A 113,896-nucleotide genomic window follows, 5' to 3' on the forward strand; every position below is an offset into this window, starting at 1 on the left:
GTGGGTTGCCTTACCCGCAGGGCTCCCTTGGCGGTTTCCTCAAAACTCAATTAGTCGTGCCAACCCCGCGGTGTGCTCTTTCAGCGGCCGGCCCGCTGGGCTCCACGGGGAAACGCCTCTCCCGCTCGCCTCTCCCGCTCGCCTCACCCGCTCGCCCTTCTTTCCCAGCGGTCGGGATCCGCGAGACCCTTTCGGAAGCGGTCGGTGGGGAAGCGGTTTGTTAGAACCCGCTTTCCTCCTCCTCCGGTCGTAAGGTTGGAGACGCTGCCAATCGGGGTGGGGGGTGGGGGATGGGATGCGTTAAGTCCAAAACCATAAAACGCGTAGCAGCAACTCTATTTTTTTTGGCATCGCAAATTGGGGTGGGGGTGGGGAGTGCTGTGGAATTTGAGTGTATCAATGTTTTAGTTGTCCTTTTTAATAGCAAGGAATCTGTAGGAAACTTAGCACCTTAGTTGTCCCAAATGTGCTTTTGATTTCGAGAGGTAACTGGACTTTCTGGTTTTTCTTTGAAGACGTTTCGCTTCTCATCCAAGAAGCTTCTTCAGCTCCTTAGCACCTAATTTCGTTCTCCAAACACTTTTACTATCGGAATCTCTCTGTGAATGCACTGAGACAGAAAAATAATAATCCTGATTCTGAGAACATTCGCCTGCATGGCTGTTGAAGTCTGGAGCTTTTATCCTTAACCCCTGAATTTTTGATTAAAATATTATTTCTTGTCGTCGCAATATTTACTTCTAATGCTTTGAAGGGTGTTTTTAATCCGCGCTTTTCCTCTCCCCCTCCCCCCTAGGAATGCGTGCGTGTTAGATTCTGCTGCTTCTGCTTGTTGTTTACCCGTAAATACAAATGTAAACGAAGAAATGGTCATTCAGCAGGTATCTTATCTTAAACTTTTCATTGATTCCTCAGGAGGCTGAGAAGCGTTTGTTGTTCGCCTTTCCTGCAGCTGCTAAAGAACTTCAGGTAACAAAGCCGATCCTGGAAAAGATGGAGGTGTTAACACCTGTCTTCTCGAGAGACCAATTCTTCCATTTTCGGCTGAAGTTCGGGATGTTTCACCTTGGATGGTTACATACGAAGAACAGAAATACAGTTGCTGGTTCAGGTGATACGTAGGTGCGTTCAAGGTCAACAAGGCCGATTTTACAGAACTATTTGCCGGCTAAGGCACCATACTAGAGAAGACAGAAGATCACGAGTTCAAGTCCTCTCTTAGTCACGGAAGTCACCTGGATGACTTTGAGCCAGTCCCTCTCTCTCAGCCCACCCAATTCACCGCCCGCACGGGATTCTTGTGGTGGGGAAAATAGGAGGAGGAAGGTGTGTTAGATGTGTATGTTGGATATGTCCCCTGCCTTGAATTATTCGTAAAAATAATAAAGACGGGGTACAATTAAATAAATAAAACAGAATGCCAAACATGATTATCATTATCACCTTATGCCTACCTTTGCAAAACGCCCCCTCCCCTCGCACCAAACCATGCAAATACATAAGCAAGGCTTTGTTTATCAGACTGTGCAAAACAGGTAATAGTTGCAATTAAAACATTCTCCTATGATTCCTTCCTCCATAGTCCTCCACCATGGATTGTGCTGGGCTTGTAGTACAATATCTGGAGGGCGACATATCCAGAAAGCTTAAGGTTAAGATCTTTATTGCATTAATCTCAGTTGTCAGACTGCAGTCACCTACATTCGTGATGGCATATAATCTGAATATCGTATCTCTATGTTTGTCAACATTTGTATGTGTATGTTGTACTGGAGTCTTGATAGCCGGGAAAATAAAGTGCGTGACACATACCGAATAACAAGCTTTCCAGTATACATATCTGGTATTGGATCATTTAATAACATAAAAGTACATAGAAAAGATCAGCAATTCAGTTTCTCTGCCTTCGTACTCTTTATGCATAAGTCACTGTACACACGAGTAGTTCCACAGCTGGAAATTACCACCAGGCGTCTTTTGAATCGGGCTGGAGACTCTCTGAAGTTTAATTGGACCGGTGCTGGTCGATCACTCTGATCAGCTAGCTGAACAGAGACGCCGGTTTTAAGGCCCGTGAGCCGTTCAGGAGAAGAAGAGGCGAGGCGAGGCGGTTTCTTTAGCAAGGACTCCATCTGCAGCGGTGCGCTCTCAGGCACCCGTACCCCTTGCGAGGAAACCTACATAGGGCTAGATTGCGCAAAAAGAGGATATTAAGCAACGCTTTCCAGAGGGGAAAAGCGATGTTAAACACGTTGGCGGTGTTAAATGGAGCCAGTTCACCGCCTCCCATCCCTTTTAGGCAGTGGGGCAATTCAAATGGGTTTTTTTTTACCACCGGTTCTGTGGGCGTGGCTTGGTGGGCGTGGCAGGGAAATGATACTGCAAAATCTCCATTCTACCCCACTCTGGGACCAGCCAGAGGTGGCATTTACTGGTTCTCCGAACTACTCAAAATTTCTGCTACCGGTTCTCCAGAATCTGCTGGATTTCACCTCTGCTTCTAGATCTTTTTCCTCCCCTTTATTCTAAAAATCATCCTCTTGGTGACAAGATGAAAGAGAAGAGGACCTTAGCTAATTCCCAAGGGTGCCAGAAGTTAGACAGCTAGCTGCCGTTCGAGGACCGTTCGAGACCCAGCCGGGAATACCGCGCAGCCCCGTTCGCCTGAAGCGATGACTGCAACCAGCAGATTCTCCTCTACACGGCGTGTCGTACTCTGTCCACTAGATTCCAACCCGAGGACTAGCCTCCCCAACCCCGCCCGCATCTGGCTGCACTGTACCCTTTCCTACAACGCCTTCCGACCCAGAGGTTTCTTGACGCGTTGGATTCCCGCATAGACGCTTCGGGAACCGATCAAGGGTCACGATAAACACACGTCTGGCCTTTTTTTCAGGAATTTGCAATTGTGCCTGTAGTTATGGGACCGATATGGCGCTCAGGAATATTGCAGGCCCTGGAGAAAATTTTGTAGATCTTATGAAGAAAACAACCCACGAAGCAAACGTGGCTCATTCGTGTAGCTTCGTGTTGTTTATTTGCCTGTTATTTTAACAGTCTCTATAAGCTATCCTCATTTTCTGACCTCCCCCCACCCATTTAATTTCATTAAAACGGGGCATGGATATTTCTATTAAACCTAAAATGAAATATGAAGCCATTTAGACTTCTCCTGCACTAATCATCTAGATTTATGACTTTTATTCATCACATCAAGAGCTGCAGGAGGGGGAGAAGCCCAGAGTTTTCTAGCCCAGGAAGGAAATAAAAAATAAAAAAACCCCTCAGCCCTGGTCATTTCCAGAAAGCTGTTAATTTGTCCGGGGTGGGTAATTAGTTTCACAATTAACTAAAATACAAATCAATTTGACAAATTGAGTTAGTTTGGATATTAATTAGCCGGCTTAAATGTATTCATTATGAAAAGACAATTTAAGAGGACGTTGGTGTCTTCTTTGTTGCAATAAATTAGGCGTAGGACGCGGGGCACTAAAATGCGGTAATGCAGCGCTACAGTGTTGAGAGGGCACGAAAGCTCAGGAAAGCGGACAGTGGGCGGAATCTACTGTTGTCTGTCAATTTCACTTTGCAATTCACAAATAAAGGCGCATTTCTCAGGAGATGGAGGGCGGGGGCGGGGAGAAGTGGAGCGGAGCCTGGGGAAATGTCCTGAACGCGGGCCTAGAAAAGGGTTCCTGTTTTCTACAAAACAGCGATTACTGCCTTTAAAAAAATAATTTCAAGATATTTAGCCTAAATACAAGACAAAAGATCTCAATGGGGGCAGAGCTCTCCCTGATCTAATTCAACGTCAATTAAACTTATCTTCTGCCTTTTAGCTTGTAATCTTAATAAATGTCCCTCGATTAAATTAAAAAAAAACACGATTCTCTGCTCGTTTAATTGTACTCTTCCGTTTTCTTATTTCCAATTATCCAATTCCTACCGGCGCTGCAATATTTTATACGTTTGCATTCTTAAAATACGTGTCACCACGTGGCTGGATCTTCGATAACAGCTACCTAAAGTGCGTCTGAAGAAGTTTCCCAGACTCGGTTGGAGGCATCGAAATATTGGGACGACGAGATCCTCTGTCTAACGCAGAGGCTTTTTTAAAAAAAGAGGAAATGCCCAATAACGAAACTTTTCGATGCACCAATTCGCGTAAGAAATAAATTGTCCTTCCATACGCTGCCTATCCTATAGAGTAAAACCAATATTGGAGTGCAGGAGAATTTCTACTTCACTGTACACATATGAAAAATGTTTTAAAACCAGGACAAAATCTGGACGTGCAAATTTAAACATTGACCATCACTGAAATGGCCCTGAAGGCAGGTGGGAACAATTTAGGGCCGACCTTGAATCAGTTAGCATAACTATAGTGTAATCTGCTTCTTAGGTGTTTAGCTGCGTTTCTCTCTTTCTCACATGTCAGTGAGAAAAGGGGGGGGTGGAACCTGGTGAAAACATCCTTGAAATATTCACCCTCCTTGTTCTGTGAGTTGGGTGGCTTGCAGGTCAAACTGGCAAGTGCTGGTTTTCAGAAGAGTGTAAGCCATTCTCTCCAGGTGCCCCTTCGATATTCATCATATGTAAGTATTGGCTGCAAACACGTGTGTTTCTGCAAAAGCACTTCAGCATCTTTTTAGTATCCACCTATGTGAGGCTCTGGTAAAGACTGGGAACCAGACAGGTGATTATTTATACACTGCCTGACTGCTGCACCTTCAGCTGTACAAATGCAGTGAGTGATTTTGGGCCAGTTTCTCTCTCCTTCTCTAGCCCCGTCCCCTCCCTCCCCCCCTCTCTTTGATCTCCTGGAAGTAGGACATCGCCAGGGTCAAAAGAACTTAAGATGTTGGTTGTGATGCTGTGATCAAAGCTTAATCTGTTATTGTTCCTGGTTTTGTCTTTTTTTTAAAAAAATGTGCATTGTGACACTCCATTGCACCCCCATCTTGACTTTTGTGATTGCATTTTCAGATATCGCTACCTGAAGAAAAAGGTTTAAAAACCATCTAAATTTAAGGAAGAAATATTTATTATTAAAGATAGCAATGCTCCACATTTTTTAAAAAAGGTGGCTCACAATCATTATCTTGAAAAGCTGAATCCAGAAGCCAAGAAAAATTAGGGGTGGGTGTGGGGAATAGAAAAAAAAACAGTTTTTGTTCCTAATTTGAGAACTGTGAAAAATGAAGGCAGAATTATCTGTGGGTGCTAAAGGATATGAAACGTATTTTGACTCTGATCTTGAGGAAAATACTCTCCTGAAAGCTAATGTATATGTGAGAATGCTTATCTTGCTTGACTAGAGCCAGCTAGCAGTGAAATTTGGTTGCAACACACACAGAGAAAGAGAGAGAGAGAGAGAAGAGGGAGGGAGGGCAGGGTAGGTGGAAGAGTGAACCCATCAACCCGCCAGTTTTTGTTATGTTTAGTAGTAAAAACAAAGTCATTCTTGATAAAGGGAAAAGGGTAAAAGATTATTTTTGACGTCAACCTTCTTACTGTTGTAATTTCCTTTTTTCCTTTTTTTTGTTTTCCTATTTTTCACTGTGTGCCTTAAGATCTAACTCAGTGTTTTTCAACCTTTTTTGTGCAAAGGCACACTTTTTTCATGAAAAAAATCACAAGGCACACCACCATTAGAAAATGTTAAAAAAAAATTAACTCTGTGCCTATATTGACTATATATAAAGTAATTTTCCCACGGCACACCTTACACTATGTCACGGCACACTAGTGTGCCGCGGCACAGTGGTTGAAAAACACTGATCTAACTAACCTTTGTTAGCGAATCCCTTGGAACAGAAAGAGCATTAGAACATTGCTGTTGCTCTGCTGGATGAGGCCAAAGGACCACAACCCATAGTCAGCCATTCAGAGGGGTTCAAAACCTGGAAAAGGATGTTATTTAAATGTTGCTGCCTATGATCAAGAATGAGATAAGCAGTGATCCAGGCTAACAGCTCTTGACCACCTGCCATATATTTGTCTTTAAAAAAAAAAGCAATGTAAAAACCCACCACTGAATAAATATTCCACGATTTGACAAAGTGCCTTTTGGAACACAGCAAAATCCAGTTAAATTGGAAGACGAGCAAGATTAAAAACAAATTTAAAAGGCACTGAGTGTCAAGATAATTTTGTTTTTGATAAATTTAACACTGAATAAGAATGCCTGTCACAACTGACTGAGGTGTCCAAAAAGTGAGGTCTTTTAAGATTAGAAAAAATTAGTATATCATATTTTATCCTATTAAGGTGGTGAGAAGGGGATTGTAATTCTTAGTACATTTGTGATTTTATAGGTTGCCTCCTATCTGGGAAGATTTAGAATATTACAGAATCTGATGCAACTATACATAGGATTTAATTCACATGTAATTTCAATTAGAATAGAGTATATTATTAAATAAATTTTATTATACATTAAAATAAAAGTATTGCATAGATATACTGTCAACACTCCTTCATTGGATAATCAGGAAAGAAAACCACAAGACTCCATTGATAGAAATCAAGTGTACTTTTACTAATTGTAAATGAATAGAAGTGTAGCAAAGCGAAGACTGATTATTTAGGTGCGAAAGCAAATGATATATAGAATAACCCATTCCCCACCCCTTGGCATCCCAGTCACAATCCAATCATAATTCTCCCAAGTGTCAGGCGCGAGATAACTTCGAAAGGCATCACCAAGATGGAATGTCGGTGCTGTTGGCCTTGGCGGGAAACCTCCTCCGCATGCGCAGTAAGACAGGCAGCAGAAACTCCAGAATCTTCCTCCAGCACAATTAGTAATCCCCTCCCAAATACCATGCCCCCCTCCCCATTTCAATGGCAGCCGAAGCAGCAGCAAAGCAGAGGCTGACATCCGGCCCTCCTCTGGAAAAAGGCGGTCAGATCTGGAAAACGACAAAACACAAACAAACAGATGAACAACAAAAAACAGAAAAAGAAAAATAGGGGTGGGGGAGAGAAAAAGTCAGGAAGGAGAGACAACTAGGGCTTGTCAGGAAAAGCAGAATAGAACTGGCGGAGCAGTTGGGGGCCCTGGAGATGGGACTTGTCCACCCACTCGGCATGAGACTAGGAAAAATGCTTCCAAGCCACCAGGTACTGAATCCGATTCCGTCGTTTTCGAGAGTCCAAAATTTCTCGAACTTCAAAATGCTGTTCACCATCAATCAATAGGGGGGCAGGTGAGATTAACGTGGAAAACAGGATACACACGGTTGAGGTGCTTGGGCAGCTTCAAGCGAATCGAAACAGGATTGATGACTTTGATGATGGGAAACGGGCCTACATACTTAGGGCCCAACTTCTTTGATTTCTGTGTAGTTTGAAGGAACTTTGTGGATAGATAAACCTGATCACCCACCTTATACTGATAAGGTTGAGCACGTTTCTTATCAGCCTGTTTCTTATGCGCACGATGCACAGCATCCAAAGTACGAAGTGCCAAAGGCCAAATATGCCGCAAACGCTCACTCCACTCGGAGATGGATGAAACCTGCGGCTGCTCAAGAGGAACTTCAGGAATAGGAACAAAGTCCTGGCGAAACACAACGCGGAAAGGGGTGAAATCAGTGCTGCTATGTACAGAATTATTATAAGCCACCTCCGCGTGCGGCAACAAGTCCACCCAATCATCTTGCTGGTAATTGATGAAACAACGTAAATATTGTTCCAGAACAGAATTAGTCCTCTCGCAAGCCCCATTAGTCTGAGGGTGGTGGGCGGAGCTTAAGCCTTGGGCGGAGCCAATGCGCTTAAGAAATTCTTTCCAGAAGACCGAGATGAATTGCACGCCCCTATCAGAAATGATGCAATCAGGCACGCCATGCAAACAGTAAACGTGAGAAATGAATAGTTTAGCGAGGGCTTTTGCAGAAGGAATCTTTGGGCAAGGTATAAAATGAACTTGCTTGGAGAACAAGTCAGTAACCACCCATATGACAGTGTGCCCCTGGCTCTCAGGAAGTTCGACAATGAAGTCCATAGAAATCTCTTTCCAGGGGGTGACAGGGCGAGCTACAGTCTGGAGCAAACCCTGCGGTTTCCCCGGCGGGCGTTTAGCAGCCGCACAAATGGGACAGCTGGTGACATAAAGTTCAATGTCCTTCTTCAAAGAGGGCTACCAAAACCGTGGCACAACAAAACCGCGCTACGCAAAATAGCGGAGATTAAATCGCGTCGCTAAAGTCGCGATGTCATCACCACGCGTCATCACTGCGGGGACAACAGCATGGCGACAGAAGGGCGTTCTACATACTTCGTTCTTTGCCTCCAAAGGTAGCCCTCCTCCTCCAGCTGACAGCGGCAGCGGGCACGGGGCAAAGCGGGCTGCCCAGCAGCAGCATCCTGCGGGAAGGGTCCAGCACAGCCACGGGGGGCAGCAGGAAGCTCGCGGGAGGCCCGAGCAGGGCCGCTGACGCTGGCAGCGGAGGAGGACACAGCAGTGGCGGCGGCTGAGGCTCTCCTGGGGCCGGCGAAGCGGGCTTGCCCGGCAGAGGCAGGCCGCCCTCTTCTTCCTCAACAACATCTCCTTGGATGGGCGGCCGCCGCCACCGGGCAAGCCTGCTTCGCCGGCCCCGGGAGAGCCTCAGCCGCTGCCGGTGCCACGTCCTCCTCCGCTTCCTGCTGCCCCCCGCGGCTGAGCTGGACCCTTCCCACGGGCTGCTGCTGCTGGGCAGCCCGCTTTGCCCCGTGCCCGCTGCCGCTGTCAGCTGGAGGAGGAGGGCTACCTTTGGAGGCAAAGAACGAAGCATGTAGAATGCCCTTCTGTCACTGCGCTGTTGTCGCGGCGGTAGGGTCGTTTTTTTCTTAGCGCTTCGGACGCCGTGGATTTGCCTCCGCACTTATGTCGGCGCGGATAAGGGCATTGCGGTTTTGTGGTGAAACCCACCAAAACTGCCATTTGACCAGATGCAGCATCTTCACAAATCCAAAGTCCCCTGCCAACTTGGAATCATGAGCCCGTTGGAGAACAACGAGACGAAGAGAGGCAGGGACGTAAAGTTTCGCCCCAATCCATGGCAAATCATCCCTCATGGTGCATTCACCTTGATGCTGCTGGAACCAATCATCCTGAGGAAGGGCCTTCTTGAGGTCGGAAAGAAAATCTTGAGACACGTCCACCTTAGAGCGTGTCTGTTGTCTAGTAACAACAGGAGCAGCAAGGCTTGACGTGGGAACAACAGGCTGGACAACGCTGAGCTTAGAGCAGTTGTATTGAGGGAGTCTGGACAAAGCATCAGCCATGAAGTTCTTCCCCCCTGGGATGTACTTAAGCGTGAAATTAAAATGATTGAAATGCTGAGCCCAGTGCATCTGCTTAGCGGAGAGCCGCCTGGGAGTCCTCAAAGCCTCCAAATTGTTATGGTCAGTCCACACCTCAAATGGGTGCTTAGCGCCCTCCAGGAAATGGCACCATGTGGCCAAAGCCCAACGAACAGCAAATGCTTCTTTCTTCCAGATTGCCCAACGTCTCTCTGTGTCCGTGAGTTTACGAGAGGTGTAGGCACAAGGTTGCAAATTACCTTGGTCGTTGGTCTGAAGCAATACGGCCCCCACTGCCACGTTGCTGGCATCAGCTTGAATGATGAAGGGCTTGTCCATGTCCGGGTGCTTCAGAACCGGCTCCTCGGCAAAAAGTCATTTCAACTTCTCAAAAGCAGCTTGACACTCCATGGTCCAATTCAACGGCTTGCTAGGCTTGGGTTTCGGCCCACCTTTGGACTTCAACAAATTAGTGATGGGAAGTGCAATTTTGGCAAAAGAAGGGATGAACTGATGATAGAAATTGGCAAAACCCAAAAACTTCTGCAACTGCCTGCGTGTACGGGGCGCCTCCCACTCAGTGACCACCTTGACTTTAGTGGGGTCCATCTCCACACCTGCGTGGGAGATACAATAACCAAGGTAGTCTATCTTTTCCTGGTGAAATTCACATTTGGACAACTTGGCATAAAGCTCCGTGGCTCGGAGTTTCTTTAGGACAGTGCAGACCAACTTGACGTGTTCGTCATGTATTTGCGTGTAAATAAGGATATCATCCAAATATACGATAGCGCCCTTGTAGAGGTGGTCATGCAAAACCTCATTAATTAATTGCATGAAAACTGCAGGCGCCCCCTGCAGGCCAAAGGGCATTACACAGAACTGGAAGCAACCCAGGGGGCAGTTGAAAGCAGTCTTCCACTCGTCCCCCTCCTTAATCCAGACCCTATAGTATGTCTCCCGTAAGTCCAGTTTAGTAAAAATGCGGCCCTTCCCCAGTTGGGCCAGCATGTCCTTCATCAGAGGCAAGGGGTAGAGATTTTGGGAAGAGATTGAATTAAGGTTCTTAAAGTTCACGCAGAGGCGAAGAGAGCCATCTTTCTTCTCTCTGAATAGTACAGGGGCAGCCACCTTGGGTCTGGCTGGTTCAATGAAACCCCTTTGCAAGTTCTTATCAATAAACTTCCTCATTTCCTCCATCTCCCTGGGTGACATAGAATATATTTGGGGTTTTGGAAGCGCTACCCCAGGCAAAATCTCGATGGAGCAATCAGTGGGTCTGTGGGGCGGAAGCTTATTGGAAGATTTTTCACTAAAAACTCCTTTCAGGTCCCAATATTCCTTTGGAATCATCTCTTCCCCTTCAATTCTCTCCTGGCCCCTGGCGGCCAAAGTGGGGCCAGAGCCAGTAAGGTCTGAGGCTTTGACCTCCCTGTCTGGGGCTGTGCTGGTCCGAATGCGCAGTTAATGTGAGGGTTCCATTTATGAAGCCAGGGGAGTCCCAAAATAAGGGCTCTGTCCATCCCAGGTGCCACAATAAAAGAGATTAACTCTAAATGGGTGCCCATTTTCATTTCTAGAGGTTCAGTGTAAAAATGGGCTGGGCCCCCACCTGCAATGGACCCATCGATCTGGCAAAAAACAATAGAGGTTTTCAAAGTCCTCAACTTCAAGCCCAATTTTTCAACCATTGCCGGACTAATCATACATCTAGAGCAGCCAGAGTCGAAGAGAGCGGAAAGCTGCTCCGTCGCATCAGCAGGTGGCACCCTTAGCTCAATTGGGATTAACATGGGGCCTTTATTTGAACTCACCCAACGAGGCGAGGCGTCATCATCGGATTCATCAGAGGAGCTGGTGGTCACGTCTGCTTCCTCCTCCACCTCCAGCTGGAAACGCTGGGGGGTATTTTCAGAAGCGTACGCAGCTTCCTTCTTCTTTCCCGGGGCCTTGCTTGCCTTCCCCTCCCATTTGGCAGGGGGTGGGGCGGTCGGGGGAAGTTTAACGTGGCAATCCACAGCGCGATGGCCTCCCTTCCCACAACGGAAGCACGTGAAAGGCTTGGTCTTGCTGGCGGAGCTTCCCCTCCCTTAACTCCTGATGCGAAATGAGGCTTTTTGAGCTGGGGGGGGGGCGACCTCTCCGCTTTTTCCTCTTTTGCACATTGAAGTCTAGTCAAATCTAGCTCAACGTCTGCTGCATTTTCATACCAGGCAACAACTCGCCTGGGAAGGTGTCTGTTAACGCATTGTTGGTAAATGTCCTCATTTAATCCCAATGCAAACTGATCCAGGAGGGCCTCTTCAGACCACCCCCTCATATAGGATGAAAGCTGTTGAAACTCCTGAACATATTCAGCCACTGGTCTATTTCCATGCTTTAGGGCCATAAAATTCACCTTCCCGCGTTTCACAATCAGCGGATCATCAAACTTCCTCTTCAGTGCAGCCATAAAGTCATCAAAATTCCTCAGGAGAGGGGAATTACATTGGTGTAAGCTCACCATCCAATCGGCCGCCTTTTCTTCCAAAGAAAGTAAAACCATTCTCACCTTCATCTCATCGGTTTCTAAATCTGGACCATAAATTTCCATATAATTCCAAATTTGAATGACGAAAAGGACCAACCTCTTGGCATCACCGTTATATTTTACTGTTAAGGGAGGGATTTTTGCCATTCTGCGTCTTCGGGGGGGGGGGGGCGACTCTGGCAGCAGCCATGGCTGGGCGGGGGAGGCTGTTTCTGGGTTTGCTTGCTCCCATCCTCCCTCGGCCTCTTCACCCTCCCTAAATTTATGCATGGAGTACCTTTGTTCAAATTCTTCCATTTGCTCCCTTTCCATCGCTCTCCCTCAGGTCTTCTGCTCGGTCATAGCTTCCTCCCAGTCCACTGGTTTTTTTTTCAGTCTCCTTCTGTTACTCCTGCATCCAATTCTTCAGAATCCTCTTTTTGCCTAACTCGCAAAGTCCATCGGGGGCGAACCGCAGGCTCTTCTACTCTTAGGCCAGCCAGCCTTTCAGGTAAAAATGGTCTGCAGTTTCCCTTTCAGTCTCCTCTTCATCGCTCGCTCACAATGACATTTTCTTCGTTCCTTCTTGTGAGTACACCCCCCACGGTAGGTTGAAAACTCCTGGTGGGGTGTGAGTGAGTCTTCGCTTATTGTCAGCACTCCTTCATTGGATAATCAGGAAAGAAAACCACAAGACTCCATTGATAGAAATCAAGTGTACTTTTACTAATTATAAATGAACAGAAGCATAGCAAAGCGAAGACCGATTATTTAGGCGCGAAAGCAAATGATATATAGAATAACCCATTCCCCACCCCTTGGCATCCCAGTAACAGTCCAATCATAATTCTCCCAAGTGTCAGGTGTGAGATAACTTCGAAAGGCATCCCCAAGATGGAATGTCGGTGCCGTTGGCCTTGGCGGGAAACCTCCTCTGCATGCGCAGTAAGACAGGCAGCAGAATCTTCCTCCAGCACAATTAGTAGTCCCCTCCCAAATACCATGCCCCCCCTCCCCGTTTCAATGGCAGCCAAAGCAGCAGCAAAGCAGAGGCTGACATATACATTTGGTATAATTTGAGCTAGTTTGGTTTAGTGGTTAAGGCACCAGGTTGGAAACTAGCAGTGTGTGAAGTTTTGTACTGCCTGAGGCATGACCCCAACTGGATGACTTTGAGCCAATCACCAGGAGATGGTGAGTTCCAGTCGCCCCTGAGGCATGAAAGCCAGGTGCGTGACTTTGGGCCAATCCCTCTCTCAACCCAACCCACTTCACAGGATTGTAACTGGGAACATAGGAGGAAGAAGGAATGTTAGATATGTTCACTACTTTAAATTATTTATAAAAATAATAAAAGTGGTAAATCAATCAACCAACCAGTAACATTAATAAATGCAGCAATTAATTGCTCCTTTGCAACCATAATATGGGTTTGGAGTATCTCCAATTTATCATAAGCTTGAAGGGATAAGAAATCTGTTTGACATATATGACTGAAGCATGCAATGTGTGTGTGGCCGATTGAAAAAAAAAACAGACCCAATGGGAAAAGCCAGTTAACATACAAATCTGCAACTTTATACATTTTTATGTGTCTCTGTGTTGTCTCCATTCATATACATAATTGTGTATGATACTTAACTATGATACAATAATATAAAACTGGGAAATAATTCTATTGTTAACGATCGAACAAATCAAATCAAAATTGCCTGTGAATTAAATTTCTACACATTTTTGTTGTGCCTTGACAGTGGTGCCTGTACCTCCTGTTAATCCCCAACATATTTTGCTTGATTTAAAAAGCACTCAGATTTCTCTGTAGCTTAGATAGCAATAGCACTTATTTTATTTTAAATTTTTTAAATTTTTTAAATTTTTTATTATGTTGCATACCATTTTAAGTATACATTCACATAATTGTTATTCTTCTTTACATTCGTCATTCTTATACATTTGTTATTTCATTTAATAGGTCATAATATACAGTTTGGATTGCTTTATTTACCATCCTTTCTGCCTGTAGTAACTCTACCTTATTCCCCCTTTCTTTTCTCCCTCCCTTCTCTACTTCCTTCCTTCCTCCTCTCCTACCACTTAGTTTAGTTTAGTTTAGTTTACTTTATTGTCATACTGTCATATTGTTGACTTATATGCCGCTCACAGTACTTTACAGCCCTTTCTAAGCAGTTTATTGAATCAGGAATGGTCATGCCACAGTGATAGGTACTGGTCTAGAAACTGAGAGACTGTGATTTCTAGTCCCAAATCGGAAATGGAAACTGGCTGAGTGACCTTGGGCCAAACTTCAAGAAAATGTAAGTTCTGTTGTCACCTTAGACATGAAACCTGGCTGGGAGAGTTTGGACTGATCACCAGGAGACTGTGAGTTCTAGTCCCACCTTAGACATGAAAGCCAACTGCATGGCTTTGGTACAGTCAATTTTTCTCAGCCCACCTTTCCCACCTCACAAGGTGGTTGTTCTAAGGAAAATAGGAGAAGGAAGGAATATTAAGGATGGTCACTGCCTTGACTTACTCATAAAAGCAGGATAAAAACCAAATGAATGCATCAATACATCAGTGAATGAATGAATGAATGAATGAATGAATGAATGAATGAATGAATGAATGAATGAATGAATGAATGAGCAAGGCAATGGTTTGAGCAATGACAGGATCTTTTCTTGCTTCAGAGGTGACCAAGAATGAAAGAAGAACAAGATTAAAATTTCTAGTTTTGCAGCTTGGATATTAGACTTCTACTGAGGGCTGAAGGTTGATACCAAATAGGTAGAAAACATTTAATAACTGTAGCATCAGATGACTGTTTAATACCATTATAGATACTATACAATAAGTCTCAAGACATAGGATGGGAAATTTATCAATAAACTTTTGAAAATAAATGCAATGAATGTATTACATTACCTTGATAGTCTTTGGAAAATATAAACAATTAACCTTGAGAAGAAGTGAGGGGTAAGTAAACAAACTTACTTACTTACTTACTTACTTACTTACTTACTTACTTATTTATTTATTTATTTATTTATTTATTTATTTATTTATTTATTTATTTATTTATTTATTTATTTATTTATTTATTTATTTATTATTAGATTTTGTATGCCGCCCACTCTCAAAAGAGACTCAGGGCGGCTTACAATAAAAGGGAGGGGGGCAGAGGTGGGTTCCTACCAGTTCGCACCTATTCGGTAGAACCGGTTCGTCAAATCTACCGAACCGGTTAGAAGAGGTTCCACCAGTGGACTCGGAAAGCAGGCCACACCTACAGAAGAAGTTCCAAAAATTTTTGAAATCCACCACTGGCAAGGATGTTGTAACTTGACAGCTTTAAGACTTGCATGCTTCAATGCCAAAGTTTCTGAATAGCTACTTGGACCGACCTAAGTGCTAATTCATAATTTCATATCAGGTCACATGGGCGGCAAGCCACTCCCATCCAGTCACATGAGTGGCAAGCCACTCCCAGAAAGGAGGCCACACCCACAGAGTAGGTTCCAACAATTTTTGAAACCCACCACTGGAGGGGGGATATATAAAAAATAAACAACAGTTTAAAATTACACAACAGTCACAAACCTGAAGTGGGGCTGGACAACTCAACAGCCCCAGGCCTGCCGGAACAGCCAGGTCTTAGTTGCTTTGCGGAAGGCCAGAAGGGTAGTGAGTGTCCGGATCTCAACGGGGAGCTCGTTCCAGAGGGCCGGAGCTGCAACAGAGAAGGACCTCCCCCGGGGTGTCGCCAGCCGACATTGGCTGGCAGATGGAATCCGGAGAAGGCCTAGTCTGTGTGATCTAATTGGTCTTTGGGAGGTAATTGGCAGGAGGCGGTCTCTCAGGTAACCAGGTCCGATGCCAAACTTGCCTTTAAATCTCCAGCAGCTGTTAAATATGGAGCTGTTTTCTTGATTAATGTATATACCACCAGTATATACACACAAAGACATTCTTCAGATGGCATTTTATTAATGGAATGAGAGTCACAGCTACACTGGTTTGTTTTGTTCACATGATGAAGAAATGCTAACTACCTTATTAGGGTTAATTCTATTCTTAATTATTGATTCCAGTTCTAAATTCTAAGCAGAGAAGCTGTCCTAACAATATAGATGACTGGGATTTCACATTTCTTGGTGAAAGGCGGTTTTAGAAGTTGCCCACTCAAGAATGAGGTAAGGTTATTTGGACAAGACCTATTGACAAATCCACAGTGCTACTGACTCTTCTAGTCATTACAGAATTTCGTGTTGAGTGATGATCAATTTCTTGTAATTTGCTCTAGAACCTTCCCTACTAGCAACATTCTCCACATCCTTCCTTTCTGAATATAGGATAAAATTTAACTTCTTCCAATCATCATGCACTTCACCATTTTAGGAATTCTGAAAGATAACAATTAAAGTTGGAACCAAGATTATCAACAAGTTTTCCTAATACCCTAGATGTTATTCGGGATTCATTCTTAAAATCTGGAGATTTTAATTAATTCAGAGTAAATGGGACTTACCTAGTTTCCTGGAAACTGGCTTCTTTTAAGTCAATAGAGAAAGAGGAAGATACATATTTTTCAGAACTTTAAAGTTAGTAGCAAGTTGCTTGGTCACGCAGGGCAACATTTTGATATACAATAGAGTGGTGTCCTTGGTAGTCTCTGAGCTTGATTGTTTTTTTGCAAATATTTCATTATCCAATTAGATAACACCACCAGTGCTAGAAGGTGATGAGGTTTGTTCTTCTAGCACTGATAATGTTACTTTGTTGGGTAATGAAACGTCTGCAAGAAAACAGCCAAGCTTAGAGAGCACTAAAGACCCCACAGTTCAACCCTGAGCAACAAATATAGTTTTCTATTGGCACAAGAGAGTGACAGAAGTCACAAGCAGGTCTCAGTTCTCCTTGCATATTTGCACAGTTTGCCATGGTGTTCATTCAGAGCAAGCTTTCTGGAAGTGTTATCTCAGCACAAATATCCCAGTCTCCTTTTAAAGAGCCGTAACCTGCTAAATTACATCATGTGATTAGCAAAATGAAGGAAAAGGCAATATTGACATTTCTTACATCTGCACTGAGATAATACTAAATATCAAAAGAGATATCAGAAATGCTAATGGAAATGTAATTGATGTAGCCGGAGCACTTATGATACAGTCCACCAGAGGTTGGGAGAAAATTTGTAAAGTAGATAAGATTAAAATACATTACTATTGCATTAACTCTAACTGTATTTACCCTGCGAAACTAGTTCTCCAGAATTCATTTTACATTTCTGCTAAGCAGGTTCCTTCTGTCATTTCTTGTTCTTCAACAAGTAGAAACTGGTTCATGTATGGGCAAAACTACAACTTTCAAAGAATGACACTGATGTTTCTTAAGCTATACCCTCTATTTATTATTACAAATAAATATAATATTGAAACATAGATTTGCAAAGCAATTTTAGGATTTCAGGATGGACAAAAAGCCACTTTAAGGCATCAGCATTTAAAGTTATGGAAAGATCCTTGAATGTGATATGCAGATGGTATTCAACAGCCAGGCAGAGAGGCAGAAGGGGAAAGAAATGATTATAGCGAAATGCTATTTGCTCTTCAAGAAATCCTTCTTAGTTAATTCATTTATTCTGCAGGTATGTATAGTATGTATGCATGTATGTATGCACAGTATGTATGCATGCGTGCGTGCATGCATGTATGTTTGTTTGTTTGTTCTGGAGTCCCGGAAGCAGTTTGTGACTGTGTATAACTATGTTCTGGTAATTCTTGTGATGCAGCTGGAACCAATTGTATCGGCTGTGCCGTTCCATTAGACTATTTCAGCGATGTGGAGAGCGGGAATCTGCTGCTTGGGTAACAGTCTATCCTACATATTAATCCACCCAGGCCTTGTGCTCTGGAGAGGACACTCCAGTTTTGCCTCTTTCCAGAGCACGACACCATAGTCGTTTGAGACTGAAGGATGCCAATGATGTATGTATGTATATCCCACCTTTATTAATTTTATAAATAGCTCAAGGGGGCAAGTTGGAATATACCTAATACTCCTTCCTCCTTCTAATTTCCCCATGAAGTGGCTTAGATTGAGAGAGAATGACTAACCCAAATTCAGTCAGCTGGCCTCTGGCTACCTTTTTTAATAGTTAATTTGAGCCCATCGCAAGGTGAAAACCAAATAAACTATATTGCACCTAAGCACAATCAGTTGCAGGAATGTATATCTAAGTAGGCATATACAAGATTACGTCACATAACTAAAACTGTAAATAAATGAGTAATCTTCCTAGGACTGGAGGAGACTTACATTTCAATGTAAAGACTCTTCTATTCATTTCAATAGTTTTAATTTTTTTTGTGTTAATCTGGATTTGTGACTGATTCCTGCTTGAAAATTTTTCATGGAAAAGGAATTTTGATCTTTGTACAAAATGTTGATTTTTAAACTTAGGGCCCTTAGGGAAAAACATTTTGAGCACATCTTCTTTGATCTCCTTGAATTACTGGTATTTATCTATTTTGGCCTTATCCTAGAATGCTATTTATTTGTTTTTATCCTGCCTTTATTACTTAAATTACCCATGTAACTCAAGAGAGCAAGCATATGTAATACTCCTTCTTCCTCCTATTTTCCCCACAATAATGCTATGAGGTGGGTTGAGCTGAGACTGAGTGACTGGCACACAGTCATCCAGCTGGCTTTCACATGTAATGTAGGAGTAGAATTCAGAGTTTCTTGGTGCTTGGTCCAAAGTCACCCAGCCGGCTTTCATATCTAAGCCAGGAAAATACTTCAGGTTATGATTATGTGATTAGTTGTTAAATGATCTGGTTATTTCTAAGAAGTAACATTGGTTCAAAGACTAACCAACATTTCCTCCATGCCAGAGGTGGGCTGCTCCTGGTTCGGCCGAACCGGTAATGGAATTCAGGGCTGGGTCACAGAACCAGCAGCGACCCAGGCCTGCCACGCCTCGCACTGGTTTCCTTGCCATTATTGGGCAGCCACCATTTTGGTTTTTAGTGACTGCGTGTGTGGAGTTCACTGTAAATTATTCTGCGCATGCACGAAGGGTTGCGAACCGGTAGTAAAACCGGCAGCAACCCACCCCTGCTCCACAGTATCTGATTAGTATATAGTCACCTTTTCTGAAGCCCTATTCCAGTGGCTGCCATTATATTTTTAAGAAACTAATTGGGAACAGAATGCATCATGAAGCCGTTTGTTTAGTTGAGAGTAGATTGGCTGTTCACATCCAATTTTATTGCCTAGTTCAGAGAAAAGGTATTCTCATTTTTTTAAAAAAAATCCCGATTGCCCTTTTTTTTTGAATTACCTAAACCTTTTAAACCAAATTTGTTTATTCCCAGATGTATCCAAACAATTGTTCTAAATGATGTTAGTCTCAATCCCAGTGCAGCTCCAGACCAATCAGCCTTAAATTGTTGAAGGCGGTCATGGACTTTAAGGGTTCATAAATCAACTTAATGAATAAAACAGCACATGCAGAAATTCATTACATATCCAATACCCTGGGGTGTGATTTTATTATTTGATGCATGCTTGTACTGCAAGCAACATATGGAGGTGAAATGAAAAAAGACTGACAATTGTCTTCCTGTAAGCCAATTTTTTTTAAAAAAAGCATTTCCAAAATGAATGAAAGGAGAAAACTCACTTAATGTTTTATTGTGACAAAGTTACTTGAGGCCAGAAGTTCAGTTTGGAGAATTTATAAACGTATCATTGATTCTTGGAAGGATTTCAACATAATTTGCTTGCAGTATAGCAAAGTGAGGTGAGATCCATCTTTGGTCCCCGCAGAGCAATAAATATACCAAAATGCCTATTTAGAATTGCTATTTTGTTTATTGTGCCACGGGGGGCGGGGGAAGTTGCTCTACATAATTTGTACCCAATTTGTATGACTTTTAAGCCATAAAGATTATATTACACAGTACATATTTTAAAGTACTAATACTAGGGTATGCCTATATAACAAACCCCAGGTGAAGTTCAGTCTTTAAACTCCAATGGAGATACTAGATTAGTAAAATATACTGCTCTGATTAATGGTTTGTAGAGGTGGGCAGGAAGGTTCAAGCTCTCTCAATAATTCTGAATACCCTTTTAGGCTAAGTTGACAGTGTAAATATATTACAATAATGGAATCTTCATTTGATGCCCATTTGTAAATGAACAAAGATTTTTCAGTTTATCTAGGTAATTAGCCTTCCCTATTAAATTGCTGCAGAGCCATAATCCTTTTGCACACAAACCTGTAGCAAAAATAACTTTAGAGGCATTTGATTAATACTCCATGTAGCCAGCTTTACAAAGGTAAATGGAGGGAGAGCAGTTTGAAAAATAAATACATAAAATCCAAGCAATTATCACAGTGTTTTTAATCTGTCGCCCTTCTGAAAGGTTGAATTGCAACCTACCTCACTCCTTTCCCAGGCTGAGAAACTGAGAACCCAGTATATGCAATCCCAGTATATCTGGGGTAGAGTGAAGAACAATTATGGAAATGGAATTAAATCAATTTATTTCATTTTTTTACTAGATTTTTAATCTGCCTCTAATACTTTTTAAAATGTTTTATTTATATAACATTTAATTTGCATTGAACAGTGTGTGATCTGGGTACAATTATTTTAAAACAATCATAATCCACATATTTGTTGTAGTATCCATCACAATAATATTGATAATATAATAATATAATAACAATAATACTTAATATCTTCTTTAACAACTCTCCACATTAATATTTCCTCTTTTTATGTCTCCTCCTTTCTGACTTCTGTTTCTGTTGTCTGGCATTGATAAAATACATCCCATTTCAAAAAATATCATTTCTTCTTTATTCTTAATAGTGAGTATTAATCTGTCCATTTCTGCGCATTCTAATATTTTCTTAATTACATTCTCATCTGATGGAGTCTCATCATTTTTCCATTGCTGTGCAAATACAATTCTGGTTGCAGTTAGTATATGTAAGACCAGATATATAGTCTTTTTATCATATTTTTCCAGTATAATGCCCAACAAAAATATCTCTGGTTTCAAGTCTATGTGCTGTTTTATCATTTTCCCCCACCAAGTATGTATTTTCATTCAATATTTTTTAGCTTTTGGGCATGTCCACCACATATGGTAGTATGAACCACATGACTTCCAGCATTTAGCAGATCTATCTTTATACATTTTTATACCATCTGCCTCTAATACTTTATACTTTATTCAAGGGGAGAATATACTATTCTTTCCTCTTCCTACTTCTCCACAATAACAATCCTGATCACCCAGCTTCCATATCTAAGGTAGGACTGGAACTCATGGTCTCCTTGTTTTTAGGCCAACACTTTAACCACTAGGCCAATCTGTCTCTCTCAAGGTTACATTTTCTGCAGATGGTAAAAGGAGATACATTTAAACCCTTTATTATCCTTGTTATTATTTCTTTTTCCATTCTTCCTTTCATCACAGAGTTCAAGTCATTGTTGATAGTCTTTCCAAAAAAAGTCTCATGAAAACTCTGAATAATATACTGAAGGCTTTTTTTTGGAAAGCATTGTTGTTGTATCATGCCTGGAACCCCTGCTATGGGGAAGCACAGTGGTGGACTTTGGCAGATTAAACCAGATTGATCATGTCTCAAGATTTTGCAGGCAGAAGTATATCACTTAAGGATCTGTTTTGAACCATGGGAATGCTTAACACAAGAAATTAAATGGTGAATTCCAAACACTGGAGATCTTTGAATCTATAACTATGATTTAAATTCACTGCACTCAGACAATCATTGAAAATTTCACCCTATACCAGTTTCTTCCAGAATTGGAGTTGACTGGCTGGAGATGATGGGGGAAGTCTAGGAATTGAAATCCATACCTCTTAAAGTGGCTAACTTTGAGAAACATTGCTGTATACTGTACTGGTAAGGCCAGATGTGTAATATTGTATTTTGCTTGGCAGAAGGCAATTCTGTGAAAAATGGTTAAAACATGGTATGTTTAGTCCAAAAAAGAAGGTTAACAGGAGAAATAGCAGCACTCTTCTACTACTTGATTGGCTGTCATGGAGATTAAATCCATATTTTCTTCCCTATAATTCCTGAAGGTAGGATAGCATCAATGGGCAGAAGCTTTACAGAGGAAGATCCAAATTTGAAAAAAGGAGGAATTTCTTGACCATGTTAATTATTAAGCAGCAGATGAAGCTGCATTACGAGGCTTCTGTCACTGGAGATTTTCAAACAACAAACAAAAAAACATTGGACAGTCCTTTGATGTGATGATTCCTGTCCCAGCCAGAGGGTTGAAATAGAAAACCAATGAGATCCTTTCCTAATCTAATCATTACTAATAGCATTACTATTACTATTAATCTTCTCATTGTTCCTATCACCCATCTCCTCTCACTTACAACTGTAACTTTGTTGCTTGTATCCTGTTGATAGTTTCCTAGTATGATTTGATTGCTTACTTGTATCCTATGACTATCATTAAATGTTGTATCTTGTTGTTTTACATACAGGGAGAGCATATGCACCAAAGACAAATTTCTTGTGTGTCCAATCACATTTGACCAATAAAGAATTCTATTCTATTCTATTCTATTCTATTCTATTCTATTCTATTCTATTCTATTCTATTCTATTCTATTCTACTCTACTCTACTCTACTCTACTCTACTCTAATTCTATTCCATCATTCTAAATTTGATTGAACTATTTTGGTGGCGGTAGAAGAATGCAGGAGCAGTAGACATAAGCAGAGATGTATTGATGTAATAAGCTGGCTCCAGAGGCCTTGCATTCCAAGACATCTTTTGATTTGCATCTAATGTTCTGAGAGACATTCCCTGAAAAATTGGATACCAATATCGATGAGTATGTGGAAAGGACCTTTTCTGACCAATAGCTAAGCAATTCAACAGTTGAATGAGAGTGCAGTGCCAGGCAAGAACTAATTTCTGTTCTCTCTCCTGCTAAATTGTCAGATTTATGGCAACTATAATTTCAGAAAGCTTTAGGAGAAAAGAGGAAATAAAGTGATAGCTTTTGAAAATATAGTTAATACCATTTCCAGCTGGAACTGGCGTGGAATTTAGAATCACAGACAGAGTGGCAGACATTTCCCTTCCTCATTTCAGATGGATGCAGAGGTCTAAGAGGCAGACCCAAGTATTAAATAACCAGAGGACCAGGACACTAATTTCTACCCGGTTCTTGTTATAATCTTCCTAGTTCCAACTTCTATTGATTAAAACCAAAACTTCCAGGAGATGATTCCTTTCTGTTAGGATATGGAACCAGCACCATGGACAGCTCATTCTGGCAATTTTATGCTCAATTTTACAGTAAATTGACCCGAGAAGACTACAGCATGAAGAACCTTATTGCCAAAATGACTTGTGTTGTTGAGTTCATATAATGATTCTGATGCTAATTATATGCTATTACACACACACACACACACACACACACACACACACGGGAGGGAAGAGCATTGTCGATGCCGAACACTAGCTGGCTTCATCAGGAGTAAGGAGGAGTATTAGACGTGTTCTCTGTCTTGAGCTACATACAAAGTAATAAATATAGAATAAAATATAATAAATAAATAAAACGGTTATTTAAAAGAAGGTGTTTGGTCCCCATAAGGGCCACCCAAGAATGTTTATGAAATAAAACTGGTGGCTACCTCTGGCCTGACTTTGCCTTGAAAGCCTGCTTGAGGAAAAGGTTACTTGGACTGGTAGGTGTGCTAAGGGAAGCAGAAGGGCAGAACTCCCATCATTTTCTTATGGTAAAGAAGGTCATTCTGTAAATGTTCTTTATCTATCAAATGCACCATTTTTTTAGACACAACCAGTTTGAACCAATTTGGGAGAACCAGTTGTTAACTTTCTGAGTAGCTAGGTGAACTGGTTGTTGGAAGAAATCATTACGGCAGACAACTGGTTGTTAAAATTTTTGAATCCTACTACTTGCCTCCCAGCAGTGTTTTAATAGCATATGTGTATGTGTGTGTGTGTGTGTGTATGTATGTATGTATGTATGTATGTATGTATGTATGTATAACGTGTGTGTGTGTGTGTGTGTGTGTGTGTGTGTGTGTTTGTAGATTTTCACAAGTGTAGGTATGCTGGTCTTGTTGTATTCGGATCTTTTATCTTACATGGGAAAAGACCCAAATACAACAAGACCAGCATATACTCTGTGTGTGTGTGTGTGTGTACGTACACACACACACACACACACACACACACACACACACACACACATCCATCATACTTTTTCCCTTGAATATAAGCAACATTATGTGAAGTGCAGAAATTGAGCAAGGAGTAGTAATCCAAAATATTAAGGCAGGAGACAAGATGAAGAAAATGTAGTAAAATATAATTTCTAATGGCATCATTCACTATACTTCTCTACATGTTTCTATGTTTCTATCCCTGGAAACCACTCTTGCTTCTATAATGCTGATTCTTACATTTCCTTGTGTTCTTTGAATATCCCATCTCTTTCTGAGATTCTCATATCATATGGTATGACTTTTTGGTCTCCTGTTTACTCTTGCCTCATTCACTTTTCCTTCGTTTTTTGTGATACAATCCATTCTTTCCATATGATCACATTGCCTCAATATATATCTTCATACCAGATGCTAATTTTTCCATTCAGTCCAAATTCATTCAGTATCCATTCATTTTTGACCCTATAGTTTTATCACATTCATTTCATTCATTCACTCAGTGCTCATTAGTTGATGTTTCCTCTGAAATATCCATATGACACCTTGAACAGAAACATTTTCTGCACATAACAAAATGTTGCTTACCTTGAAAGGAAAAAAAATGATGGGGATATATGTATGTAAGCTTTGAAAGATAACGTCCATTTTTTCAGTCATTCCTACAGTCATTCCATGCAACAGAGATTGAATCTGAAGTTCCTAATTTTTTTTAGAGCCAAGGTGGCGCAGTGGTTAAATGCAGCACTGCAGGCTACTGCTAGATCAGCAGGTCAGCGGTTCAAATCTCACCGGCTCAGGGTTGACTCAGCCTTCCATCCTTCCGAGGTGGGTAAAATGAGGACCCAGATTGTTGGGGGCAATATGCTGACTCTCTGTAAACCGCTTAGAGAGGCCTGAAAGGCCTATGAAGCGGTATATAAGTCTACTGCTATTGCTATTGCTATTGCTATTTTACATTTTAGTTACATTCTACCAAGACATAACATTCATCTCGTTCAAAATTCTAGGTTTTGTCATTAATATATAATTTGCAAAGATTCATTTTATTTTCCCTGTCAAATAAGTCAAATAAACCTTAGTCTATCATATTGTAATTTTCAGATTGATGATCCTTGTTGCATCATATAAAATATTTATTATTTGGGTTCTCAGTCGTAGCACAGCATTGTCTGCATATTAAAGTACATGCACGTTCACATCTCCAACCAACATATATACAATTAAAACATTCAGTGTGGCACCACACTTCATTATATTGAATTTGTATCTGTTTCTTTGCAATAGCTAGCTAGATTTTTACCCTTACTAGAGCAGGTTTTATATATAGACTGATTTTATTATGATTATATACATAACTAAATAGTTGTCTTACTCCTTTCTTAATACTGACCCAATCACTTATACTAATGCTTGTCTTTTCCCATCACATACCAGCACTAATGCATTTAGCAACCAAAATTTTGCTCCATATTTACACAAAACATTCAATAATTGAAGCCAATTATCTTTAGCATACTTTTTTCTCAAACCAATAAATGTAGAATCAAGTTTATTACCGACATGCATATGTTTCATAATGGTCTATTAAAGTGCAAAATCCTGGACTGCACTACCCTTGCTCAACATAATATTACACTACACCTCAGATACTTTATGTACTGTCACCCTTTTTTACCTTTTCAACCAGAGTTGATTGAAAAGGTGTAAGAATTGATACATTGCTGTATGAAACTCCCTTTCATACAGCAATGATATTGAAAGACACCAGAATATGCTCAAATTCTCCTCTGTAGTGACTGACCTAAAGAAATTGTATGTTATTTGTATGATATTTCCTTGGGGTATCTACAAAGGAGAGATCAAGATGAAGGCTATGAGCATTCAATTGAAGCTGCTACCTTTTTTATGTTTGTGTGAACTGTGGGATGCATGTTGAGCTTCAACTGCAGACTGGTGCCCCAAATCTTGATTTTTTGATTCTTAAGTGGATGTTTTTGTCCAGAAACAAGGAAAAGAAAACAAAAAGGAAGAAAACAAAAAGGAAGAATCCAACCAGTTGGTTGATATGGCTGCGTCAGGTTAGATGGGGGACAATATGGTTTGAAAGACATAGCTTTGCCATAGTTATTGCAAACTATAAGTGATACTTGATGCTCCAGGAGTACAATAATGGTGGCAAGACAAATGAGATAATTCCTATATGATATTTGAAGGTGATGAGCCACCCTTGGTACTAAGTGGTCATATCATTGAAGGCACGTGACCACAAGCCAAGCGGGGATTAAAGGACAAAGCAATGAAGTAAATCCCAAAGTTGCTTTTTTCATGAGGGAACTGGATTTTCTGGTTTTCTTTGAAGACATTTTGCTTTTTTTTTTTTTTGCTTCTTTTTGCATTGTGAAACATCTTCACAGAAAAACCAGAAAGTCCACTTGCCTCTTGAAAAAAAAAAGCACCTTTGGAACAACCATGGAATGATTGAGAATCTCCATAGACAAGGAAGGAAATTAAAACTGAAGAAAAAAATAGCAAAAATAATATCATGTTAACCATATGCAAAATTTTGTTAATGTAACCTTAACAATAAAGCAAAGGCTAATATTCATCATTGTGTTTCTTGTGTGGACTGCCTCAAAGGACTGGCAACTATCTTGCAAGTCTGAAAGCATTTCTCCCTTCCTCTCTTTTTACTCTCTGGAAAATTAAGGGGGTCCTTTCTGAAATGCTTCCCACTCCCCCCTCTACATCTCTGGGCTGAGATTCCTTTTACATGAAAGGACAGTTGTCCAGGCACTTCCACTTGTCCCACAAGGTCATTCCCAAATACCGTTACTGATTAACAGGGCCAAAGAAGAAGACCTGTAGTCAACCTATGGAGTTGGTTTCCTCATCTGGTCTACACTATAGGGTTGACAACTCCTTTGATTCACCAACATGGACTGTTGCTTATGAATCATCTTCACTAGACAATAGGGCATAACCATTTGGAATGCTGGAGAAGATTTCTGCTCTGTTGCCATCCAGAGAGCTTGATAAAGACAGTCCTAGAATTATGACCATAACAAACCCCAAAATTTATGTTGTTAAGTGAGAGGTTTGTTAGTTTGCTCCATTTTACGACTTTAGTCACATTTGTTAAGTGAATCACTGTAGTTCTTAAATTAGTACCACGGTGGTTAAGTGAATCTAGTTTCCCCATTGATTTGGCTTGTCAGAAGGTCGCAAAAGGGGATCAGATGACCCCGGGACACTGAAACTGTCATAAATGTGAGTCAGTTGTCAAGCATCTGAATGTAAATCACATGACCATGGGGATGCTGCAACGGTTGTAAGTGTGAAAAACTGTAATAAGTCACTTTTTTCAGTGTCATTGTAACCTTGAATGGTCACTAAATGAATTATTCTAAGTCAAGGACTATAGGTACATGATGTCCCACTGGACTTAAAACGCTGAAAATGGAGCTAAGAACTGATTTCACACATTGCATTGCATCACTTGTTTAAAACCATAGAATAAATTATAATTAGTAAAGGTAAAGGTTCTCCGCACAAGTGTGCTAGTCGTTTCCAGCTCTAGGGGGCAGTGCTCATCTCCGTTTCTAAACAAAAGAGCCAGCGCTGTCTGAAGATGTCTCCATGGTCATGGGGCTGGCATGACTAAACGCCGAAAGCCCACAGAACGCTGTTACTTTCCCTCCAAAGGTGGTTCCTATTTTTCTACTTGCAGTTTTTATATGCTTTCGAACTTTTAGGTTGGCAGAAGCTGGGACAAGTAACAGGAGCTCATGCCATTACACGGGGATTCGAACCACTGAATTGCCGACCTTCTGATCGACAAGCTCAGTGTCTTAGCCATTGAGCCACCGTGTTCCTGTAAACAATTGTAAACCCTGTAAACCATAATTGGCAAGCTTCAAATAACACCAAACCAAATAATCTCAACAAGCTATGTGCTACACAAGCTACTAAAATAAGCATGTGTGAATCAACCTTGAGTCAGTTTAAGCTCATGAAGGTTCTTAAACTGCTTTAAGCTTCTTTAAGCTGCTTAAATTTGAATTGATGGTCTAACTTCTCCCATGTCTTCTACAAGATTTCAGGGATGGAAAACATTTGACTACATCGGATCCCTTTCAGATATTCACAGCTTCAGAATAGAATTGGAAAGTTACGTTAAGACATTACAGTCTGGCTCAGACCAAGCATTATTGTACCACGTAATATATTTCTGCTTCCAAATTGAGTACGGCATCTGAGAAATGATCCCAAATTGTCCAGTTATTAATTCTGGGTTGAGTAAATAATTATTCACATCTTTGTCATTCTGACAATTGGCATCCAATTATGCAAGTTTGTCAAGGTGACACAAAGAATCTAATTTCTCAGGTTTTTAATAGTGCCAGGACTCAGGACATCTTTTGGTCCAAGAAAGACAACGTTTAAAATTCTTCAGATGAAAAGCTTCATTATTTAACTGGCAGAGCAAGGACCATTAAGACAGTCATCCCAACGAAGAATAAAAATAGGCGCTGTCTTTTGGCTTCTAAATCTCTCAAATTGCACAAATACAATCCACTCTCTGTCAAAAATTATTGCTATCAATCAATTATGGGCTGCAGCAAAGGAGAAAAAACATTTTGTAATAACATTAAAGCATTTTTCAAATGGGACCTACAACAATCATTTCAATTATATGCCAAATGCTTCCCAAAGTAGGGGGATCCACACCATATATTTGTTCTGGATTTTCAAACCCATAAATCAACATGAACATAGTTCCTGTTAAGATTTCCCCAAACTTAGCAGGATTGGGGCTTTTGATTACTGGATAAAAGACCATTAGGAGATCCTAAGACAGTTGCCTCATCTGGAAAACATCCAGAAAGAAAGGAAAACTGCTTCTTTTATAACTGTCAAGAAAAGTACATGGATGTATTGATTAAATCTCCTGTCATTGAATTGGAATCATGGGATCATTATCTTTTTAGTCAAAGTAGTTGAAGTGCATCAGATTTGTCTCCCTGCTGTAGCCTATTGTTCCATCTGAAAATTCCATACAGCCATAATCAAGATAAAATAGCAGAGTTGGAAGGGACTTTGGAGGTCTTCTAGTCCAACCCCCTGCCTAGGCAGGAAACCCTACACCATTTCAGACAAATGATTATCCAACATCTTCTTAAAGACTTCCAGCGTCGGAGCTTTTATAACTTCTGGAGACAAGCTGTTCCACTGATTAATTGTTCTCACTATCAGGAAATTTCTCCTTAGTTTTAAGTTGCTTCTCTCCTTGATCAGTTTCTACCCATTGCTTCTTGTTCTACCCTCAGGTGCCCTGGAGAATAGTTTGACTCCCTCTTCTTTGTGGTAACCGCTGAGATATTGGAAGACCGCTATCATCTCTCCCCTAATCCTTCTTTTCATTAAACTAGACATACCCAGTTCCTGCAACAGTTCTTTGTATGTTTTAGCCTCCAGTCCCCTAATCATCTTTGTTGCTCTTCTCTACACTCTCAACATAGAGTCTTCACATCTTTTTTATATTGTGACCATCAAATAGTGAATGCAGTATTCCAAGTGTGGCCTTACCAAGGCATTATAAAGTGGTATTAACCCTTCATGTGATCTTGATTCTATCCCTCTGTTTATGCAGCCTAGAACTGTGTTGGCTTTTTTGGCAGCTGCTGCACATGGCTAGCTAATGTTATAAACTTTAACATTAAATTATTATTTCCTGACAATTGGAACAATTAATCAATGGAACAACATGCCTCCAGAAGTTATGGGTAGTCCAACACTGGAGGTTTTAAAGAAGAGATCGGACAACCATTTGTCTCAAATGGCACAGGGTTTCCTGCTTCAACAACAGAGGGTTGGATTAGAAGACCTCCAAGATTCCTTCCAACTCTGTTATTCTATTAAATTATATTCTAAAACAAAGCAGCTTTAGAGTTATCTGGTCTTCTGAAACCCTTAAGTTGTCTTCATTATATTAATGATCAAATGTAAGATTACATTAATTATAGAGAAATTTGAGGCACACCATTTTCAAGGTTAATGTCACATAGTCGTAATTACTCTCTGAATATAATAGTATCTTCTTTAATTTCATCTACTATTAAGGTATCCCCCCCCCCCCGCTGACCTAGGGAATATAAGAAACTATGTAACTTTTTAGCCAGCCATGTTATTAGTATTTGGCATGGGAATCCATTATATAAATTTATTGACGTGAAAGTGGGATCCACCATATAAATGTGTAAAGGGCACTTGTTACCCAGGATATGTTTTGTACATTAAGCTTGTAGTTAATGAGTTTCAACAATCCTATATATTATCTTTTGGGAGGATGCCCAAAAGCTATTTCCTCTCAGAGCAGTTTAAAATTAAGAAGCAATTCTCACTTTAAAAAATTAAGTCTAAAATTAACGAGCCATTCATCCTACCTTTCATATGCCTGATGTCTTTGGAATCCTTTTGTAATTTCCAGGGATGGCAGATCAATGGAATCTTTCCTGGTTCAAGAAACTTAATAATGAGAATGATAACGCTAGAGTTGTATCCACACAACATCCTATCCCAGTGTTTCTCAACCTTTTCAGTTTGAAGGTGTGTGGACTTCAATTCCCAGAATTCCTCAGCTTTTCTGCATACGGCATGTTGAATCATTAGCTAGCTATGCTGATGACATTCACATAATATAACAAAACCTATTGGCCAATTACATTTTGACACAACATATGGTATGACTCACAGTCCAGAATTCCTGGAACTTGGCGCCGTAAAACATCTGGAAGATAAAAGAACAAGAAAGCCTCCACAGATGTTCTGCAGTGCCACATATTAGAAGAACTGAAGTAGAAGAAAATAGAACTGGTCTTTACAAAATAGGAACGGAATAATGCATATATTACGGAGAACAAGAAGTTGCATAGGTAGTCCTTACAATCAATCATTTAGTGACTGTTCAAAGTTACAATGGCAATGGAAAAAATATTTTGTGACCGTTTTTCACATTTATGACTATTGTATGACCCATCATGTGATCAAAATTCAGGCACTTGGCAACTGGCATGTATTTATGACAGTTGCACTGTCCCAGGGTCATGTGATCACCATTTGCAACCTTCCCAACCGGCTTTGAACAAGCAAGTTAATGGGAGAAGCTGGATTTGCTTAATAACTACATGATTCATTTAACAACTGCAGTGATTTACTTAGTAGCTGTGGCAAAAAGGTAAAATTGGGGTAAACTCACTTAACAGCTGCCTTGCTTAGGAACAGAAACTTTGGGCTCCATTGTGGTCATAAGTCGAGGACTACTTGTACACGTTTAGGTGTTTTATCTATAAACACCAGTTCAGAATTCTGTCTTCCTTTGCATGTAATTGTGAGTAGCTGGGCATCTAAATATGAGATGCTCACTTTCCCAGTTTAACAACACGCCGTCTGCATTTGCATTCAGCCCAGCATGCTCAGATAAGTTGAATTCTAAGAAAGAAGTAGCGCTTGCTGGGATTTGGGATGCTGCAAGGTTATATCTCTGGATGGTAGCAGGTTGGAGAAGAGTCAGACTTGTTCGGTACCAATGAAAGTGTCAAGGGCAGGTTAAGCAATGAGCTACACAGCTGTGACAGTTGTCAGCTGCAGAATGGAAAAGGTCCCTGAGCAATTAAAGGGGAGAAAGGCCACTTGGGTTCCTGAGAAGTCTTCAAAGGCAACAGGACATTTGCCATCTGATTTCCCCTGAAGCAGGATTAGCTTAATAAATTGGGGAAGCAGACACGGTGGCGTTTGGCACATGATTAATCTGGTGCATTATTCTAATCACCTTAATTAATATATTTACAGCAGGACTTTAAAATTACAACTTTACAGAGCTTTAGCAGGCTTTAAACTGTTGAGCAATTTCCTATAAAGCCAAGGCAGGTTTTCAGCATCTCTTTTATAGGACCAAATCATCAAAACCTCAGAAAAGGGGTGACCTGTCCATTTGTCCTCTCGTTTAAAATTAAGTTTAGGTGCCTTTTGTGCTTAGGTTCTGAAGTAAATAAACATAACATTTCTAAATTCATATTTGTGATGTGAATCACGGCAGTTGTTAAATTGGTAACACAGTTGTTTAATGAATCTGGCTTCCCCATTGATTTGGCTTGTCAGAAGGTCACAAATGATGACCACATGACTGGAACACTGCAATCATCATATATATGAAGCAATTGCCAAGCATTTAAATTTTGTCCCTGGAGATGCTGCAACGGTCATAAGTGTGAAAAATGGTTACACTTCCCCCCCCCAGTGCTGTTGTGAACATTCACTAAATGAACTGTTGTAAGTCGAGGACCATCTGCAAATTCATTTGGCTGGCTTCAAACACAGCGTTCAAAGGAATAAACATCTTTGATCAGAAGTGGGCTGCTATGGGTTTGAGAGAACCTGTGGTTAATGTAATGGCCGGTTCGGAGAACCTCCAAATCCCACCCCTGGCTGGACCCGCCCACCCTTCCCCTCCCCTCAGTCTCCACATGGCCCCTTTGGATGAGAGATAAGTGCAGGGCCCATACAGAGGCTCAGGAAGAGGGGGGAAGGTTCTCCTGGAAGCTCTGAAGTAGCTCCAGAGCCCTTGAGAGGCAGTTTTTGCCCTTCCAGTGGCTCGAGGAAAGCCTCTGGAGCCTGGGGAAGGTGAAAACGCACACACACACTCCGCCATGATGCAGAAGGCTGACTTGGCCATGCCCTCAATGGCCATGCCCACCCTGCAACTGTCAGAGAATCCGTTGCTGAAATTTTTGAAGCCACCCCTGTCTTTGATGGAGAACACTATTAGTCCAAATTGATCAGTGGTGGGTTCTGGATTCCGTTCTAATCGGTACGGTTGGAATGGCTCCGATGTCACCCACATGGATGCGCGCAGTGCGTTCATGCTTCGTACTTGCCTGCGATATCTCTGCAAGCCTCTGCGATGCTCCAGCTGCCCAGCAGAGCATCGCACAGGCGCCGTATGCGCAATGCACATGCGCAGAAGCACCAAAGGCTTAAAGGACAGGTAAGGAGCTCGAGTGGGTGGGCGGGCCCTCTGGAGCATCGTACTGGAACAGTACCCTGTGCTCCGGACAGGCTCCGGTACGCCCATACCGGGGCGTACCGCCTGCAATCCACCACTGAAATTGATGGTCAAAAGGCAGGGGGTAAACAAGCCTTCCCCTATTTGGATATTCACATTGTGCATAGTTAAGTATGGGTGGAGCTTCAATGCTCAATCATTCCCACCATTCTGAAATCAATCATTGTTTCTGCCCAGGTGTTAAATATTGTATCAGAATCCTTTTCAAATATCTTTGTATTAATACAAAATGAACTGTACAACGGGTGCAGTCCCATACTTCCATTGGTGATAAACACCTTTGATTCGGAAATGCTTTATTGTTGGATGGATAAGTTTTGGTGTGAAGGTGGCTACCTTCACCTCTGATGGAAGCTGGGGTATAAATAGAAGATTTCTTTAATTTGGAGGTTCCTTACCAACCTTGGATGGGATCCTGCACTTCATTTTTTTCAAGTTTTGCAACCTGATGTAGTCTGTGATAAATTCTTGGTGACAGATTTGGCTTTGGGAATCCTTTTAAATGGATAACAATGTCAAAGAAGGATTTAATACTATTAATGATACAGACACATTTGATATTCAGCAAAAAAAATAAAGAACTAACATCCAAAGTTCTTGAATAATCATACTTTCTCACCATACGTGTTGGTATATGACTGTCTACTCACTTAAATAAGAACAACTCTTATTTTTTTCACACTTAAAAGAAAAAAAAGATAGGTTTTTAAGTAATAAAAGTATTTATCTATTGGAGAAAATTTATGAAAGAATTTAAAGTCAAGATCAGGATTAGAAAAGGAACAATAGTTAAAGTTCCTTGTACATCATTTAATTTATTTAAAATATTTGTATGGGCTTCTATCTTAAACCTAAATCTAGGTGATACACAAAATTACTAATGCTACCACACATTAATTTTTTTTAAAAAAGTTCTAGCTAACCGATAAACATTGTACAAATAAAATAATTATAGCTTTAATTACCCAATAAATTATCAGACAAAGCTTATGTCTTTGAGAGTAAAATCTGAATGATGAATGATGGTCACCTGAATCATAGAAGAAGTCTTCTATGTGGTGACCATTATACGTGAAATATTCAAAATTTCAAGGAACACCCCCCTTTAGACTGTGAAGCCCTAAACTATAGATTGCATACGTTATGATTAAATATGGCCAGTGGTGGGATTCAACCCATTTAACAACTGGTTTGCTGATGCGGACATGTTCGGCTTCCGCCATGCGGCGAGGATTGACTGAGCAGCCTTTCTGGGCCTGCTCTGCTCCATCTCTGCTCTCCAGGACATCAGCTGCTTCTCTCCGCTGCTGCTCTTGCTGGGAGAGAGCGCGTCTCTTGTGCAATTTTAACAGCTGTGAGCCGCCGCTTTCCTCTAAGTCCCATCTGGAAAGCACACAGCACAGAGACGCAGCAGCCATGTTGAATGCTGCTTTTCTGTGCTGTGCGCTTTTTGGATGAGACTTAGAGGAAAGCGGCGGCTCACAGCTGCTAAATTGCACAAGAGACGCGCTCTCTCCCAGCAAGATCAGCAACGGAGAGAAATAACTGCTGACCCGGAGGCTACATGGAGCATTTCCACAAGTGACTAAGCCTCAGCAAGGGATGGCTGCAAGATTTCCGCTGCAGTACTTTAAGTAAGAAAGAACTGTCCGGTAGCTTGAAGCCAGAGGGAATGGTGGCATGTGGGTGGAGACCCGGGGCAAGGACAGAGCCAGGGAATAGCATGTTCCTAGTCCCCGACCCGAAGTGCAGGGCAAGCAGGCGGCATGCTTACCTTTGGTGAGCAGACCAGGTGAGGCACAGAGATTAGCTGGACCATGTAGTGAAGGGAAGATAATATATAGGGCAGGGTGGGGCACTGCTAGTCGGTGGTTGATTTTAACGATTCTCCAAACTGTGCAAAATCATACCGTGTTTCCACGAAAATACGACAGGGTCTCAAGAAATATGCCCTTGGCCTTATTAAAGGGGAGCACTCATTGTTTTTGGGTTGCCGGGTGGCTGCTCGGAGCGTGGTCACCCCATGGCTGCTGTGTTGCAGCTGTGACAGCGCAACACAGCCATTCGACCCTGAGGCTGTGCCCGACTCTTCGGGAGCCCGCTCACAAGAGAGCAGTTGCCCAGCAACCCACCCCTCTTCAGCTGAGTACAGTTCCGCTGACCGACCTAGTGGTACCCCGAAAGCACTAAGCAACGCAAGCGCCTTTGTCCCCCACCTCGTTTCTGTGGCTTGGCACCTTTGGGGTACTGCTAAGTTGGCGAGTAGTGCTCTGCCTGGCCAGAGGGGGTTGTCCAGGGGGTGGATTTTTTTTTGGGGGGGGGAATATTTTTGCCCATCTGAAATATGTGGCAATGCTTTAGTTTCAGGACAGGTCGTATTTTCGGAGAAACACATAATAAGTGGTTTGCCCGAACTGGTCCGAACCAGCTGAATTCCACTCCTGAATATGGCTCCAAGGTGTCTGCATAAAAAGGGGTGGGTTTTGTTTATACAGTTCTGACTTCCATCTTGACCTTTTTGCCCCTCTCTTATTGAAGACATACCTGCTTGGCACTAACCCCAATCCTGCTACAAAATCTGAAAATAAATAAATAAAGAATTCATGAACATGGCTGTAATAAAACAAGTTATAGTTACCCCAAAAAGGAATGAGCAGCTCATAAAATCAGTTCATCTAAAGGGATCAATTCACAGGCATTTTAGTTTATCTAAAAATCCAAGCTAAGATGTACTGGTAAATGTCAAATGAAACAAAGGAGAAATGACACAAAATGCCACTTTTTGCTGGTTGGTAAGCCTTCGGGTTTTTTTTGAGTGAGCATGGTAAATGAGCCTAAAGGACTCATTAATTAAATCCAATTAATTAACATTAATGGCAATCAATCATCTAAACCCTTTTGTGGAAACCACAGTATCGCATTCCTGTTTGACCCAATTATCGGTATTAATTTATCTGATGCACCAATACTGCCCCAAATAACTCTGCAACTTTGGAGATCTCTATTTTGAATGCACTTAATCATGTACATGACATTCAGCTAAAAGGCTTATGGGAATTATTAATGAAAGCACACAATTAAGTCTGCAACCTTCAAAGTACAAAACCACAGATCTCCCCAAATTTTAACTTCTGTGATATAGCTTGAATTTGGTTCATATGCTTCAATTTTCACTTCAGTTCTAAAAATACCACAGGAATAAGAAAAACAGATCAGGACAATACATGAATAGATTCCACTAATGTTGTCAATTGATGCGATACAGATAGTCTTTAACTTATGACTGTACATGTGGTTCCTCAACCTCAATAGTAGTAATTGTGAGAGGGCTCTTGGAGTCCTAGTGGACAACCATTTAAATAGGAGCCAGCAGTGTGCAGCAGCTGCCAAAAAAGCCAACACAGTTCTAGGCTACATAAACAGAAGGATAGAATCAAGACCATGTGACGTGTTAATATTACTTTATAATGCCTTGGTGAGGCCACTTGGAATACTGCATACAGTTTTGACTGCCACAATGTAGAAAAGATGTGGAGACTCTAGAAAGAGTGCAGAGAAGAGCAAAAAAGGATTAGGGGACTGGAGACTAAAACATATGAAGAACGGTTTCAGGAAATGGGTATGTCTAGTTTAATGAAAAAAAGGATTAGGGAGAGACATGATAGCAGTCTTCCAATAGTGCAGGAACTGTCACAAAGAAGAGGGAATCAACCTATTCTCCAAAGCACCTGGGGGCAGGACAAGAAGCAATGGGAGGAAACTAATCAAAGGAGAGAAGCAACTTAGAATTGAGGAGAAATTTCCTGACAGAACAATAAATCAGTGGAACAACTTGCCTCCAGAAGTTGTGAATGCTCCAACACTGGAAGTTTTTAAGAAGATATTGGATAACCATTTGTCTGAAGTGGTTTAGGGTTTCCTGCCTAAGCAGGGAATTAGACTAGAAGACCTCCAAGGTCCCTTCCAACTCTTCTATTCTGATCTATTCTGTTCTATTCTATTTTTCCCCTTGTTCTGTTCTGTTTTATTGCATTGCATTGCATTGCATTGCATTGCATTGCATTGCATTGCATTGCATTGCATTGCATTGCATTCTACTCTACTCTACTCTGTTTTTGTAGGAGAAGAGCAGGTAGAGATTGGGGATGGAGTGAAAAAAGTCATCAGCCTAGAGTTCTTACGTTCTCACAAACGGCCTCAATCCAACCCCTCTTGAATTCAATTGACCAAGAGATTGGAAATCCATTTGTCTGAAATGGGTTTCTGCCTAAGGAGGGTTTGGACTAGAAGAATACTAATGTCCCTTCCAACTATTCTAAACCTATAACTGCAATGGATCTTGCTCATTACTGTTGCAAGCGGTGACAATTACTTAGACAGCCTTGCTTAACGACCCATACCTCTGCTCTCCCTGATGCCACTACAGATAGTCCTCAACTTGTAAGAGTTCATTTAGTGACTGTTCAAAGTTAGAAAGGCATTAAAAAAAAGCAACATAATCTTTTTCACACTTATGGGTGTTGCAGCATCCACATGGTCACATGATCAAAATCCAGATGCTTGGCCACTAAGTCACATTACGATTGTTGCAGTGGCCCTGGGGTCATGTGGTTGCCTTTAGCAATATACTGACAAGCAAAGTCAATGGGGAAGCCAGATTTACTTAGCAACCGTATTACTGACTAAACACCTCAAGTGATTCCCTTAACAACTGGGGCAAAAAAAGTTGTAAAATGAGGCAAATGTCTCACTTAACAAATGTCTCAGTTAAATACAGAAATTTTGGACTCAGTTTTGTTGAGTTGAGGATTACTATATTAGGTTGTTAAGCATGAATGGGGTAACCCACTCACGAGGGAGGCCCTAGGAGGCTCATCACCCAGCCGTGTCAAATAAAGGAAGCAGAAAAATAGCAAAATGTTTGCAAAGGCAGAAACAGCCCACAGGGAGTAAGAGCCAAATTAGATTAGGGCTGTGTTCCCCATCTTTGGCAATTTGAAGATATATGGACTTCAACTCCCAGAATTTCCCAGCCAACTGGCTGGGGAATTCTGGGAGTTGAAGTCCAGACATCTTCAAGTTGCCAAGGTTGGGAAACACTGGATTAGGGCCTAGTGCTGCATTCCAATGCCAGAGAGGCTTCCAAATGAATCTTTGGGCTTGGCCAATGAGGTCCAATCTGTGGGCTGGGTCCCTGCCCTGGTCAGCTGGCCTTCTGGAGACTGCACATCTCCTGAATCTTTTGGGAAACCAGCCGCCTGCATGCAAAGAAAGGACCCCGCTTCAGCATAAGTTTCCTAAACTTTTATTTTCTTAACCCCACATTTCTTCAATAAAGAAAAGAAAACAAGGGGTGTGAGGAGGGGTGGTAGGTGGGACAGAACTATTAATTTTTATTCTTCCCCCACCATTATGTGTTAAAGCTCTTTGCCTCTGCCTTCTGCTCTGTATGCTTTTTAGGTAAAGGTTCACCCCTGCCTTTTACCCACCTTCATTTGCTAAATTTACTGCAATTCAGCAGAAGTTGGGTCCTCTTTGCTGCTTATCTGCCTTTAGAGGAATCCCAGCTGGTTTCGAAAGGGAGTCATTCATACTTTTTCTTCAGCTCTTCAACGCAAACAAGCTGCCGAAAGTTTTTCCTCCCTTCCTCTTGGCAGTCACTCATCAAAGTAAATAACTTCATATTTTGTCACCTTTCCAGGCATCCACTAAATTTAGCAAAGGGAATGATAAAAAAGGGACTGAGATTGGAGGACAGGGTAAAGAGTTCAATGACTGGTGGTATCTCGGGGACTGCCTATAATTGAGGACTGACTGGGATGATGGTTGTAAGCTGCAGCAATTGTTAAGTGGGTTACTACAAGTCTGAGCCAGATTTTGTGTCTTTTGCAAATGCTGCAGTAATTAAACAAACCCTGTGGTCAGTAAAGCAAATATACCAGTTGTCAGATGAATCCATTATACCCAATGGGTGGGCTTTTTTCTGGAAACCAGAAGTAAACACCAGTAACCAGTACCCCCCCCCTAAAAATGGAGGCTATATTACTACAGGATGCAACAGATAGTTTTAAATAGTAGCTGGTAGCCAAGTGCCCAAAATGTAATCATGTGACTGTGAGGGAGAGGGACAGCCGTTGGAACTTTGAACTACCTGGAATGGTCCATTCTAAGTTTGAATGGTTGCTAAGCAACATGTTGTTAGGGACTACATATACCTCCTATCTTTTCCCAAAACCATTGACCCAAACATTGAGGTGTTTTTATTCTGTATTGGGCCTCTTCATCTGTGAACAGATATTTAGTCCTGCCTGAACTGTTAAACTTTGGTTTAGCGTTAATGAAGGATTGTGCTTAAGCTGAAAGCCTCACTGATCAGTTGATCTCATAAAAAAAAATTGTCAGGTAAATTAATAGGGGCATAAAAAGAATTGCTCAGCCTAGATTTTCTTGCAATTTAATTTCATTTTATTTACAGCCTTAGACCCAGAGACCAGAACAAGTTTTGCCATTTAAAAAAACCTATTTGATAACAATGGAAGGAAATGATTAAACCTATAGCTAATAGAATCTTATTTTCTTTGCAGTTTAAATTATGACTGGCCTGATATACACAATTTTTGTGTTTTACTTGATTTCAACTCTGCATGTTTTGGACACATGGACATAATTACTGTTATCAATCCAAGTCAGTTCAGTGCAGGATGAAGAATTATTTTGCTACAAAGCTAACATACACCTGTTTGTTTAGCAACTACTCAAAGTTACTATGACACTGAAAAAATGACTATAACTGGTCCTTGCACTAATGACTATCCTAGAAGCCCCATGATCATATGATCAAAATTTGGTCCTTGGCAAATTTTATTTACATATTTTGATAGTTCCAGTGTCCCTGTTCATATGATTACTATTTGGGACCTTCTCGGTTGGCTTCTGGGTAAATAAATGGGTGAAGCAGTGATTCATTTAACAATTGTGGCAAAAAGGTCATAAAATTGTATGCAATTCATTATGATGAATGATTAAAGGCACATTGTTTAGCTTGCAGAAGAGAAGGTGGAAGACAGAGATGACAGCAAGTATCTCAAACAGAAGATGGAAGGAAATTCTCAGTCACGATCAAAAATAATAGTTTAAAACTTTAGAGAATGGAAAGAATTTCCTGGCTTAAGAATTGGCTGCCTCATAAAGTGAAATTTCCCCTTCTTTGAAGACATTTAGACAAGAGCAATGATGTTTCCAAAGATTTTAGCATATCAGTGAAAAGTGCAAACTGGGAAACTTGGAGATTTCTCCTCACCCTGTTTTTTTTATGAATTTGCATAGCTATTGGAGATTGATCAAGTCAGCTAGGTGTTGCAATTTGCAGAGATGCTAAAGAATAATCCACATTTTATAGATGAAATACAGTAGATAATTTTAATTATGATCTATGTTTCTTCTAAATTTAAAGCATCACATGTAATTGAAATATAATTTCATTTTAACACCTCCCAAAACTTTGCCACCTTATGCGTTGTCCTCCAGGTGTGCAGATTCAACCCGTTTCCATCACGGCAACCTGAAGAGGCCCATGTTGAATTAAACTAAGAGGCCCCACAGACTGACCTAGATTAAACTACACAAACAGGAGGTGGACAAATATAAGGTGTATTAAGTACAACATACACACTCTCATACTTTTAATCAAAGCCGAAGGCGGCCAAATTAAGAACTGTATTGCTCAGAAAGCCCCGCACAATTTCGGACCAAGGTGTGGTTTTGAAGGAGGAGGCGGATGTGTGGTTGTTGCCAGAAAGAAGCAAAACAAAATCAAACTCCTCTTTGAGAAAGTTTTTTTAAAAAAATAATAAATCCGCACCATGAGGTCTAGAGCCTTGGATAGCCCATTCGCCTTTGCCAAGCATCCAAGCTGGGGGGAGGGGAAAGGGAAGGAAGGGCGGGGCCTACGAAAATATTCTGCCTCAGCCCCGCCTTCCAAGCCCGCCTTCCCGTCGCTCTTCCTCCGGTCCGACAGGCGGAGCGAGAGGCGGTCCTTCCTCAAGTTGGGAGGGGGAGGAGGAGGGTGGGGAGGAGACAGAGAGACGCGCATGCGCAGACCGGGTGGGCGCGCGCCGTGCTAACTGCAGTCGGCGGCCATCTTCTTTGAGGCGCCGGGTGCTTCGCTTGCCCCTTCAGTCGCGGCGGCCGACCCGCGAGCCTCATAGTCCCGGACTGCTGCGGCCGGGTGCTCCGAAAGAAAGCCGGGAAGGGGAGCGAAGGAAGGGCCCTCACTTGGCGGAGACGTGGTGGTCGACGAGGCGAGGCTAGCCGGCGGTGGGACTCCCCAGCGAGGTCAGGTCATCCCTTCGGCTCTTCGCCCCGTCCGGCTGAGGAGGGCGGGCCGAGCTCCGGATGGGCGGCTAAGTGGCCGGGCACCATGTTCAGCTTCGAAGGGGATTTCAAGACCAGGCCTAAGGTCTCTCTCGGCGGAGCCAGCAAGAAGGTAGGCCTCGCTAAAGGCCGGCGTGACTCAGGCTTCTCGCGGGGGCTGGGGAGCGAGAGGGAGAGGCTCCCCGGAGCCCCCGAGCTGTGCTGCGTTTCGCCTCTCTCCCCGGAGGTGATTTCCTCTTCGGGGGAAGGAAGAGCTGAGTGAAACCGTGAAAGGCTTGGCGATGGGAAGCATCGTCTCTCCAGACTGGGTCGGGGTCCTGTGCTTCTTCTCCCCTCCTTCCTCTAAGTTCACCGGCCTCGTGATCTTTGCAGTTAGAAAAGGGTCCTTAATTGGGTGGGCTTAAAACCTGGTCAGCCAAGGGCTTTGCTCAGGATTCTGGGAGAATGGAGTATTTGGAAATGTTTTGGATTATGGGGGGATTTAAATTAAATTATTAGTAACGGAGTTGGAAGGGAACTTGGAGGTCATCTAGTCCAACCCCCTGCTCACGCAGGAGACCTAGGGATTCGAACTGCCGACCTTTCTCATGGAGATGGTGGGCGGGGGGAGATTCTGGTTTACAAACATACGTTGATGGGCTATTGGGGGTGGGTGGGAAGTGGTTAGGCAGGTTGACTTTAAGTATTTGTTCCAAAATGTCTTAGTTCCTCTCTCAGCTTTGGTTGACTGTAAGATGCCTGGACTTCAGCTCCCAAAATGTCCTAGTCACTAGGCTGGCTGGGGAATTCTGGGAGTTGAAGCGTAGGGAATCTCAAAGTTGGCAGAAGTTGAAAAGCTCTGCCTGTTAAGCAACAGACAATAAAAGGTGTTGAAATTCTGAATTCTAAATGTTTTTTTAAAAAACCAGTTTGAAAAAGGCTGATGAGAGAGAGAGAGGTCAAGAGATCTATTTCCTCTGTTTTAGTGAGTTTTCTCTGTTTTTTCTGCCCATTCATATCACTACAGTTGTTAAAGGAGAGACCTATTGAGAGTACCAAGATTGCCTGTCATCTGCATTAGATGTGTGTGTTTAAATAGTGTGGTTCAACTTTGACACAGTTAAAACTTGTTTCAAATCTGGCTTCTGTTATGAAGTCACCTAGGGCAATGGTCACCAACTGGTGATCTGCAAGAAAATTTTGATGGTCCGTTATTTTATATTGCACTAAATACTATTTATCATTTAAAAAATCATATTAGTGGTCCGCGGGATTTAAAATTATGAATGTAGTGGTCCTGGAGGTTCAAAAGGTTGGTGAGCCCTGAGATAGGCCTCATAATGTAAACACCTGTTTTTCAGTCCATGTGAAGAATGTTACTTATATGATTGCTATCTATAGGAAAGAATATAACTTCTCTACAATACAAATTCAATTGTTCTATATTGGTTTATGTAAACTGATCACATATGTCATATGTACCCATCATCACCTAAAATTGACACTGAATAGTCTGCTTTAAGGCGGTATGTATAATATGTCCTCCGGGATTGGGCGGCCTATAAATCTAATATATTGAATTGAATGTGTACAAATTAAAGATATAATGAAATTGGGGTAAATATTACCTTCAGTGCAGTGTTGTATAATCACACTTTCATGAACCAGATGCCCATTAGAAATACATTATGTAATAAATCCTCTAAATAATTTTAATTCCATCATTTACTACTGACCTCTAATACCTAAAAATCCTTTCATCCTCATCAGATCAGACAGATACTATATCGCTTTGTGGAATGAGAATAAATCAGTATGTAAAAAGTGGCTAGTGGTATAACATCTTTTATTCATATTAGATGGATTTATATGTTTGTCATCAATTCTTGTATGCAATCATACTAAAAAGGTAATGCTGGTTTCTTAAAAAAAGTGCTCATGCATAATTGGTTCCACCACAAATGCGCGTCTGACAGAAGCGCGTCTGACTAAACCACGGTGACAAAACCGCGGCGACGAATGAGCGCTGAAGCGCGCCGCCAACAGCGCGCCGACAGAAGCGCGCTGTAACATAACCCTAAAAATAACCCTAAACCTAACCCTAAACCTTACCTTAACTTAAATTGCGCTTCTGTCGGCGCGCTGTTGTCGGCGCGCTTTTGACATTGTGGTTTTAGCGCCGCGGTTTTGTCGGTGTGCTTTTGACGTTCGTGCTTATGTCGTGCCACTGCATAATTAGCATACAAAATATATACATGGGTCGATCCAAACAAACTGTTGAGACTTTGGTTCTGGTCAGCAAAGGAGGGAGATGGGATTTTATTTTATTCTCTTGTTTATTTAACCTAAATACTGAATATGCATTGAGGAAAGTTGCATTGGAAGAAGATGAGGATGGTTTTAAAAATTGAAGAAGATAACTTGCACTAAAAGGGACACTATTCTGATAGCTGAAAGTGCAAATGATCTGCAAGTTCCAATAATTAAAGAGCACAATGAAAAAATGTAACTAACATTAAATATAAAGAACCCAAACAAATTGAAGTATTTATATTAATAAACTAGAAAAGATTTTTAAATGTTCATTTTGGATTCTCACAGTATCCTTCTGTATTAATGTTTGTGGGGAAAAAAGATTTTGAATCCATCTTGGTTTTAGTTGGCAGTTGAATTGTACAATTGCTTTTTTGCCATTGATGCATACAGGTAGTCCTTGACTTATGATCACAATTGTGCCCAGATTTGTTAAGTGAATTTCCCCCCACTTTATGACATTTCTTGCCTCAGATGTTAAATATAATCTTTATTGTCATTGTACTTAAATACAACAAAATTGGTTGGAAGATGTTGGAATTGAAATTGGAAGATGTTAAGTGAATCATTGAAATTGTTAAGTTAGTCATATCAACATTTCATTAGTTTATCAGAATATAAAATATGAAGGAAAATTAAAAAATAATTGGAACTAAGGGAGGGGAAAAAGGAAAAAGAAAGTGTACGAGAAAAGTGGGAAAAAAGGCGGAAGACATTCGTAAGTCAATGCTGAAGATGTTAAGTGGTTGTGAAGTGAATCTGGCTTCTCCATTGCTTTTGCTTTTCAGAAGGTTGCGAAAAGTGATCATATGACCCTGAGATACCGCAACTCATAAATATGAATCAGTTCCCAAGTGTCTGAACTTTGATCACCTGGCCAGAATAGTTGTGAAAAAATGGCCATGAGTCACTTTTTTCAGTGCTTACAACAGTCACTAAATGAACTGTTGTAAGTCGAGATCTATCTGTATTTCAGTTTGCTTGGAAATAATGAAATGACCCTAGCCATTATTGTAGGACAGGAAACAAGCTAATATTGATACTGTTCTTTCTAAAACATATCATCATAATATTTTGATGTGGCTGAGATCAATAGCAAGATGTGTGGACTGATGATACGGTAAAATAATATGATGTAGAAGGTACTTTTTAAAAGAAGACTTTCCCAACTATTTAGTTGGTAGTTGCAATGCTCCCATGGTATATGAAGAGTGTGGATGTGCCAGCATTTCTAGCACTTGTACTTGCTGTGAGTGGCTTAGGGCTTCCTGCAGTATCCAAATCTAAAACAGTTTCAATTTTGGTTTGGGAGAAAGTAGGTTAAGGACTAGTTCCATTTGGAGCTCAGACAATACAATAACTACAAAAATTGGTTAAAGCAGCGCCCCCCAACCTTTCTGGGTCTGTGGACTGCCGGTGCCAAAGGTGGAGGGGAGAGGGAATAGTTTTGTGTGTATCTGTGCCACTTGCACAAATGCAGCTTTGTACGCTCACATGCTTGCCCGCCACTTGTGCAGCCCAGTTCCCAACAGGGTGCGGCCCAGGGTTTGGGGATACCTGGGTTAAAGGACTATCTTTAAAAAAATAAAAAGGGAGCTTCTGCTGCGATACAGTAGATTAATAGTTGTGAATAAGGCACTAAAATTGGAAAACCTATTTCTCCTAAATAGTTTTTTTCTATTCCAGCTGACTCATCATTCAGTATCTTTTTTACAATCTCAGACTAATGTGGGTGGCCCATTTTCATTTGAAATAATTCATGGGATGACAAAATCTCACTGTGTATACAAAAAATAAGCCATATGCTGACCATCATAAAGATTTGATTTGATTAGCTATAAATGGGCAGCTTGCAGTAAATAGTAGTATTTGACTTATGGCTCATAGCACTGTTGTGAATGGCTGGAAGGCCATGATCTTGACCCTAAAGTAAAATAGGAAATCTTGGCTACATGCTTTAAATTGACTTCTTGATGACATGCTTTCAAGCAACAGGCTTGTGGTTCTATGTGAACAAAAAGACATCTTCAGATTGAATTCAGTGCTGAGTGATTTAATGGACAAGTCACGCCTATTTCTTGACAATTTGCCATTGCCATCTTTCAGGGTGTTTTTTGATTTCCCAATGTAACTTGTACTTAGTGGCAAGGTTTTTTGAAGGAAAAAAACTTATAATACTGTAGAACCTCTTTTCAAGAGAGAAATAAAGATTTCAGTTTCACCACATTCTCAGGGGTTTATCGGTTTCTGGTTAATATCAAAAGTGCATATAGGTTGCTTGGAAGACATCTAAACATATTCTACTGAGCGTCCCTTGTTGATAAAATACTGCTTCTGCTGAGTCTATATCAGTAGTGGTATGATTATGTGATCAAATAATATTATAATAAATAGTGCAACCAATTCCTCCCATTCTTTAAAATTTGAATAGTATTTTGAAGGTGTTTTAACATTGTATCATCCCAAATACATTTGCTTTAGAAGTTTAAAACCATGAAATGTTTTCTGTGTCTTTTTCCTGTCATGGAAACTGTAGGAAGAGTATAAAGTGCAGCAGAGAAGACTGGTTTGAATTCAGGATTGTACAAATCTAGGCGGTCCATGTATGGAAAGAGAAATAATAATTTTATGCTGATACTTTTTCTCTAAAAAAAAAATCTCTTAAGCACCTTCATACATTTTAGGGGGAAAAAATCTTTCTTTATTGAAGAGGACTTTGTGAACCCAGTTTTCTCTACTGCAAGAACAAGCATTTCTATTTTCAGAAGATGCATTTTAAAATCAATGCAATAGCTCAGGGCTCCCCAATTCCCGAGCTGTGGCTCAGTACTGGGCCACCGCAGGAGAGATGGGCAAGCATGCATGTGCAAAGCTGCACTCTTTGTGCAAATGGAGCTTCATGCATGAACACAAGCACTCATTGCCTGCATGAGTGGAGTTTTGCACATGAGCTCAAGTGCCTGCTGATTGCGTGCAACGCTCCATTTGTGCAAAAGGAGGGCATGCACGCACCTGTGTACTTGCCACTCGTATGCCCCTGTTGGCCTGGACTGCCAAGCTAGAATGGTTGGAGACCACTTCAATAGATAGTTAATATAGTTGCAAAAAATGTGTGACGTTACCTGCAATATAATTTTTCACTCAACTGAAATTACTGGTGCAATTGGTTCAGCAAAGACTGAAATGACTGTAATCCTTTCTGTGGGTTGGGAAAATATACATACACATATACAGACATACAGCTTCTAAAAAGATGTTTATATAAAAATTCAATGCATTGGTTCAGATAAATATCATGTGTGTTTTTTTCCAGGAAGAAAAGGCATCTCTTTTGCATCGTACACAGGAGGAGAGACGAAAACGAGAGGTATGATGTAAATAAAGTACAATAAAAAGGAGCTGCTAGATGAAAATTAAAGGAATATATCTTGTTAAAATTATGGTAACATTGGGAAGTCATTTTAATTGCTCCATAGGTTTAGAAGTGTAAACAACCTAGAGTCACTTCATTGAATTGAGCACTTATAGGAATAGAATGGATAAAAATAAGCACGTCTTTAAATGGTGCAAAGTTTATAAAGTAAAAAGAAATTCAGTCTAGTGAGAATAGAAATGAACACAAATGAACGTAAGAATATTGCTGTAGTGACCTCAAATATGAAATATGGTTACAGGTGGATGTCGACTTACAACCATTCATTTAGTGATTGTTTGAAGTTACCACAGTACTGAAAAAAGTGACATGACCATTTTTCACACTTACGACCATTATAGCAATGATGGCTAACCTTTTTACCCTTCCATGCCGAAATCATGCGCACTCCCCCAGTGCAATTTCCCCCCACTGCGCATGCAAACAACAATACCTACCCCACTCCCCCATGCGGCTTACTCAGCCTTCTGCACTATGGGAGGGTTGCCTTCCCCAGGCTTTGGAGGTTTTTGTCGAGCCTTTCGGAGGGCAAAAATGGTCTCCCTGGGCTTTGGAAGCCCTCCCTGAAGCCTCCTGGTAACAAAAACAGAGCACACACACACACACACACACACACACACACACACACACACTCCTGTGCTCCCCCCACACATGTGCGATCGCCCCTATGCATGCTCGTGAGTTTCCCGCAAGTGCGGCAAAGACCCCGAAACCAGCTGGCCAGGGGGAGGTGTGTGCACATGTCGTGGTGGACTGAGCTGGAGAATGGAGCCCACAGAGTGAGCACGTGTGCCATAGGTTCGCCTATGGAGAATGGAGCCCACAGAGTGAGCACGTGTGCCATAGGTTCGCCATCACTGCTCTAGGGCATTTGGCAACTGGCATGTATTTATGACAGTTGTACTGTATTGAATCGTGATCACCATTTTTATCCTTCCTAGTTGGCTTTCAACAGCATAGTCTATAGCATAGTCTATTTGCTTAACGATCATATTCATTTAACAACTGCAGTGATTCACTTAACTGCTTTGCTTAGCAAAGAAATTTTGGGCTTAAGTGTGGTCGTAAGTTGAGGGCTAGTTATATTTGGGTCTTGAATTAATGAACCTATGTATATACAGCACAACATACATCAGTTGTTTTTGAAGCTGACTTCTGTTTTAATACAGCTCAAATTAATCAGCAGCTCGTTGTTACTGTGGTCTGTCTTGTTGCATGTGTTTCTCATCTGAAGTTAATAATGGTGCAATAAATAATAGATCAAATCAAGATGATAAATGAATATTTTGGTTATAGAATAGAGGAATGAGATTCTTACTGGGATTTCTGTTTTCCCATGTTGGCATCCTCTAGTACTGTGATGGCGAACCTATGGCATGTGTGCCACAGGTGACATGTAGAAACCTCTGTGGGCACACAAGCCGTCGCCCCACCTTATGTCCACTGCATGTGTGCACGTGACTCCCACCAGCCAGCTAACTTTTGGGTATCTGCTGCACATGCATGGGGGCGAGGTATGCAGGAGATGAGCCGTGCCCACATGAACTGGTGCGGGGGGTTACCGTACCAATTTTTGCTTCAGGGAGGCCTACTGGGCCCAAAATGGGCATGGAGGATTCACATGTGCATGCGCAGGGGTGAGAGGTATGAAATGGTATGTGTTGTGTGCATCGCATTATGGGTGTGGGCACGCAAATGTGCTATTGTGTGCACGTGCGCTTTCTGCACGCAGCAACAAAAAGTTTAGCCATCACTGCTCTAGTATGAAAAATAGAGACATTCCAACTCATTTAATTATATAACTATGTGACATTCCAACTCATTTAATATGAATTTAATTTAATATTAATAAATATTAAATATTTATTATTAAGTTTAATATTCTGTTTTTATTAGTTTTATAAATAACATAAGGTGGTGAACATACCTTATACTCCTCCCTCCTATTTTCCTCACAAGAGCAATCCTGTGAGAGGTGGGTTTGGTCTGAGAGAGATGGACTGGTCCAAAGTCGCCCAGCCAGCTTTCATGGCTAAGGTGGAACTATAACTCCGGCGTCTCCCAGTTTCTAGGCTGGTTGATTAGTTAAGAACTATCAATCTCAGAGGCAGTTGATATCAGAGTAAATATCTGAAAACATAGCCTGATCTTTTATCGGAAGAGGATAATTTCTTTGTGAACCAACTTAATCAGTATAAAAATATTGTGAATCAATGTTTCTAGGTGTCTGGTATCTGAAAGTGAGGGACTGCTCTTTATACTAATAGGAAATAAACTAAGGATGTTAGTTCCTATAGTGGGCACTCTATTGTTGCCATTTTGAGTTGTTGAATTAGAGTGCATAATATTTTATTGACTTTTGACTTATCCCCTTAGGAAGAAAGGAGAAGACTGAAAAATGCAGTCATTATACAGTCCTTTGTTCGGGGATACAGGGACAGAAAACACCAAGTAGGTTTTTTTCATGATTAATTTCTTTTGAGTATTTTTGATATTGTGTAGTAGATTATAATAAATTATGTTAAAATGAAATTAATAGTTTTCACAATCGTTATTCTACCTGTTAATAATAGGCTTTTTTCCAGATCATGCAGACTTTGTGCAGTTCAGAATTAAATTACACAATTTATATAATTATAATATTTAATATAATTATATAAAATAATTTATTATATTAATAAATTAGAAAGAGACAGTGAATGAGCACAGTAGCTCTTATCTAATTTCCATTTCTCCTTTTCAAGAAACAGGCGGCCTTTTTCAACCATGAGGGTTCTGTACAGGATGTAGAATTATATATTGCAGTTAAGTTTTAGAAATACTTGTAGATGATTTATTGGCATACAAAAACATTTCTGTTCTGTACAAATATACGTTTCCCAGGATAATGTTGCAGGATCCAATCTCGGTCAGTCACTGGGACCAGAGGTTTTATCTTCTGAGCTTTCAGGTCCATGTTGGGGATGTCAAACTGGTACTCTACTGGAATGTGTACCACATTCTGGTGGAGCACAAGTCTGACATGCTCCAATAAGTAGTTTTACCAGAACTTCTCTCTACTACATTCTGGATCAGAATGTATCTACCAGAATGTCTACTATTCTGGTAAAGAAAAGTTCCCCGAGGATGGCTCCAGCACAGATTCAAAAGCTCAGAAGACTAAACCTCTGGTCCTAGGGACCGACCTAAATTGTATCCTGCAACAATTCTGTTTTGTTTTGCTCTGCTATGATGGATATATACAAAGATTGTTCAGATGTAAAATAACACAGGAGACGCTGTATAATTTCAGACAAGTGATTGTCCAGTCTTTTTTCCAAAGTCTACAGCGATGGAGCACCTACAACCTGATTTATTTTTCTCCATGTCATGAAATTTCTCAATTTTAGGTTGCTTCTCTTCTTGGTTAGCTTCCACTCATTGCTTCTTGTTTTGTCTTCTTGTACTTTGGGAAATAGTTTGGGGACACCCCCCCCTTTCTTTGGGGAAGCGTTCAAATATTGGAACACTGCTGTCATGGCACCTCTAATCCTTCTTTGTTCACTAGACTAGACATACCCAATTCCTGTAGCCATTCTTCACATGTTTAAGCCTCCTGCCCCCTAATCATCTTTGTTTCACTCTTTCCTTTGTGGTGACCAAAACTGGAAGTAGCATTCCAATTGTGGTCTTACTAGGGCATTATAAAATGGTTTTAGTTCTATTCCCGTGTTAATGCAGCCTAGGATTGCATTGACATTTTTGGCAGCTGCAGCACATTGCTGGCTCATATTTAAGTAATTTTCCACCAGGACTCCAAGATCTCTATAGTTGCACTATAGTTTTTTATTGCATTGCTTTATATCTTTATAAGAGCCATGGTGGCGCAGTGATTAGGATGCCAAATGTTTGCAATTTGGCAATTCAGATCTCACCAGGCTCAAGGTTGACTCAGCTTTCCATCCTTCCGAGGTCGGTAAAATAAGGACCCAGATTATTGGGGGGGCAATATGCTGATTATGTAAACTGCTTAGAGAAGGCTGTAAAGCGGTATATAAGTCTTAAGTGCTATTGCTATTGTGCAGGAAGATTTGGTGCCTCTCTTTTTAGTTTTTATGACTAGCAGAGGCAGAAAACATCTGAATTCTTATGGGCCTAAGAATTAGTGGAGCTGAAGTCCTGAACATCTGAATCTTCGTTATTGTAAAAGTGAAGAATCGTATTATAATGCTACATAATGATTTCATCTAGAACATTTGTTCATGGAGAAAATAGTACTTGATGGAATTTTGCAACATTAATGAATTTTTGTTGTTAATTTCAGTATAGTAAAATGAGAAAGCAAGTACCTATCACAATAGTTTTCCACAGATTGGTTTTATTATTAGTTCTTTTTGACATAAAATGAGCTCTGATTGTCTCCTTTAATACATAGGCAGCTTGCATGCTTGTGTATGGGATTTGGATGAATTGTATCCATTCTAGGATTGATTAAATGACAATAGTGCTACACAGTCATTGCAGATTATTTATGTCTGATGCTGTTATCCAAATATCCTCAAATTTTTATTGGAACACCTAATACATAACATTGAAGCCAAAGGTACAAAAAATAAATAATATGGAAGATGACATTTTCATATTTGTAAGAATTGAATAATCTGTAAATGAAGTTTGCAGTTGTTGAAATGTTGCCTGTACAATTAATGACTGACAAGATTTCATTAGCTTTACTTTTATTTTTTCAATTTTAAGTATGCTATTCAGAGGAGTGAATTTGATCGCTATGCTAACTTAGCACAATCTGGAGGAAGTTGCTCCTCTGCCATTGGAGCAAACCTGACTCTCTTAGTTCGCCAGCTTCTGTTTTTCTATAGATATAATGAAGATTCCAAACGTTTGGTAAGTAGTTATAATTCATTTAGTTTTCACTTTTTGTAATCTCATATTTAATTATTTTAGGTGTCAGTAATACATAAGTAACTTCTTGTCTGTTTGAACAAGAAAAGAGCTAGACTTTGGGAAGGCAATTTTTCTGTTGCAAGAAGCCTGGTATAATGATTATAGAAAAGGGGTGCAGAGCAGGGACATTGAGAGAGTGGCAGGCTTTGCCTCACTATTCACAGAGCTGTTTTTTTTCTTTTTCAGCTTGGATTGTAATCCTGTTTTAGAGTTTATATTTATTTTTTATGTGCTCTTGATTTGGGGTTTTTCCTCATTCCCACACCTCTTCCTTCACATTTTTTAAAAATATAAAATCATCATTCTCCCTTTTGTGGATAGAGCTAGGGCTTCCTTTGTTCATTTTGTTTTATTTTTGGTTTGAAAAATACTGTACCATGTTAGTCTTCAAATAATTGACATTTCATCTTAGATGAAATGGATTTTCTTAATCCAGTTGTTCAAATGTAGGTTTGGTTTTGGCTTGTTAGATATTCTTTGATCGGAAAAAGACAGGGGTCACAACCTTTTCATTTTCCCGGATTTCTCAGTAGCCCTAGGTACCATTGTCTTTGATATTCTCTTGGGGTGATTGCCCCAGCTGTCTATGGATTTAAAAAAAAATATTGGTTGGCCATCTCCAGAAGGTGGTACTTGAAGATTTATGCGGACTCATGATGTTTATGCTGTGAAGGTTCCCAAGATTCCTTTGTACTTCCTGTACCAGTGTTAATGAACCTTTTGGGCTTGACTTGTCAAAAATTCAGAAAATGTCTAACTTGACTCTACTGGCATGACACACACTGCCCTCTCCCTCCCATGACAAAAGAGGTCCCTCTGGACCTCCTTGGAAGTCATACCAGAAGGATCTGCTCTTGCAGGGTTTCTGGAGCCTCAGAAAATACTATGAGAATGCTTACACAATTTTCGGATGCCTCAGAAAACTATGCAAAAGCTCCATATAGGTAACCATTCATTTAGTGACCGTTTGGAGTTACAATACACTGAAAAAAGTTATTTGTAACTGTTTTTTCACACTTAGGCCGTTGCAGCATACCTGTGGTCATTTAATCAAAATTTAGATTTGCAATTGGAATGTATTTATGACAGTGGTAGTCCTGGGGGCATGTGATAATCTTTTGTGACTTTCTGACAAGCAAATTCAATGGGGAAACGAAATTAACTTAACTATGTAACTGACTTAACTGCAGTGATTTACTTAAAAACGTCAAGAAAGATCATAAAATGGGGAAAAACTCAGCAACTATCTTGCTTAACAACAGAAATTTTGGGCTCAATTGTCATAACCTGAGGCTACCTGTACTTAATAATGAGAAATAATGTTGCCTAAACCATGCCTGTGCTAATAAAACCTGTCATTATTTAGTTTTTCATTATTTCTATTAAATATCAAAAACTTTGTTTACTAGCTTTGTTCTAACCATGTAGAAGAAGCTTAGAACTTAGTGAAACAGGAAGCATCCTCTTTTTCCTGTACTGTCCATGTTTTTATATCTAATTTTATTAATTGCAATTAGAATTTTATGATTCTGAATTACATGTTCATGTTGGGTAATTATTCATCTTCCTTTGTATTTTTAACATACTGAAATTTAGAGTAAGAATGGAAGATTTCAACCACACTATGATTAAAATTTGGTCCTTATTAGTTTGATTAACATTATTGTAAGGTTTTAAAAAAGCAACATTTTCTGTTTTTAGAGCATTTTCCTACTTTGTGGATTTTTTCCTTTCCAGATATGGATATGCCAAAATTTGATTAAACAAAATTCTCAATTTGTGAAGCAGCTTGAAGGTCCTGACAGATTTACATGCTTATATCAGATAAAAAGGCTGTTGGGCCTCTGTTGCAGGTAAACAGATATGCAAAGAAATGAAGATAGTTTGCTGTTTTAATTAATATATGTTCCATGAATTTGGTTTAGAATATGATACATGTGGTTAATTTGAAATATCATAGGTGTATCATAGAATGGCTTTGTGTTTTAAGATTCCCTATTCTTCAGATAATTTATGGTACTAATTTATGATTAGCATGAAGGGAATTCTTACAATTCACTATTGTCCAGCTTTGCTGTAGAAATTAATTTTCATTGATTTCATTTCACGTTTCTTTCAGAAATTAGGTATGAAAATGTATTTAACTCTCTATAAGAATTACTACAAGGGAAACAATGCTATAATTTGTAAAATAGCCTTTTCTGTTACAGATTGCTACAAAGCTGCAATGATGACAGTCTGAATGTTGCACTTCCTATGAGGATGCTTGAAGTATTTTCGTCTGAGAATACCTATTTGCCTGTTTTACAAGATGCTAACAATGTTGCATCAATAATTGAACAAATCTTGCACTACGTGATTCAAAATGGTAAGCATAGTGATTAGCTTTTAGATCTATACTGAATGTTGAACTACATATTTATTGGAGATACTTTGTAATAATTGCAAATTATAGCAATTAAATGAATCACATTCTGTCATTTCCTGCACCATTTCTAAATTAAATACTGCATGTTTTAGTAATCCTTGTATAATGAAATATTTTGAACTTCCTGGTGTTTTATAACTAGCTTTCATTTTTTTAAATTTTTAGTTTTTAAAAAAATTACTTTTTCACTATGACTAGTGCTACATTCGTAATCGTATATATCTAGTGAGTATGGCTGAATTAACTCTGTTAAACAGGCTTATAACTGGGCTATTATTTTGCTCTAAACTCGAACCATGAAGCCTACCTTATTAATTGCTTTACTGTGCTTACTGCAATAGTAATACTGCAAATACTGCAGTTACCCCATTGAAATGTATTGAATGGCTTACTTTAAAATAAATCGGCAGAAATGTTTTGACACTGCCTTTATTAAGTTGTCCTTTTCTTTTAGGATACTACAGATCTCTTTATCTCCTAATAAATAACAAGCTTCCATCAAGTATTGAGTATTCTGATGTCTCTCGGGTTCCTATTGCAAAAATATTTTTAGAGAATGTTCTGAAGCCATTGCACTTTAATTATAGTTCCTGTCCTGAAGTTGCTAGGTGAGGATTTTATGTTATGGGAGCAAACTAGTTTAATATTTCTGCATATTGTCATAATACAAAGAAAAGTAATGATACTTCAATGGAGCAAGCATAGGAAGCCTTGTGAAATAATTAGTTCAGATTTTTTGAATAATATTTTGATTTTATTGTTTATTTGTGGACTCATAAAAGTAGTTATTCAGTATAGTTTTGAGGCATAACATAGTATGTAGAATTAATTTTTAAAAAGTCCACTGTTAATGGTAAAACATGCTGAGAGCTATAAATTTATTATATTGCAAATAACCCGAAAGGTTGCTAAATTTTCTTTAATGGCAATTATTGTAAAGAGGATTTGAGTCTAGTGCTGGAATAAATAACTTGGGACGTATATTGTACTTGACTAAGTATTCTTAAATCTTTTATTGATTTTATTTTGCATTTGTTAATATTCCTTTATCCTATTTTTGTTTTTTAATAGTTATGGCTTATAGATAGATTTAAAGCTGCCCAGAGTTGTTGAGAGCTAGGCAGAATGAAAGTTTAGTTAAGTTATTTTTAGTAATATTCCTGTATTATTTTTATTTTATACTGATTATGGTCTTTTGACCATTAATATAGCTAGTCCTCAACTTACAACCACAATTGAGCCCAAACAATCTGTTTCTAAGTGAGACATTTGATAAGTAAGTTTTGCCCCATTTTACAACCTTTCTTGCCATAGTTATTAGGTAAATCATTGCAGTTGTTAAATTAGTAACACGGATGTTAAATGAATCTGGCTTCCCCATTGATTTTGTTTGTCTTAAATAGGAGTCATTTTCCATGCAGCTGAACTTTGATCATGTGACTATGAGAATGCTGTAATGGTCATGTGAAAAACAGGCATAAATCACTTTTTTTCAGTGCCATTATAATTTTGAAAGGTCACTAAATAAATGATTGTAAGCCAAGGATTACAGGAATAAAATTGAAGCCTGCTGACTTTTCATAAATTATTAGAGACCTAGCCTTGGGCCTAGGACTGGGCCCTGTGTTTATCCAGAGGTTGTTCTCATCTGCAATGGTATTTTAATTGTTCATGTTTTTATTTAAAAAGTAGTTTTAAAATACTTTATGGAAAGTATTATTTCACAGGAAGAGTAGTGGAAGCTTGGAGCCAACTTCCGGCAGAGATAGTGGGTCAGTCATCAATAACTGAGTTTAAACATCCTTGGGATAAACACATGTTCATCATCTGACAAAAATTTAAAAAATAAAATAAAAGTAAATTAAAATAATATAAACAAACAAGCAAATAAATAGAAAACAAAAAATTTCAAAGGGCAGATGCTAAAGGCCACTCGGTCTTCTTCTGCCATTAGTTTATTATACTTCTGTTTTATTTTTTAATTTTTTCGCCACCCAGAGTCACTTGTTGAGCTGGGTTGGCTACATAAACTGATTGATTGATTGAATGTATGAATGATTTAAAACTGCCCGGAAGTGTTGAGTGCTGAGCAGCTTGCAAGCTTAATTCATATTATATGCATTACTAGAAACTGTATTCTTTCTCTCCTGCAGGCAACAGGTGTTCGCTGCTTTTACAGAAGAGTTCCTGGCAGCACCTTTTACAGACCAGATATTCCATTTCATCATTCCAGCACTTGTGGATGGAGAAACCTGTTTTCCCTACGAACTCTTTCTGAATGCACTATTATTCACAGAAAGTGGTCATTTGAGGGAAAGAGAGAGAGCTCCTTGGCTTTTTTACTTTGTTCTAATAGCTGGAGAAACTTACTTAGGTATGTAAAACAGCCTTAATCCACTTCGAATATATACTCTAAAGCAAGACTTCCCAATTTTGGCAACTTTAACGCAGCCATGAATTCTGAGAGTTTGAAGTCAGCACATCTTAAAAGTTGCCATGGTTGGGAAACCTGCTGTATAACATGCAATCATTCGAAATGGCACTTCGCTTACCACCCCGTGCTTCTTTTCTTACAAGCCACAATGCCATTGCAGCTGTAAGAAGACACGAGAACTTCCCTGGGGTTTTCTTGCAGTATTCTGAACATGTATATGCTGAGATGATGATGAGAATATGCTAATTTTTAAATTACTTTTCTTCAGTATTTGTGTATTCTACAGAATGGGCTTAATTAATTATGTTTTCCTTCATAGGTTCTCTTTCAGAAGAAGGGCTGCTTGTGTATTTGCGGGTGCTCCAGTCATTTCTTTCTCAGTTACCTGTCTCAATGTCAGGTACAGATTGTCAGGACTCGGCAAGTGACTCTGAAGATGAAGAAATTAGTAAGATGTCATCCATGCCCGTAAGCTCCTTATTTCCTGTTTTAGATAATATAAAGATCTTTGTAGGCCTGTTTCTTCCCAAAACAATGCACAGGAGAGGCGAGAGATAAAGTAAGAACGATAAAAGATTATTGTGTCATGATAGATACTTTATTAAACCACTCTGTCGATGTAAAAATTCAATGTCAAAGGCATTCTTGAGAAGAATATTGCCCAGTATTTGCTTAAATACTAAAATACTAACTGTAGGTGTAGGCATAGGTGCACACTAGTTTCATGGGTCTTTGAGAAAGATTCCCAAAGCAAATTTTAGTATAAAGGCAGGAATGTGTTGTATGGACGGAGATTTAAGGCCATGGCTTTAAACGCCCTTTAAAGGTACTGGTCTTTACTTTCAGTTAATTCCAGCTACAGTCTCTGCAGTATCTTCAGAAGTAGCCCTTTGTTTGATACTGTGCAGAGGCCTGGAAAGTAAATAATATTGGCTACTTGTTTCAGCAGCTGCCTCTGGTGGAAAAAATGGTAATGGCAGTCACAGTTTTTTAGGCCCATTTGCAGATCTAGATAAAGTGCACATACCCTCTTGTTAATTCTTGAAAGAGAATTTCCAAGTACCTAGTAGTTATATGTTTAAATGTATTCTCACATACCTATTTTTGTTAGTGTTTGCAAATAGTATTTTGTTTTTTAGAAGAGATTGGACAACCATTTGTCTAAAACGGTATAGGGTTTCCTGCATGAGCCAGGGGGTTGGGCTAGAGGACCCTTCCAACTATTCTATTCCTATTCTGTTTCTATTTATTTCTAATTCTTATTCTCTGTTCTGTTCCAACTTTTTTGTAGTTGATGTTTAAATGCTCAACCTTAAAATAATGACTATGGCAATAGCACTTTGTGCAATAGAAAACTCGTTGATTTCTTGGGAAAGATGACTGCATCATGTGCATGCAATTAAATGGGTAAAGATCTTTTGACCAGTTTTGCAGAATAGAGATTTAGAGGTGGAACAGTAAAATAATTTAATAGAAAAATGGAAAAGGGAGCTACAATAACCAGTCTTTTCAATAGACGATTACTTCTGACAGATGTCCTTGAAAGTTGCTTCTAACTCCTAAATATTTTTGTAGAGCCAGTCTAAAAATTATCTGTGGAGAGCACATGAAAACAAGTTTAAAATCTATGAAGGTTTTAGAAACAATTCCGTGTGGGGGAGAAAAGTCTTGAAAGGATTCAAATGTACTTTTTTAAAAGTTTGGAGTAGAAATAAACATAAGGTTCTCTCAACATCTTAGCAAAACAGTGGAACATAATAGCTAAGAAGTATTTGTCAGTTTTTCGATGGTGGAAATATGGCTTCTAATTAATAATAGTCGCACACCTGCTATTTTAGGTCAAAATTCTTTCTCGGAGAAGAATTTAGTACTTCAGCTTCAATTCTTCAAACGCTTCCTGGGTACTTTTATTAAAGTAATTGTAGAATATTATATAATGGCACCACTTAAGATGATCAAACTTCATTGCTATAAACTTAAGGGGTTTCTTTTCTTTTCTTTCTTTCTTTCTTTCTTTCTTTCTTTCTTTCTTTCTTTCTTTCTTTCTTTCTTTCTTTCTTTCAAAATATAGTACACTTTATATTACCTTTGGTTCTGCTGATAATTGGACAATTTATTTCCTATATTTAGTGGGATAAAAAGAAAAAGCATAACTGTATATTTGTGTTGGTACACAGTATTCATTTCCAGATGTTGTAGAATGCTGACAATAAGTTTTATATAACGACATGATTGCAATCAACATTGCAATAATATTTTGTGGTTTATTGTGTGAAAGAATGGAATTTTAATAAGTGGCACTGAATTTAGCATTTGTTTAATGAAAGTTCGCCTGTAGATTGTGAACAAAACCATCACTATACTTTGTATGGATCTAGAAATGCCTTTCTTATTTGCTGATTTCAAATAGTGAAGAAAAGTCAATGTTAAATATTTTTTTAACATGTTGTTCAAATCTGAGAATTACTAACTAACATGCTATTCCATATATTATTTGCTGGAAGTAATCTATAATGAACCATGGTGACATAGTGGTTAGAATGCAATACTGCAGGCTAACTCATTGCTCGGCTGCCAAGAGTTTGATTCTGATTGGCTCAAGGTTGACTCAGCTTCCATCCTTCCGAGGTCGAAAATGGGGACTCAGATTGTTGGGGACAACATACTGACATTTATAAACTACTCTAAGAGTGCGGTGATGCACTATGGAGCAGTATATAAGTGCTATTGCTAGTGCTATAATATAACTTCCTTCCCTATATGTAAACTTTTGGATGTACTTTATTATGAACTTTGCTTTGAAAATTACCTGAATTGAAGGAACCTATTCTGTTAAGTCCTTCTTGCTTGTTTTAAGAGTCTTAAAGGCTCATTCTGAAGTATTTTTCATACATTGTCTTTAATTTTGAAATAATTCAGTTTGACCAATTTAAAATGTAACCACCCCTATTTAATTTTACAGGGTGATGGAAGAATATCAGTCCAATATATAACTGAGGAGTGTCTTTCAAAGCTGGACACAAAGCAACAGACAAATACCTTGCTAAACATGGTTTGGAGAGATTCAGCTAGTGAAGAAGTCTTCACTCTGATGGCTTCCATTTGCCATACATTGATGGTGCAGCATCGAATGATGGTGCCAAAAGTCAGGTAAGTGTAAAAAGATACGTGAGTTCATGTACCTCATTACACAGAATTATTTTGATCCACTCTTGCATGTTTCTGTAAAAGTACTTCTTAGTTAATCTGTTTTGTGATAAGGTGTTAATCAAGTTTATTGATCCATAATAGTGTAGAAAGTTTGGAATATTGAAGACTGACAAATATGCCACTACTTTGTCTTCAGAAATATAATTATATTTTAAACACTTTTATGGTTCTAAAACATGAACAGTAGTAAATGCAAAGTACATGCATTCAATAATACAATATCACTATTTATTTATTGAATGTGTATAGCTGCCCTTCTCTCCAAAGGCAGCTCTGGGTAATGCACAACAAAACAGTCAATATAGAACAGATAAAAATATATAAAAAGACAGAAATAAATAACATTGCTATTCCTTTCCCTACCAATTTTTGAATTTGTATTGTCATAATAAAAGTTGCTTGATTATGTGTGTGATATAAATAATACCTTTTCGTTTTGGAATGCAGTGAAGCCAGGTGAATTCAAATTGCTTTGTAAATAGTAGTGCAGAAAACAAATTGGTACTCTCTCTGTTTAACTCACTTCTGTTTATAGCTTTTCAAGGAAGTAAGATGTCATTGAACCTGTGGTGGTCTGATTAGGGTAATTATGTCTTTGTCAACTAATTGCAATAAAGCAGGATGTGAGATCCGGAGATCATAGCAGAAGCTGAATGACTATGCCTCCCTTTATTGCAGTTAGTCTATTGCTTTGAGTAGTAATTATGGAATTTAAATACATCATTGCTTTGACATGAAGTTTATTGATGAATTGTGTAAGAAAGTTGATTAGATGTCTCTACGGTCTTAATTGCACATCTGTATCCTCTCCTTCAAGGAGCTATGTTTTAAATCCTGCTGCTCTTTGCATAAATATCTTTAGTTGATGTTTCCATGTTTTAAAATGGTTAATTTGAATGTGGCCATATCTAAGTCTCCTTTAACACAGGCTTTGTAAACTGATAATGGCAAGAATTCTGGCAGACTCAAGTTTGCATATGGTTCTGAATATGTGCTGACATTCAGTTTTCTATGGAATAAATAAAATATTATCTCCCTCTGTGGTCATCCACAGTTGTTTTACTCCCATTTCTTTCATTGTGTGATAAACCTAAAGTGCAGTGTTGATGCATCAGTCTATCTGCTTGTTGCTGTTAAGCCAGAATTTCAGGAATGCATTTGTATAGTCTTGGGCAAAGCAAAGCAGTGGCTTTGTTATACCCTCGTCTCTCAGTCTTTTTCTGAATAAATAGTGTATTGATTGATTAGCCTTATGGCCATATCAAAAATACATTAAAATGCAGGATATAAGTCCAGGATAAAATAGTTAAAAGGAAAATACAGTAATAATATATATATATATATGTGATAAATACAACCAACCAACATTCAGGAAAATACAAGATATTGCCTTTATAAGATACCCCAATACATTCAATGTAACAGATTCTTAGCTATAAACTTAGCAGTTCTGCTCACAATGTATAGATTAGAACCCAGGAGGAAATAGGACAATTGCGATTCAGATCACAGCGGGTTGTTCTTTCAGATAGGGACGTTAACTATCTAAGCTTAAGAAGGGCTTACATTTGACAGTCAAACAAAATATGAGCCATATCTTCAGACACTGCATATACATGTCAGGGATGGATTGCTGCTGGCATTACTGCCGGTTCGGTGCATGGACAATTTTGCTGCACGTGTGCGCATAGAGCCAAGGTGGCGCAGTGGTTAAACGCAGCACTGCAGGCTACTGCTAGATCAGCAGGTCAGCGGTTCAAATCTCACCGGCTCAGGGTTGACTCAGCCTTCCATCCTTCCGAGGTGGGTAAAATGAGGACCCAGATTGTTGGGGGCAATATGCTGACTCTCTGTAAACCGCTTAGAGAGGCCTGAAAGGCCTATGAAGCGGTATATAAGTCTACTGCTATTGCTATTTGCATATAAATAGGTCTCTGCATGCGCAAAATATTAAAAAAGTGAAAAATTTGTGCAATGAAAATTGTTTTGTGGAAAACTTTTTCGGGGGTGTGGCAGGCGTGGGTTGCTGCCGGTTCCAGCAATCCTGGCCGCCAAACCATTACCGGTGCAGCCGAACCAGTCCGCACTGGTAGGAACCCACCACTGATACATGTCCCTTTTCATAAATAGAAACAAGTGTAATGCTAACAGGGGGTTTGTGTGATGCTGCTCTTCAAATGCCTACTTGCAACACCTTCTTGGTTACTACTTGTAGTGAGTGACAATCCATTTTAAGTTTGCATTCAAGACTGCTCCTAATTGCAACCTCTCACTCCTTGAAAGTGTGCATGAACTGTGTGGGTTAATGTTGAGATATACACCTTGATTATTGTGCAACTTCTGAATAATTACATTTCATTTGCTGATTCAGTGGCAACACATTTCTACTCTTCCACTCCCACTTGAGTGATAGATGATTTGATGGAATTTTGGCATTGTAGCTGTAATATAAACAAACACAATCTACTTTCATGTGTTTGGTGACTTTTATGGTATCTCTGGGGATAAGTTGTATATCATGTAAACATTTTCATTTTGAAAATCACATTAAAAAAAATATGGAGTAACTTGACATTTAAAAAATAATAGAGAAATATTTAAAAAAATTAGAATGCATTTTATGTATTAGTTCAGGATTCCCAGAGGGACATTAGCAGTTCATTTAAAGTTGTATACTGAAAGGTTTCACTAGTTTATTTAATCTTATGTAATTGCAGTCACATCTGCTCCCTTCTACCTGTGACTATAGTTTAAAGAAGTGTCAAAATATTCTGTCCTCTAGTGACCTCTGTCCAGCTGTACGAGCTGTCTTTGTATTGTATTCTCTTCATTAACTTAAATGGTCTCAGTGGGATACCAGACCCATTTTACGGCCTAAATTGAAAATCTTGCCTTTAAGTAATTAACTTATAGCAATTCCTCGACTAAATAAAGCTTAATGGGTCAGTTAATCTCTCCCATTCCACCAGCAATAATTTGACACTTTAAAAAAAAGAAAAGTAAAGAAAAACCAAGCTATAGCAATTTGGCAAAACATACATAAATCATAGGGATTTATTTATTTATTTATTTGTGCCTAATTAGTCAGTTTGCAGATTTTCATAAAATGCTTACTTCATATAAAGAAGCAGCATTATTCAATTTTTAAATGAAAATATATATCATAAAAGAAGCAAAACTTACAAAATGTCCTTTGGTATATATACAACTTGATATATATATATATAAAGTATATATATACTTTCCACTTAATCATTGTAAGATATTTGTGATTATGAATAATGTTTCAATTAGATTATTGAAGTTACAAAATATTTGATTCATTGTCAGTAATGAAAAATTATAAAAATATAGATAATACTAAATACACTTTTAGTATTTTACCCTTTTGTAAGTTTAATTTCAAAAATTAATTTATGGTTCAGTTTTATCAATAATTGGAAATTCCAAAAGAAAAGTATTAGTACCAAAAGCCCCAAGCAAAAGTACATAAATAGAAAATTCTTAGTTATAAGTACATAATCATGGAAAGTTTGAGTCTTAAACATTGTAAAAATGCTCTAGGAGGATCATATGCTCAGCTTGAAACAGGTCTACGTATGCAATGGATGCTAAGAATTTTGCAAGGAAAATGTTTTTGAAGAAGATAATGAGAAAATTCAGTATCATCTGGCTATGCTTCATAGATTTTCAAGGTGAAAAGCAAGAATTGTTATTTTGAAAGCGGTAAATTTTTTAAATTTCTTTTTCTGTCAGCGGATGTGGTAATATTTATTGCACTTAGACCACACACTGACTATCAATTAGCTGCCTGGTGCAATTTAGTGCTGGATTTGACCTATAAAGCTCTTTATGACTTGGCAACTGGCTGTATTCAGGTGTGCTTGCTCCAAGTGGAATTGGCCTGACCCTTAGGAGGGTCCAGGGAGAATCTGCTTCTCTTTGGGGAGGTAAATTGCTGAGGCCAGGAGACATTGCTTTTCAAAACAAGCATTGGTCTCTTCAATAGCCTCCCTGTGGAGATCAGGCTGCCCCCTCGCAGATTGTGACCAGGTTGGGCTACTTCTGTTTTTATACTTGAGCTTTTTAAAATAATATTTGTTTCATTAATATTTCGTTTTATGCCTACCGTGAATATTTTAAATTGCATTTCTTTATATATCATTAATTGCCAAGAGTCCGTTGATTGAGAGAAGGTATAAAAATGGATGGAGATAAGGGTATAAAATTCAAAATCATAATGTAATATTAGATATTCATTACTTCAGAAGAGATTTGTGACTTTTCTTTTCTGACGTTTATGGTCTTCGTTTGTTTCTTCCATAAAGATATTTGGAAATTTCAAATAATTGTAATAGGACTAAATGTATGATACTTACAATGCCATGTCATTATAAGCATGATTAAAAACAAAATATACATTTTTAATTAAATCTGATTTAAAAAATCCTATCTTAATTTGGTCGAACGTTTGGCTTTATTATTTTATATCATCTTAAAATAACATTACAATTACGGTAATATACCGGTATAAAAATGAATTGATTTTCCGGAACGAGGGACAGGAGGCTCCAGTGGATGGGTATTGACACGCCCATTTGGCTATGAGACTGGGATGAAGCTGAAGACACGCTTCTGTGCTCCACCATTTCTTCTCCACTTCATCTCAGTCCGGCTAAAAGACGAGACATATTTTTAACTTCTGTGATTTCTATCTCTACTGGAACCTCCATGCCTCTGCAGCCACCATAGCTAGCTCTCTGCTCTAGCCTGTAAGTAGTTCTACGTGGTTTCCTTTCTAACCACCAAGGAGTGTTACTTTGTATCCTTGGGATCTGAGAGAGCGCTGAGGTCGCAGCAGCCATTTCCGGCTCTGCCAAGCACGTGGCGCTGATCCCTGGTTTTTTTAATGCGATCTGGAGGCTAGGGGTTCCCAGCCCAGAGGGCCCCCTCCCCCAATCGCATCAATCTACTGGAAATGGCTTCGGCGGCTGGATTCGAGCCGCGGAGAGCATAGATTGCTGGGAAGAGCGTGAAGTTTTTTGCTTTTTGTTTTGAACTGTGAGCGCGGAGCGGAGGGGAGCGCGTGAAGCGATCCGGGCCGAGGCAAGCCAAGGTGGCAGCCCCCAGACACACCGTTCTCGTTACTGAGGCAGGGGCCTCCCAGAAGGGGAGAAAGCAGCATTCATCCAGTTTGTTTTCTCCTTAACTGTTGCAGTGGAAGAGAGGGAGAGCCTGGAGGCTGCGCAAGGAGGGTGAGTAGCTTTTTCTTTATTTTCCTTATTTCCCCATGTGGCCAAGATGGCAGAGGAGGCGGGGGGGGGTCTCCTTCTCCCCCATGCTCCCCTGGGGAGGGACCTTCAACCAGGCAGCAATCCACTGCTTCTGCCAGGGCCCTTAAGGCTGCAAACCCCTGCCCCTCTCGTGCCTCCCAGAGGTACGAACTGAGGAGGCACAAGGCTCTCTCAAATACCTTTTCTAGGGCTGAAAAACTGAGGGCCTTGCAAGGTAGTGCCTCTCCCCCCCACAGATCCCCATTGGGGAGTGAGTTCCAGCCTGGACTCCCTCCAGATTCCCCATGGAGATTTTTGGAGGAAAGATCTCCTTCCCCTCCCCTTTCCCTGGAGGACCAGGATTTGGACTTAGAAGATCCCTGTGCCCACATGTATCCTAGGGAGGATCAGGCCCTGCCCAAGTCCAGTCTAGCTCCCCAAGCTGGGGTAGCTCAGGAACCAGAGAATTCTGGCTGGGATTCTCTGGATGTAGATGATCTGCCAAGGAGGCTGCAAAATCTCATTGAAAGAGCAATTGCCTCTAGAATTGCACATGGATTGCAGCAGCAGACTGCTCAGTCCTTAGCACCAGATCAAGATGGGAATCCTAGTCTCGGTCTCCATCCAATCCCGTGAGCTGCCCTACCTCTCCTTCCCTCATTAGTGAAGGTTCAGTAACGGGGGACAGACCCCAGAGAGATCCTGACCCCTCAGGATGAGGAGGATGACAAGCCGGAAACTCCAGCATTTACTGGACTATTCCCCCTAAATTTATTCCGGTCTTCTACACAAAGCGCGTGCTACTGCACTGATAGAAGAGGAGTGGGGGGAATAGATGGAGCTAGGGAGGGAGCCAAGAAGGCTCCTTGGATGAGCCTGCAGCAAAAAAGCCCAGGGGTCCAGTCTTTTCTGAACCCAAGGTGGTGAAGGAGGAGATTCCTGCCCCTCACTTCTTCCTGGAAGTAGTCAAGAAGCAATGGGAAAAGCCCACCTCCTTCCCAAACCCTGTCAATAATGACAGACGCTTTTATAACATTGAGCCAGATTTTTTCCAAGCATTACAATTAACAGCCGTGGACCCACCTGTGGTGGCCCTGGCGTCACCTGCATCCCTGGTGGCCAAGGACGTCACAGACAATCTTAAGGCAGATGACAGGAAGGCGGAGATGACCCTGAGGAAAACATTCCAGTCAGCGGCCTGGGCCATTAAGGTAGCAGCATCGGCTTCATTCTTCAATCGCACGGCGATCCTGTGGATGGAGAAGATCCAGGAACGCATTCCTCCAGAGGATGTGCGACTGCATCAGGATTTGAACAAGTTAGTGGCAGTAGCGCAGTTTCGGCTGATGCCACATTAAACGCGATGAAGTTTGCTTCTAGGGCTATGGCATTATCTGTGACCTCCCATCGCCTCCTCTGGCTCAGGGGGTGGCAGGTGGACAGCAAGTCCAAATGGCAGCTGGCATTGGCCGACTACATGGGGGGCTCCCTCTTCGGGGCAGCCCTAAAACTGTTCCTCGTGGAGGACAAAAACAAGAAAAAAGTCTTACCCACCTTGGTAAAGAAGATGGAACAAAGGTCAACCCCATTTTACTGCAAGCCCTTGTGCAGGTCCCTGGAACAGGAGGTTCAGCAGAACAGGTACTCTTTTCCCAGGTCAGAGAGGACATCTGACTGCAACTTCAGTAGGAACAGATCCCGCTTCCAGCCTCAGAGTAAGCAGCCATTTTGAGGGGGAGGTGGGCGCGCCTACCGCCGGGGCAAATAGGTCGAACCCGACCCCACCCATTGGTGGTCGCCTGGCTCTCTTCTGCGAGGCCTGGGCGAGAATTTCCTCCGACGCCTGGGTAATCAGCACTGTCTCACACGGGCTTCGGCTAGAGTTCCTCTCCAATCTCCCAATCACTTTCGCACATTTACCCTAGCGCAAAATCTAGACAAATGCAGGCGGATGCGGCAGGCCATTAAGCATCTGCTTGACATCGCCATGATAGAACCGGTCCCCTCGGACCAGGTGGGCTGGGGGTGCTACTCAAATCTGTTCCTCATGCCGAAAACTTCAGGGGGGGGGGTTGGAGAGCTATTCTCGACTTGAAGCTCTTGAACCAACATCTTGTGTACCGCAGGTTCAAGATGCCTTGCTTAAATCCATTGTAGCAGGCATATAGGAGGGGGATTACATGCCTTCTATAGATCTCACAGAGGCTTATGCCCATATTCCCATCCTCTCATGCCACAGCAGTACCTGCAGTTCTCCTACCTGGGCTGCCATTGCCAATACAGGGCCCTTTCCTTTGGGTTATCCTTTGCACCTAGGTCATTCATCAAGGTACTGGCGGTGGTGGCAGTCTACCTAAGAGGCTTTCCCATTAGGTTACATTGCTACCTGGATGATTTCCTCGTCCAGGGGGCATCCCCGGGTCAGATGAGGGCGGACCTTTGGCAGGTCGTGGACACCCTACGGGGCTGGGGCTCTCCGTCAACTTCAAAAAGAGTTTCCTCACTCCATCAGCTAGAATTCTCTATTTGGGGGCGGTCATAGACTCCCGTGCAGGAAAGGTTTTTCTCTCCCCGGACTGCAGGGCCAGCTTTGTTTATATGATTAAGCAGGTCCATAGGGACCGTTATGTTCCCATAGCCTTTCTATCCACCTTGTTGGGGTAACTCATATCCTGCATCGAGAAAGTACTGTGGGACGCCAGGACTCTGCAGTGGTGACTCCTATCGTTCCAGAGAACCAACACTAGCAGCTCACCAGCCAAGGTTGAGGTCACCCCTCAGGTACGGATTTCCCTCAAGTGGTTGTTGTCCCCAGCCTTGCTCAAGGGGTGCAAGTTCAGGGACCAGGAGCACTTGGTTATCACCATGGATGCCAGCCTGTTTGGCTGGGGGGCGACCCTGTTTCGTTTCCCAGTTGGCGCAGGGCCAGTGGTCCTGGCAGGAGCTCCGACACAACATCAACTGGCTGGAGCTTCAGGCGATCCATTTGGTTCTTCGATATTTCCGGACCGCTGTCGAGGGTCATCATGTCCTGGTACTCACCGACAACGTGGCGGCCAAGGCTCACATCAATCGGCAGGGTGGCATGCCTTCCACACTGAAGCGATGTCGCTGGGCAGCTGGGCAGAGAGATATCTGCGGTCGATCTGGGGCGGAGCACATCACGGGGATCGACAACCATCAGGCCGACTGGCTCAGTCGAGAGACGGTAGACAACAGAGATTGGATCTGTCCCAGGAGCTGTTCCAGAGCATCTGCCAGAGATTCGGACGGCCAGTAGTGGACTTCTTTGCCACTCAGGCCAACACCCAGCTTCCGCGGTTCTTCTCTCGATTCTCAGCTCGGGGAACGGAAGGAGTCGATGCCCTTTGTGCCCCCCCCTCCTTCCCCGGGTAGTTCAGAAGCTAGTCAGGGAGCAGGCAGAGCTGATTCTGGTGGCTCCTCACTGGCCGAGGAGACCCTAGTTTGTGGACCTCAAGATCCTGTCAATCCAGCCTCCATGGCGGATACCGGAGGGGGAAATAGAGCTGCACCAAGGGAGACAGATCAACCTGGAACCACACTGGCTGCAACAAGCTGTGTGGAGATTGAGCGGGAGCGCCTAAAGGGAGCTCAATTTTCTCTGCGGGTGATTAGAACCATAGAAGCCTCTCGCAAAAATGCACTTTGAGGATCTACGACTTTACCTGGGTGGCTTTCGTTTCCTGGTGCCAGGCAAAATGGATTGGGCCTACCAGGGCCTCGGTACCGCAGGTCCTGGAATTCATCCAGGACAGCCTAGACAAGGGTCTCACTTGGGGGACTGTGCGCAGGCAACTAGCCACCCTTGCCACGATCCTCCCAGGCGAGGGCCCAGTTCCTCTCACCCAACTTCCTGTTGTGAAGAGGTTCCTTCAGGGGGTCTCCAACCTGCACCCCCCAGTGGTGCATAGATTCCCCATGTGGAATCTTCCCACCATGCTATGGGGTCTCATGGAGGAGCCCTTTGAGCTGTTGAGAGCGGTTAGCCGGGAACACCTAACCCTTAAGGTGATATTATTCCTAGTCGCCATCACGTCGGCTAGAAGGGTGTCAGAGCTAGGAGCACTCTCCTCTAGGGAGGACTTGTGCATGTTCGACAACAACAGGGACATGTTGAGGTTGGACCCAGCCTTCTTTCCTAAGGTGAATTCCATATTCCACCGATCCCAGGAGCTTGTTCTCCCCAATTTCTGCCCTAATTCGGCTAGGGAATGGGAACAGCAGTGGCACCGGTTGGACGTCAGACCGGCCCTGAGTATTTACTTGAAGCGGACGGCCTCCTTCCAGAGGTCAGAGGCACTCTTCCTATCTTTCCAATCGTCGTCTCTGGGTAGGAGGGTAACACCTTCCACCATTAGCCGGTGGATCCGCTTAGCCATATCCCTAGCATACAAATCCCAGAAATTGCCGGTGCCGGCCGGCATCACGGCACACTCGATGAGGAGCGCTGCCACCTCGGCGGCTTGGGCTTCCCAGGCCCCCATAGAGGACATTTGCAGAGTGGCTACATGGGCATCCCCATCGCCGTTTATCCGACATTACAGGTTTGACACGTTCGCATCGGCTGATGCAGCGTTTGGGCGCAGGATGCTACAGCAGATTATTGCAGAGCATGAGTTCCCCGCCCATGGGACTTAGCTTTGGTAGGTCCCATCCACTGGAGCCTCCTGTCCCTTGCTCCGGAAAATGGCAGTTGGTCTTGCCTGAACTGGTATTTTCGGGGCTGGGACAGGAGGCTCCAGTTCCCCGCCCTAGGTAGTATGATAGCTGGGGTAGTGGGAGTTCTCCTTTGTGCCTTGTTTTCAGGTCTGAGGGGAGCTCAGTTTGATGAAGTGGAGAAGAAAGGGTGGAGCACAGAGGCGTGTCTTCAGCTTCATCCCAGTCTTGTGGCCAAATGGGCGTGTCAATACCCATCCACTGGAGCCTATCCACTGGAGCCTCCTGTTCCAGCCCCGAAAATAACAGTTCAGATAAGACCAACTGCCATTCTGATGGTTTGTGAAACATGAAAAGGCACAGTGTATTGCGGTTATCTGTTTTTATTATGATGAATAAACATTGCTTTTCCTTTAATAGAAAAGATTTTATGTATTGATATAAACTAGCTGGAGAACCCTGGAATATTAATTAATATTAATGTCTAAGAGGGGTAATGTTGAGTAAATTTTGAAAGAAAAGTTTAACAAAGATATTTGGTAAAATTTATACTTTCTCTTTTTCCTTCTAGACTTTTGTACAGTTTAGCTTTTAATGCCAGATTTTTGAGGCATCTTTGGTATTTAATCTCAGAAATGAAAACACGAATGATTACCGGGTATGTAGTTACTTTATAAATATTGACAATATTCATATAGAGTAGCATGTATTGTATTGACCAAACAGTTCCAAAATTACTCCACAGTAAAAACATAAAAATGATAATTAATATTTTTTATTAAAACTGAATATTTCAGTCAAAAAATAATAATTAGAAAAGTGCAAGAGGTTTGAAAATTTTGAATTACATAAACTTAAGATATGTTCCTTTTTGTTATTCCCTTTCCCCTTTTCCTTTTATTTTAGTTTGTATTTTAATGTTCAACTTTGAAATTTAATACAGATATTATATATTTAAAAATATATGTACTTTAAGAACATTTCCTTCTATTCATGTGAAAAAAAGAAGAAAATGTCTCTTCTATTTTATATACACCACTTGAATATGGTGAGAGGTTTTTTTGGAGGGGGGGCTCTTTTATTTTATTCTTACTGTTGAGATAATTATTGTCCTGCATTTTAAAATCTATTTTAGCAGTGTCACCTGCTTTCTACGGAGGGTGGCAAAAGCTCACCTGTCCTGTAGATGGATAGTAGCTCCTTGTGAGTGTTCAGTTTTCCTTGAAGATGAAACGAGCGTGCATTCTGGATTCATAGTCTGATTGTGTGGTGCTGTTGTATTCTCTAATAAGATTTCTGTGTATATCTGGTAGCTGAAAGCAGAGATTAAATAACAAAGTTTTAGATTTCCCCTTGTTTTCCCAGTTATGCTGCCAAGTAGTTACTGTCAAGAGAAAAATACTATATTAATAGATCTGTACAGTTGTTATTTCATCAGAATTTATTTTCAGTATTTTACTAGCTATAAATATTACTTATTGTTACACAATAAGTAACATTTAAACAAATTGGGTAGATGGCCTTGAAATACTCTGGAAATATAATCTGGCTTCTAAAAGAGGATATTTCAGGAAAAAAAAATCCAAAATGGGATGTTAGAAATAATTTCTAATCATTTCTTTTCCCACCCAAGCCATAGGTGTAAGTGGATAATAGGGTTATAATTTTTGTTTTTTTGTTAAGGTCTATGGTGCCGCTCCTTCAAGTAATTTCACGTGGCTCCCCAATGTCGTTAGAAGATTCTAGTCGGATCATTCCTCTCTTCTACCTTTTTAGCTCCTTATTTAGTCACTCACTTATTTCTATCCATGATAATGAATTCTTTGGTGACCCTATAGAAGGTAAGGGCATCTTCTGTGGATTTTCTCTCAGAACTCATAATAACATCATTATAAATATTCATATTAGATGTCCTCCTTCATCTGAAAACATAAATATGTTTTTAAATGAAATTTTTGAATATACACTTTTAGAATATTTTATTGTTTAATTATAAGCATTGCTTTGTTCTCTTTTGTATTTTAATTTTCTAATCTGGAAATGGACACAGATTATAACATAAAATACAAGGTTTGAAAAGATCTACAAAACAGATTAGCCATTAAAGGTAGTCCTCTGGTTACGGTGGCAATTTGAACTGGAATTTCTATGGCTAAGCTGAAGTCAATATCACCACATTGCTTAGTGTTGGTAACTACCAGAAGCTAAGATCAGAAGCTTTGGTTGCCATCATTAATAGAGGACCATGCAAGTTTTTAAGTGAAGATTTCCCATGATCCCAATTTATGACATCTTGCTGGCTTCCCCAGCAAGAAGGGGAAGCTTCCTAGAAAACTCTGTTGCTATCTTTCTTTTGGGGTCTCCAGGCAGGCAGAAAATAAAGAAGAGTTATGGACCGTCCGTACTTTGCAAATAGGCTTGTTGTATAGATCAGGTTTAAGGAAACCACAAGATGCAGTTAAATTGCTGCTGAAACATCTCGCTGTTAATATGACAGGCAGTGTTTATTAGATTACCCTGGAGTGAAGACTAAGCATAGATAGATTATTATTTCAACAGTACAGGGGCAAGCAAGTATCTTCTAGATATTTGGACTACAACATTAATCCAATCCAAGGATGGTTGATAGCAAGGCATTGTGAGAATTGCAATTCAAAACTTGAGAAAGAATCATTGCCTATACCTATGCATTTGATTTATTAGAATGTAATTAATTCTTCACTGTAATGTATAGATTCACATGTTTGAGCAAACACATTATTGTGAATTCAAATTATTTTATCTTTTGCTTAGAATCTTAGCTAGGTCACAATGCTAAACCATAAAGTGGTTGACTTGTTTTTGGATTATTGTGATGAATGATTTCACGCAATGTAAACCAGACCATCATGGGTTGATCAACAAGCTATCCTTCTAAAAAATCCGGTTAAAGTACTATGTGAGAATTCAAAGAGAGCAAGACTCTGTCCTTAAGCACGTTTTGTATTTTCTGTAGTTGTAGGTCAAAGACAATCATCAATGATGCCTTTCACATTAGAAGAACTGGTCACATTATCACGCTGTCTTCGTGATGCTTGTTTAGGAATTATTAAATTGGCCTATCCAGAAACCAAGCCAGAGGTTCGTGAAGAATATATTGCAGCATTTAGAAGTATTGGAGTCACTACAAATACAGAAATGCAGCAATGCATCCAAACAGAACAGAAGCGGTGGATTCAGCTGTTTAAGGTATACACGGTTGATTCATAAGAGAATAAATCAAGATAACTTCTTTTTTTCATTCATATGGAGGAACAGGTGAATGCAGATCTAGAGTGGACAAACATTTAAAGTTTTATGCAATGTCTTCAACTGTGATTCTATCATAATTTTCTTCAACTTTGATGCTTTCCTTGTGCTTTCAGCTCTCAAAATTCTTAGCAGGCTTGCTGGCTGGGAAACTGGGTGTTGAAAAAGATTATGGTAAAAATATGTTTGTATTTTTTAAAAGAGTGGATTTCTTAAGAAGCTTACATGTCAAAAGAAAATATTAAAATGAATATTCCTTTAAGCTCTTCTGATTCAGCAGCTGATATTTGATATGTGTTCAATATGTTCTTGCAGTTTTTAAGATACATTTTGGTCTTTGTAGAATGTATTCCAATGAATGTATTGTCACATGTTTATACATAGGGCATATTTAGATCTGAATACTATTTTCAGGATAAAACTTCAGATAACTTTTTTTAGTCAAAGCGCGTGCGCAGAAGGCTGAGCTCACATTTGTGAATGTAGGGAAAGGAAGATAAGTGAATACCACCCCTGTTCAGGTCTTTGGACAATTCATTGAGATCCTTTGGGAGCTTTTATATGCCCTATTAAATATATTAGTAATTTGGTATGTGATGTCATGTAAGCCATTTGAGAATTTTTGAACTTCTAAAATCGAGGAAGCTTATAGGCAGAATTAACAAACTGGGCTGCATATTAGAAGATTACTTGTATTTTTCCCGTATAGAGAAGACCTTGGGGAAGGAATGGATAAACCAGTAAGGGAGGAGGAATGGAAATTCAATCCTGAGAAGGCATGAGAAAGAACCTCAAAATTGCCCCAGCTTGATTCTGTTTGGTATAAATTGAGGAAGAGAGAGATTCTGATAGGCTTTTAATTCTATAATTATCGCCTAGAGTAATAAAGTAGGATTCCTGGAATCTCTCTGGTGTCTGTTTCCTGAGTGGCCTGTTTTGAACAGCTGGTATTACCATTTTCTGAAAATTGGCAGCTAAGATAGCTCGAGTATTTTTGAATTAATTTTTAAATAATAATCGCTAGATATTTATGTAGCTTATTTTTTTCTAACCTCCCAGTGATACCCATTAAGGCAGTAGGGTAGCAATTCAGGATATAAGAAAGTGCTTGACTTGCCATGAAATGTCTGCAGCAAACACTCACAGTCAGCTAAAATTACTCATTAAAGGAGTGGAAGCAGAAGAAATGCATTTTCCAAATTAAATGCTAGATTTACAGTCCGTTTAATACCAGCGACCTCTCGCACACTAATGTTCAGTTCGAGTCATCAGCTGTTCCTTTAGGTCTTTTATCACTGTTTTTGTCAAGCTATCTATTTAATTGAAAGAAGTTAATTGAATGAAAATGATCAACTAAGCTTGTATTAATATTGCTAATGGAACTTTCTTCTTGGCCATGTTTGGAGAAAAATGTCAAGTTAGACTTTAGGAAAGACCCATTAATGCTTGCACTTAACCTGATGGGCTAATTAAGGAATGCTTATTCATTCTACAAGTCTACAATAGCCTCTATCCCACTCATTTTGTCTGATTTTTACAAGACATTTCACTTATGAGCAATGAACATTATGGACATTAGTAGCAATGAGAGTAGCTGATAATGTTTCGATTGTGTTGAATATTGTACAAAAGCAGGGCAAGATACTATGGAGATGTAATAAAAGATTGAAATTTTAATTAGTTATCCATTTGTTATCTAGTAAAGTTTACAATCTATGAATATGGACCTAGTATGCTTACATATTACAGAAATGTGAAGTGCTCTGGTGTTATGCCAGTTTTTTTCAAGCTGATGTCCTCCAAACATATTGGCCCAATGGCCCATGATGGCTGAGAATTTTGGAAACTTAAATTCAAAATTCCTGCTATAAAAAGGGTTTGTGTTGTGCTGTTACATCCAGCGAGCTTTCTATGTTGAAATCTACAAGATGAACCATATTTACTTAGAATATTACCAGTAAGTATAATTGGTCAAATCTGAAAAAAATCCTTGGAATGATGAATGGTACACAGCAAAAAGCCAGTTGTATAGTTAGTAAATATAAAACAAAAATTAGCAAGTGTGTGTGTTTGTGTAATTATTTTGTTTTGTATGCATTTTTATAAAAAAAAATTGAGCTGTGCAGGATTTTTCTCAAAAGATATTCTTTAGTAGCATGAATAATTTCTGTAGTATGTGTATGTAGAAGAACAGATACAAATGAAGCATATAAACTTGTTTGTACTGTGACAAAATAAATATTCATCTTTCAATAATATTCATGTGATTCACAACAAAAATAAGGATATTTGACAAGGTCAGAAATCTATCTGTAGTGGTAAGTAGACAAATGAAAAAGGAATGCTTATTGGTTACATAATGGTCAGTGAATCCTTTCACGATGATCTATTTTTTCCTGTTCAAAATGTGTGTAGAAACTTAGTTATCACAAAAAAAAGTGTGAAAGACACTCTTAATCTTTAATTCTCAGTTCTTCTCAAATTAATTACTACAAATGCTTAAAAGTTTGATACCAATATCATGATTATTTTATGGGGTTAGTGCAGTTAGCTAACATTTATTGAAGTTTACAAAGGGTTAGATATTTATAGATTTTTTTTTATAGATACAGAAGAAACCATGTTAAAGCTTGTGGAAAGTAAGCATATAAAATTATCAGTTTTTAACAATATTTCAGAATAAAATGTACTTTGCAAGTGAAAGCCACTACCAAAATGTATTATTTTTGAATCCATTCATCTTAATGGATAGTCTTGATACAACATTATATTTAGTAATAGGATTGATTATTTTAAGGTTATATTTAATTTTTGTTTATAGCTATTTTTAAAAAATGTATTAGTTGTTATTGGAAACATGCAGAAGAGGCCTTCATCCTGAAGTGGATAGACAATGACTAAAATGATGATGAATTAACTCTGCCAATACTTAGTTTAATGATTTAAAATTGTTGATTATTTTTCACAAAATTTGTCCAGTGTCTGGATACTTGACTTTGACCCAAAGATTCAGAGGGTGATTTATTGTCTTTATGTTCTGGAATCAGCCATGATGGTTAGGGATCTGGGATGTTGAAATCCAAGAGATCTGATCTGGTTGAGGAAAAGTGAACTCCAACCAGATTCTCCAACTGTTAGTCTTTCTCTTTCTCTCTCACACAAACTAAATATATATGCATTAGGTATAAATATATTAATATAAATACAAATTCTGTTTATAACTGAGTCTTGTTTTCTGTCTTCCTGCATAAAAATACTTCATAATGGCTGTTTTAATCATCTAGGTAATCACTAATTTAGTGAAAATGCTGAAATCTAGAGATACAAGAAGGAATTTTTGCCCACCAGATCATTGGCTATCATTACAAGAAAACATTAGAGCAGATAAGGTAATATAGAAATTACTTTTTATTTTAAAAATAGCTTTTTTCATATTGAATTTACATATTTAAGCTGTTTTTATATCTCAATGTTGGAATTTCTTAAAAATTAGCATGCATACCAATAATGTACTTTTAAGATTTCAGCCCAAGACATTTAACCATCATATTTAATGTACTGCCAGGTTACACAGCTTTATGTGCCGTCAGCCAGACATGTATGGAGAGTGAGGAGAATGGGAAGGATAGGACCCTTGCAGTCAACTTTGGATGGTAAGAAATGGTTTGTTGTTGAAACTAACCTATGCAGGAGACAACTGTAATCAATATCAAAGTTGGTTGCACATTGCCTGCATTTCTATTTTTATTTAAATAATGTTATCTCTCTGAAAAAGAGACCAATCTTTCTCTAAGAAATGACCCATGAAGTGGCTTAGAATGAAAAAGGATGCCGTTACAATGATTGTGTAAAGAGAGGTGCATAACAGTGTCCTTTTGATTTGTTTAATTCCACTTGACTCCTCATGAGTTAAACACAATTAATGTGAAAGCGTCACTGACTTGCATGTGACCACGTTACTTGTGTTTTCTCATTTATTTAAATGGCAAGCTCTTTTGTTTCTAAATGCCTTGTGTATTGATGACTCAATCCCATATTTCTCTTCAAATAAATAACTGTTGATGGGGCAGTCTGGATAAAATTGACTATTTGGCTAGAATAATTGAACCGCTGAATTTAGATAGTGGCTTACCTTTGCTGTACATGCAATTTCTCTTTTCAAAATGCTTTTAACCCTTAGCATAATCAATTGCCTATCTTGACTAATTGAAAATGTTTGCTGAAAATTTATAAAATGCTTGCAAGTTCAAGTACCAAAAATTGCTATTTACTGAAGTTATCACTCTTGTAAGGTTCGTTTTGCAGTGAAGATGTTCTTCTGAATTGATCTAATTAAAATTAACTTGTAGGTTAGAAGTGTAGCATTTTTTGTTAGATTTTTTTCTGAAAAAAAAGAAAGAAAAGAAACTAGACTATTTTGCAGTACTTTCCTGCAATTTGATTCCAACGAAAAGGGTATCTTACTTTAGTAACAAATAATACACAGCTCTTTCAAGAATATTTATTAATTCTCCCACGTAGTCCTTGAATGTCTTTTTTGATATGTAACATTTGTATTTTCAAAATAATTCTTGTTTTGAGAAATTTTGTTTTCAGCTATGCTTGCGGTTTCACACTGTTTTTGTTGCTAAATTTTCCCTTCACTTTCCTTCCCACTTTGCTTTATTTTACATCAACCCCCCCATGTCTCCAAACTTTGAGAGCAACACACTGAATAAATAGGTAGTCCTTGACTTATAACCATTTGTTTAGTGACTGTTCAAAGTTATAATGATGTTAAAAAAGTGACTTATGATCAATCCTTACATTTATGATAGCTGCAGCATTCCCACCATCACATGATCAAAATTCAGGTAACCGTCTCATAGTTACAACAATTCCAACATCCCAGGATCATGTGATCTCCATTTCTAACCTTCCCAGCCAGCAAATCAATAGGGAAAGTTGGATTCACTTAGTAACTGCATGATTCCTTTAACAATTGCAGTGATTTGCTTAAAAACTATGGCAAAAAAGGTTGTAAAATTGGGTGCGATTCATTTAACAACTACCTTGCTTAGCCATGGAAATTCTTGTTCTACTTGTGGTTGTAAATCAACCTGTAGTGGGAAAGTTACAATAGGGAATGAAGGCTGTCTTTCTTGTTGCAGCACCCGCTTTTTGGAATGCTATTTCCCATAGATACCAATGGTTCCTCCTCAGAAAGCTCTGGGAATGGCTGTTGGCCCTTTGGGGTAGGCAAGCTCAGGAAACATACCACAAGAAATATTAGAATAATACATTATTGATAAAGGCTATGCTAATAAAATCTTGGAAGCCCAATCAAATTTCCTCTTCCCTCCCTCTTATACCAAAGAGTATAAGAGAGAAAGCAATTTTTAGCTTCCTCCTCATGTCTTCTTGCTTTCCAAAGTTGAGCTCCTATTTACTAATGGTCATTGCATATTTTTTCCAAGGTCGTTTCTCGATCTTCAATTTTTTCTATCATGTGGTTTCCTTCTGAACACATATGATCTGTGTTTTTATTTTACAGTTCTTGTTTTAAAACGCTGTAAGCTGCCCAGAATTATATGGGTTTCGGCAGCCTCTAAATTGTATAAATCTATAAGAAAATAAGAAAAGCCAAATTTACCCGTATAAGCTGAAACTCTCCAAGCAGACTTTTGAAACCTGGTTGTTGGTTGAACAGGTGGCATATGTATTTATTAAATAAGTGATCCTTGGTTCTCTGGTAGCCTTCAAGTATTTATTCAATTTTATTTAAGCTGCATAATGAATTCTAATATTTAGGGTACACTTTAATGGGATCTGTACAGGTAAACCTCAATTTATGACCACAGTTCATTCTAAAATTTTGTTGCTGTGTTAAGACAGCAACAGTTAAGTGACTTTTACCCCATTTTATGATTTTTCCATAATTGTTAAGTGAATCACTCAATTGTTAAGTTAGGAACACAGTTGTTAAAGTGAATCTGGCTTTCCCATTGACTTTGTTTCTAAAGGTGATCACATGACCATAGGACACTAAATATGAACCAGTTTCCCAAGCATTTGAATTTTGATCACATGACCATGGGAGTGCTGTAATGATTGCAAGTGTGAAAATGGTCATGCCACTTTTTTTCAATGCCATTGTAATTTTGACCAGACACTAAACAAATGGCTGTAAGTTGTAATTCAAACTATATAGTGAACTCCAGGTTGCCCATTCCTGATGTACATCGTACTGTCCTTACCAGTTGAGGAAGAATGGAAAAGATCATATGGTACCACATAATAAAGCTAAATTCTGATCTCTTTGTTTAAAAGTGGGACTGGATCCAGCCCCTCTCTCTGTGTCGGAGGAGCGACAGCTTGCAATATTAACAGAGCTGCCTTTTGTGGTTCCTTTTGAAGAAAGAGTAAAGGTACTTTATGTTTTTTAAGCCTTGTAATTTTTAACAAAGTTTTAAATATTGCTGAAAGTATATTCTTGTTAAAGGTGTATATAACATTTCAGAATGGAAATGTTTCGTGCTGTTTTGAATTTGAAATGGTCTGTTCTTATTTCTGTTGTCGTGCTGTCATTCTGAAATTACTGGCCGGACTTGAAGATATTTTTATGTAGTCAGACCGGTCATTTCAAATTCAAAGCAACTATTTCAAATTTTAAATATTTTGAATGTTTGCTCACCTTTTAAGTCTTGAACTATGTGCACCATAAAAGACAGCATACGTTTATCTCTTGCCCATAGGAGATTGATTACAGAACTTTTGGTGAGGACTAAATTTTGCAAACTCAGTATCTCAGTTCCATGGCTGGAGAAGATTAGAATGTTTTTGTAACTCTCTCCAAATATTGAAACTAGCGTCAGTTAGTTTAATATATATATTATACTTAAAGTGACTGTGACATTGAAAAGTACAAAAATTACAATTGTGTTGGAACCTTAGTTTTCTATTCAATTGGAAAGGTAGCCTTTAAATCAAGAAAGATGACACATCACAACAGAGAAATTTTTAAGTCGTATTGTCAATTCTTGTTCAGATTTTTTGCTTCGAACTACAGTTCTTGCACCAAATTGCAGGTAGAATTGTTTTCCCCCCCGTTTATCTGTTGTGATATGTGACCTTTCTTGATCTAAAAGCTACCTTTGACTGGATAGAGAATTAAGGTTCTAATACAAATATACATTGCACCCATTCATATGTTGTTGTCTTGAATGCAACTGAGCAGAAGCTATAAGAGCATTTGCCATTCATTAGTATGGCAGGAAATATTTGTAGAAAGTATTTGTAGAAAGTGGTGGCTGCAATATTTTCAGTGGTGGCAAATAAAAATGATATTAGCAAATGAGAAAGTGATAAATATCAGCCAGTAGAAGGAAGTAGAGAATCTTGGCTAACCCCAGCCATGAAATCATTTGGTGAGTTCCATCTGCAAATCTGAATTAGTTATCTTTTGTTGGGCTTCTGGAATAGTTTGTACTGATTTTTTTATACTCATAAATTGTTTAAAATTTTGTAGTTTTAGGTTTTTGAGGCTATTGTAAGCGATCATCATATAAACCAGGTTTTCCTCATCATTTTCATTTAAAAATTACCAGCATAAAGTTCTGTTGATGCTACAGCTTTCAGCTAATTAGCAAACTGAATTCCAAGAATTGTGCTGCTGTCAACATGTACTTAAACTATAAGGGAAATGGAAGATAGTTTCATGAGAGATATAAATCACTGTTACTGAAAAAGACATTGATAAATGTAGGGGAAATGTGTTGCTTAGTTCATGTGAAAGTATTAGAAGTGGCAAGAATCTTGTAACTTTAAGCTTTCGTTCATGTATTAGGTAAGCTTCTTAATGCAAACTTTTCTACGTGAAGGCATGTAAAAATATTAGTTAAAATTTTTTTTTACCACGAATTCCCAATATCTTAGCTCTATGTAATGAAATTGAAATGCTACTGAATTATGTTGTATTGAAAGTCCATACTTAAGTGTAATTACTTTTTCTTTCATGACTTACTCCATACAAGATCTTTCAAAGGCTGATCTATGCAGACAAGCAGGAAGTACAAGGAGAAGGTCCATTTCTGGATGGAATTAATGTTACCATCAGAAGAAATTATATTTATGAAGATGCATACGACAAACTTTCTCCTGAAAATGGTATGATATTTATAAATTGGTCAAATGATTTATCTTGAGAACTATAAAAAATTAGATTGGGACACCTAGAAATCTTATGTTTATATTGGGGGATATTAGACAGAAGACTGATATGTTGTAAAATGCTGTACAGCGTTAAACATTCCGTGTGTTTGAGATTTTTTTTAAAAAAGAGATCATAGTTTACAATGATGGAAATATTTTGTAGCAGCATTTTAAATCTTTTCTTTTAGATTATTAAAAAGCCTGTTGTGTATTAACCTTAAGTGGGCAGAATATTTATTTATTAGAAATTATTACATTACAACTTTTCATAGAGGAGAACAAGGTGACATGCATAATGTTACCCCAGCCTCAGATTTTCCGTGCAACAACAGCCTTGTGGCATGTGACATGGTCCAAGTGAGCATGATGATGAATCTGAAATAATCTATGCGTTTCCACAGGTGGGGTGCACTAGAATTTCCTTAGTTCCAGAGGTTTAGTGCTATATGTCACCGGCTTTCTACTTTTCATTAATCAGATTTTCAGTATCTGATTTATATGATGTCATTTATCATAGTTCCCCCCCCCCCCGTAAAGTAATCAGAAAATTTGTGAAATCCGTAGAAAAGTCAGCCATGAAATTAAAAGCTTATTTGAAACCTTGAGATGCATTAAAATGCAGATTGATTTATATCTGCATAAGAAAACAGACATGATTGATCTGTTCCTATGATCTTGAGTAAAAGAGCAAATTTACACAATGTTTTGGGCTACTTTTAAGGCACAGTTAGAAATTATTTCTTGCCATGGTCAGATCTCATATTCTTGGTAGCCAACTTTTAAAGAAGATACTGTTTATTAAGAGGAAATTTTTGTGTGAACGTTAACAATAATTTTAGGAGTTGAACTATTTTCTTTAGAACTTTAGAATAAATTATTTGTAATGGAATGTAAAAATAGCCTTGGAAGATTTGTTGGGGTGAGGAAGAGATGCTCTTCCTTCTGATTTGTGAGAAACAGGCAGAAAAAAGAAACTTAGACATTATTTGCTGTAATTTATCAGGCAGTATAAAGACAGAACTGGAAATTTGTACTTTCGAACTTTCAAGATTGATGTGATTTTTTCTCCAACCATCTTCCAAGATCATTCTCATATTCCATTAGAGTATTGCATATTCTGTGGGTATAAATTCTCATCTAATGTGAATGTGGGACCCAGAATTTCCTGAAACTATTTCTGATATTTACCAGACTAAATGTTGGAACAAGTTACTAATGAACAAATTAACTATTCTGATATATTGGAAAAAAATGTGGATAAGAATATTGGCTTAATTTTCCAGATGAAAGAGAAATGACTTTGGAGCAAAATGTGTTTTATTTTCCTGTGTCAAAACATTTGAATAGATGTACCCATGTTTTAAAAGGTCAGAGGCAATTACTGTACAAAAATATGTGAATGTTTGAACGGAAACAAGGGCTAAATATAAAACGTATCAACATAGAAGGAGGATAGATGTAAGTCAAGCACTGTTCCTTCTAAGGTGCGCGGCTGCGCGGCCGTGCACGTGGCAAGAAAACCCCGCACAGCAGTTTCTAACTGCCGCGCAGTGATTTCTGTCAAAGCAAACGTGGGGAAGTCCTTTGCAGGCGGCTAGAATTGGCCGCCCGCAAAGGACCTCCCCAGGCTTGTTTTGATGAGCACGGAGCGACTGACGGTAGTTTGTGCCGGCTGCGGCCGCTCAAACTAGCGTCAGTCGCCCCCGTGTTCAGCAAAGCAAGCTCGGGGAGGTCCTTTGTGGGCGACCAATCCTAGCCGCTTGCGCCTGGCGTTGCGGCTGAAGTAAACCCCCAGAGCCCCTGCCGCCACCGGAATATCTGCTGCCTCCTCCTCCAACAGCACTGCCGGATTTGCTGCCCAACGCCGCGGCTGAGGTGAAGCCGCCAAAGCTCCCGTCAGCACCCCCGCCCATGGCAGTGGTTCCTCCCCCTCCACACGGAGCACCTGAGCTGGGCCCTGCGTTATCCCTCCCCCCTCGTCCTCTGCAGTGCTTTTAAGGAGCAATGAGGCCGTGGGAGCCAGTAGGAAGGCGGCGAAGGGGGCGGGAGCAGGAAAAAAAGGCCTCATGGCGTCTCAAAAACACAGCGGAGGTGGAGGCGGCGGTAGGGGTAACCCAGTGCCCAGCTGAGGTGCTCTGAGTGGAGGGGGAGGCACCGCCGCCGCTGCTGCCATGGGCGGAGTGCCATCGGGAGCTTTGGCGGCTTCACCTCAGTTGCAGCCTTGGGCAGCAAATGTGGTGGTGCTGTTGGAGGAGGAGGAGGAGGCAGCAGCAGTTATTCTGGTGCCGGCGGGGGCTCGTTGGCATCTTCAGCGGCAGCCCTGCCCCCTGTGGAAAAAAATGAGATGGAGCAGATCCACGCAGATGATGTCGCCGCAACGTGACTGGAGAAGGAATTCTGGGATTTGAAGTCCACAAGTCTTAAAGCTGTCAGGTTTGAAGACCCCTGGGTTTTTTTTTTCTAAAGGGTTAGGGGTGCGAGGGTCTTGTAACTTGACAGCTTTAAGACCTGCGTGCTTCAAATGCCAGACTTTCTGAGCCAACATTTTGGTTGTTAAGCAGGAGCATTGTTAAGTGATACTGATATTATATAACACTTTTAATTAAGCGGGTACCTTGATTAAACATAACTTTGAGTTTCAAATAATACTGATTTTGTTGTCTTAGGTGACATCTGTGAAAAAAATTCAGGTGCTCAGGCATGAAAGTGTGCCGCTCAAACACTATAGTTTTCTGCTCACACTGAAAAAAAATTAGAGGGAACATTGAAGTCAAGACCCCTTTGAGTAGACCTTCAATGATAGTTACTTGTCATCTTCCTTGATGTAGCCTCTACATATAAATTCTATATGTAAAGCATACATAGAAAACTGGTGCTCCAAATATTTAGACTAAAGCTTCCATCAGTCCCAACGAACTGAGAAATGGACAGGATTCTTGAAGCTCTAGCCAACAGACTTGGAGGACCACAAATGGCTATTCTAGAGAGGAATTATGAGCTGCAGAAAAAGCTACACTATATGGCTTCAAATCCATATTTCAGTAATGAATATTTAATTTTTTTGGTTGTAAATTGTTTTGATTTCAACTAGGAATGAATGGGGTAGAACGATAGCAATATGCAGTTTTCTGCATTGCTGAGAGTAGTTGGTGTTGGTAGGTTTAGATACATTTAAATGCTAGTTGATGTTTGCACAATCAACTTTTTGTGGACTTTGATGTGTTTATAATTAATGTATCCATAATTTATTCTATAGCCTTTCTTTTATTTCTTCAGAACCTGATTTGAAAAAACGGATTCGTGTACATTTACTCAATGCCCATGGTCTAGATGAAGCTGGTATTGATGGGGGTGGAATATTCCGAGAATTTTTGAACGAACTACTTAAATCAGGATTTAACCCTAACCAGGGTTTTTTTAAGACCACTAATGAAGGATTGCTTTATCCAAATCCTGCCGCACAAATGCTTGTTGGAGGTTCTTATGCACGGCACTATTATTTTCTTGGGCGGATGCTTGGAAAGGTAAATAAATGCATGAATATATAAACTACTTGAATGCTGCAAAACACACACAGTGGTCAGGTCAAACTTTAGTAAAATAATCTGAGTGGCACAAGCAGGTTTGTATATATTTCTCCTTTTGTTTCAGTGGAAACAAAAATCTGCTGTACTTTATCCATCTGACAATTATTGTGTCTCAAACTGATTCATAACATTCTGAAGCGAGCACAAGGGGAATGCGAAAAAAACAATTTTTTTTTTTAAAAGACAGTGTCTGCTAGCATTTATATCAGTCTGATCTGTTCCTGGTAATTATGCTTTTTAATAACACCTGGAATGCTGTGTTACTATCCAAGAGCAAATTGATAAAAAGGTAGTTGATTCTGTGAAAAATGCTAACATGGGAAAAGTATAGGTTGTACAACTTCTTTAGCCTGTTCAAAGACTAATTTTGTTAGTAGTTACAGCGCCAGAGTGGAAGCGAAAAGACCTTGAGTTCTTCTCCCTCCTTAGCCACAAAGCCCAGCTGGGAGACTTTGGGACATTTAGTCTCCTTATCTCAAGATTATTTTATTTATTTCTATATCTGTTGTATTTACAGCAAAATGGTGCATATCACATACCCACACAAGGATACGAAAGATGACAACGAACAATGTAGAGAACACCAACTGTGAATCAGAAAAAAATAACTGTGCTACCACTTAGCAAAAAAGTGTATTTTTTAAAACCCTTTTTATATTAACTAAAATAAAAATACACACAATTACAAAAATTCATACCTTTATCAGTAAAATTTTGATTTAATAGTATCTATTTTTCAGTTCTGATTACTCTCTTTATTTATTAAAGTTGTTAAACTCCAAATAAGCAGTGTACAATTCAAACATTGTAGACCTTGCAGGAGAGAACCCATAATGGTCTATGGTGGCAAAATATAGAAGGTGTTTTGTATCACATTTATTCCAACTAATATATTTTTATTTGTTTTTATATCATTTATTTTGTGCTTTTGTTTTAATCATGTAAGTGTGAGATAGGCCTCTATATAAATCAAATAAAAAATGACCATCATTCTTATGTCAGTATACCTTAGGTACCATTCAGGTGCACATTCTAACATGTCTATAAGTGATTGGGAAAGGTGAAAAATAGGTACTTCCATACTTTGTAAATACGTTTATGCCGAATCAAGGACATTTGCCTAAGATGTTATCTTTTTAAACAAAAAACCTGTGTCTGATTGAGATAAACCAAACCACACATTAAACCTTGACATGAAAAGAACTACTGGTCACTCAGAAGGTAGGAAAGTTTTGCAGTGTGTGTATTCTGTTTATGTAGGGACAGGATGATGGTGTTATCTAATAATTAGCTATATCCAAGTGCAGAAACTTCTATTAAGTGGCATTCAGCAAGAAGATAAGGCACGGTCTTATTGTGCAATCCATACCTTATTTTTCAGCCCCTGTCCAAATTGAGACTTTAGCTGAATAATTATTCATCCATTTATAAAAATGCTTCCCTAGCATCCATTTGCAAGCTATTTCTAAGGTGATTCGATATGTTAATTAAAGTCCTTGTGGGAATAAATGGCCCATGTTATAAAAGAAGTGCCAGATTAAAGCAGTTGTATAAACCAAAACAACTGTGTTTATGCTGCAGTGTCACTGGAAGCGGAATATATTAAAATTGATACTTTACATATATTTTATGTTTAGATAGTCATGGGGAAATGATCAAGTATGTTTTAAGCAATCATGGTTATGTTAATAAAATTAGGTTGCCATTTTGATCAAGCGTTGCATTTTCTTACATTTTGATTGTATTTAGTCTAGATTCTGCATACAGGTAGTCCTCGACTTAAAACAGTTCATTTAATGGTCTTCAAAGTTATGGCAGCACTGAAAAAAGTTGCCATTTACAGCTGTTGCAGCATCTCCATGGTCATGTTATCAAAATTTGGAAACTTGGAACTGGCATGTATTAATGACTGTTGCAGTGTCCTGAGGTCATGTGTTCATTTTTGGGTGACCTTTTGATAAGCAAAGTCAGTGAGGAAGCCAGATTCACTTAATCTGATAAAGATTGTAAAATGGAGGAAAATTCACTTAGCAACTGTTGTCTTTAGTAACAGAAATTTTGAGCTTACACCGAGGACTACCTCTACTCTGTATATCCATCCTTATTTGCCATTTTTTTGTGAAAACATTAGGACTCCCTACGGCTTTTAAGGATTTCCTAATAGGCAAAAACAAGCTTCTTACGCTTAATACTAATATTTCATAATAGAAATAAAAAAGATGTTTTTTTAATATAACTTGCAACTAAGAGGTGTCATTCTAGAAAAAACAGGTAATCCAATGGGCAATAGAAATGTTAATATATGTAGTTTGAGCAAGTAAAGCTTCTGAGCTTGGTCTTTCAGTTGTAAAAGCTGTGCTAACTTTCTCTAAATTAAATATCATTTTTTTTAAAGTTCAAAGCTCATAATGCTAAAAAAAAAATCTTAAAAAATGTAACTACCTTGTTTCACTTATTTACTAAACAGAAAGAGTATTTGTGTAATATACATAAATAACTTCTGATTTACAAAACTGGCTGATATTCAGACAGGCAAAAACCCAATAATAAGCAACACATTTTAATTAACTCTAATTGATTTTAAAAAAAAAAATTCAACTAATACTTTTCTGGATGGTAGATTCTTTCATATAACCAATTATCTATTCATTACAAATGACTAAACTTAGTATCAGCATTTGTAAGTATTTGTCCAGCATTAAAACACTGCTAAAAGTGTGGTATTTTAACACTAAATCTTTGAGAGTGAAAAGATTCTATTGATTGATTGTGATATTTATTGGGTCATAATGTATTTAAATTTTCTTTAATGCATATGTTAGCGATTGTTTACTGTGATAAAGTGCAGAAAGGTCTCTGTGAGCAATTCTGCATGGAAAGAATTACCTCATGTCAATGGTCACTTCTCAATTAAAAGTTCCATTAGCAGATGATTCCAGCTTCTGGTTTGTGTACTGATTGCATTTTATAGGTCCTAAATCAGGCTGCCTAGGCAGGGAATAAATAAACAGTTAAAGTATGTGGTAATGGCATCCTGATCTTTTTTCTTTTTGTCTTTGGAAACACCTAGGTCCATTTAAGCCAATTAAGTTCAGAATATTTACTGAAATAAAAAATTGTGGCGTTTGAACTCTTACTGAAAATGAGTACTTTGCTAATTTGAGGATATTGATTCAGCTTGATACCTGTCTTCCCTGTTTAGATTAATGATAGTAACCTTCGCACAGCTTTAAAAAAATATTTGTTTCATAGAGGTATATATTTATTCTGGTAACTTCCTTTCAAGAACTTCTCTAATTCCGCATGAGTATAATAATCCTTCTGCAGAGGTTAATTCTAGAATTCTACTGCTGTATAACTATAGGGTTATTATCAAATAGATCTGATTGTACTGTTGTCTATTAAACAGAGCTGTCCAACATCTGTGGGTATTTGCACCTTCTAGTTGTGCATTTGAGAGGAAAATGAGCTGCTGGATTTGAAGTTAGCCTTATCCAACCTGGTCTTTTCCAGTGGTATTGGACAATGACACTCATTTTCCCTTGCTCAGCTGGAGACAATAAATGGAGCTAATAGAGATGGCAAAGTAGCTAATACAGGTAACCTCAACTTAGGATAGTCAATGACAATTCAAAATTATGACAAGCCTTCCCAGAGCTACTTAGGATCCACTTTCAGAGTTGTGATGGACATATATACACAAGGAAAAACCGATTCAACTAATGATCATGGAGCTGACTTAACGACGGTCATGAAACTGGTCATAACTTGAAACTGGTCATACGATGCCTCAACTTGCAACTAAAATTCCAATCTCAATTCTGGTCATAAATCGAGGACTACCTGTAGTTGAGGTTTGTTTTCAATTCAATTCAATTTAATTTCAATTTATTAGATTTATAGGCCCCCCAATCCTGGGGGACTCCGGGCGGCTTACACAGAACAAGAAAAGAAAACAAACAAAATAAAAATAAAAAATAATTGTTTTTTTAAAATTCTCCAACATGCATACATTCTGATTGGGGCTGGACCCTACATAATAAGGTCAACAGCCCCAGGCAAGCCGGAACAGCCAGGTCTTAACAGCTTTTTGAAAGCCATGAGGGTGGGTGAGGTCCGGACCTCTGGGGGTAGCTGATTCCACAGGAATTTGATTATTATGGAACCATTTTACCATTAGTGTTGAATAATTTTCAGTGTAATGCAAAATTGATGAAAGAGCAGGTAATCCTCATTGTACAACAATTTGTTTAGTGACCAAAGTTACAATTGCATTAAAAAAAAAATGACAATTTTTCACAGTTACAACCATTGCAGCAATCCTATGGCTATGCGATCAAAATCCAGACACTTGGAAACTGACTCACATTTATGATGGCTGCAGTGACACAGGGCCATGTGATCCCTTTTTGTGATCTTCCGACAAGCAAAGTCAATGGGGAAGCCAGATTCACTTAACAGCCTTGTTGCTAATTTAACAAATGCAATGATTCATTTAACATGTGGCAAGAAAGGTTGTAAAATGGAATAAAACTCACTTAACATCTGAATCATTCAGCAAAGGGAGTTTGGGGCTCAATTGTGGTTGTAAGTTGAGGACTATCTGTAATGTTGTTAATCATACAAGTAGTCCTTGACTTATGGCCACAATTAAGCCTAAGATTTCAGTTCTAAGCAAAGCAGTTGTTAAATAAGTCACATCTCATTTTACAGTCGTTTTGCACAGTTGTTAAGTGAATCAGTGTAGTTGTTAAGTGAATCGTGATTGTTAAGCAAATCTGGCTTTCCCTAGTGACTGCTTGTCAAAAGCTGTCTGGGAAGGTCACAGATTGTGACCACATGACCTCAGGACAGTGCAACCATCATAAACGCATGTCAATTTTCAAGTGTCTGAACCTGGATCACGTGACTACGGGCTGCTTGAGAACCAGTCATAGGTGACTTTTTTCAATGCCATTGTAATTTTGGTCACTAAATGAATGGTTGCAAGACAAGGACTACCATATATAGGTAGTCCTCGACTTATTGCCACAATTCAGCCCAAAATTTATGTTGCTAAGTAAATTATTTGTTAAGTGAGTTTTGTCCCATTTTATGACTTTTCTTGCTATATTTGTTAAGTGAAGTACTGTTAGTAACAGTTGTGAAGGGAATCTGGTTTCCCCATTGACTTTGCTTGTCAGAAGATCGCAAAAGGGGACCGCATGCACCTGGAGGATTGCAGCGGTTATAAATATGAACCTGTTGCCAAGCATCCCAATGTAAATCATGTAACAGTGGGGATGAGGCAATGGTCATAAGTATGAAAAATGATCATGTTCTTTTTTTCAGTGCCGTTGCAACTGAATAGTTACTAAATGAACTATTGTAAATCGAGGACTACGATATATCATAATAGAAGTATCAGGTTATTCTTATTTTTTGTTTACATGTCAAGCAATTTTTATTTTATGTAACGCAACAAACCCATTTTCCCCTTTGTGCTAGAAATCAGCATGGTAGATCAGAGCAAGTTGGATTTGGTTGCGTTTTCTTAATCAATGGTTTTGTTAGTTTGAAAATAGTAATGGTTGAAGTGAGCCTAGTACATATATTTTAACTTTTTGTGCCTCTTCCTTTGGGAATATGAATAATTTGCTTTGAAATGGGTATGTACTTTAATATTTGTTATCCGGTAAAGGTATCTTAAAAACAGAATAAGAAAGCTCAGTTTTGTTACTCTGAATGTTATGTAGAAGAATGTTTGCTATAATTCGCACTCTTTTTTTCTTTTGGCATATCTGGCACAACTACACAAAAAAAATTCTCTTGAAATTTTGCAGCTGAAGAGACTCTCTTTGTAGATAATTTTGTTCCCTCTTCTGTGATCTTAATATTCTTTTTTACATTTTTGTACTCCCCCTCCCACTGGTTATATCAAAAAGTGTCTTTTCGGTATTCTCTTACGATAGAATTTATTGTTATATTTTCAGTGTGCCTAGAATGTAGGAATTCGGGAGTTTTGATCTGTGTTATTTATATAGGATTTAACTTTTAAAATAAAAATATTTGTCCCACAATTTGTCTCAACTCCTTAAGATTGTGGGATTGAACTCCCCTTCTCCATCAACTCCTTCCAGAAATGTTTTCTCAGTCACTAACGATGAATTAAAAGGAAGATCAGAGTCCTTGACTTAACAATAGTTCATTTAGTGACCCTACAGTGGCATGAAAAAAGTCACATATGACTGTTTCTCGGTTATGACTTTTGCAGTATCCCTATGATCATGTGATCAAAATTCAGATTCTTGGCCACTGGTTCATATTTATGACCATTGTGCCCCAAGGTCATGTGATACCCTTTTGTGACCCTCTGACAAGCAGTCAGTGGGGAAACTAGATTCACTTAACAACCAGATACTAACTTAACTGCAGTAATTCATTTAATAACTGAGGCAAGAAGGATTATAAAATGGGGCAAAACTCACTTAACAATAGACATTTTGGGCTTAATTGTGATCATAAGTCAAGAACTACTTGTATTTTAAAGCCTGACTGCCGTGAAAATGTTGGACGATGTCTTAAGCCATGGGTGTCAAACTTGATTTCATTGAGGCTGACTTCAATGGACCAAGTGGGGTGGCTGGGGTGAGCGTGGGCAGGGTGGGCGTGACCAGCTCAACATCTTACAGCCCTCTGCCAGAGAAAATGGAGCCTGGAAGGGCTGCCCACTTCCCTCTTGGCAGATGGCTGCAGGAGCCCAGAGAGCCGTGTTCCATTTTCACTGGCAGAGGCACCGTGGGACGGTCCTTTGCTGTTTCCAGGGCAGCTCGATGGGCCAGATCTAAGCACCCTGGGGGCCGGATCCAGTCCATGGGCCTTGAGTTTGATACCCCTGTCTTAAGTAAAGATAGTTGCAGTCTTCTGGGAGAGAGATAATAGATTTTTCTTGTAGTGAGCCCCCACTCATCCCAAATGCCTTCATTGAATTGTATGGGCATATTTTAAAATTCCAAGTAGAACCTGTGCACAACAGTAATGGTCCTCGCCAATTATAGGTGTAAGTCATGATCGTCATAAGGCAGATGATCACATGATTGACCTGAATTTACCCCTTTTTTTAAATGGTCACTAAATGATCTCTTTGTTTAAGTAATTGACACGGTCATTAAGTGAAAGCTATGATAGTTATGCAAACACATCATTGGCTTATTTGTTTTTTGCTGGAAATAAACGGCCAGTTTTTGGCAAAAATTTTGGAAATTGCAGTCACATGACTGCTGGACGCTACAAATGGCCTTAAATGCAAGGGGCAGCCATGGGAACTTCTCAACTGCATTGTAAGGACCTTTTGGAGGGGTTCTTCTTTAACTTTAGTAATTCCTCAATCAGCTGCAGATTATATATAGTTTTTTGAGAATTAAAGAAAGAAAAGAAATGGTGACTCCTATCTGTAACTTTCCTATTACTTTCCTGAAGTATGCTGTTATGAATCCACTGTGGATCTGTGAATAAGCAATTTCTGGCTGTTTCAGGAGCACTGAGAGTAGGAATACTATGCACATTACTATCTGTGCATTCTGGATCTAATGTTGAAAACAAATTGCATTAAAAAGTTTAAATTGTGCCCCTTGGGCAGGCAGAAGCTCATTAAAGTAGTTTCTTTTCAAGTATGTTTTAATTAGAAAAGGGGATGTTTTCACAGTGTGACTGATTTGGCCAACAAAACTCCAGAAAAGCTTTGTGTGAGCAACCATATCTCCCCCTCAGAAAAATACAGAGCTCAAAGTATAATTAACTTAACAAAGTAGATTGTATGTTAGGGAGGTGCCTGTTGCAAAACTTAGCTTTTACGCTAATTGGAATATTAACTATCCATTTCGCTGTGTATTTTTAATGTTCTTGCTTTTTAAATATATACTGGAGGAATCTGGTTATGGAAATCAGTATTTAATTAAATGATAGTCCAGTTTCCACAATCCAGGTGGCCTAAAAATGCTTTATATAGTTTTTAGATTAAGTTATAAATGTTTGCTATGGAGTTACCTGAAGATTGATGGAGATGCATTTGAAAAGCATTATTTTTTTTATTGATTCTTAATGTAGTAAATTACTAAAGTTATTTGGCAGCAAACAGAAATGGCCTGTGATGTTGTTCACATTTATTCTCCTGATAGTACCACGATTTGCATTAATTGCATTGCTAGTGCACTCACTTATATTAAAAGGCTTCTAGTATAATTAATCCTTTTTATTTCAAATCATTTTGGCACAATTTCCAGCAATAAACACTCATAAAAGGTAGACACTTGAGAAATAACAAGCAGGTTGCTTCAATATACCTATTGCTATTTTCTCTTGACATGAAGTTATTGATAGGCTTCTAGGAGCCAGTATTGCATATGGCCTAAGAATTAAGGCTTATATGAAAAATGGTAAGTGGATTATTTTGCATAAAAAATAGACAGTTCTTGAATCTGTGTAATTAACCTGTGTTTAAAAAATACCTTGATTTATGCCTACATTTGTATTTCAGTTGCATACATTATGGAAATTTAATTTATAATCCATTTAGCTGATGTGATCATAGTATTTAGAACCATCATTTATTAGGGCTAGTATATTAAATGCTTTAAAGCTACTTTTCCCAACTTGATTCTCTCAAGAGGAATTATAATTGCAACTTCCAGAAATTTACAGAACATCTGGAGGACATCCAATTGGAGAATGCTACTTTAAAAACTTCATTTTGAAATGAAATTTAAAAAAACCCACATCCACAAAAAGGAATTGTACACACACACATATAATACCTATGTACACACACACACACACACACACACACACACACACACACACACACAGTTATAAGTGACATTCTGTATTAAATATAGTTTGTGTCTCTCTTTGTGTTTAGCTCTTTTAATGATTAAAACTCCAAACAATGACTACAAATTTAAATTCAGCTACACAGATGAAGGTTTCATTTGTCATGGCTTTATTAAAAATCCTGCATTGCATTAATGGAATTCCTCCATAGTTCTAAATTTTTTCTCCATAGCTAGGTATCAAAATATATCTGATAATCTATCAGTAGATGCTCTTTACTATTATTTCATGTTTGTAATAAAATTCAACTTCTTGATCTTTCCTGCAGAAAATTTGAAGAGTAGGATTTGGAGATAATAGGAGATAGCTTTTCTGTTCCAATATATAACTATAATACAAAGAATTAAAAGCAAAGGCAGTGTCATTTGATCTATTCAGAGTTAAATTGAACTTTTATCCATTCATCTTAGAAAATGGCTAAAAGTTTTCTCCAAAATCTATTTTAAAATCATAAATAAATACAGTAAAATTTCTTGAGTGAAGTGTGTAGTATGTAATATATAAGAAAATACTCTTTTGTTTAATTGAAAACCCACCCACCCACCCCTTAAAGCAGATTCAATTATTAAGATGAACATTGTAAATACAATTATAAAAATTATGATACATATTATAGAATATTTTATAGCTAGAATTGAATGTAGTATCTAAACTGAAAAAATAAAAAATTCTAAATGGGAAAAATACTATATAATTTTAATCAGATGGATTTTTTCAAGCTTAAACTTTTTTGTTCTTTTGCTCCTTCCCATGAGTCACTACAGCTGAATAAAGTATGAAGAACAAAAATGGGCTTGCAATTTTTCATAATTTACATAATGCAAAATTCAATTCTCTTTCATGTAGGATTGCTGCATATAAAATAGGACTAAATGTATATACATTTTTGCGATAGTGTCGAATATCTATAGCTCGCTCAGGGAACGAACTTCCACCCTTATATGCATGTTTACTGTCAATAGTTAGACTTGAGAATGTAATTTTAGATTTAGATTATTTATCTGCTACAAATCCTTAATTTTCTTTTACAATATTATGATTTATCATATTGGGTGTATATGTTTCTTTTTGCTGATCATTGACTGAATAAAGATTACCAAAAACTATATATACATTTGGGCTCTGATCTTTTTAGCAGGCATAGGAAATGAATGTATATGTTTCCTGTTCTCCTTCTGGATGAATATCAAATGAGTGAGTTTCAATCTCTTTACACTTTTTTTAAAGGCTTTATATGAAAATATGCTGGTTGAGCTTCCTTTTGCCAGTTTTTTCCTCTCCAAGTTGCTGGGGACAAGTGCTGATGTCGACATTCATCATTTGGCATCTCTGGATCCTGAAATGTACAGAAACCTCCTTTTTCTTAAGAGCTATGAAGGTGATGTAGAAGAACTTGGTCTGAACTTTACCGTGGTAAATAATGATTTGGGAGAGGCACAGGTAAGAAGATATTTTCTCTGTCTCTTATAGCGAGTTAACTATTAATTTCCCAGCACTATTTGTATTCAGATACCATGGTGATAAAGCACTGACAAAATAATTGCCGCTTGTGCTATTTGGAATCAAAGCATGCGTCTAACTGTTTTGGTGATCTGAACGGACACTTTTTTTTTTTTTGCTAAAGTGTCAAAATACTTTTTTTTGGTCTTTTTTGCTGAAGACAGGCAATTTATGCGGTTATGTTTTTATTTCAAATTTGAATTCTTTATAACGCAGTTTTATGTCTCATGGGCTTGCCTAGGCAATCACCATCACAGTCAAAGCTGACTTGAGAGAGGGGTGGGGGTGGGGGAGAAGGAGAGATGAAAAAACTTACAGTTGAAATGTGGGTTTGTTCTTTATAGGTGATCTGTCCATTAGTTCATAAAGATTCTGTTTTTCTATACTGATACAAAAGACTGCATTAAATGACTGTTAATGTTAAATATTCTATAGCAGGGGGTGTCAAACTCAATTTCATTGAAGGCCGCATTAGGGTTCTGTTTAATTGTGGAGGGGCGTGGCCATGGTGGGTGTAGCGAGCTCAACGTAACTCATGTCAGGGGTACCTGTGGTGGCCAAGGGCTAAGGCAGGACTTTCCTGACACCCTCCCTCATATTCATTAAAATCTTCCTTCCTTCCTTACTCCCTCCCTCCCTCCTTCCTTCCCTCTCATTTCATTCCCCTTCTATCTTCCTTCCCCTCTTTCTTTATTTTTCCTTCCTTGCTCTCTTTCCCTCTTTTCTTCTTTTTGTCTTTCCCTTTCTCCTTTCCTGTCCCTTCTTGCATGCTCAAATGCAAAAGGGGAAACATTTTTCCTTTTGTTTTTAGTTTGTTTTATAGCCCTCAGCTAGTGAAAATGGAGCCCGGGGGGCCACGCCCCCCTGTGCCCCGTTTTCAGTCACAATGCCTCCTGCAGCCCTGTGCCAGCGAAAACAGCTTGGGGGGGATGTGTGTCCCGTCCCCCCCAGCTCTGTTTTTGCTGGCAGGGGCACTGCGGGCCAGTCTTTTGCTGTTTCCAGGCTGGCCCTGCGGGCTGGATTCGGCCTGCGAGCCTTTAATGGGACACCTCTGGGGTAGAGGAATACCTGACTCTGTTCTTCTATAATGATCACAAACCTTGCTACACTGAATCAAACTTGGGAGTTGTGCAAGCAGAGGAAGGCTGGCAGGCAGTTATTATTACTTACCACTGTTCCAGCAGAAGCACTGTTTTGCCTTGAATCCAATGGTCTCTTTGCTTTTCCTATTAATACAATCCATTTCATCCCCCACACACTGCTATATGAACTCCAACAAGAGAATTTAAACAATAGCGAGTATCCAAGCACAGCAGCTAATCTTGAACTTTGAACACATTTTAGTTTGAACAAACATTTTTTTCAGTTGTGATTTGAACTCTCAAAACATACACCTTTTGGCTTGTTTAAAAACCACCCAAAATAACTAAGTGCAAAAAACTGTTTAGTACATCCTCAGAGAACTCTTTTCAAATCAAGATGCATTCCAATACTTGTTTGATAAACTTCAAAAAGCTGCTGGTGTTTGAGTCAAAATCTTGAATTCCATTCCTAGCAAGCTTGGATGTCTTTTTCCAAAATAAAATAAAGTTGGAATGAGGGAGTAGCTGGAACATTGAAGTATTTTCCTAGAGAATGCATGTTTTCCATCTTTTATCCAGAGAGATTTTCAGAGGTTGGTGTCAACAAAAGTTTGTTGAATCAAAACTTTTTCAGAATCACTGCTGTTCCATTATGCCACCTAGTGGCAAATGCTGTGACCAGCGGGCCATATTCTTTTCTTCTTAGCCAAAATGTACCCTTCCAGGCAAAGTCTCATTCTCCTAAGTATTGGTAGTGCCATATAAAAATAATGTATTCATAATTAATGGAGATTCAATTATGGACTGCTGCATCAGCAGAATATCATGGAAGGTGAGCAAATGAGATTGAATTCATAGAAGATGTTTGTGCTTTTTAGGTGGTTGAATTGAAGCTTGGAGGAAAGGATATTCCTGTCACTAGTGCAAACCGAATCGCCTACATCCATCTTGTGGCAGACTACAGGTTAAATAAACAAATCAGACAGCATTGCTTGGCATTCAGACAAGGTCTTGCCAATGTTGTTAATCTTGAGTGGCTCAGAATGTTTGATCAACAAGAAATACAGGTATAATTGCCCAGCCAAATGGAGAAAATGATGCATTTAGCGATTTTAAAGAAAGTTGATATAATGTTCTGCCTAACCACATATATGCTACTTTCCCCCCCCAACCCTTCCAGGTTTTGATTTCTGGAGCCCAAGTTCCAATTAGTCTAGAAGATCTTAAAACTTTCACAAACTATTCAGGCAAGTACATGGTAAATAAAGGTGATGTTGAAGGGCAAAAATAAAGAAAGCAAAGCATGGAGGTTGAATGTGATTAATTTGTCTAATGTCAAGAGAAGAATATATTATATGGTTATGCTTTGTGTGCATGCCCACACATGCACTCATTTTGGTGGATAAATAAAGACCATGAGTAGCAAAAATACATAATAACATAACATGCAATAATATATAAATGAATATATAAAAGAATGAGTAGTCCTACAAATTAGCAACACATTTCACTTAGTTTTTAAGATACTGTTAACCCTTAAATAGTATATGAAAGAAATAATTATATGATCTTTTAACCATTCTTTAATGCCTCCTATTAGTAAAGCCTACTTTTACAAAAACTTACTGTTTATTAGTTCACCCTTCTATTCTGGTATTGTTTTTCACATCCAGGTATAGGAAGTCTCAATAATTGTTTTCTAATCATGTAGAATAACACTCTAATTTCATTTTAATGCAGCTTTGTTTTCTTTTTTAAAATGTAGGAGGTTATACTGCAGATCATCCAGTAATCAAAATCTTTTGGAGAGTAGTTGAAAGTTTCACCGATGATGAAAAACGTAAATTACTGAAGTTTGTGACGAGCTGCTCACGACCTCCTCTCTTGGGTTTTAAGGTATCTGCCTTCATAATTTTGTCTTTTAGCCAATTTGTTACAGCCATAATATTAGTGAATTAATTAACATGTTTAATTAAAAACCAGAGCAACATTAAAGTATTGGGAATGTAGACATGTACATTGTAAAAATTAAGATCATTCCCAAATAAAAATTAAGATTTTATGTGTACTTGTAAGACAATATTTTAAATATTTTTTTAAAAAAACCTATAGCAGTCAATGTTATGGTACTGTAGTTCTAAATGTTTAGTCTTAAAAGTATGTTTTATTGAATTCAGTTTGGCGGCTTCTCAGTTAAAAATTATAGGATGCTGCGTCAGTGGGGTTTTTTTGCCGGGGGGTGGGGCGAGAATGATTTGTTTCGTATCTGGAAAAATCAAACTAAAAAATTGCAGAAGTTAAATTTAAAAAAGTGAAATCAAAGGAAGTATTAAATAAGTTCTAAGCCTTGGTCCATGCTGCTTGACCTAATAATTCATTTTATCTCAATTACTTCACATGATAAATTAGCACAATCACTTCTCAAAGAAAGAAGCAGGGTTTTCAGCTATTATCATATGACTAGTAATGTGGTTGAGATCCTGACCATGATGTGGGTTCTGCCTTAAAATGAATGTGGATGTTTAGATTAGCTTCTTTAATGAAGAAAAATATAGAACCACCCATGTTTCCTTTACTACATGGACCTGTTGCTCACAGCCATTACTTTACATACTGTTCACGACACCCCAAAAATGAAGATACCTTTGCATTCTATATGGCAGGAGTAAGCAACTTGCAAGTCAGAAAGTCTATTCTTGAGAGTGCAGTTTCTGAAAAACAAAAATTATGATGTGCTGCTATTTTGTTCCTGATTTTTCCTTTTGTCTTACAAATGTTATATGGAACCTATCTCTAAATTTCTAGCAGAGCCCATCTTACCTCTTTTTCCTATGCGGCACAACGCCTCTCTGTGTCCATGAGTTTGCAGAAGGCGCAGGGCTGTAATTTTCCTTGGCTATTTCTTTGGAGTACCACTACTCCCATTGCCATGTCGCTGGCATCTGCTTGGATAACGAAGAGTTGTTTGGCGTCAGGATGCTTCAGAATTAAATTCTTTAATGTTTCAAATGCCAGTTAGGTCCCACTGTAGGGGTTGCCCCAGGTGGGGCTTAGTCCCTGGGACTCCTGTCTTTAGGAGGTCTGTCATGGGTTTGGCAATCTTCGCGAAGGAGGGGATGAATTGCCTGTAGAAATTTGCAAATCCTACCAAGCTTTGTAGCTGTCTGCAGGTGCGGGGGAGCTGCTAGCCTAGGGCGGCTTGTACTTTGGTTGGGTCCATCTCTATGCCATCATTTGACACTCAGTAGCCCAGGTAATCTAGCTGTGTGTGGTGAAATTCGCATTTTGACAGCTTGACATACAGATTTGCCACCAGAAGTTTTTCCAGTACCTGGCAGACTAGAGGTATGTGGTTCTTCATGGTCTCAGTGTAGATGAGGGTATCAACTAAATAGACAAGGACCCCTTTATAGAAGTGCTCGTGTAGCACCTTGTTTATTAACTGCATCAACACCACGGGGGTCTCTGCAGTCTGAAAGACATTACTTTGAATTAGAAGCTCCCTATTGGGCAGTTGAATGCTGTTTTTCTATTCATCTCCCTCCCTGATGTGGACTCAGTAGTATGCTTCTCTGAAGTCTAATTTAGTAAAGCTTTACCCTTGGCTAGATGAGACAGGATGTCCTTCATGAGAGGGAGGGTTGTATAGGTTGTGTACACACATGCAGTTTATTGCCCTAAAATCCACGCATAATCTCATAATTCCATCTTTTTTTTCCTTTGAATAGGGCTGGAGCTGCAACCCATGACATGGCTGGCTTGATGAACCCCCTTGCTAGACTTTTGTCTATGTATTTGTACATTTCTTGCATTTCCCAGTGTCATGGCTTACAGTTTGGGTTTGGATAGTTTTGTCCTGGGGATGATTTCGATGGCGCAGTCTGTCTTGCCGTGTGTGGGTAGGACGTCTCACTCGGCCTCACTAAATACTTTCGCGGGGTCCTGATACTCTCCGGGGATCTGTTCGGCCTCTAGGGTTTTGTCAGAGGTAGCTGCCAATTGTTCTTGGGCCTTTGGGAAGGTTTCCTGTACGTGTGATGCTTCTATTTGCTGATGTGGGCGGGATTGGGGTCCTTCTTGCTATCCTCAGCCTTTAGTTGCCCCCTTGCCACAGGATGGTCCGGCCCCACTTGAATGGCCAGGAGAACCCTGGTATGACTGCATCTGTCATTTTGAGGGCTATTATGAATCAAATTGCTTCCCAGTGATTTGCTAGCGCTCGCTTCACTGGTTTGGTCAGGTGGATGGTGTAGGCTTCCCCCAATAGGGACCCATCGACATGTTCAAACCTAATTAGTTGGGCCACTCTTTTTGCTCTAATCCCCAGTTTCAGGATCGTGGTTAGGATCAAGATCTAGTGCAGCCTATTAGGGATTGGGTTCCTGTTTTTGGGGTTGTGAGGCATATTGGGAAAATGAAGGGGTAGATCCGTTCATTTACCATTGTTAATTTTCTCTTTCGTCCTTGTTGTCATAGGGATCTGGCAATTGGTTGTGGTTGGCTGGAGTTCCCTCCCCTTTGGCTGGGTGGGGAGGGGCCTCTACGATATAATGGTGGCTTGCCTGGAGCCTTGTTCAGGTTGTGCCCTGGGTGGTGGCTCTGGCTTGGGTTTCAGAACCAGGGTTGTGCATGCTGATGCAATGTGGCATCCCTCCACACCTGTAGCATTGCAGCTGGCTTTGTGAAAAAATTGGTCTCAGGGCCGGCTGTGGTGCTGCAGCCTCCCATTGGCCAAATGCTTTCTGGTCTGGTTGACTTCTCTCTTGGTGTCTGGTTGCTTTCTCAAGTTGTTAGTGCACAATCCACCATCAATTCAGAACCACTCCGAGTCTGTTCGGGATATCCCAATAGGCTGTTACTGGGCAATTTACTTCTCCAGGCTTGTTCTGAAAAAATGAACTAATAGTTCATTTTTAATGAACTATTTAATAGCTCTGGCAAAAGGAGGTAGCTTCCCCATGACTCTCCTGAACTCATGTATGCATTCCTTAATGGGTCAGAGGATGAGCTCCGAAACCTAAGGTTTAGGTTTCGGAGCTCATCCTCTGCAAATGGATCCTCCTCTGCCTCTTCAAATCTGGCTTCTAGCTCTTGTAGGAAGTCATCGATGTCTTGGAGCTGGGGGGGGGGGGGGCTCTCCTCTTGTGGACGGCTGCAAGGGATTCCTTTGCTTCTTCCACTAATTCCTTGGCAATAGTATTCGCCATAGCTCTGTGGGATGGGTAGAGATGTGTGTAGCGCTCTAGATGGACCCAAGCTGAGTCAAGGAATAGAGCCAGCTAGTCTGAGTCCCCATCGAATTTCCCTCGAATTTCGTGACGACTCGTTCAACACTACTCCTCCCTCATATTGGCTCTTGTATGCCTGTGCTTGGTGTGTTCGACTCTAGTTTGTAGAGCGAGGAGGGGCTGCCCACCTTGGGTGGCATGCCTGTTGCGTGGGGATAGGCATCGGCTGCAGCTTCGGGCTCATTCTCCTTTGGTGGATGGAGAAGGAGGTTGTGTTCCCATTTGCATCTCCTCACTTCAAAGGGCTCAGCTGCAACCCCCCTCTCTTTTGGGCGGCATGATGGCCCCTCATCATGAAGGGTGGCTTGGCCAAATTCCTCTCTCAGCTTCTCTGTGGATTTCCCCAAGGGTTCCATCAGAGATTTTGGGAGTCTGGCCTGTTCCCAGTTCCACATCCATTCCACTCTTCCTAGCTCGCTCAGGGTTTTTCCCCAGCCTTGGGCACTAGGGTGGGGGAACTCAATCTCAGCTGCTTTAAGGATTTTTTTCCACCAATATTCATCCTTTTTTGTTTTGGTCACTGGGGCGGGCTTCTCAGCTTTGATGGTCAGGGAGGGCTGCACTTTGGCTTCAGTTCCGATTGGGCTGCTGAGTCCTGGAAGTCTCTGGGTGGAGGCAAGTTCTGCCTCTCTCTGGGTTGCCTGGAGCAGGCTCTATTTGGATAGTCCGCCCTCAGCCATGGTAGCCTGAGTTTCTCACCATGTACCCTAGGAGCCAGGGAGTGACTGGAGAGCCTGGGGCTCAGGAGTCCCAGTCGCTTTGATTAGTTTTGAGAGAGTTGGCTTGCTCTCAGGGTTCCAAGCCAAGCTTCAAAAGAAATCCAGTTATTTATTAGTAGCTTCATGTCAGCACGTTCCAATTGAAGCCAACTCTGACCTCACTTAATTTACGCCCCGGCTTTGACCCTGTTTCCCCCTTCCTCCCAAGGTGTGTCATCAGTCACATTCTCCAATGAAGCAATTTCGTGGGTTGTAGAAGTCCCTCCCACAGCCACTGTGTGTCTCCATGGACATGGCCTTGATCTAGAGATGGCTGGAATGTGCTTTTGTTTTGACTGAAGTGCAATTCCCTCACTGCACCTGTGAAGCTCCTGCCTATGGCAACTCGAGAGCAGGTCAGAAATGCCCCACAAGTTGACAGTGGAATTATACATGGTGTATAGTTAATACTCTCCAGTTGCAGTTCTAAGCTGATGAATACCAGAATCCATTATCCAGAGCCAGGTACAGAAGTATGATTCAAGCGAGCCAGAATATATTATTTTGAACAAGAGTACCTGTGAACTGGGTTGATTTTGGTACCAGAGTTGAGCTTATACACAGTAGCATGAAAATCTACAAGCACAGGTAGTCCTCGACTTACAACCACAATTGAGTCAAAAATTTCCATTGCTAGGCAAGGCACTTATTAAGTGAGTTTTATTCCATTTTACAAATTTGCTGCAATTGTTAAATGAATTACTGCTGTTGTTAAATTAGTAATACAGTTGTTAAGTGAATCCGGCTTCCCCATTGTCTTCACTCATCAGAAAGATTGCAGAAGGTGATCACATGACCCCGGGACACTGCAACCCTCAAAAATGCATGCCAGTTGCCAAGTGCCTGAATTTTAATCACATAACCATGGGCATGCCACTGTCTTTCAGTGTAAAAACTGTCATAAATCCTTTTTCAGAGGTATTATAACTTTGAATTGTTGTTAACAAATGTTTGTAAGTCAAGGATTACCTATACTCCTTTAATAATCACAACTCTGAATGGCAATTCAATTCTTAAACAGAGTAATTGCTAAGTGAAACTGCAATTGTACTTTACAATCTGACTTCACCTTTCCTTTCCAGACCTGCAAAAGGTCTATGATTGGTTGTAAAGTTACTTTTCACCACTATTATAACTGTAAATTGCTGCTAAATTAGGACTTCCTGTACTCCTGCTTTCTCCCTAGTCTTTGTCCTATTTAAATAGCTTAAATTTGAGTTAGTGAAGTCCTTTTTTCCCCTGAATGCTAAGTCAGTTGGACCTGGAAAATGGCGATCTTCATTTTCTCTTGGAATTGGAATCTTTCTGTCTATACAGGGCGGGGCATAACCTTTTCCTAGGGGGTCACAGCAACACTTGTAATAACAACACAAATAATTCATACACCATTCGAAAGCCCATCAAAAACTGAGTTTATTGACACGATTTAATAGTCAGTATGACCACCATTAGCCCTTCGAACAGCATTCAAACGAGGTGGATAAGAACACAACAAATCTTCAAACAGTTCCGTTTGATTTTCCAGATTTTTCAACACAGTTTCCAAATTCATTCTCAAAGTTTCAACCGAATATCGATTTTGACCTTGCTCCTGAATCATCAGAGCTTCCACTTCATCCTTAATTATGGCCCCAATGTTCTCTGCCGGATTGAGATCTGGCGAATTTCCCGGCCAGACGTCATTGCCCCAAAATTCGACATTGTTTTCCTTTAACAATTGCTGAGTCGCATTTGCACGCATGCAAGGAGCTTTGTCATGAAGAAAGACAGCCTCACCAACCACCAAGACATTGTATGGATCACTGAGAAATGGAATGACATTCTCCAATAAAATTTTCTCACGGAAATAACTGCCATCCCAGGATTCCCCTTTATCCTTCAAAACCCAATGCAGTTTCTTGGCTGTGAAAATGACGAAAATCCCGATGCAAGTCGGATTGCGAACGATTTGTCGATATCGTTCATGTTTGGCGATGTCGTCGACGTCTTTAGCCCAAATTCGATCGTTCTGGAAATTCGGTTTTCGAATGGCATAAACGAAGAATTCGTCAGATGGCGCCAAATGAAGAAAATCTTCCTCGGTCCATTCAGACAACCAATCGCACAACCAAAGCCGATCTTGAACGTGTGTTTGAGTTTTCAATGGTTTGCAAATGACGTGGAATGGCTTCAAACCTTCTCGTTCTCGATATCGGCCGATTGTCCTTTGATCAACTCGTTTTCCACGAATTTGAAGGATTTCTTGGGCCACTTTTCGGTTTCCTTTTCGTTGTTTGCAACTGCCAGTTGCAATGATGGCTTTGCTTTCTTGGGACAGTTGCAGAGGACGCCTTTCTCCAAATTTTGTGAAACATTCTTGGGCTGTTTTGTTCCAATTATCAGTAACCCAATCCGGATGACGTTTCAATTTGTTTGCAATCCATTTTCGATTGATAAACGTCGCTCCAGCATCGCGAGCCTCTCGAAAGGCAATGCATTTTATTCTGTCAATGATCCTTTGTTCTTCCGAATCGAATTTTCCAGCCATTCTTAAAGCAAATTTAACATTTAATAGCTCATTCAATTCAGTTTTTTATGGGCTTTAAAATGAGGTGTCGCGGAAGTTGTAAACTGCTGTCGATCTTGCTGTGACCTCTAGGAAAAGGTTATGCCCCGCCCTGTACCTATCCTTACTGAAATTGATCGCATTTGGGACCAGTTGCTAAGCAGGCAATTAAGTGAGTTGCGCCTAATTTTATTATTATTATTATTTTGTTGATAATATTTTGTTGATAAGCAAATCACTGCAGTTACTAAGTGAATCAAGGGGTTATTAGGCACATCTGACTTTGTCAGAAATTGGCTGGGAAGTTTGCCATCCAGCACACTGAAATCATTATAAATACATGGCAGTTGCCAAGCGCCCAAGTTGTGATCATATCACCATGTGAATGCTGTGATGGTTGTAAAAGCGAGGAGTGGGTTGTAAATCACTTTTTTTTAGTGCCAGTGTAACTCCATCATGAGCTCAATGTTCCAGAGCTTTAAACAGTTGCAAAAAAAAAAAAAAAAAAAAAAAAAAAAAAAAAAGACTGTAAATCGCAACCTTCATATTTAGAAAGTTTATTGCAAAGTACATATGATTTTGCATTGGAAAACAGAGCAGAGAAAAACGAAGAATGGGCGAAGCTTCGCAGTCATTGCTACTGATGTTTGTTCGTCAACCAAAGAGACTACTGATCTGCTGTAGAATACCAAAAGCTGCTATTATTTTACCCACCAAAATGAGAAAGAGATATTTTTACCCTGTTGTTCCATTGTGGCCTCAGACCTTTCAAAAGAGTAGCATAATTAGTGTTTATAATAAATGTCCTTGCAGTACTTTGAAGATAAAGAAGAGTACCATCTTCTGTAAGTAGATGTAATTAGTATTTTCCATGAAATAAATGGACTCGATTAACCAAAAACATAGCATTGAGGGCAACATTAGAGCAACATGTCAGCAAAATTAATTGTGCACAGCTGTATTAAAATAGAAGATATTTCAATTTTACTGTTAAGGGTGTAATTTGGAATTGCCTAGCCTGAAATCTTATCCAGGCTCTATTATGGAACTTTCACCTTTTGCTAAAGTTAGTCCAGACTCATTTAGAAAAAAGTCCTTTATTTATAAATAGCCCAGTCATGACTTTCACCATTAAAAAGAAGAAAAAAAAGCCAAGTCTTCACTCCCAACTGCTTGAACTCACACTAACGTATGCTTAAGCTAATTAAAGTTTAATAAGTTTAACAAATGAAATGGTTACAGACAAAAAGAAATCATTAAAGTGCATTTGGAAACTGTTAAGTTCCAATCAGGGCACACAATAAATTGGTCTTCTTCTTCTCCTTTCTCTGCTCTTGCAGATTCCGGTTGTAGAGTATTTAATTATATGACAAATAGTGGTCTTGGCTTGGCATTTCAACAGAGAACTTCATTTTTAACATTTTTAAATCTTAAAAGGAGGAAAATTCAATTAGTGCTCTAAGAGGAACGCTAAAAACATAGCATTTTAGCTATGACATATATTTTAAGGCCTCCATTTAAACAATAACTTAAAATCTCATTATCCTCTTGACTCAGGGTGCTAGTTTAAAAAAAAATGCTAAAGCCAGATTATCTGTTTTAATTCACCAAAGCACATGATGAAATTAATACTCCCTTGCCAAGAAAAGTGGAACTTTGGTTATACAATACATAAATTGTTTTCTCATTTTTGTTAAGGGAAATAATTTTTACAGAATAAGAAACCTTATTTAAACACCTAAGGGAATCTGTCTTTCTCTCTATGTGTATTCCTATTACATGTTGTTTAGTTCCTTTTAAAACTTTTTTTTTCAGACTAGTACAATTTTTTTCTGTTTTAAATCGGGGTTTTTTGGGAGGCAAAGATACAAATTTTTCCTGTTGCAAATAAAGTAAAATTATCTCTACAAAGGAATAATTGGAATAGAAATCTTTGACCAAGATAGGTCTCACAACAAATTTCCATATGGTGTAATTTAATGACACGTGATGTTATCCACAGTTCTGGATGCTGAATTAAAATGGGGTTTTGTGTAAATTGAAAGCCATAAATATAAGTCTTTCCTAAAGGATGAGCCTGAATTTAAAATGCTTTCTCCTTGAGAACAGCAGAAAATGTTGAGTCCAGATCTTGTGTGATTCTCAGCAGCTCTTCCAATGAGACAAAACTTTGTGAGTCTCCCTATTACCGCCCCAAATGTGATATGCGTGTGTCACACACACAAATATACACATGTGTGTACACACACACACACACACACTTGTACCTGCCAAAAGCAGAATAAAACAAAAAGGCTATGTAAATAAAACTGAGTTTGCAAATGCTTATCAAAATAACTACATATAAATAAAAGGTACCTTAGTTGTGAAATTAATTGATCTTACCTTCTTTTCATACAGGTACACTGTAGATTGTCAACATACAACTATTCATTTAGTGGATTGCTTCTAGTTATAAGAGCACTGATTTTTTTAAACTTATGATTGTTTTTCACGTTGCAGCATCCCCATGGTCACGTGATCAAAATTTCGATTAATGGTTCATGTGATCACCTTTGGCAACCTTGTGACAAGCAAAGTCAATGGGAAGCCAGATTCACTTAACAGCCATTTTACTAACTTAACAACTGGAGTGATTCATTTAATAATTGTCACAAGGCAGTTTGTAAAATGAGGCAAAACTCACTTAACTACTTTGCTTAGCAATGGGAATTTTGGATTCAATTATAGTCAAGGATTACCTGTACACAGAAACTCACAAGTGCCCACATATACATTTGTTTCTCTTCTTCCAACAGAAACAACAAAGGAAAGCAGGGAAATGAGACGAGCACATTGGGATTGTAAGAGAACCAGGGCAACACATTTCATGGGAATGAGATGAGGGGAAAAGTTGACTGGCAGGGAAAGGAAGAAAACTGAGATTCCATCTGGATACTACAAAAAGTTTATGTTTAGCAAGCATGTAGCTCAGGATGTCTTCAGCGTTTTTAATGATGGGAATGTCCTTGGATCTCAAAGGGCCTGTTATTGTTTGTCAAAAACAAATATTGTTTGTCAAAAACAGCTCAGTACTTAGTGTGAAAAGGCAACGCCCAAGAGGACAAAGATATCTAACGGTGGAGGAAGCACCCCCGAGAGTGGGAGCTGGAAGGGCAGCAGATGGCACTGTGGAAAAGCTGTGCTTGTATATTTTTTTCTAAAGAGCACCAAATTTGTTCCCAAGATTTCCAGCCTGGCTGCTGGCTTAAGAAATGAGAATTCCCAGTTCCTTGATACGTCTAGAACTAGCTTCTTACGTTCTCTTAAGTGTCCATAGGGTTTTGTTTTAAATGGCAGTCTTTTTCTAAGTGTTATATAGATTAATAACTGCAGAGGCTGAGGGAATAGTCTCGAAGGGCAGGTGGATGAGATTCCTCCAAGGCAATGGTCACATAGAGAAGTGCTTTGTAGCACTTCTCAGTCACATGTTCACCATTACAGCCAGTTAGTATATATTATTCTTTTTAAAATCATAAACACATTCAGCATGTGGGTTTTTCACTTAGTGATCACTTAATAACTGTCATCAGTTCCAATTGCAGTTGCTGAACAAGGACCTCTTGTATCTATTTTACTATTCAGGCTTACAATCCCTAGGTCCCTCCCACTCTTAACTTACATACAGGTGAAACTTGTAAAATTAGAATATCGTGCAAAAGTTCATTTATTTCAGTAATGCAACTTAAAAGGTGAAACTAATATATGAGATAAGACTCATTACATGCAAAGCAAGATAGTTCAAGCCGTGATTTGTCATACATTATGGCGTACAGTTCATGAAAACCCCAAATCCACCATCTCAGAAAATTAGAATATTACATGCAATCAATAAAACAAGGATTGTACATAGAACAATATCGGACCTCTGAAAAGTATAAGCATGCATATGTACTTAGTACTTGGTTTGGGCCCCTTTTGCAGCAATTACTGCCTTAATGCAGCATAGCATGGAAGCTATCCGCCTGTGGCACTGCTTAAGTGTTATGGAAGACCAGGATGCTTCAACAGCAGCCTTCAACTCTTCTGCATTGTTCGGTCTTATGTCTCTCATCTTTCTCTTGGCATTGCTCAATAGATTCTCTATGGGGTTCAGGTCAGACGAGTTTGCTGGCCAATCAAGCACAGTAATCCAACAGTCATTGAACCAGGTTTTGGTGTGGGCAGCTGGAAAATGAAGTCAGCATCCACATAAATCTTGTCTGTAGAAGGAAGCATGAAGTGCTCCAAAATCTCCTGGTAGACTGCTGCGTTGACCCTGGTCTTAAGGAAGCACAGTGATCCAAACTCTTGTTATATAATAAAAGTATGCAGTCTTGTTTGTGCCTTTGATAAGTTCTTTTGAGAAATAGTTGATGCAAGAATACTGAGTGAGGAGAGCTTTCCCTTAATTTTTCATAAACTGTTCTCTACTGTCAAAACCTGTTTGTATTGCGCTGACGTTTGTAGTGTAAAATCCTTATAATTGTTGGAGACAATGCAGACATTTCCTTTGTTTCTTTCTTTAAAGATTTTTGGATTGCATGTTAGTGAGTCATTCTCCTACTTCATTATTGAATTACTGCTTGATAGAATAAAATAAACAATTTTTGTCATGTCCCGTTTCCCCAACTTTTCATTATTAAAGGTTAGCTGGTCTCCAGAGGGAAAATGATATATTTGACTATTACTGTTCCCAGCTTCAAATGCTTCTTTAAGGTTTAAGGTCATGGGTACAACAGCGCATGGAGATGGCACCCAAAGTCATTTTTAAAACTTATTCTCATTGTTTTTTCCTTGTTTTTTCCCCTCCGGCCACAGGAATTGTACCCTGCTTTTTGCATTCACAACGGAGGCTCTGATTTGGAGCGATTGCCCACCGCCAGTACCTGTATGAATTTGTTGAAACTTCCAGAATTCTGTGACGAACACCTTATGCGGAGCAAGCTGCTTTATGCGATTGAATGTGCTGCTGGATTTGAGCTGAGTTGAATTGATGCTGTGATTGAATGCTTTGCAGAGGAAGTAATCAGTGCCTATTCCTTAAGCCACACACACATACACATATCTAGCAGATTAAGGGAGGTCCATGTAAATGTTTGCAACTCATTTTCCCATTGAATTGTCCTCGAGTAGGTTTCCGTTTTAATGTGAGGCATTAACCGGCTGTCATTTTTTGGGAGTTTAAACCCCACTGAGATTTTTCTGGATCGGATTCAAAAAGAAGCAGTTGCTAAGCTTTCCAAGAGAGAGAGAGCACCTTTGGGACAATGACATCTTGGAGAAAATAACCAAAGATGGAGGCTTTGTGCTGTTTGAACACAAATAATTCCACTAAGTGGCAATATGTTGATGCAAGTATACTGCAGAGTAGTCGATGGGGAAGAAACAGGGTGATATTCCTGGAGAGGGAAAAGAACCGTTTGAAAACTGGCCTGCAACTCAAGTAACCCCGCCTCTTTTGAAGAGGCAGAAATTGTTTACCATTTTTCCCAATTTATTTGCAAGTGGAAAAGAATAATTTTGTTCTATTAGGTGAAAGTGAGACACTGAGAAATTTATTTTGGCCTTTTAAAAAAAAAGATGTTTACCTTCCTGAATAAGTATGCCTATTCTTCATTATCTTAGCCAGTGTCACAATCCATTGCACACTGTTTCAAATAATGTAATTGTTTTTTTCCTGATCTGTTCCATTGTTTCTCCGAGCCTGTAGCTTTAAAAAATCATATTACTTTAACATATACTATAAATAAAATGGTTATGACAGTAGAAAAGGAATTTGTGTAACAACTATTAAAATAAATTTGTAAAAAAGAATCAGGCTTCCTTCTTTTTAGCTAAAAGCCTGCAGGTGTTTTCTCTTTCATTTACTCTACCTGGAATGCAATTGGTGAAAAATGTTTTATTTGCTCTATCAATAGGATAGAGAATGAGGGGGTGGGGATACTTGATTGTATTTGATTGCCAAAAGAAATACTTAAGGTAAAAAGAAATAATTCAGAACTGATAATCACACGTAATCAATCTTTGTCATGTGCAATTGTCACTTTTTTTAAAAAAATGATACAATTGGGTCCCTAAAGCATTAACTGGCAGAATCAAGTATGTCCTTTTGGGGCAGTGAAAGAGACTTTGGAACTATTGAGTTGGGGGGGACCCTCAGCTGGTGATCTCCAAACTTAAAAGCAATTTTACTGCTGAAGACGCTCCTAACTTTAATTATTAATCAGCAGTAAACAGCAATATATTTTAAATGTGCAGAAGGGGTCTGAATGGTTTGAAGATGTTTGCTAGTATTAGTATAAAAATGTATAATTTCATGACTTGGATACAAAATGAAGTGTTAAAAATGCTATTTGTAGTTTCCTTGTACAGAAATAAAACAATTTTCTTTTTTTGTTTTGTTCCAAGCTGCTTCATTTATGTTAACTGTAACAGTTCTATTTTGTTCACAATTGTCTTTTTTCATTTAAATACATAAAGTATATATTAAAATAATCCTTTTCTAAAATACCTTGCAATATCTGACAAGAAAACTGAACATTTAAAAATATTATTTTATAATCCACAGCATTAAATATTTTAAAGCTTTTTTTCAGAACTGTGTTCCTCTGTTGGTTTAAAATTATTCTGTTAATTGAAAATATAAATTAAACACTTATATTGTGCAGTGCAATTTATTATAGAAATTCAATTGAATTAGAAGCAAAGGATGAAATTAAGTTGGGAAGGCAGAAAACATACATCTGGCTGAAATTAAGTTGGGAAACATCTAGCCGAAATTAAATTGGGAAGGTGAGAAACATCTGTAATCTGGTTTAGTTGGAGTTACATTGGATGTATCAACTAATATTTATCACTTTTCTGTACTTAACATGTACTTAACATGCAGAACTTGTATTTTTGAAAACTCATTAGCAGTCTGATCTAGGCTATGAAGAGATATTTCCAGAAAAAAAAACTAAAAACATTTTTAGAGATATTAAATGAGTTGAAGAATTTTCTGTAATCTGGTTTATTTGGGGTTTGTTTACTTGCAGGATGAATTTCAGTTTATTGGGCCTCAGTGCAGCTGACCTTAGAATGTAATTAACATGTTTGTAGTGCTGTAATTACACAAATAACACAACCTGACCCAAATGATGTAGTTTGCATTCTTTGTGCATTGATTTATTTCAGTGATTTTTGTCATTTATCTGACCAACTTAAAAGTGAAGATTAAACAGGAGTGTAGGACAGTTGGATAGTACAAAAATGTTGAACAGTACAACACAGTGCCATTTCTTGCCAATGACAACTCTCTCTCTCTCTCTCTCTCCCTCCCTCCCTCCCTCCCTCTCTCTCTCTCTCTCTCTCTCTCTATATATATATATATATATATAGATCTATACTAGTCTCCCTTTATTTATTTATCAGCATAAATATAACATACATACATACATACATATATATATATATATATATATATGTGTGTGTGTGTGTGTTTTTTTTTATTTGTGCTGATATATATATATATATATATATATATATATATATATATATATATATATATATATATATATATATATATATATATATATATATATATATATATATATATATAATTTTATATATATATATATATATATATAATTTTTTGAAGGAAAAAAGGCTGCAAACTATACCGAGGACATCTTTAGAAAGCAGCCTCTGCTGCTTAAACAATCACCCACCCTCAACCCTACAAAGGAAGTGAAGAAGGTTAGCACTGACCCCTCTTAGAAGAATGAAATATTCTAGGAAATATTAAAAAGACAGGACATTATGTTTCCTTAGATGAGAAAAAGAGAAACATGTTTTAAAGACAAAACAGCTCCCTGCTTCCCACTTCAGCTCCAGGGTGATAAGATTAAGAGATGGCCCTCAGGACATGATAGGATTATCCCTCTATCCATCTAACCAGGGATTTTGCATTGCGGAATCACCTAGGGCTATATGGCGAATTTATGACACATGTACCAGAGATGGAATGCAGAGCCCTCTCTGGGCATGTGCGCCATCACCAGCTGCTATTCTGGTGTGCACCATCCAGCTGGTCTTTGCGGGCACTGGAAAACTGCCCCCAAAACAGCCAACCACATCGGCCAGCTGGTCTTCAGGTTTCCGGCGCACTCACGCACACAAATGCATGTGTGTTCTAGTTTGGGCACTTGGTGCTGAAAAGGTTCACCATCACTGACCTAGGGATATTACATCAGTCCACAGTTCAACCAGACTTCGACAAACTCCTAGGATTTGCACATGACCCCTACAGCAACTAACAGGATACCTGCTCTTAAACAGGAACAGGAAGCTCTAAGGCAGGGCTCAAGAGAGGATCGATCTACCTCCCTCCTTGTGTTCAGCTACCTGCAAACCCTCGTGGCCCTGTCCATCATTAAATATCTCTCCAAGCAGCCTCTATGTTTCCAGTGTCCGTCCCTCCTTGGAACTGAGCCTAGATGGACATTTCTTCCAACAGAAG

The 113,896-nt window shown here is 39.3% G+C and overlaps 1 protein-coding gene across 1 annotated transcript; it reads left to right on the forward strand.

Annotated features, from left to right (window-relative positions):
- Positions 1-41,347: 41,347 nt before the first annotated feature.
- UBE3C (ubiquitin protein ligase E3C) lies at positions 41,348-111,788 on the forward strand. The gene is made up of 23 exons (XM_014059248.2): positions 41,348-41,693; positions 47,187-47,240; positions 49,683-49,757; positions 52,041-52,187; positions 53,985-54,100; positions 54,458-54,615; positions 55,130-55,283; positions 56,829-57,049; positions 57,429-57,577; positions 60,072-60,259; positions 70,841-70,927; positions 71,953-72,110; positions 73,265-73,497; positions 76,842-76,946; positions 77,123-77,210; positions 79,867-79,964; positions 81,570-81,702; positions 85,024-85,271; positions 95,430-95,642; positions 97,663-97,851; positions 97,965-98,031; positions 98,550-98,680; positions 110,215-111,788. Exons 1-23 carry the CDS (start codon positions 41,628-41,630, stop codon positions 110,383-110,385), a joined length of 3,249 nt encoding a protein of 1,082 aa, XP_013914723.1. The 5' UTR covers positions 41,348-41,627; the 3' UTR covers positions 110,386-111,788.
- Positions 111,789-113,896: the final 2,108 nt, after the last annotated feature.

This window comes from Thamnophis sirtalis, unplaced genomic scaffold, assembly GCF_051295495.1.
Source record: "Thamnophis sirtalis isolate CommonGarterSnake01/CBP01778 unplaced genomic scaffold, rThaSir2_p1.2 scaffold_4, whole genome shotgun sequence".
In the NCBI taxonomy this organism is placed as follows: domain Eukaryota; kingdom Metazoa; phylum Chordata; class Lepidosauria; order Squamata; family Natricidae; genus Thamnophis; species Thamnophis sirtalis.

Bases quoted from the DNA above. Each gene is read 5' to 3' on its own strand.
- UBE3C (XM_014059248.2), top strand. From the start codon at position 41,628: ATGTTCAGCTTCGAAGGGGATTTCAAGACCAGGCCTAAGGTCTCTCTC. The intron at 70,928-71,952 runs GTATGTAGTTAC...TTTTTTGTTAAG, and splicing joins AAAACACGAATGATTACCGG to GTCTATGGTGCCGCTCCTTC. The intron at 72,111-73,264 runs GTAAGGGCATCT...TATTTTCTGTAG, and splicing joins CTTTGGTGACCCTATAGAAG to TTGTAGGTCAAAGACAATCA.